Source organism: Peromyscus californicus, unplaced genomic scaffold (assembly GCF_007827085.1).
Source record: "Peromyscus californicus insignis strain IS unplaced genomic scaffold, ASM782708v3 Scaffold_2__1_contigs__length_46816999, whole genome shotgun sequence".
Classification (NCBI taxonomy): domain Eukaryota; kingdom Metazoa; phylum Chordata; class Mammalia; order Rodentia; family Cricetidae; genus Peromyscus; species Peromyscus californicus.
Genome location: NW_026294540.1, coordinates 41,714,422 through 41,858,094, shown reverse-complemented (window position 1 = coordinate 41,858,094; position 143,673 = coordinate 41,714,422). Strand labels below are relative to the sequence as shown.

Below are 143,673 nucleotides of genomic sequence, written 5' to 3'. Positions count from 1 at the left end.
TAAAAACCAGGAAAACAAGAAACCTGGGACATCGCTGCCATTATTAATTATTAGCAATATTACAGCGTTTCTTTGACCACTCAGGATTCCCACAGGACTCCTGTTAGTACTAAGGTCAAAACCAGATTTGTGACCTTCAGTCTAAACCTACACAGCCTGGAATTAATAAGTTAGCCGTTAAAAGCTGGGCGCTCTTCAGTGCCCGTCAGCTCAGGAGCCTGGGAGAAGCTTGGCTCCAATCTTCTGTCTGTTCTTGCCGTTCCCCGTTTAGAAGGGAGCAGCACATGCTTGTCTGTTGCTTCAAGGCAAGAGACATTCTGAAGGTATTAAACAGAGCCTCACTTCCAGCAAAGCCGAGAGCCTGGAACAAGTTAAGGGCAAGGCGCTGTCTCTCTTTTCCCTTCCCTTCCAAAGACGACAATAATTCAGGGTGGCGAGATTTAAAATCTGAAGCCATGTTGGGCTGGAGAGGTGGCTCAGCGGCTGAGAGCCCTGGCTGCTCTTCCAGAGAACCCAGGTTCAATTCCCAGCTCCCACATGGCAGCTCATAACTGTTAGCAACTCCAAGATCTGACACCCTCACATAGACATACATGTAGGCAAAATACTAATACAGATAAAATAGAAATAAGTAAATTATATTAAAAAAAAACGAAGCTGTGCTTGATACATCGAATGGTTATCATTCAGAAGCCACAGGACTTGTTTGGAAAACTGACTCACGTTTCTCTCTCTATAAACACCACACGAATGTTAAACAGGATGAAAGGCCACAGGCATACAGACAAGGCATACAGCAAGTATTGTGGGTTGGTTTATTCATTTTCTCTAGGATTTCTATCTTTACAAAGATGGTATCCACTTCATCTTGGTAACATAGAGTTTTGGCAAAGTGCAACTTTGGGGATTTTTGAATGGTGGTATTTACTGTTTTTCTGTTGGACACATCTTTACTAAATAGATTCAGGAGCTAGGGAGAAAGCTCAGTGGTTAAGGGCACTTACTGCTCTTGCAGAGGACCTGGGTTCAGTGCCCAGCGTCCACATGGCAGTTCACAGCCACCTTTAACTCCAGTATGGCAGCTCACAGTCACCTTTAACTCCAGTTCCAGGGGATCCAATGGCCTCTTCTGGCCTCCTGAAGCACCAGGCATGTACATGGTACATGGACACACATGCAGACAATACACCCATACATGTGAAATAAATACATCTTCAAAGCATTATGAATAGGTTTGAAATGGCATCTCCTGGCGTCACTTTTTCTTGAAATCCATATATATATATATATTTTCCGGGTATAAATGTGGCCTTTTGTCTAGCTGACCCATCCACACATGTTCTCACCTAAAAACATGTTATTCTGAAGTTGCCATACTGAGAGGCAGAACTTGTAGCCAAGGGACAAGGGTCCATTCTGCAAAGCAAACTGATGTTTCTTGGACAGAGCCTGAAGCTGTGCTACCCTGGGACCAGGAGTCAATAAGGCTTGGCTCCTCCCTAGGTGCGGACCGGAGTCCTAAGTGTCGCTGCAGGTAACTCTCAGGCTCACCATCACTTCTTGTGGTGAGTATTGCTTGCTGCCCCCACTTTAGAGTTGGAGAAACAGGGGCTCTGAGAAGTTGGCAACGTCATCCACAGGAGCAGCAGTGAAAAGACCTAGCATTTGCAGAATTCCAACCGTTTCTCCAGCCCTTGCTCTTGACCCTTTTACCGTGAGAATTGTATAGTTTTTCAGATGTTTCTACTTTCACACTTGTTACCTCTGGCTGGGGGAACAGATGGCCCTGGGGTCCTAGACTAGGTCTTTCTATAAAGACCTGGTTTGGAAATGGTTAGAGTCCATGCATCGTGAAGAGAAGTCCTGCTTGGTCAAATTTGGTGCCCGATTGTGATCAGATCATTTCCCGCCTCTCTCCTATTTGAATTTGGGTGATGGGATGTTTCCCAGTTTTCTCTCAACTGATGCTCACTAAAGTTCCATTACACCCCCAGCATGGCCTTGCAGGGAGCATTTTACTCAGGGCTGTTTTGGGAAGTGCGGTGCGGCATCTTTATCTTGGAGGGGTGACTAGAAAGTCAAGCTTCTTCCTTAAACATGAGACACACTACCCCTTCACCTGGGAGTCTAACCTCAGCTAAGCCTGGAGAGGCAACGGTAAAGCCTGAGAGTAAAGGAGCCCTTGGGAGGCTGAGGTAGGAGGATCATGTAGTCAAGGCTAGCCTGGGCTAATGTAATAAGAACAGGCCTGAAGCAAGAGAGAAAAGAAAGCTCACTGCAGGACCGTGCTTGTGATCCCAGCTCATGGGGGAGGCAAGGCAGGAAGAGCATGAACTGGAGGCCAGTCTAGGCTACATACCAAGATTTTTTTTTTGTTATTTAAAAAGCAAAAAAGAAAAATCACAAGAGTGTAAGAGTGGGTATACTGGTTAACAAATCAACACTCTCAGTTACACGTATTCAGGGTTAAATAGGACCATTTTTTTTTTTGCAGCAAGTTTAAAACACAGCCGTTCTCTAACGGACAGTTCTGTGCTTGTAAGACATGTGGTGCCTTGTTGACATGGCCTTGGAGGCCCTTTGGATCAGTTCCAGCCTGCGGTCTAGCCCCACTGACATTCTCTACCCGGCCGCTATCCCAGGTGGCCAGCCCCCTTTCACTTCAGGTAGGGTGAAAGGTGAGTGGTGGCCGCCTTACAGACCCCCGAGGCCTGGGTTTCTGTGTGCTATGGGACTCTGAGATCTTGCAGTTCTGCACTAATGTGCGGCTGAACCTCAGGCCTGGGGCAGGGGGCATTCTCTGACATTGTTCAAGGGAAGAGATATTTCATGTGCTTTAGACTTCTAGACCTTTCTTCCACGTGGATCTCTCATCCTTGGAGAGGCCTGGGCTGCCAGTCAGTGATGGGACACTTGCCTAGAATGTGCAAGGGTTTGATCCCCATCATTGGGGAAAAAAAAAAAAAAAGATTGAAAAAACGGCCTCATCTCATCCAGATGCCTTCTCTCATTTCCACTTCTGGTTGGCGTCTCCTGCCTCCAGCCATCTTGCTTTCGGGAAGAGGCTTGCCCTGATTGTATGTACTGATTGACCCACTTCTTCCATGCTCACACGACACCCCGGGAGCCCCCTCACATCCTCTGCACTGCCGGAGCGGCCTCTCACAAAGCTTTGTCTCTCTCGTACAACTGTGTTCGTTCCCTTGGCCTGCAAAGTGGGGGCATCAATGTCTGTGTGGAATGGAAGAATATGTCTTTTTTTGGCAGGGGAGCCTCTTAAGGAAACAATTCAAGTCGGAAGGAACCTTGAATACTGAAGCTCAGGATGCGCCGAGCTGGGGGCACCCCAAATCCACGTGTGAGGCGGTGGCTAGGGCCACATGGCCAGGGCATCTCAGGCTTCCCAAGCTCTTCATCTTTCCAATGCTGGGAGCATCTCCGTCAGCTCCGTAGGTTTCAAGGGTCCCAACCAAGTGGTGCAAACATTCTTGGTTTGTGTTGGCCGTGACCGCTGCAAAGCAAGCAGCCGGAAGGCTCTGGGGGTGCATGTCGGAGCAGGAATGCAATTCTTCACCCTCGGTGTCACGAGCAGGGCCAGGCCAGCTGTGGAAGGTGTTGTATTTCCAGGTTCTGTCACGGCTGCCTCTGGGCCCAATCATGCTTCCTTTCGGGAACTTGAAGGCCCAGGATCTATCAATCCTCTTTTTTTTTTTTTTTTTTTTTTTTTTGCAAATTGACACTGCTGGGTGGTGGTGGCACACGCCTTTAATCCCAGTACTCAGGAGGCAGAGGCAGGTGGATCTCTGAGTTCGAATCCAGCCTGGTCTACATAGCCAATTCTAGGACAGCCAGGGCTGTTACACAGAGAAACCCTGTCTCAAACAAAACACAACAGCAAATTGGCACTAATTGGTTTGCTCAAGGACAGGGCTGTTTTGAAGCAGGCTCTGGAGCAGTCTCTCCACAAGGATGAGTAGATCTATTCACAGCCATGAGGCCTCTAGCTCGACCACTGACAGTCTCTTGTCTGTTTCCGTCTCAATACTGCACCCCCCCTACCCTCCCCCAAAAATCTGCCAAGTCCTCGATGTAGAGTTTTACATCCTGTTTGGGGGAGCGATTACTTACTTCTTTCTGGGTTCTAAACAAATACTTAAGCACCCATCTGAAGCTTCAGAGGCAGGGCAGGCCTTGAGCTGTGGTGTCTCCCCACAGACTCCCGCGGGGGTCAGCCTGAGGGCACCCTGCCATTCCTGACCTGACCCTGGAGAAATCCATCTAGAGGGCCGTATACTCTGGGTCACTTTCGGCCATCTGTCCTGAATCGGAGTAGCTTGCCTGCAGCCTCTCTCTCCGTAACAGCTTGGTCCAGGCCATCCCCCATGTTGTCTACTTCCTGACGTCACTGGGCTCCGCCTTTCACACTCAGTTGTTAAGTGTATCTGCAAGTGGAGCTGAATGCAGCAAGCAGGGTTTGCACCCGCCGCCATATACACCACTAGCCCGTAAATCCCAGGAGATGGAAACCTGGGTAAGCTTTATCGTTAAGTTGGAATAGCCTGTCCATGGTGAGCCCTTCCAAGGCCGTCAGAGGCAGCCTGGAAATTTCCAGAAAGCCTTGGCTTGAAACAGTCTAAGTATATGCATACACTTTACACCGGAAGCTTCTGGTGTGGGGACGTGGATGATCGTCATCGCAATGGTAACAGAACCAGCATGTGCTCCGAGTGTCACATGCCATGCGTGGAGTGACGGGAGCATGCTTCTGGATGCCATGGCTGCCGGGGCTTAGATGCTGCTCTGTTTCTGGCTTTGCCATCTGTTAAGTCTCTTCATTGTGAGGAGCTCAGCAGAGATCTGACCTGGAGTCCTAGTTCACCTTCTGTGGCTGCGACAAACACCATGACAGCAAGCAACCTGGGGAGAAAAGGGTTAATTTCAGCTTATCGCGGTGGCTCTCACCCCATGGGTCACCATACCTTTGGGGGTCGAGTGACCCTTTCACAGGGGTCACCTAGGGCCATCAGAAAACACAGATATTTATAAATCATAACAGTAGCACAGTTATGAAGTAGCAACAAAAATGTTATGATGGGGGGGGTCACCACAACATGAGGAGCTGTATTAAAGTGTGGCAGCGTTAGGAGGGTTGAGAACCACAGGCTTAGAGGTTATAGTCCACTATGAAATATAGTGAGCCGGGCGGTGGTGGCGCACGCCTTTAATCCCAGCACTCGGGAGGCAGAGCCAGGCGGATCTCTGTGAGTTCGAGGCCAGCCTGGTCTACAGAGGGAGATCCAGGACAGGCACCAAAACTACACAGAGAAACCCTGTCTTGAAAAATAAAAAAAATAAAAAAATAAAAAAAAGAAAGAAATATAGTGGGACTTTTCTGTCCCACCCACCAGCTCCCAAATAACCACACGGAGACTTATTAGTTATGAAAGCTTGGCTTAGGCTTGTTTCTAACTAGCTCTCATAACTTAAATGAACCCATTCCTACTCATCCACTTTCTGCCTCGTGGCTTTATTACCTTCACTCTGTACTGCCCACGCTGCTCTCCTGCTTCTTTCGTGTCTGGCTGGTGACCCTTGGGTGTTGTCTCCGTTCTTCTTCCCAGTCGCCTCTGCCCCGAAAATCCTGCCTAGCTACTGGCCGTTTAGCTTCTTATTAAACCAATCACAGTGACACATCTTCACACAACGATGGCGGGAAGCTGAGGCAGGCGCCCGAGGGCAGACTCTGAAGCAGAGGCCACGGAGGAGCGCTGCTGTGACGTGTTTCCTCTGGCTCGTTCAGCTATGTGAACCAGGCCCACCTGCCCAGGGTGCGACAGTGAGCGGGACCCTCCTATATTAAATATCGGTTGATAAAAACGCCCCACAGACCATGCCCACAGGGCAATCTGACGGAGGCAATTCCTCAGGCGAGGGTCCCTCTTCCTCGGTGTGTCGATAGGTGTTCAAGCCGACACCTGATGAAGGTAGAAGCTGGGGACAGACGTGTATGTCTGTGTATGTGTATGGGGACAGTCTCCCATATCTGACTTGCTTTCTAGTTTGTGAATGAGTCGTGGAGACTGACAGCCGTTGATATGGACAGTACTCCAAGGCCATCCTAACCACCAATTTAACGTCTTCCAAGGAGGCCTATGGAACATTTTTTTTTTTTTTTTTTTTTTTTTTTTTTTTTTTTTTTGGTTTTTTGAGACAGGGTTTCTCTGTGTAGCTTTGCGCCTTTCCTGGAACTCGCTTTGGAGACCAGGCTGGCCTCGAACTCACAGAGATCCACCTGGCTCTGCCTCCCTATGGAACATTTGAGACTTGCTGTCCACTGTTTCTCCTACGCTTCCTCGGATCTTCCTCCCTCGCATTCTTCCGAATTCTTCCAGTCCAGCTCCCAATGCTCACTCTCCTTCAGGACTTCTCCAGGACCTTCTGCAAAACCGATTAACAGGTGAGGACAACCACACAGGTGCAGACCAAGACCAGTTCATCTCAGGCTGATGACCCCTTCCTGACGGCGGCAGCAGAAACAGTTACCAGCTGGATTGATCTTCTATCTCCCCTCTTACACGGCCCTACTTTTCTCGCCAACAAATCTGTCCAATGGCCAAAAGGCTGAAGATGGTAGAGGATGCACCCACGAAGGCTGTGGGCATCACAGAGCCAAGGCTAAGGGACAAGAAGATGGCATCGCGGGCTTTTCATCTCTGAGGACATCAAAGGGGTGGGATTGCTAGGCAATCTTCAAAGAACCTCTCATTCCTAAACAGGCCAAAGGCTGTTTGAGGTTACCAGAGGCTAGCAAGGTTCTACCAATCTTTCTATCCTGGTAGGATATTGACAATATAAAACTTAGCATGTTAATATTTTATGTGGGCAGATGACTGGCATTAAGAACATGTGTTCCCATGGTCTCCAGAGCCTTTCCATCTTTCCCACGAAGGAAGCTTCATACTTTCAAAGAAGAACATCTCTCTCTTTGTATTCCCCTTTCCAAGCCCTCAGTAACCACATTCTGTTTCTACCTTACGGACTGAACTCCTCTAGATGCCCCCATATGAGGAGAATTACACAATAACCATAATGTAGTGATGGGTTCAAGTTACTTAGCATAGTGTCTTCTGGGTTCTATGCTGTGCCAGAATGTTCTTCCTTCTTGAGGCTTGTATTAGTTATCATTCTGTTGCGGTGCTAAAAAAAACCCACAACCAAAAGCAACTTATGGAAGGGTTTTGTTTGTTTGTTTGTTTGTTTGTTTTGTTTTGTTTGCTTATGATTCCACGGGGACAAGAGTCTGTCGTGGTGAGTAGGCATGGCGGCAAGTGGCCTGGACGGTGGCAGGGACAGAGGACTGAGAGGTCTTTAGCCACCAACAGGAAGCAGAGAGCCGGAGCTAGAAGCAGAGCGAGCCTCTAAACTCTGAAAGCCCACCCTCAGTGACAGACCTCCTCCAGCGGGCCTGCATCGCCTTCCCAAGTAGCACCACCGCTGTGGACCGAGGATTCGGATGTCTAAGCCTCATTCAAACCACCACAAGGCTGGACATTCAGTCCACTGGATTTACAAACCAGACCCTGTTTTTGCCATCCATCGATGGATGGGCACTTGAAATAGTGTGAATAGTGCTGTAAAGATCACGAGTGTAGTCATTTGTTTGAGACTGTTTACTTTGAGTATGCGCCCGCTGTAGTTCGAATATGAAAAGTGTCTCCCAAAGGTTCGCATTCAGCCCCGTGGAAGCAAGGAAGTCTCCACACACACACCTCTCAGCAGTAAATACACATGGCGTTGACGTCATCACAAACACACCTGATTCCTAGGCACTTTGGGGAGGTCAGCTCCGTAGGTGCCCTGCAGGTTGGCTGTGGAGAGGCAGGGATGAGGATGCTCCGTCGGACTCTCAGATTTGGAGCACGGTTCACACTAGAGTGGACCTGCTGTTCTTTCAGCCCAGCTGCCAACAGCAACCGGACCCTTATAAACAAGAGTGAGTGAGAACCCCTCGAGACTGGCTTGAAGGGTCCCTAAGAAACACACTCACACTCGTGTCTTCCAGCAGAGACTGGATTCTTGGTCCTCATGTGTATTAGTTACTTTCCGTTGCTATGGTAAAATAGAAGAAAATGTTTATTTGGCCTTAGGGTTCCAGAGGGATAGGAGTCCAGTATAGGGGAGTAGAGGTATAGCGGCAGGAACAGGAAGCTGAGGGCTCACTTTTTTTTTTTTTTTTTTTTTTTTTTTTGAGGCAGGGTTTCTCCGTGTAGCTTTGCGCCTTTCCTGGAACTCACTTGGTAGACCAGGCTGGCCTCGAACTCACAGAGATCCACCTGCCTCTGCCTCCCGAGTGCTGGGATTAAAGGCGCGCGTCACCACCACCCGGCTTGAGGGCTCTCATCTCGAACCACAATCACAGAACAGAGATAGTGAACTGGAGATGGCATGGAGTCTTTAAAACTCCCACAACCCGTTCAGAGTGTGAACTCCATCAAGGCTGCACCTCCTGAACCTTCCCAAACAGCACCACCGACTGGGGACCAGTTCATGACAAACACGGGAGTCTGTGGGGGACATTCTTGTTCCAACCACCGGATGATGAGTCGGCTGACAGGTGGAAGAGCCGGACCCTTGGCAATGCCAGAGAAAGGAAAAGGGCTCTCAGACCACACCAGCGACCGCAGTCTCAGCCAGGCCAGGTGCGCCCTGGAGATCACTGGAGTGAAGCCCCGCGGGGGCCAGCTCTCTGTCTGTCTGTCTGTGGCTGACCTGTCCACTCCTGCCTCCCAGGCCCCTGCAATAACGCCTGGCAGGCTGTGGAATGAATAAATGAATGAATGAATGGCCACCTCTCCCACTCCCCCCCCTCCCCCACCTCCCGCTGAGAACTTCTAGGCCTGGCCTGGAGAAGGGTCTCCTCAAAGGAAGACACAGCTGTGCGACCTCCCTCTACAGTCCCACCCGGGGAGGGCTCCTGTCCTGCTCCGTGCTGGCTAGAGACGGCTCCTGTGGTTTTTCCTCCCCGCCTTTCTCCTGTAATTGTGAGCACAGCAGAGGCAGGAGGAACATTGCAGGGCTCCGTTGGCATGGGACTGGGACAGGTCTACTAGCAAGCACACAGTAAAGATGGCATCTTGGTGGGAGAGACGCCCTCTAGAGGCAAACCTGCACACATCTGCACACATCTGCACGCATGTAACTGAACCCGGGAAGGCTCTTCCAGCTTTCCCTTTTCGAGACCCTCTATTCGAGCCTTTATAGGACATGCTGAAATTAAAAATTCATCAAAAAAAAAAAAAAAAAAAAAAGCCGGGCGGTGGTGGCGCACGCCTTTAATCCCAGCACTCGGGAGGCAGAGCCAGGCGGATCTCTGTGAGTTCGAGGCCAGCCTGGACTACCAAGTGAGTTCTAGGAAAGGCGCAAAACTACACAGAGAAACCCTGTCTCGAAAAAACCAAAAAAAAAAAAAAAAAAAAATCAACTATTAGCTGGGTGGTGGTGGTGCATGCCTTTAATCCCAGCACTCAGGAGGCAGAGGCAGGTGGATCTCTGTGAGTTCGAGGCCAGCCTGGTCTACAGAGTGAGATGCTGGAAAGGCACAAAGCTACACAGAGAAACCCTGTCTCAAAAAACCAAAAACCAAACCAAAACAAAACTTAACTTGGGGTTGGGGATTTAGCTCAGATTTGTTTTGTTTTCTGGTTTTTCGAGACAGGGTTTCTCTGTGTAGTTATGGTGCCTTTCCTGGATCTCACTCTGTAGACCAGGCTGGCCTCGAACTCACAGAGATCCGCCTGCCTCTGCCTCTCAAGTGCTGGGATTAAAGGCATGCGCCACCACCGCCCGGCTAGGGATTTAGCTCAGTGGTAGAGCCTGGGTTCCGTCCTCAGTTAAAAAAAAAAAAAAAAAAATCAACTATTAATATTTGACAAATTAAGGAGGAAGGAACCACAAAGGAACTTGTTATTTGCAATTTAAATTTAAAAATAATTGTAGGGTTTTGTTGTTGTTGTTGTTTTTGGTTCTGGAGGTTGAACCTGGGACCTCCCTCGCACACAGGGGAGCCAAACGCTCTCTACTGCTGAATCAGAACCTCAACTTGGTGTACTTGGGCGGGAAGTGGGGCAGAGGACAGGTTCTCGGTGCAGCCCAGGCTGGCCAAGAATTCGCCGTGTAGCCTAGGCTGACCTCAAACTCACAAAGCCCTCTCTGCCCCTGCTTCCGGGAGTGCTGGGATTAAAGGTATATGCCACCACACATTAAGGGTACAAAAAGTTCGCGTACACTTTTTACAAACGTCAAAAGGCCGTATTTCGAGGCTTTTTTTTTCGGGGAGAGAGAAGAGCTTGGCAAAACCGGCCCCGAGCCTCATTTGAAGAGAGCACATTACGGCTCCCTTCTTAGCCTGTTGCACAGTACTTTATCTTTTTCGCCCCCAAAGGCCTAGCACAATTTGGCGAGGTTGGGCCTTGCCTTTTGCCAAGATGCTTTTATCCAAGGGGGGGGAAACGGACTCTTACTTTGGAAAACACCACGTCCTGTTTGTTTTCTGTTCCTTTAGAAGTCAGCCCTGGAGCGGCTGGCGGCGGCGGCGGGCCCGGCGTTGTGTAACCGCCAGCGAATCACGTTGCCCCCGCCGCTTCCACAGACTCGTAACTGCAGTCGTAAGCCCGAGAGCTTATTCAAAGAGGAGAAACCATCCCAGCCCGTTCCAAGTCACGTGTCCAGGTCACATGGCCTGCCAGCCAGAGAAGCCGGCTGGCAAGCATTAACTAATGCTTTCTCCCAGGGAGAAAAATGCAGGTTTTAAAGAGGCCGGGACTGCAGGATTGCAGTAGAAGGTATCGGGGTGGGTGGGTGACTTCTTCTCGCGAAGTGCTTTCTACAGGAGATGGAAGAGCCCGCAAACACCCCCTCCTGGATTGCTTGCTTCTCCAGAATTGCAAACCTGAGCCGCACAGCCTGCGTTTCCAGACCCGCGGTAGCCAGGGCCGGGGAAGGCTGTCCCAGCGCTGGGTCGATGGACCTCAGAGACCTTCTGGGTTAAAACTTGAGAGCCAGGTGTTCTGTGCCTTAGGAAGTTAGTGCCAGCCGTTCCCGGAGGGAGCGAGAGGGCGGGAGGAGGCATGTGAGCCTGTGGGAGCACTTGGGGAGTTTTCATTACACCGAAATCTTGCGGTTGATAAGACCAGCCGCTGCCTGCCAGGCGGTTTTCTTGCTCAACCGTTGGATTTAGAAGTTTCTTTCTCCTTCTCTGGGTTGGGTATTGTTCCTTGGTGTTTTAAAAAATCTGTGAAGTGGAGTGGAGTTTGTTTGATTGTAGTACAGAAGTGACAATAGTGGCCAGGATGAAAAATGCAAAGCTTTGTTGGAGGGAGGGGATAAAATGCAGAGAAAGGACCTTAGCCAGAAACAAACAAACAAAAAAACAAAAACAAACAAAAAAAACCACGTGCTTTCGAAATCTCAGAGTTCTATTTTTCACATTGTGTAAAAAGTCTTTTTTTTCTTTCAAATACAGTGCAATAAAGAGTCAGTCTTGTGCGGGTGGATCTCTGAGTTTGAGGTCAGCCCTGTCTACACAGCAAATCCCAGGACAGCCAGGGCTACACAGTGAGACCCTGTCTCAAAAATAAGTAAATCAAATGGCCTAGGTATTCTGTTGCCTGTATAGCCCACCAGTTTTTAAATCTCGTTAGCTGATTCAGCGATTCCGTGATCCCACGAGAATATTTTGCTGGGTACTAATTCCCTTTCCTTTGGATTTGCACCCAACAAGGAGACTTACTTATAAAAACTGATTATTCATGAGCCATATTTGTTGTTCAACAAATGCAGTAAAATTTCATGTTTCTTAAATTCTCCAAAAGTCTGAGATAACGTTTTACAAGAATGGGTTTTAATTCAATCTATTGTTTTAAGATTAGCTTTAATAAAAGTAGTTGGTCTTAGAAGATGCTTCTAGTTGCTTGGATAAAACACCATGACCGAAATCTACTTGTAGAGAAAAGAGTTTATTTCTGTTTACAACTCTCTGGTCCCACCATTGCTGAGGGGAGTCAGGGCAGGAACTCGAGGCAGGATCCTGGAGGCAGGAGCTGGCCCGGAGGAACAGTGCTGACTGGTGAGCTCCCCATGGCTTGCTCAACCTGCTTTCTTAAAAAACCCAGAACCACCTGCCCAGGGATGCACCACCCACAGTGGGCTGGGCCTCCCCCATCCATCCTTAATCAAGAAAATCCTCCAAAGGCTTGCCTGTAGGGCAATCTGATGGGGGCATCTTCTCAACCAAGTTTCCACCTTTCCAAATGACCTGAGCTTATGTCCAATTGACAAAACAGCGAACTAGCCCAGCCACCCACATCCTCTCAGAGCTGCCATAGGATTCTGAGATAATATTGAAACATCGAGGCTCTCATTGCTGATGGGGTCATGATTCTTTTTTTTTTTTTTTTTTTTTGCTCCTTTTTTTTGGGAGGTGAGTCTCACATAACCCAGGCTGGTCTCTGTGAAGCTCCTAATCTTCCTGCCTCCACTTCCCAAGTGCTGGGATCACAGGCACGCACCCCCCTACCTGACCAGTGTTTCATCCTCGCTACCCATCACCGGATTAATGGAAGGATGGAAGAATATGAAGAAAGAATCTGGTGGGACGGGAACATACTCTGGAAATGTGAAGCATCGTTCACTGGACTAATCCAATATGCTATGTTCCTTTGGTAAATTGAAGCAGACCAAAAAATGATGTAGAAAAGCAAAGCCTGGCATGATGGCTCAGGCCTGTGATCTAGTGCTTGGGAGTTGGAGGCAAGAGGATCAGGGGTCAGCCAGCAAGATGGCGAATAGCTTTCATCCAGCACTCAGGAGGCAGAGGCAGAGGCAGGTAGACCACCCCCAACCCCCACCCCTGTTGACCCTCAAGGCCAGTTTGGTCTATGTAGCTAGTTCCAGGCCTGCTGGGGCCAAAACAAACAGCAGCAAAGAGAGGATCAGGAATTCAGTGTCAGCCTCAGCCAGTTTGAGGCTAGCCTGGGCTGCCTGAAACCAGGTATCAACCAAACAAAACAAATCCGCATAGCAACCCGTCTGGATTAGTGATGATAAAGATAGAATTTGTGTGACCAAGACAGACGCACACAGGGACTGGAAGCAGAAGTCTGAGGGGCGTTGTGTGTCCAGGCAGGTGTGGCTGAGCGGCATCCATGCTCGGTGAGTGGGGGTGCCTTCCACACTGGCCTCACGCCATCCCCCAGTGCAGAACTGTCTTCGGCACGGTCAGGAGGATTTGCTGTTTCATTTGGCTTCTGACCTGGACTCATCGACGAGTTCACAATAAGAACAGCGCTGCTTTTCTCTCCTTACTGTCTTCACAGAAGGATTTGTGTGCTGTGAGAAAGTGCTCAGGGCCAGGGCTGTGGACATCTGTCCACACACGTCCCGCACGTGACCTCAGTGTCTTCTGCTTGGCCAGCTCCTGCATCGCGTGCTTTTCCATGGCCACAGTAAGAGCACAACACCTCACTGTCACAGGTTCTGTCTTCAGTGACTTGGCACCAGGTGCTTGGGCAGAGCATCGTTGGAAAGGAGAGAAAGCCAGAGAAGAGAGGCATCATCTTCAGTGATTTGGAATCCCTCTAGGCGGGGGGCGGTGGTGCCACGTGCCTTTAATCCCAGCACCCGGGAGGCAGAGGCAGGCAGATTTCTGAGTTCTAGGCCAACCTGGTCTACAGAGTGAGTTCCAGGAAAGCCAGAGCTGCACAGGGAAACCCTGTTTAAAAAAAAAAAAAAAAAAAAATCCCACTGACGGGTTGGAGAGAAGGCCCAGTAATGTAGAGTACTTGCTATGCTTGTGGAGATTCGGGTTTGATTCCCAGCACACACATGGTGGCTCCCAACCACCCATAATTCTAGTTCTGGAGGATCTGATGCCCTCTTCTGACTTCTCTGGGTACTGGGTACGTGGTGTATATACATACATATATTCAGGCAAAACGTTCCAACACATAAATAAATAAGTTTTTTTTTTTAATCCCACCAACAACGAATTAATAGCAATGCACGGTCATAGGAACCTGAGGCTGGGCCTCTGCATATGCCTCTGAGTGACCTGCAGTGCATGGTGTGAACTTAATATTTAATAGCTTCATGGCAGATCTGCCCTGGGCACTCAAAGTGTATCTCAGAGTTATTCTCAAGGGCTGGGGCCGTAGCTTGGTGCCAGAGTTCTTGCCTACTTTATGCAAAGCGCTACATTCAGCCCTGAGCCACCCTCCTCCCCAAACCTGGGTGCCAAGCTATTTAAATGTACTTGTGATAAGCTTAGCTGGACATCTCATAGGGGAGACTTGTCCGTGATAAATTTTCAGCAATAAAGAGTCTCTGGTGGGATTGCAGGACTTAACCCTGGGAAGGTTCCTCCTCCCAGACTGACACTAGGAAGACGAGGCATAGGGGGGCAGGCAGGGCCTCCTTCCAGAATCCTGCCCAGCACTCTAACGTCCCAACATCTAACAGCTTTCCCACTCACACCCTGTGCTTCTCAGGATGACCCTGAAGTGACTGTATTTTGCTTGCTCTGGTGAGGAGACCGCTGGGGTCCAGAGTGTCTGCTGCTGGCACACTGAGGAGAGCCTTTCAAAAGCTGGAGTTAAAAACAACAACAAAAACCAACCATCTGATTCACGGGAGAGAGGCGTCATGGAGGTGTGTGTGTGTGTGTGTGTGTGTGTGTGTGTGTGTGTGTGTGTGTGTGCGTGTGTGTGGCAGGGAGGGTGTCAGATCTTCCCTTTCTCATTGCAGGTATGTGACAGAGTCTTGTTTTAGTTTTGCCATCTGCGGCCGACTGTTTACACGTGGACTCTCCCCCTCCCTAACCTCCCTAACCCTTTAAAGTAATCAGGGAATGGGGCCCACAGGCTCTGTGTCCAGACTGCAAGCCCCACTCCTCTCCCGAAGGCAGAGGGTCTCTCTGGGTTTTATCTGCTTGTGCCCTTGCCCTTATCCACAGCACGCTCCACTGTCCCAGGGCTGCCTATAGCCGGCCTCTTAAATACGGTCATGGCCTTTGCCCTTGTCTCTCCCTCAACAGAATGGCTCTTTTTGCTAAATCACTCACTCGGCTTGTGAGGACATCGGTTTTGACTTTAGAAAGACGAGGAGAGGGAGGAGCCTGTGGGCCCAGACACTGCGTAAATGCGCTAATTAGCGGAGTGGAAGGAGCCCAAGTACAGGCAGCAACATCTCCCTGTCCAGAGGAGCAAGCTTGCCTGACCACCGGTCCCGACTCTGTAGGTTCCAGCTCAGGGCAAGCTGTGTGGGCGCCGGCTCCCTGGATCTGGGCTCTTTAGCCCCAATGTCACTGACTCTCGGTAGGCTAAAGGGTCTGAACCCAGGAGGCTGGCTAGTTAGCAGCCTCCCTGGCTACTGGGTAGTCTTTTGCTTTCCTCCCCAAAGCTGTGATGAGCAAACCTGTCTTCAGGGCTGGGAAAGTGACTCAGGGTGGAACATTTCCCTAGCTTGTGATGATTGAAGTCTGAGTCCCCGTCTGGCTCCTAATAAGCTGCGCGACCTTGGACGAGTTACTTTGCTTATGTGTCCCTCAGTTTCCTCTCTTGTAATGTGGAATCATAGCATCAATAGTATTCTTCTGTAATAGAAGTGTTGAAAAGGAAGCCACAAGAAATACGCTACATAGTAAGTGAGGGCAGTACAACTCGTTTTCCAAACCTTTGAACAAGGCCATGGAGGCCAGGAGATGGTGTCAGATGCCCTGGAATTGGAATTACCAGCAGTTGTGAGTTGCCGTGTGGGTGCTTGGATTTGAACTTGGGTCCTCTGCAAGAGCAGCCAGTGTTCTTAACCATCTCTCCAGCCCTGCTGGGAATTTCAGTGTAGAAAAATCCTGATTTCTTGGTGGGAAAATTCACCTCTGAGTGTGACAGGCACCGAGTCAGAGCATCTGTTCTAGCTTCAGGACACTCCGGTTTGGCGGAAGCAGACCTGACAGCGGCAAGCTTGAACATCTCCCTGGCAACCGGAATGACAGCATGGTCCGCCATAAGCACCGCCTTGCACGGCTTAGCCTGCTTGCCAGCCAAGCGTGCATGAGCAGTCTTGCTGGGCGGCCTGGAAGCTTCTTGGGGATTTTCCCCGCAAGTGTGACATGGGGAGCTCAGATCTGTGAGCACTGGGGTCATTTTAGAAATTCCGAGGGCACAAACAGATGGTGTTCCGACCCAGACTGTGTCATTCCGGCGTCTTTGGCAGACAGTAAGAGTGACTTCCTCCAAGGTGCTCAAGAAACACCCAGGGCTCAGAGCTCTACAGCTGGAGGCAGAAACGGCCAGCTGCGGACCACACAGGAAAACAGGCTTGACCCTCTGCCCCTCAGTTAGTTCCCTTTCCTCTTCCTTACTCTGACCAGCAGTATGCACGGCCTTGGAATTCTAGCCAGATCTACGGGCCCATGGAGAAGAATGAAGGAGCTGAGGGGCAAGATGACTTGTTTCGTTTTTTAAAGGTTTATTTATTTTCATTTGGTGCATGTGAATGTATGTGCACCACATGCATGGAATTCCCATAGAGGATAGAAGAGAGTGTAAGATCCCCAGAAATGGAGTTACAGACAGCTGTAAGCCGCCATTGCATGCTGAGAATTGAACCCGGGTCCTCTGGAAGCGGTCAGTGCTCTTAACCACGGAGCCATCTCTGTTATTATTCCTAGCCACTTCTGGACTCACATGACTGCGCATGTGCTGTCAGCAGTCAGACAAAATGCTTAGTCTCTCTAGGGCCTTACACCTACCCCCCCACACCTTTCTTTTCCGTAGGCCTACCTACCTCCACCCTTTCCCTTCCCTAATAAAAACTCTTACAGCGGGTTCCATTGCACCTCGTGTTTTCTCACACCGGTAAATAACGCCGACAAATAAATAACACTGGTGCCGTGACCAAACAGGCCCTCCCAGCGCCCTGCACGGGGATCCTGAACCGAGGATGGTTCATCTGCAGCTGCCCACTTTCCATCTGCCTGGCCGCCTGGACCACTTCGCACAACACTGGTTACTTCGATTGGTGAGTTTTTCCCTTACCCAGTCAGTGTAAACAGTTCCCTGGACCCGTGAGAATCAATCATCCAGTATCTCTCTGGTGTCCTTGGGACTAGGGGTACCCCTGTCCACGGTCTTTAGCGGCTATGGTCGGCCCCCATTGCTGACTATCACCCCCGCCGTTCCCCAGGACTGTGGTCTGAGGCCTTGTTTTTGTTCTTTTCTAGTCTCTCGGACCCTCGTCCTCCCGCCCCGAACTTTTTGCTCAATGGAACACTGAGGGACTTGTGCCATTATCAATCCTCAACTAATATCTGAGATTCCTGAGATATTCTAGCCATTGGATCCCATTTATTTATTTATTTGTTTGTTTATTTATTTATTTATTTATTTATTTTGGTTTTTCGAGATAGGGTTTCTCTGTGTAGCTTTGCGCCTTTCCTGGAACTCACTTGGTAGCCCAGGCTGGCCTCGAACTCACAGAGATCCGCCTGGCTCTGCCTCCCGAGTGCTGGGATTAAAGGCGTGCACCACCACCGCCCGGCTTATTTTTTTATTTTTATTTTTTATTTCTTCTCTCTGCCGCAGCCATGGGCAACAAGACCTCCAATCCCACATCTCCTCTGGGATGCCTTTTAGAAACCCTCAAACCTCTCAGCTTATTGCCCCACTTACAGACTTCTAAGCTTATCGGCCTCTGCACTAAAAAAAACGCCCTAAATATCCCTCAGATAACAATAAAAATGGCCACGTAACAGCTCGTTGGACCCCAACTTGTCCTGTGGCCCTAATGGGAAGAGATTTTTTAGCCAAGGTAGGAGCTTCCATTTCATTTGCGCCCCCCATTTACCTGACCCCAGACTCACCAGCAGCTCCTGTCCTCCTCCTCCTAGCCTTTTACCTGCCCCCCAAACCAGGGGAATTCCCCCTCATACACTGTGACACAAACAGGGCCTTGCTCTCTTAAGTTTCAGAGGACACCAAGATCAACTGCCTTGTCTCCAATTCCAGAAGAATGAGGTTTCATCGCACAACCGTACTCAATCCCACTGGACTGGGATCCCATATGTTTTACTTCCTGATTCCCCCTCCATGTTCTCCTGTCTTTACTGACCACATTCTGCTTCATTAGTTTCCCTCTGTGTCTCTAACAACACATTCAAATTTCTAATTAACTACTCAGCTAACTGTTACAGGACCACCATCAGCCATAGAGCTGGAGGCATAAGGACCATCAAAATACCCAGGTGATAAAAAACAGTAACACTCCAGAGGTATTCATACCCCCAGACTCAAAGGGTCTGGACTCTGCAAAAACAGACTTTAATATAACAGTTTATTACTGTTAAATGCCCTCAGCAGTCAAGCACCTTTGTCTCCTGGATGCTGAAATGATATTGAGATAATAAAAGGAAACAGATGCCTTAAGGTTTGTCTCGGGTGAAGATAGGAAGCCTGATTGATAATAATAGAAAAAAGAAAGCGTGTTCCAGATTTCTTTCTTTCTCTCTTGTTATATCACTCCATAACTTTAACACTAACCAATAAAATTCTGATAGCAGAGTACTAAACACTATAATATCATAGCTACCAGCTCAGGATTTTAAATTCCCTTTGGTTGCTGCTGCTTCTCCTTCTCCTTCTCCTTCTTCTTCTTTTTTTTTTGGACAGGTTTCTCTGTGTAGTTTTGGTGCCTGTCCTGGATCTCACTCTGGAGACCAGGCTGGCCTCGAACTCAAAAAGATCCACTTGGCTCTGCCTCCCAAGTGCTGGGATTAAAGGCGTGCGCCACCACCGCCCAGCTGGTTGCTTCTTAATATGTCTAAAATTTGTCTCCTTCGTAAACTTAAAAATTCTTCTGAGCTCCAGGGAGTCAGCTTGGACCCACCAGACAGGTCAGATCCACTTCAGCTTGTCGGGTCCAAGCTGTCAGATCCAAGCAGTGCTGGACGATTCCACAAGACTCAAAACAGCATCGAAGACAATCAGCTACCTCAGAACATCCGGCTACCTCAAGAAAAGCTCCTCCTCACCCCCACCCTCCAAAAATTAACCGATGCCCAGCAAGTCAGCTGGAAGTAATTCCAAGAGACATGATGATCCCATTCCTGTTCACTTGCCACCCCATCCCCTTACTTTTTATAATAACAAAAAGGGTAGAATGTTATTATTCCTAGATCCTTCTGGAGTCAATTGACTTCAAATGCACTGTCAGCAGTCAGGCAAAATGCTTAGTCACTCCAGGGCCTTACGTCCTACGTAATCTGTGTACAGTGTGGTCATGTAATCTGCCCGCAGTGTGACCACATAATCTATGCGCATGTATGGCGAGGCTACGTAAGCCCATACACGCATGCTCAAGGTGACCTATAAAAGCAGGCTCTACCCCCTCCCGCTCTCTCCTGAGGTAGCACGCGCACCTCCCCCACTTCTTTTTAGTAGGCCTACCCACCTCCACTCTTTCTCTTCCCTAATAAAAACTCTTATAGTGGGTTCTGTTGTACCTCATGTTTTCTTGCACCCAGTAAATAATGCCGACCAATAAATATCAATCTCAGCCCCAAGGTGACTTATTTGAAATATGCTGAGTGCTTTTATTAAAAGGCCCTGCTGTAGACAAAGCAATCACTTGACTGTGAAAATGCTTCCCCAGCCCTTCCAAACATTTGAGACAGTCAATCTGTAGCCCAGGCTGGCCCAGAACTCACCATCCTCCTACTGCCTTTTCTCAAGAGTGTCACCAGCCCTGCTTAATTTTTTATTTTGAAATAGTATTGGGCCCACAGAAAGGTAAAACTGGCACACAAGACTTTCACGTATCTCTCACTCAGCTTCCTCTAATATTTGCATCTATAATCCTGGCACCACCCAAACCAGGACATTGGCTTTGATAAATTATTGTTATTCATTTATTTTTTTTGGTTTTTTGAGACAGAGTTTCTCTGTGTAGCCTTGATTGTCCTGGAACTCACTCTGTAGACCAGGCTGGCCTTGAACTCACAGAGATCCGCCTGCCTCTGCCTTCTGAGTGCGGGGATTAAAGGCGTGCGCCACCACTGCCTGGCAAATTACTGTTATTTAAAGTCTACCAATTTTCCACTAGCCTCCATCTCTCACTCTCTCTCATCTCCTTTTCTCTTCTTTGTGGCACTGGGCATGGAGCCATGGCTCTGCTCATGCCAGCTATCTGTGGCATCACTCAGAGACTGAGGCTACCCCAGCCCTGATGTCTCCCCACCTCCCCATTCCAGGACCAATCTGGGAATCCCGCAAGGCATTTAACTACTTGATTTGGTCTTTTCCAGATGGTGACAGTTCCTAAGCTCTCTGTCCGTGATTCTGTCACTGCTCATTCTGTTGTGGGCTGTGCCTCGGTTTGGGCTTGCCGTCCTCTAGTGAAAGTTAATGATCACAGCTCTGCTCTACGTCTGAACCTCCTCACGCATCGAGAGTCAGGCTCCATTCAGCCCTTCTTCACCTCCCCACCCCCCCTCTGCACCTGCTGCTCCTGATTAAGGTGAGAAGACCCAGAAAAGCAGCTTCAACTCTGGCTCCTAAGCAGCTGACATTTTCCAAATTGTTTTCCCACCCCCAGATCCCACAGATGCATACACTCAACACAGCTCACAGACACCGCAAACAGCAAAGCAAATCCTCTCCCTTCTCAGCCTGCTCTACTCCCCACTCTCCGTCCCAGGAAACGGTGCCACCAAATCTGTCAGAAACTGGCAACAGAAGAACTCATAGCGTGGTTCCAACTTCTGGTCACCAGTTTCCCAGCGTGAAAAAGGACGTCAGTTGTCCGACCTCACAGGCTTGCTTTTTGGCTAATGATGGTGCTACCTAGTGAGAAGCAGTAGGTTATTATCCAGCCATCATCACCATCCTCTTCTGATATTCCCTTATTTTTCTACACTTCCCAAACACATTCTGCACCTGATTTAATTTCTTTGGCCCTCTGATTATTCCTTCTGGGAGGTTTTCTTCCCAGTACAGACCAACAATGACTGAAACGCTAAGATGATAGACAGGGATTGGAAGAACATACTTGAATTCTTACTTATATTTATCTTTTTTTTTTTTCAACACAGGGTTTCTCTGTGTAGTTTTTTTTTTTAATATTTATTTATTTATTATGTGTACAATGTTCTGCCTGCATGTATGCCTGCAGGCCAGAAGAGGGCACCAGATCTCGTTACAGATGGTTGTGAGGCACCATGTGGGTGCTGGGAATTGAACTCAGGACCTCTGGAAGAGCAGCCAGTGCTCTTAACCACTGAGCCATCTCTCCAGCCCTCTCTGTGTAGTTTTGCCCCTTTCCTGGAACTAATTTTGTAGACCAGGCTGGCCTCGAACTCAGAGATCCGCCTGCCTCTGCCTCCCGAGTGCTGGGATTAAAGGTGTGCGCCACCACCGCCCGGCCCTTATATTTATCTTTTAAATCTCCCATTTAACCTATTTTTGTGTGTTATGATATAACACAACAGACTCTACAAAAAATTGAAATAAATACATTCTTGCTGTTTAACAACTTTTCAGTTAATGAGCAACTGTATGGATGATGTTGGTCCCTTGAGATCATAACAGAGCGGCCTGGGCAATCGTGCATGCTCTTAATCCTCCTTTTGAGTGTTCTTGGGGTAGAGGCAGGCAGATCTCTCTGAGTTCCAGACCAGCGATGGCTACATACTGTAGCTAGAGTTTTCCTGCCTGGCCCACAGTCAGGACAAATCTCTCTCACCTGCCAGTCCCACAGCCGCTCAAACCCGACCAAGTAAACACAGAGACTTATATTGGTTACAAACTGTATGGCCGTGGCAGGCTTCTTGCTAACTGTTCTTACAGCTTAAATTAATCCATTTCTATTAATCTATACCTTGCCACGTGGCTTGTGGCTTACCGGCATCTTCACATGCTGTTTCTCATCGTGGCGGCTGGCAGTGTCTCTCTGACTCAGCCTTCCACTTCCCAGCTTTATTCTCCTCCTTGTCCCGCCTACACTTCCTGCCTAGCCAATGGCCAATCAGTGTTTTATTTATTGACTAATTAGCAACACATTTGCCATACAGAACATCCCACAGCACTTCCCCCTTTTTTTTTTCAAAAAGGAAGGTTTTAACCTTAACAAAGTAAAATTACATATAATTTGGGAATTTGGGCGTAGCTTCTCTTACTACTTCCTGCTGGAGGGGGGCGCTGTATCTTATAGGGATACAAAGAAAATTTTAGAATTATGGAATAGTCCATGAGGGTGTATCGTCTGAGCCAGTTGCCTTCAAATCATTCTGGATGTTGGATCATCTGGGCTATGGTGTCATCTGGGCCATGGTGTCATCGGAGACCTTTCAGGGGGTCTTGGCTGGTCAAACCTGATGTATTTTAATCTGGAACAAATCCATCGCCTCTGGCTTTCTGTGGGAACACAAGCAGAGACTCCTTTCCAAAGCAACATATCCTTATATCCAAATTTTGAAGTCAAGGTATCTTTAAAATATACATATTGGTTTAACTCAACATCTTTTACAATCAAATGTTTTTCTGCAGTTAAAAATCCCAAAGACAACACAATCCAGATTCTCTGTGTAATATTCATCTTCATTTGGCTTATTTTTTATATTAATTTTATTGTCTCTTTAAAGACTTTATTTTTTAAAACTATGTATTTGTTTCTATAACTGTATATATCACCTTTTTGTCTCTTTCAAGCCTACATATATTTTACAAACATTGTAAACGATTACATCTGAATCTGTCTTATTGTGAATCCATTGCCTTAAACTGCAGCAGCTGTGACTGCTGGCTTCTCCCACCTCAGCTTCCCAACATGGCTACGTTTACCACCAGCTCTGGGAGCTATCGTGGGTCTATGCTTTTATCCAAGCAGCGTGTAGTCCAGAAACCTTTTTTTTGTTTGTTTTGTTTTGTTTTGTTTTGTATTAGCAAAGTCTAAATCCACCATGCAGCTTAACGTGCCACTTGCAGAGGCCTCATTCCTGCCATACATCATGTCGAGCATGCACACCAGGAACCCACAAGTAGCTCAAACCAGCAGCTGCTGCTCATTTGAGAGAGACAATTAGGAACTGTTTTTAGCTCCATTTTAGAATCTTTTTTTCTCAGTTTTTAGGTGGAAACTCTTGTCACCACGTTGGACGCCATTTGTAGCTAGAGTTTTCCTGCCTGGCCCACAGTCAGGACAAATCTCTCTCACCTGTCAGTCCCATAGCCGCTCAAACCCAACCAAGTAAACACAGAGACTTATATTGGTTACAAACTGTATGGCCGTGGCAGGCTTCTTGCTAACTGTTCTTACAGCTTAAATTAATCCATTTCTATTAATCTATACCTTGCCACGTGGCTTGTGGCTTACCGGCATCTTCACATGCTGTTTCTCATCGTGGCGGCTGGCAGTGTCTCTCTGACTCAGCCTTCCACTTCCCAGCTTTATTCTCCTCCTTGTCCCGCCTACACTTCCTGCCTAACCAATGGCCAATCAGTGTTTTATTTATTGACTAATTAGCAACACATTTGCCATACAGAACATCCCACAGCAACATACTGAGACTGTCTCACAACCAAACCCAAAGCAAACAAAACAAGATTACAATGGGGCTGAAAATTCCCTGCTACACCCCGGCAGCGTAGCAGGTGTGACCTTACTGAGTAACGTACAATATAGGTGAGGATGTCACTGTAAGCAAACTGTTAGTCATTTTGCCAGCTATGTGAAAGCATTACACAGACAGCTCCATACAGTAAATAGCACTTGATGATGATGGTTATACACAATTGCCACTGGCTCGTGCACTTGCTATATTGTAATTAATACATATTTTAATCTTGTGTATAAGTATATGAGTATGTGCATGTGAGTGCAGTACCCACAGAAGCCAGAAGAGGGCATTGGACCCCTGGAGCTGGACTTAACAACAGGTAGTCATAAGCCACCTGATATGGGTGTTGGGAACTGATCCTCTGCAAGAGCAGCAAATGCTCTTAACCACTGAGCCATCTCTTCAGCCTCATTATACTTTCAATTTTATTACTATTTTTGTTATTATTATTGTTTTTTTTTGTTTTTTTTTTTTGTTTTTTCGAGACAGGGTTTCTCTGTGTAGCTTTGCGCCTTTCCTGGAACTCGCTTTGGAGACCAGGCTGGCCTCGAACTCACAGAGATCCGCCTGCCTCTGCCTCCCAAGTGCTGGGATTAAAGGCGTGCGCCACCACCGCCCGGCTTGTTTTTTTTTTTTTTTTGTATTATTATTGTTATTTTGATTTTAGGAATGGGCCCCAAGGCTTTCCTCATGTTAAGTATATGCTTTAAACTAAACCATATTGTAGTGGGTACCTGTTCCACCGATGACCTTGAGGCACCAGCTGCTCTTGGGCTTGGACGGTGGGGACTGACTCAGGCAGCGGAAGCAGTGTGGGATCGACCATCAGCCTTCCAGGACTCTGTGACGGATTCCCCTTATCCTGTTGAGTGAGTTGTTCTCCTCGATATAATTTTTTAAATAAATAGTTCCTTTATCAGTATCTGTGGATTGTCTGCAATACTATACCTCAGTCTTACTATTATTTTAGAAACTGTTTCTATTTATTAAAAATAATGTTAGTGGCCTAGGGAGCTGGCTTAGTGGTTAAGAGTGCTTGCTGCTCTTGCAGAGTTCTGTTCCCAAAACCCACCTGGGTTGGCTCACAGCCACCAGTATTTCCATTTCCAGGGAATCCAGTGCCCTCCTCTGGCCTCTGTGGGCACCTGTATGCACATGGTAGACATACATGTACTCAGGCGCATACACATAAAATAAGCAACTCTGAAACAATAAATAAACAGCATGCCCAGCTTCCCCCACCCAGCCTCACACACCTGCTGGTGTTTACTGCCACGTTGCCTCAGGAGGTCACACAGAGTGATTGACCGTGGCCGTCTGGGTCTGTGATGTTTGCTCAGCTGTCAGCTTGACCACCAATGCCTCTTACAATGTGTCTCCATGTTACCTGATGCTTGACTGACATTTTGTCTTTTTTTTTTTTTTCCAGAGCTGAGGACCGAACCCAGGGCCTTGCGCTTGTTAGGCAAGCGCTCTACCATGGAGCTAAATCCCCAACCCCCTGATGCTTGATTGAAACTATTGAAAATTCATGCTCAAATGACAGGACTGGGTGAGGTGACACCATTCTGGTCACCTCGGGCACACCATACTGTTTTGGCAGTATTATCTTCTCACGGCTAACATGAGGATGGTTGTGAATTGCTGACCACCAAATCTCCTCAGGCTAGCCGTGAGCATGCTAGATGTGTGGATGGGAGGAGAGCAGACCCTCTGCAGCAACCAAGTCCCCTCAAGGCTGTCTCTGTCTGGGACAGCTCACCTGTTACATGGGATCCACACTTCTATATTTCCCTTACTTCTTTCCTGTGTATGGCCCTACTTCCTTCTCTGTTTCCCCAGACACTGCTTCCCCAGAGGCACCATCTTGGTCTAGAGAGGATCTGAGATGGAATCCAGTCCTAGAAAGAGACCTGAGGTCTAAGATCCAAAGAGGTTCAGAGGGAGGCTCACCAGGGCTGGCAGGTTTCAGGACGGCTTCCAATGCACCCCCAGCCAGCACACGGGAAGGGTCCTTCTGTCTGCCTCTTACCACCCTGCAGGAGAGCCTGTCTTTTAGGCTGCATCTGAGGATGGCCTCAGGCTCCTGATGAAACTGGCAGTGTGGGCAGAGTGGGTGTGAATACAGCTTGGGAAATGCTTCTGCCTGGCATTAGTCCAGCTCTCCCTAAGGCCACCACCGGCACCACAGCTCTTTCAGACTACGAGAAGCAAACTAGTCTAAAGGTTTCACAGTGTCAGAGCCAAGCTTGCGAGCAGAGACCAAAGGACATGGTGGGAGGATGTGGGGATCGAAGCTGTTCAGATTTGAATCCATTTTGTCTATTTGCTGGTTGGCTGACTTTGGGCACATCTCTTTCTACCCCTCCTCGGTCCCTGTTTACTGCTCCAAAGGTGGTTAAGCCTGGGAGAATGGAACCTAAACATGCGGTGGACTAGAGTCTCACGCACTGGCCAGCTTTATTCAGAGCATCGGACCATTTATCCTCTGAGAGTTAAAAAGAGCCACACGAGTAAAAATGCACAACACAAGGACATGTCACGCTGGCAGAAACATGTTTTTCCACAGAGGCTTATCAACAAATAACAACAGCCGAGTGTAATGACTAATCTGAAGTGAACTCGCTCCTCTCCACTCCAGCTGGGAGAGGCTCGAAAGCACATTCCAAGAACAATTCCCCGGTTTGGGAGAGACCGAGGTCATAAGACTCTTGTCTTGTTTTCTTGGGGTTTTCTCACAAGCACTCAGAATTCTCGTCACACAATTCCTTCTTGGGCGGTGTTCCCACGACCCCATTTTCCTTCCAGACAAGTTGTTGCTCTCCTTGAACTCACGGCCAAGCCACTTTGACTCTTCTGTGCTGGGATTACTCGAGTGTGCCACAACACTGGCTGTAAAGATTTTTTTTTTTTTTTTTTTTTTTTTTTTTTTTTTTTTTGGTTTTTCGAGACAGGGTTTCTCTGTGTAGCTTTGCGCCTCTCCTGGAACTCACTTGGTAGCCCAGACTGGCCTCGAACTCACAGAGATCCGCCTGGCTCTGCCTCCCGAGTGCTGGGATTAAAGGCGTGCGCCACCACCGCCCGGCAAGATTTTTTTTTTTTAAGATTTACTTATTTATTTATCTGAGACAGGGTCTCACTTTGTAGTCCTGACTGGCCTGGAACTCACTCACTGTGTAGACCAGGCCGGCCTCAAACTCACAGAGATCCGCCTGCCTCTGCCTCCCGAGTGCTGGGATTAAAGGCGTGCGCTACCATGTCTGGCCAAGAGGTTGACTTTATTTTTTAACAGTTATATGTGTTGTGTGAGTTTGTGCACACGAGGGCTGGTACCCATGGCGGTTAAGGAGTGAGATCCCCCGGAGCTAGAGTTACAAATGGCTGTGAGCTTTGAGACATGGGTGCTGGGATCCTCTACAAGAGCAGCAAATGCCCTTAACTGATGAACCATCTCTCCACCCCCATTAAGGTCACATTAAAAACAAAACAAAACAAAAAACAAAACTTCCCTTGCCTTAGTTTCCTCAGTAGAAAGAGAAAAACTCACCCTTGCCATAGAGCAGGGGCTCTCCACCTTCCTAACGCTGTGATCCTTTAATACAGTTCCTCACGTTGTGGTGACCCCCCGACCATGAAATTATTTCGTTGCTACTTCATCACTGTGATTTGCTACTGCTGTGAATCACAATGTAAATACCTGATATGCAGGATGTCTGGTACGGTGGAGAACTGCTGCCGTAGAGACCAGTGACAATTTGATAATGGTGTTCGGTGTCTGCTCTCTGGTGGTGGTTGATATTTAGTAGGGAGACCATTGGGTGTGGCGACACCTCTCATGGTTGACTTTGCACATGGCCTTACACATCACTTGTTCATCTTAGTCTCACCCAACTTAAAAAAAAACTTATGTATTTTTAAATTTTATCATTTTAACTTTAATTTATTATTTTTTCAGATATTTTGTCTGAATGTATGTTTGTGCACCACATGCATGCCTGGTACCCAGGGAGGTCAGAAGAGGGTGTTGGAGTCCCCTGGGACTAGTTATAGATAGATGGTTGTGAGCCTCTATGTGGGTCCTGGGAATTGAAAGAGCAGTGCTCTAACCATTGAGCCATCTCCCCAGCCCGGTGCCGCCCAGTTGCAGGGAAATGGAGAGGCCAGTACTTGCAGACTGTATTCCTTTGCCCTCTCAGTTCATTTCCGGAATGGGGCAGAACATAAAACATGACTGTGTGAGTTACGTATTTATTTAGTGAGTGACCGTTAGGTACTGAAGACAGAGTGATGTGATGAGTGCTTGCTCTCAAGGGTCTCACGGTCAAGCGCGGGAGGCGGACAAACACACAGAATCACGGGACGAGCTCATGTTCAAGGTCTCAGGTAATGTCCATGGGGCAAAGGGTCAGGAAAGGGGCACCTGACGCGCTGTGAACGTGTTCAAAGGTGGGAGGTGAGCAGAGGTGATGAGTGAATGAACCCCAGGACTGGAAAGGGCTGTGTTCAGCAGGAGGCAGGGCTGCCTGGGTGTCTCGAAAGCCAGGACGTGCTAACTTCTGGGTTTCTGGCTTACGTGCCTGCGTGGATGGCTGTGTTTTCAGCCACACTTACGCTGACATAGCAACACAATTATGCACTGTTCTTAGTGGCTTCTGCCGGATCACTCCTGCCTCTAGAGTTACTTAATTATCCTATCCTATTTTTTTTTTCTATTAAAATTCTTTCCTACGGCCAGCAGGAGCTATGGCAAAGAGCAGGACGAGGGCAGAAGTCTTCATTTCTTTTTATATTTAATTAAAAATTTAATAACATCTGAGCTCACTTATTTATTTTCACATCACGGCAGCCTGCTGGAGATTGGAAGGACGTGACGAATGTGAGGGCCTGGGCAAGGGCTCTACTGTTCCGTCCCCAGGAAAGTGTTCAGTACCTCTGGCTTGGTCACGATGCCAAGCACAACCAACCCTCTGGCTTCCGAAACACTTAGCATCGTATTTTGTGGGAAGTTGGAAGATGGAAAGAGAGGGAAGTGTGCTGTAAAGGTGCTCTGGGGCTGGAGATACGGTGGTTTAGTGGCCCCGATGCTCTGTCGCAGAGGACCTGAGTTCAGCTCCCAGCACCCGAGTCAGGCAGCTGGTGACCCCACCTCTGGAGGGACCTGTACAAACCAACACATGGACCGACACACGCGGACATAATTTAAAACAACTTTAAAAATGAAATGTGTCCCGAGGGTCAGTAAGACGGCTCATTGGGTCAAGGCATTTGCCTACTGAACTCAGTTCAATTCCTGGAACCCATGGTAGAGAGACGTGGCTCCTGAAAGTTGTCCTCTGACCCCCCCGACACACACGGCAGCACAAGTGCTCCCCCCCCCCCAAACGCGCGCGCAAAAAAAATAAAGGGTTCTGAGAAGGCGTTGTTCCTTTATGGCTCTATAAGTCACCCCCACGGCTACTGCATTTGCAGAAACAAAATAGAAAATAAAAACATCGGCTGAACTTTTCTCTGATTTGAGCAAACTTGAAAGGAAGCTATTTTCTAAGTTCGACAGAGAATATTTCTGCCAGCTGTGATGCCACATGCTTTAGTCCCAGTACTGGAGATGTCAAGGTTAGCCAGGGCTACAGAGAAGGAGCGGGGTGGGAGGGTGTGTGGGGGGCGGTGGAGGAGAAAGAGAGAGAGAGATTCATTCCTGTAATCCTAGCACACAGGAGGTTAACCTGAGTTACACATTGTCTCAAAATAGGATATATATTAAAAATCGAGGTAGACGTTAAATACAAAGAACCTGCGTGCACTAAAAATCCACAGCCACGCGTTTTAGAAAATCAGTGGACTGGAAGAAGGGGGCTCGCGCTGAAACGGAGGCTGGTGACTGGGGCGCCCTTTATATTATTGAGCCACAGAGCACATCTGCTTAGCTTTGCAAGCCTGTGTATCTTATGCCAAGGATTGACATCTCAAAGAAATCCCAGTCAGCGAGTGTGGTGTTTGTAAATGCACCGGCCTGCTGGGGGCTGCGGGGGCGTTCTTTCCTTCCAATCCATCTTCCTGTACAATCCACCTTCCTCTCTTCCTGAAAGCAAACAGACTTTGATATTGGATTCTCAAGTCTGTCATGGAGTCTCTCTAAACACAAAAGCGTGTACTCTGCTTTAAAAATCATAGTCCCTATAGCTTGCCTGTGTAAAGGGTCGAAGAAGCGATCATCAAGCAGCTATGCATAGAGCTGGCAGCCCGCAGCATGGTGTGCCCCCCGGGCAGGGGCAGTGGCAGCGGCTCCCAACTGAAGGCCTGGTTAACCTGCAACCACGCAGAGCAGGGGCGAAGGCGTGTCTCAGCGCTTTGTGGTGTACTTGGAACTACACACCGCGGAGGCATTAGAAGTTGTTTGCTTGCTCGGTGCAAAACAGGAGGCTTAAAGGAAGTTCAACTGACTGGCTATGCTTGACAAGTCCTGTGAGTTGATAACCTTTTAGAGCCGAAAGGTCCCGGGAGCCCCGCTAAGCAGTGGCCTGTGTGTGACATTCCTACTTCTGCCTGCCATTTGACCCCGTGAAACCTGAATGGAGGAACCTTTTCCTGCCCAGTTTTTTCGGGCACTGATTACCTCTTGAGGCATCCTCAAGGGTTGCAGCTGGTGTTTCTCATGGTTCCTGGGGGCTGTAACTGTAGACGGTGTAACCTGGTGGTCGCAACACACGGCCTAGGGAACTGCCACATACCGACATGCTTCCTGCCACACAACCTTTTTTAGCCCATGGTGCCATGGCCCATCTGCGGCCATCTGTAAGAACACCGTTGATTTCCCCAGGGCAAGAGAGAGATGCATGCTGATGTTCCAGAGTGGAGCCTGGAACCAACCCCCAGGCCTCTCTGCCACGCTATCTTTAACAGTGAGGCAGGCCACTGGTGGGACTTTGTGCTTGCTTATTTTTATTTTTATAAAAGGGGCTATTTTTAAGTGTGAGACCCTTCTTATCTTTGAGTTAGTTCAAACACATTTCCTACCAACAAAGCAGGCAATGTGGCTGCTCGCTAGGATTCAGTCTCTTGCACAGATCACAGCCTGCCAGTGCTGTGGATGATACTCCCAGGGTGGCCTTGCAGGAAGACTGGGGTTTATGACAAGGACATTTCCTGAGCTCTGCTAACATCTGTTCCTTGGGGATGGAGGCCCAGCTTGTGGGGGAGGGGATTTGGGTTGAGCACTGCCCTTGGGGTGGAGGACTTGTAAGAGGGAAGCACTCAGAGCTGGCTAGTTCCGTGTGCCAGCTTCTATTTCCTGTTGTAAAGCAGCTCCTTGTCCCGGATTGTGAGACAGCCTGCATACAGAAATATTGCTGGCGTTGCCTGGTGCCATCTTGCCCCTCCCAGTACTTTCTTTCTTTTTTCCTTTTGGTTTTTCGAGACAGGGTTTCTCTGTGTAGCTTTGCGCCTTTCCTGGAACTCGCTCTGTAGACCAGGCTGGCCTTGAACTCACAGAGATCCTTCCTCTGCCTCCTAAGTGCTGGGATTAAAGGTGTGTGTGCGCCGCCCCCCCCCCCCCCCCCCCCCCCCCCCCCCCCCCCCCCGGCCACCACCTCCCAGCCCAGTTACTTTTCTTAACCCATTGATGTCCTAAAGCAGTCCTGTAAGCCAAGCACTATGGTCACTCCATATGACAGAGGAGAATGGAATCCCAGGAAGGAAATTTGCCCAAAGTCACACATCTGCCAAGTGGCACAGCTGGAATAACACTCCTGTAGTGGCTCATAGTGACAAACTGCCTCCTGAGATACAGTCTGTAGGTGGCATGCAGTCAGGAAGTAGCCCGTGCATATCACAGCGTAAAGCGTGTGTTGCCCAGACCAGAAGCATGGTATCAGCTGGGTCAGTTACACTGAGTCACAGGTGGCCCTTTAAGGGCCTGATAACACAGTTGTGTCCGTGCTCTGTGGCTTGCACTGGGGATTCATTGCAGGTCCCCATGGGCATCAGAATCTAGACGGGTCTGTACCTTTTCTGTAAAATTATGTAGTGTGTGTGTAGAATCTATACACACCTCCTGTATATGTCAAACATCTCCAAGTGATTTTTTTTTCCTTTTGGAATAAACATCCTGCTGTGTAGCCTAGACCGGCCCTGAACTCACAATCCCCTTGCCTTAACCTCCCATGTCTGTGGGTTACAGGTGTGCACTCTCACACTCACTCTAGATGACTTTTCAGTCTTGATACGATGTGCGTGTCATGTAAGCAGCTGCCGTACTTCCCAGGCGTTGTGTATGTTCACTCCGTAAGCAGTTTTCATCCTGCACATTTTTCATGAGCAGCTGGTAAATCTACAGATGTGGAATGAACAGACAGGGAGGGCCAGCTATGACTGTGTAACAAAGGCTCAGCTTCTTCAGTCCTGCGGCTACAGGGGACTAGAGCAGCCGGCAGTCTGGGAGCTGTCGAGCCAAGGGTCAAGATGGGATGGTGACATGCCACCATGTTGTTGCTGAATCAGGGCCATTTGGTGTTGTGTGTCCGTACCATGCAGGAGGGTGGCCGCTGAGCAGCGGAGATAGGGAAGAGACACAGGCTTGTACGTGAGTATTTAGGGAGACTATTGAAGACGGGGCGACTTTGGGTCCTTGGGGGGGGGAGCGGACAGGTAGGTTGGGTCTACCAGAGTCTCAAATCTATTTGCTTTCAGAGACTGAGAAGAATGAGTTGGGCTGAACCTGAGAAAGTAATGTGGATCTTCCCACCCTCGGCACTTTGTTTTAGGCGGTATGGGGAATGTTTTAACAATAGCCAGGTTCCTGTAAGAGGGGAAATCATGTCCATGTTCTCAGGTGGCCGTGTTTCTGACTCCTCTTGGGGTTACAGACTGATCCTCCAGGGCTGGATTTTGCTTTGGGTCCCAACCCTGGCTGTGATTCTCTGTTGTGACTGGTCAAGCACTGCTCTAGGGAATGGTGGTTCAGAGAGAGTGGAAATCACCGCTCTTGCCCCAGGTAGCTGCCATTCTTTGGAAGAAACAAATAGAGAAACAGACAGGGTAAGATCAAAGAGCGGGCTGGTGGGATGCTCAGCAAGTGAAGGTACTGACAACCAAGCCAGATGACCTGAATTTGGTCCCCACAGGTTGTCCTCTAACTTCAACATGCATGCTGTGGTACACACACACCGCCCCCCTTGAATGAAAGAAATAAATACTGTTAAAAAAGAAAATCAAAGAATAATTTAACTGGTGTGTGGCACATGCCTTTCACCCCAGAACTTGGGTGGCTGAGGCAGGAAGATGAGAAATTTGAGTCCCATGCAAAATAAAACAACAAAGACCAACCAATAAACCAAAGAGCAATTCAGAGGTAGTCACCGAAGATCACAGAGACTGGGGGAAGAGCATCTCACCCTGGAAGAGAAGAGAGGGGATCTCAGATGACTGAGGATGTCAGCATTCAGGACAACAGGAGTGGACTCATAGGCAGACAGGTGACCGACCGGAAGACAAGAGACAACTGATGGGACATATGATTTCAGGCCAGGTGAGGCAGAGGGAAGTGATGGGAGGTCAGGCCAGGCTTAGCATCCATAGGAGCTTGGCTTGCACTGGCTAGTCAGCAGTGATGGTGCCCTGAGATGTCTATGCTGCAGTGAGTCCAGAAGAGAGAGGATGTGGGAAGCCTTCTGTTGTTGTACCAGAACCCCTGAAGCTGGGTAGTTTATGACGAACGTTATTCTTCATTCTTCAAGAGGCTGAAGAGGCTGAGACTTTGGCACCTACTTGGTGAAGGCCATCCTGCTGCATTAGCCCATGGCGGAAGACAGAAAGACAAGGCATCGTGGGAGAGGAGCAAGACCACGCTTGGGCTAGTTAACCCACAACAGCATCTCTCCTGAGGCAGGGTCCTAGTGACCTAACCACCTCCTGTTAGACCCCCACCGCTCAGCACTGCTGTACCAGGGATGAAGTTTTCAACACATGTCAGTCATAGCCTCACGTAAATCCAACAGGCGGGACATGAGGCTTGATTGGTTACACTGAGGGGGTAAGAGAAAGAACTGAACATGCGGACAGTTCACAGGTTTCGAGTGGGTAGGTGGATGGTGGCTCACTGGGGTCAAAGTTATGGGGTGGAAGCTAAAGATGGGTGGGAGGAATGCATCCCGAGGTCCTGTAGCACGGCAGGATAGTGGGACTTTATATTTCAACATAGCTAATACAGTGTTGAGCATTTGCAACACAAAGAAGTGATGAATGACTGAGATGATGGGTATGCTAATTACCCCAACCCAATCATTTACATAATCTAGATGCTTATTAATATATCACACTGTATTCCACGAATATCTACAATCACTATAAGTTGAAAATTAAATAAAAAAAATGATAAGAGCCAGATGTAGTGATTCATGCCTGCAACCCAGCACTCGGGAGTCAAGGCAAGAGGAGGAATGTTGTGAGTTCAAGGCCATCCTGGCCGATAGTGAGTTTCAGGCTACTCTGGACTACAGACTGAGACCCTGTCTTGATAAAACTTATGAATGAATGAAAGGAGGGAGGGGGAGCTAGGCTGATGTGGAAGACAGCAAGGTTTGAGGTTCCTGCTGGGTGTTTAGGTAGGAGGTCCAGAAGACTCTGGACACTATGCCAGCATTGGGGAGGGGAGGCTCTACTGCGGGGTGAGTGATGGGGAGGAAGCCTGGTGGTCAGGAGGGAGAACTCTGTGGTACTGTGGCAAAGGCCTGGCTTTGGCTCAAAGCACCTTCTGGTAGCTGATTTCAGTGAGAAGAGGTAGGGCCTCCTAGACTGGCTTCCCAGGACTGCAGTCTCCTTACTCAAGGCCTGGGACACTGTGTCCGGAGGCCAGCTGTGTCACGGAGCCCTACAAGGGTGGGTTTGGGGAAGAGCAAGAGGCACGCACAGTCTTCTGTCAGCCACAAGGTTTCAGGGGAGAACCCTGGTCAGAGAGTCACGAAGACCTTGTTCGTCGGGGTTCAGTCAATCATTTCTGTCACGGCCTCTCGGGTCTGCACACCAGCTACCCTCCCAGGGTCTCCGGGATTGTCATGAGCACAGGCTTGGCCCAAGCCTGGGCATTATTCCTGGGAGTCAGAAGTGGGGGTTGACTTGGAAAAGTTAAAATGAGCCTTCCAGTTCTCACTGGTGGGGAACCCCTGCTGGGGGAGGTGAGGCCCAGAGTGTTCCTTTAAAATGTGCCATTTTCAGGGGCTGGAGAGATGGCTCAGAGGTTAAGAGCACCGACTGCTCTTCCAGAGGTCCTGAGTTCAATTCCCAGCACCCACATGGTGGCTCACAACCATCTGTAATGAGATCTGGCACTCTCTCCTGTATACATAATAAATAAATAAATCTTTAAAAAAATGTACCATTTTCATCAGTAGTTCAAAGTGTCTTCCACCCGTCTGGTGCCAGGCCTTGTCCCTTGTGGTGGCATCTCTACATTTTCATCCCCTTTATTCTTTACTGAGACGAAACACCTCTCTAGTCATCATCCTCAGTCCCATGGCACAGTAGAGGACACGGGATAGCTCCCAGAGCTGTGAGGCCCTCTGGAGAACAGCATGAAATGAGCTAAGAGCAATTTTATAAGGGGAAAGCAGAGTCCAGAATATACGGCTACAATTTAAAATCACCACCAACCGCCATGAAAGAAAAGTTGCGCTGTCACGCCAGGCCAAGTGGATTCTCTCTGTGTTTCTCTAACCTCTGTACGCTGCCCTCACGTGTGTCTTAGTGTGTCTGTGTTCACCGGCAGACACAGGTGCAGGTACCGAAACGTTAAGAACATTTTCAGTGTAATGTTCTGAAGTTGGGACAGTTTTCACAGAGTATGAGACATCACCACCCTGAGAGGGGGTGGGCTACTTAGTTTTTTTTTTTTTTTTTTTTTTTGTTTTTTTGGTTTTTTTTGTCAACTTAACACAAACTAGAGCCACCCAGGAAGAGGGACCATCCATTGAGGAAATGCTTCCAACAAACTGGCAGATAGACAAGTCTGTGGGGCATTTGATGCAGGAGGGCCAGGCCCATTGGGGGCAGTGCCACCCCAGGCAGGTGGTCCTGGGTGATCTAAGAAAGCAGGCTGAGTAAGCCAAGGGGAGCAAGCTGTGAGCAGCGATCTTCCATGGCCTCTGCATCGGCTCCTCCTGCCTCAGCATCCTGCCCCCAGGTTCCTGCTTTGGTTTCCCTTAGAGACGACTACCAGCTAGTAACTGAAACAAACCCTTTCCTCCCCAAGTTGCTGCTGGTGATGGTCCTCATCACAGCAGCAGAAAGCAGATTAGAACAGGGGGTAATAGCCACAACAATTTCATTGGAGCTCTGGATCTGCTGCCATCACCTCCTCACCACCATCACCTCCTCACCACCATCACCTCCTCACCACCATCCTCCTCCTCACCACCATCCTCCTCCTCACCACCATCACCTCCTCACCACCATCACCTCCTCACCACCATCACCTCCTCACCACCATCACCTCCTCATCACCACCATCACCTCCTCACCACCATCCTCCTCACCACCATCACCTCCTCACCACCATCACCTCCTCACCACCATCCTCCTCCTCACCACCATCCTCCTCCTCACCACCATCACCTCCTCACCACCATCACCTCCTCACCACCATCACCTCCTCACCACCATCACCTCCTCACCACCATCACCTCCTCACCACCATCCTCCTCCTCACCACCATCACCTCCTCACCACCATCACCTCCTCACCACCATCCTCCTCCTCACCACCATCACCTCCTCACCACCATCACCTCCTCACCACCATCACCTCCTCACCACCATCACCTCCTCACCACCATCACCTCCTCACCACCATCACCTCCTCACCACCATCACCTCCTCACCACCATCACCTCCTCACCACCATCCTCCTCCTCCTCACCACCATCATCACCTCCTCACCACCATCACCTTCCTCACCACCCGAGTCCAGCTTGTAATATCCCATGAAAAAAAAAGGTAGGGACACAAGTTGAGAGCCACTGCCTTAAGGATCATGTGCAGCTGAAGTTTTCCTGTGTCCCGACCTGCCGGCAGTCGGGACAAATCTCTCCCACTAGCGCTCCCCAGGTAAACACACAGAGACTTATATTGCTTACAAACGGTATGGCCGTGGCAGGCTTCTTGCTATCTGTTCTTATATCTTAAATGAACCCATTTCTATTAATCTATACCTTGCCACATGGCTCATGGCTTACTGGTATCTTACATCATGCTTCTCCTCGAGGTGGCTGGCAGCGTCTCTCTGCTTCTGCCTTCCACCTCCCAGCATTCTCCTCTCTCCTTGTCCTGCCTACACTATCCTTCCTGCCTGGCTACTGGCCAATCAGCGTTTTATTTATCCATCAATCATAGCATCATATATTCACAGCATACAGGACATCCCACAGCAATCATGTTGTTTTACTTTTTTAACTGTTAAGAAATGGTTATGGGGGGTCCGCATCTGGCCTTTCTAAGGTGGGGATTGTGTGACCACGCGGTGGGTACGTAGTCAACAGCGCCCGCTGATGATGTAAGACGTAAGACACAGGACCCCGAGCTGCGCATGGACAGAATCCTAACAGTAAGTGTTTTCTGTATGGAGACAGAAAAGTCACTGTGGAAACACAAGCTATGTGACAGGGCATTTTCGGTTCAATTAAAATCCTTGGGACCATTGTGAGCAAGGTTCCCTTGTTGACCGAAACTCCACTGTTGAGCAAGATGTCGTCATGTCTTCATTAACGTCCATCTTCCTAACCCAAGTGGTGGGTGAACTTTGTGGCAGATAAGGATTCTGGTGCCGGAGGTGTACCTGTAGTTCTGGGGATTTTGGTCCTTTCAACTCACACATCCAAAAGCAATCCTTCTAGGGTCAGGTCATAGGTCACTTACCATTTACTAGCTGCGTGACCCTGGAAACGCACCTAACCCCCCTGATCCTCAATAACAACCTCTGTAAAATGGAACAAACAATAATGTCTATTTCGCAGATAATTCTGAGACCCGAGTTTACAGGAAGACACATGGGAAGCTGTCCGCATAACTTGAGCAGTCTAGACTACAACATCTCCCAAGGCTAAGACTTCTTTAAACGGCTCTGTAAAAGGAATGACTCGAAGAGACTGTACAGGACGAGAGAGACAGGGAGCTTAGACAATTGCTTGCATATTTATAATCACCAGAAGGCTTAAAAATGTAAAGTCAAGGTTCCTCATAGGAACTAGGTAGATCAGAAAACAAGTCGCAATATAGCACGCCAAGAGCAAGCGAGGGGGCCGGGAGTTGCGGCGGGCAATGGAGAGGAGATGGGGGAGATTCAGGTTCAGTTCTGGAAGGAAGGAAGAGTGAAGGAACAGAGTGAGGGTGTGTGCGCGGAAGAGAGGGAAAGAGTAATGCTTTGCAAGAGCCAGCTGTGGGGCGGAGCCAGCTGTGGGGCGGGGCCAGCCATGGGGCGGGGCCAGCCGTGGGGCGGGGCCAGCCGTGGGGCGGGGCCAGCGAGCCGAGCTGTGGAGTCCTGTTACCACACCCCCTGAACCCTTCCTCCTGCCCTCCTCCTCTGTGGCTAAGGGTCCAGGTGGCAGAGGCAGCCACTCCACAGGGTGTCTGTGAATGAGCAGCTTCCAGGATGCTGCTTCTAGCTCCTTCCTGGTTGTGGATGCTGAGCTGGGAACAGGAAATGTTTTTTTTTCTTTGTGTTTTCTGCAATTTGTCTATTAAAAGAGAAATCAAACAAGCCTCAAAAGTACGCTGGTGCTCAGGGAGATTCTAGACACATTGCCAGTGCAGTTATTCACGGAGACCGGACAAGAAAGACTGAGGGCTACGACCGCCCAACTCTGCACTGAAGACGCCGGCATCCTGTCTGGCTATGTGAAGGGACTTCAAAGGGACACAGAGGCTTTGATTGGAATCCTTGCAAACTGTTGACTGAGCAAAGGTCTCTCATCTAGAGAGGGTCTGGGAGAGCGGGTAGAGGGGACAGGGCCACCCACAGGTCACCCTCCCTCCAGATCAGAGCGCTGGCTCCTGGGCTGCCCGTGGGTCAGTGGGGTGCTGGATAAATCGAAGCCATTTAAGTTGGAAGGACGCTGCAAACAGTCACAGAAGCAGACTCTCAAACCTGCTCTTCAACCACATCTCGGAACTCTGTAAGAAATCTGCACTCTAGGGCTTTTCCCCTCCTGGGGAATTAGCTGTTAAATATTTACCAGCCGCCACTGTGTGTAAACAAGAGCCAGGAGGAAACAGCTTTATTTTGCAAGATCCAACATAGAGTTCAGGTAAAGCCGGGCAGATAGATCCGCAGATAAGATTGTCTTCTGTTTTGTTTTTCGAAACGGTGTTTCTCAGTGTAGCTCTGGCTGTCCTGGAACTCACTCACTCTGTAGACCAGGCTCGCCTCGAACTCAGAGACCCACCTGCCTCTGCCTCCCGAGTGCTGGGATTAGAGGTGTCTGCCACCACCCCTCAGCCAGATAAGATTGTCTTAGGCGACTTTTCCCTAATGGAAGTTTCTAGAAAGGCTGATCATCATGGCTACACCTGGAGTGACCCACTCATTCTGGAAAAGCAACACCAGGGGCCTTTATCACTTATTTTCTTTAATTTTTCACCCCTAAATGGAGGTGTCCAGAGTTTCCATGTATCAGAGCCCATGTGCCTCATGGGTCTGAGGGATCCACAAAAGAGAGTTTTCTGATATGAAAATTCAAGTTTTTTCTTTTTTTTTCTTTCTTCAAGCTAGTGGCCTCAGATCCTTGTGTTGACAGTTGTAGGTAAGCCAGAAGGTTCCAGAAGGGTGAGGCCGCAGCTTGGTGAGTGTACGAGTTACTTGTGACCAGAATTGCTGACAAGAAGCTTGGGGGTGGGGGAGGTTTAGTTTGGCTCCGGGTGTCAGAGTGATTTTGATCTATCATGTTGGGGAAAGCCATACGGAACAGTTCTGTTCCTGGTGGTGGGAGTTCCTGGTGGCGGCTACTTGTTCACCACACAGCAGCAAGCAGGAAGTAGAGGATGCAGGCTGGAGCCAACTGTAACTTTCAAAGGCCTGTCTCTGGTGCACGCCAGCCAGGCCCCCACTTTTATAAAGGTCTTGAAATTAATGAGACCAATGCTCAAAACATGAGCCTGTGGAAGACATTCTAGATTTTGTTTGTTTGTTTGTTTTTGTTTTTTGTTTTTGTTTTTCGAGACAGGGTTTCTCTGTGTAGCTTTGCGCCTTTCCTGGAACTCACTTGGTAGCCCAGGCTGGCCTCGAACTCACAGAGATCCGCCTGGCTCTGCCTCCCGAGAGCTGGGATTAAAGGCGTGCGCCACCACCGCCCGGCAGCATTCTAGATTTAAATCCTAACTGATTTTTAACTTTTTTATTACATGTATGAGCACTTTACCTCCATAGATATACATCTATGTATAAGACAATCTCTTTGGGCACCGCAGGACTGCAGTGCCCAAAGAGGCCAGAAGGGGGCATTAGATCTCCTGTAACTGGAATTACAGATGTGAGCCACTGTGGGGGTGCTGGGAACTGAACTCTGGTTCTCTGCACCAACAATACCCACCCTTAACTGCTCAGCCAGCTCCCCAACAGTGATTTTTTTTTAATTTTAATTTTAAAGCAGAATTCTAGCCCTTCTTTCTCAACTGTATAACCGCGTTCCATCTGAAACCCGCTTGCACACAGACACGCCTCTGAGGGTGGTGAGTGCTGGGTTTCGCTTGATACTAAGGCTCTCTTTTTGGAATTACTCTCCATAAATGGCGAGCCTTGAGGTCCACTCAGCCAGATGAGCTGCCTTTCCATGTGAGAGGCTCTGGCCTGGCTTCCCAGAGCCCATAATCTCTAGATCTGGCACGTGGGACCCATTTTGTTAATTCCAGAGATGCAGCATGGCACACCAGCACAAGACCAAAATTTGAAATTTGGAACTCTCTGAGTTCATATGTGTTGCTGCAAACGGAAAGTTCTGTGCCTGGTGACACGGGACAGAACACCGTCAACACTCAGGCACGCTAAACACACTGTGCGAAATTATTTCAGACTACGCACAGGAAACACAAACAGATGTTGTGCTTGGACTTGGGTACCATCCCTAAGATGAGATCATTATGTTCATGGAAATATTCCCAAATTGGGGGAGATTCCTAAACTCAAAACATTTCTGGTTCCATGCATTCGGATCGGGGATGCCCTTCACAGAATCCATCAAAATGAACACCAAAGATTCTTCTGTCTGTTTTTTTTTTTTTTTTTTTTTTTCCCCTCAAGGTGTTGGGGATTGAATCCAGGGTCTGTCTTGTGTGCTGAGAAAGCACTCTGCCCTGGAGCTGCATTCCTGGCCCTGTGTGTCTGAGCAAATATAATTTACATAGTAGTTTTCAAAAGAACAGGCCCCAGTCCCGGCCCGACTTCCTGCCCAGAATTCTTTACTTCTTTAGGGGCTTTTTTTTTTTTTTTAATAAGGTGGAAATAGCCCTTATACCTGCATTATGGCTTATTGTGAATATTAAATAAGACCATGTGGGTCAAAGGTGCTTGGTAAATGATAAAAGCCTGTACCAGTGGGTGGCTCCCGTTGCGATTCTTTTTATCCAACCGCCTTCTGGAGCAGATTATCCGGCTAGTGTGCGCTGTGGGTTTTGCCTCGAGACTTCCCTTGGAGAGCAGTGTTTATCTATTTTAAGGAGACCCTAGAGATAGCAGGCTGCTGCAGGAAAGCAAATGGAATATGGATTTACCAGAAAGAGAAGGGCTGGCTGGAAGGGACAGCTGGGGAGAGAGTTATCAATCCGGCTCGGCACCAGACGGATGCCAAGAGGGAGCCGCTAAATGCCTGGGAGAGAATCGTGACCAGAGAGAGCAGCGAATTAAAAAAGAAACACACACACACACACGCATCCTGCCGAGCAAACTGGGTCATATTCCTGATGGAGTTAGTCACTGCGCAGAGCTGAGCCGGGAAGGCGGTTTCAGGGCAGGAAGAAAAAGGCAGCTCAGCGGGCAGCACCAGGGCCCCGGCTGGTGAGCAAAGGCCCCTGGTGTGGCTGGCACACGGCATCTTGTGGTACTTTAGATCTGAACTTGATTTTTTTTTTTATCCCTAAAGGCGATTACAGACCACACACACACACACACACACACACACACACACACACACACACACACACACACACACACACACACAGAGAGAGAGAGAGAGAGAGAGAGAGAGAGAGAATTTCAAAAGGGAAAAATCTTAGAGAGAAGATAAATTAAACCAAGTCGGAAGAGCAGGAGGGCCATTCTGGTTTATCCCTGGAATTCGAGCGGGAAGCGAGAGCAGCCTGGAGGTGGCCAATCTCCAGAGTGACCGCATGGGAACCCCGTTCAGTTTAGAAATCTTTAGGGTCACGGCCCCGTCCTGTGGCAACCGGATCCTGTAATACGACTGGAGGATGCTGAAATCGAAATTTAACGTGTGAGTCACTAGAATAAAGTTAAAGCAGGGGGCGAGCTAACAGGAAGAAATCATCTACAGGAGAGGGCTGATGGGCGAAATTTTGAGTTTGTTCTCATTATAAAAAATTTTGGTGCTTTTCTGCTACATATTTCTGCCAAGAAATGTGATATGTTGGGAAAGAAGAGCAAATGTATTCTACATCTCGATGCGGTGACTAAAAAAAGCTGTTTCAACGACAGAAATTAGTCGGGGTTCTGTCAAGGTTGTAAATGAGGGTTTTACACTAGCCAATCAGGGTGAGAAAAAAAAAAAACCCACAACCCTCTTAAAGCAGCGTCTAAATTTGTCTGCCTATAGTTCCATTATCCCACAATGCCTGTCTTCCCCCACGCCACCCCACACACCCCGGGTGCGCCAGATTTCTTCTGCTGTAAGGCCCCTCCCCTAAGAGCTGTTCCCACTGGAGCGAACAAACAGAGCAGGGCTTCTGAGAGCAGGCTGGTGGGAGGAGGCACCCCAGATATCACTGTCTGTCTTGTTACCTCAGAAGAAGGTGCAGGCGCCTGATCCCTAAGATGCTGACTCAAGCCTGTCCCCTCCAGCCTTGCCACCCTCTCTTTTCCCTACCTTGACACTCAGTGGTCCCTACCTTTAAGTTGGTACCTCTCTGTGAGCATGTGGAGTCCGAGGCTGGGCTTTCTGCAGCTTGGCATTGTCTCTGCTACCCACTTTTTATCCCTCCTTCTTTCTCCCAGGACTTTAGGTACATCTGAAGATGCAGCCCGTCCCCAGTGTCCCCTGGGCTGTAACTCCCGAGGGGATCAAGTCTATTTTCTATCTTTCGGTTTGGGGCTGATAGAGTTGGACTTAACTTCGACGCCATCATTTGCTAGCAAATTAGGTAACCTTGTGAATGGGGACTTCCTTGCCGTAAAGGCTGGCACACAGGCTGTGGTGCATGCAGCGGTTGTGACTGGCTATTTAACCTTCTGTTTTGAGACAGGCTATGTAACCTGGGCTGGCCTTAAACTCACAGCAGACACCCTGCCTCAGCCTCCTAGGTGCCAGGATTACAGGAACATGTCACCATGCCTGGTTGCCTACCACAATAGTGTTTTGTTTTTATTTTCTTTAAAGATTAACTTTATTACCAACTTACATGTCTCTCCGTGTGTGTGCCCTCGGTGGCCAGACGAGGGTGTCCGATCCTCTGGGGCTGGAGTTACGAGTGGTTACAGGTAACCACCCGGTGCGCATGTTGGAAACTGAACTCAGGTCTTCTAGAAGAGCAAGCACTCTTAACCCCTGAGCCATCTCTCCAGCCCCTCTAACAGTTTGTGTGGGAACTTGATGGGAACCTTGGTGGCAAGTTAGCCAGACCAGCAGACAATAGGAAACAGGAATGGAGAAGAGGGACCTGGGCTCCCCAAAGGCTTGTCACGCTTGGAACGGGGGACACAAGGATTGTGCAGAACCTGTGTTAGATGGTTAACAGGCTCCGGCCCATGGTGAGTTCTTTCCTCGTATGCAACTGAAATGGACCGTAACTTAATCAGAGAGGAATTTTCTAGAAAGGGATGGAATAGTTGTTAGAGACTTAAGAGCCCAGAGGATGCGATGACCCTCTGCCCCAGGTAGGGCGGCAGAATCTTTCCACTCCAGTGTTTTGTTACACCATTCTCCTGAGAATCCAGGGTCACAGACAAGGACCAAAGGGCCTAACTGGGTTCTGTACATTGTCCTCTCTTGAGTAGGACTGCTGTGGGATGTCTTTCTGTGTGCTGTGAATATGCGTGGCTCCCATTGGATAATAAATAAAGCTGTTTTGGCCTCTGGCAAGAAAGCTTACAGCCAGGCAGAAAATCCAAGCAGAGATAGAGAGAGAGGAAGGGCTGAGTCAAGAGAGATGCCAGCCAGCCGCCAAAGGATCCGCAAGATGCCAGCAGACCGGTAACACTGCGGCCATGTGACAACATATAGATTAATAAGAATGGGTTAATTTAAGATGAAAGAGCTAGCCAGCAAGAAGCTGAAGCCATAGGCCATACAGTTTGTAATTAATATAAGCCTCTGAATGATTATTTTATAAACGGCTGTGGGACCCAGGGGCCAGACGGGATTGAGAAACATCCAGCTACATAAGACTGGTCAGGGATAACCGGGAATCATGGAATAAAGGCTTGTTCTCCAGTAGTTTCCCCAGAAGGGAAAATTGTGTTGACAACCCAAGGCAAAACATTCCTAGCAGGGGCCTAGATCATCCCTCCTTTCCCAGGGTGCAGCTCGGTTCTGGGCAGTGGTTTCAGGGTCTCTTCACTGCTTGAGGAGGAGGGTGTTCAAATCAGGAGTTAATGTGGTGACAGTGTGGAAAACCTGACCTGTCAGAAATGGCTGAAAGAACTAAGATTAAACCCAAATAAGAAGGACTGAGTTAGCATGGCTATCCCTAGATACCATAAGGCCTGGCTTGTAGCAGGCAGGAAATTTTGTGTTCAGGGACTATAAAGTGAAGCAGGCTGTGGTCACCAGGTCAAGGCCAGCCTGAGCCACACCTTTATGGGCTCCGTGGTTAAGAACACTGGCTGCTCTTGTAGGGGACCCAGGTTCAGCTCCTAGCATCCATCCAGCAGCTCACAAGCACCTGTAACTCCAGGTCCAGGGGATCCAATGCCCACTTCTGGCCTCCACAGACACCAGGCACAGACGCCCCCCCCCCCCCCACACACACATGCAGGCAAATTCTCACACACAAAGTAAATACAAATAAGTCTGAAGAGAAACCGTTTTCTTCCCACTCTATCTAAGCTAGAGTCTTCTAGGAACCCAGATAAGGTGATTTGTAAGGGAGACAGCTTTCTAATGCTGGGAGCCAACAGCATTTAGATGCTTGTGGCAGCACCGACCACAGTACCCAGGATCCTAGAGCTGGTGAGTTAATGGCTTTATCACTCCCTGGGTGGCCACATCTGTCCAACAGCACTTTTCCAGATGTGGAGTTCCAGATGTGGACAGCGTGAGTGACGAGAGGATGTGAGGGGCTCCCCTCAGACTCTTTTTGACCACCTACTTGGGTCCTCCCTGGTCCCAGCATACCACGGGAAAGCCCTTATGTCAGAGTGATGCTCCACTCGGAGGTCACTGTGAGGATGTGTAACATGGGCCAGCATCCTTCGTGTTTCTTCCAGTGTAAACCACACCAACATCTTGCTTATCACTGAGTAACAAAAATATTTCGAGTCCCTGGGGTTATAAGGACTGCTACTAGAAAGCTAGAGTATACATATTTATAAACATCATATTGTCTACCAAAAATACATATAATTTAAAAAGGATTTATTTTTATTAGTTTCAAATGTGTGTTTGTGCATGTGTGTGTGTGTGTGTGTGTGTGCAGGTGTGTGTGGGGGTTGTGCACATGAGTACACAGAGGCCAGAAGAGAGTGTCAGATCCCCTGAAGTTCTAGGTAGCCCTGATCCCCTTGCTATGGGTGTTGGGAACTGAACCTGGGTCTTCCAGGAGAACAGTAAGTGCTCTCCACTGCTGAGCCATCTCTCCAGCCCCAAGAAATACACATTATATACTCTATCAATTAGAACAACAATAATAAGAGAGGGCTAGAAGGGCACTGCGATTTGGATGTGTTCTATTAGAGCCGTGTTGGAAATTTCCCTCCTACACTGCTTTAAGGAGAGACTTTTCACAGGGGTTGAGGCTGCAAGGGTTCCATCTCATGGGGTGGGTGGTGAATGCCGATACCAGGGGCTTGGGCTAGTGTCTTAGTTGGGGTTTTCTATTGCTGTGAAGAGACACCATGACCACAGCAACTCTTATAAGGAAAACCTTTAACTGGGGTGGCTCCCTTACAGGTTCAGAGGTTCAGGCCATTATCCTCATGGTGGGGAGCATGGCGGCATGCAGGTAGATATTGTTTGGAGCTGAGAGTGCTACATCTTGCAGGCAACAGGAAGTCAACTGAAACACTGGGCAGTATCCCGAGCATAGGAAACCTCAAATCCCACCCTCACAGTGATACACTTCCTCCAAAGAGGCCACACCCACTCCAACAAAGCCACATCTCCTAATAATGCCATTCCCTGTGAGATTAAGGGGTCAATGACATTCAAACTGCCACAGTTAGTTACGTGGGAGTCCGACACAGGTGAAGTCCTGACCACTTCCCTTGAGCGTGCCCTCTTACCTTTCTGCCTTCTACCACGGGAGGAAGCAGAAAGGCCTGATGCCAGTCCCCTGATCTTAGATTTCTAAGCCTTCTGAAACATTCAGAAAGAAATACTTGTTCTTTACAAATAAGGAGAGAGAGAGAGAAACAGAGAGAGACAGAAAGCAAGCAAATCAGAGTTGACTTGACTATACACCCAGCGGCATTTCTGGTAAGTTGTCCTACATTTTGGGTAGTTTCATTTAAAATTCTTTCTTATTCAGCTAAGTGGTGCTGGCATATGCCTTCAATCCCAGCACTCGGGAGGCAGAGGCAGGCTTATTTCTATGATTCAAAGCCAGCCTGGTCTACAGAGTGAGTTCCAGGACAGGCAGGACTACACAGAGAAACCCTGTCTCTTTTTTTTGTTGTTGTTTTTTGTTTTTTTTTGGTTTTTCGAGACAGGGTTTCTCTGTGTAGCTTTGCACCTGTCCTGGAACTCACTTGGTAGCTCAGGCTGGCCTCGAACTCACAGAGATCCGCCTGGCTCTGCCTCCCGAGTGCTGGGATTAAAGGCGTTCGCCACCACTGCCCGGCAAAACCCTGTCTCAAAAGACAAAAAAACAAAGTAAGACAAAAATTCTTTCTTACTCTAAAATAAAGTCTACCTACTCTTTGGTTCTGTCTATCACAATTGAAAATGTGTACACCCTCTGACCAGCCATTTTTACCGCTAATAATTTGCTTTCTAGATATAGTCCCCCTGGGCATAGAGATATGTGTTCAGTCTCTCAGAATACTGCATGTATACAGTGCACAGGCATACATGCAGGCAAACACTCATATACATAAAAAAAGACATGCTCAAAGACCTTCATTGCAGTCAATGACTGGAAATAGTTGAATGCTTAACCGGTGCTTACCGATGGCATCATTGTATGGAATACCAGGCAGTTGTTTTAAAAGTTCAACTACTCTCCTGTACTGATGGGGATGAGCCTCAAATTCATATTGATGTGTGTGTGTGTGTGTGTGTGTGTGTGTGAGAGAGAGAGAGAGAGAGAGAGAGAGAGAGAGAGAGAGAGAGAGAGAGAATAGAGCAGTAGTGTGTGCAGTATAATTCCATTTCTATGCCAGTAGAGAAGCAAGCATATGGCTCTGTTGTTCAGTGTTGATTTAGAAGCTCACTTGTAACTGAAGATCTCTGGTTAGACTGATGGCCAGGAGAGGAGGGGGAAATTTTATGATGTGTAGGTGTGTATGCATGCATATTTTTTAATTTAAATATTTTAACCTGTATATTACTTTAAAACATTAACAAAGGCAACTTCCTAAATACTAACCTGGGGTCCTCCTGGATCTCTCTCTCTCTCTCTGAGGTGGGATCAGCAAAGCCAGAGCCTCCCTCCAGAGTAGCTGAAGCCACAGACCAGTGTTACTATGCTGGCTTTATTCTACTTTTTAAATTTAATTTTAGCAAAAAAAAAATTTAGAATTGCTTATTTTATTTTATGTGTATGGGTGTTTTGCCTGCATGTGTGAATGTGCACAGGGCATGCAGTGTCTGTAGAGGCCAAAAGAGGGTGCTAGATCTCTTGAAACTAGAGATACAGATGGTTGTGAACTGTAGCTAGAGTTTTCCTGCCTGGCCCACAGTCAGGACAAATCTCTGACACCTGCCAGTCCCACAGCCATTCAGACCCAACCAAATAAACACAGAGACTTATATTGGTTACAAACTGTATGGCCGTGGCAGGCTTCTTGCTAACTGTTCTTACAGCTTAAATTAATCCATTTCTATTAATCTATACCTTGCCACGTGGCTTGTGGCTTACCGGTACTTTACATCTTCCTTGTCCTGATGGCGGCTGGCAGTGTCTCCCTCACCCAGCTTCCTGTTCTCTCAATTCTCCTCTCTGTTAGTCCCGCCTATACTTCCTGCCTGGCCACAGACCAATCAGTGATTTATTCATTGACCAATCAGCAACACATTTGACATACAGACCATCCCACAGCAGTGAACTGACATGTCGGGGCTGGGAATCGATCCTGGGTCCTCTGAAAGAGCAGTCAGTGCTTTTAACCACTGAGCCATCACTTGAGCCCCTGGACTACTTAAAAAAATACATGGTGTTGAGACTGGAACCCAGAGCACACACCATTGGTTCCCCCTCTTTCCCCTCTTCCCTTCCCTGCTTTCTCTCCCCCAACCCCCAACTCTGCTGCCCAGTGTGGCCTGGAACCCCTGGGCTCAAGGTTCCCTAGCCTCTCTGGTAGCCAGGACTGCAGCTGCCCCGGCCACCACACCAGCGGTGCGTCTTCCTCTTCCTCGTACAGCCTTACGGAGCACCTCTCATGTTTTTTTCTGTAGTAGCGTGAATTTGGATTTTGCTACCCTGCACCCATAAAATGCCTCTTGTCTAAGTTAGATAAGCCCAGCTTTTTGGTTCTTGATTTCTCCCTCCCTCGTCTGGATATATAGCTACATACATACATATATATTTTTATATATGCATATATATGTACACACACATATATATATATATACACACTCATTTACTTGTGTGTGTTCCCACCCAGGTATCACTTCACATATGTGGAAACCAGAGGATAACTTGGCAGGGGTCAGTTCTCTCCTCCCACTTTGTGAGTGCCAGGGTGGGTTTCAAACTCAGGTTGGCTGTGAAGCTGGCCCTTACCACTGAGCCATCTCTCCCGACCTCCCCTGACCACATTTGTCCCTGACAGCTGCCACCCCAGATGGTGAGTGGTACTTCGCAAAACTGAGGGTGGCCTCCACAAACCGAAGTTCAGGACAGCGAGGGATAGTCGGTGACTCTGGGGAGGAGGGACGAGAGAGGGCTGTGCATGGTACAGGCATTTAAAGCAGTGAATGAGAACCTGAATGGAAATGGCTGGTGAGGTAGGTGTGTGTGTGGGGGGCTGCTGGGGGCGGGATGTGCAGGCTGCAACGGGCTGCGGACCCAGCCTGAGGACGCTAGCCTTCCTGCAAGCTCGCTGCCCTGACTTTGCGGCCTGCTGGCCCAACACAGCCTCGTTTGCTAGACTCAAAGAGATCAAGTAAATCTCTCGAAATCCCCCGACTATTCCATACTTTCCCAGGCATTTTACAAATTAGATTAAATTAGCTATACACCATAATCCAGTAGACAGTCAGGGACCATTTTTCTCACTTAAGTAGGAGAGGACCTTGGCTTGCGAATATAATGCTCTCCATTGGTCTTCCGTGTTCTTGCTGAGTGGAGCTATTCACAAGGTGGGTGAGGGATCGTCTCCTCTGAAGGGTATGAGAACAGCTAAAATCCCACACTGGGGAAGCAGTCTCCTCCTCCTTACTGTGAGGGTAGCACCTGAAATAGGCCCAGTGTTGGGCCTCATGCCTCATACTAAGGATCATGCTCCTTCAATGCCGGGCACTCAGAGGGCAGCTGGGGTGTGGGAAGGTGAGGCAGGAGGCCCTCTGACCACCTCGGTAAAGGACTTTAGGGACCCAGATGTCTCCAGCAAACCAGGTCAGCATGTTCTAACTCAGGCCTCTGCATGACCCGAGGCCTAAGTACTCCGCTGCTGTGTTCCGCCAAATCTCACCGGGATACCAATCTCAGGAAGTAGAAGGCTTCAGGGTTAGAAACCGGCAGGCAGCGGGCTAGGGAGGAAAGGGGCCGGGCCGAGGGCGGTGGAGGGTTTCTGCAGGAAGTCGGCTTTGGTTGCAGAGAGTGGTGTTTAAAATACTTAACTGCTGGCCTGCCCAAACTCAGATCTCCTGCTGAGCGGCGGGAGTCGCTTCCCGAACACCCAACCCCGGCTGAGCGGCAGGCTGGACCTCCGGGCGCGCCGGGAAGGGTGGGACACGGTGCTCACTCACACCAGGCTCCGTGGAGAAGGAGCCTCGCCAGCCCCCGCGACGTAAAAAGGCTGTTCCCGCGGGGACACAAAACTGTGCCCGCGTGGAGCTGGCCGTGGGAACCCCAGGACAGCGGGGGGGGGGGGGACCCCGGAAAAGCTGTGCGCGGCTGGGCTCAGCATCCCGCCGTGCCCGCCCCCCGGTGCAGGGGCCCCTTCTCTTCTGCACGCCGTTCCCAGACGCGGGTGCAGCTCTCTCGGCGGCGTGGGGGAACGCTGGGCTCAGCCTCTGGAACCCAGAAGGCGGGCTTCCAGGACCGCCGCCGACAGGTGTCTGCGGAGGAGGCTCCCCACCTGCTGGACCAACCGTCAGCTTCCTTCCTCTCCGCAGGGCTGAGTCACTGGAGCATCTTCACGCTGCGGTTTCCACTTTCCCCCACCCGAACGCATAGCTGTGTGTTATCCGAGAGTCAGAAGTGAGGCTTCCCCGGTGCCCAGACCGAGGCTGAGGGGACATGCATTGCCCCAGAGGAGGTCTGGCTTCTTACAACCTCCTGCGAGGACAGAGGGACCTATAAGGTGTCTAGCCTGGTGGAGAAACCCCTTTGATTTCCACAGCCTGAAAATTCCCGTTCTGGTGAGGCTGGGAGTGGAAGAGTTCACTTCATTGTGTGTGTGTGTGTGTGTGTGTGTGTGTGTGTGTGTGTGTGTTTAATTTACTCCAAACACTTAGAGGTAGCTTAAACGTTCTAAAAATCACAAGGTTGTGGCTTCCTGGCCCGTTCGAACCTCCATCTAGACGCCCTCGGTGGACCACGGTCTCTGATTTTAGTTCTGTTTCTGGTGTTTGCAGCGCTCATTGGTAAACAATACATTTTAAAAGCTGTGTCTTCGTTATCTTACTTTTAGAGACTCTCACCTGACTCCTTGCTGTGGCAGCCAAGGGAAAGCTTTCCCCCTTCCTCAGGCCTGCTTCCCTCCTCAGTTCCTGTATTTCTTCCTGTCTAACCTGCCCTTCATCATGAGGTTTTAGCCTAATTAATGAAAACTATTTGTGTGTATGGGCGTTTTGCCTACATGTGTGAGTCATAGGCATGTACTAACTGTGGAGGCCAGAAGAGGGCGCCGGATTCCCTGGAACTAGAGTTACAGATGGTTGTGAGCAGCCACGTGGGTGCTGGGAACTGAACCTGGGTCCCATGCCGGAGCAGCCCATGCTCTTAACCTCTGAGCCGTCTCTCTAGTCCTTCAACAATATTTTATGAGGAACTGCAAAAGAATAAAAGTGCCCCTACTGAAACCACGGCGATTAATAGTGTCGACTTGATAGGATCTAGAACGCCCCAGGCCCCAGCTGCTGGCAAGCCTTTGAGGGGCCGCTTGAAGTGGAAAACCTCCTCACTTGTGGACAGCGGGTCCTGGACGGAACAAAAGGGGGCCTGGGAGCTGAGCCCTCTTTTCTCAAGTTGTTCTTTGTTGAGCGTTTTGCCTTTAATAGCACAGGGCATTCTGACGTCTAAGATACTAACATAGAGAGAAAAGTGTATTACAGAAGGTCGTGAGCTGTGGTGAGTGTGATCAAGCCCCTGGTCACATTTGCATTTTGACTAGGTAAGTGTCACCTGTATCAAAATGGGACTGCGTTTGCACTCATGGGTATCTTTGTTCTCCTGACATTAATAATCTCACACACACATGCACACACACATACACACACACCACATACACACACCCACCCACCACATACATATTCTCACACATACACACTCTCACACACATACACACACCACTTACACACGCACAGGGACTTCTGACCGGTGGTTCTCTGTCACTCTTCACCCCTGTATTGATCGGCTTCCTGAGTGGATCCTCCACTATTCACTGTGGGGTATAATAAGCTTTACTGCTAAGCATCATGGGAGCCAGAAGACCACTGTGGGTCTTAAATTCCCAACTGCACACTTTGCATTTGCTCCCAGAGTGTGTGACAGTCCAGCTCTTTGCTGTGTCCAGCTTTCTTGGGCACAGTGCCTCTGCATTTCAAATTTCCTCCCAAGGCCAGGCAGGCAGGGGCACAGGCACACACAGGAATGAGAAAAAACATACTGTTTTGGTTTGTTTGTTGTTTTTCCAGACAAGGTTTCTCTGTGTACTCCTGCTGTCCCAGAACGTGCTCCGTAGATCAGACTGGCCTCGAACTCACAGAGATCCGCCTTCCTCTGCCTCCCAAATGCTGGGAATAAAGCTGTACGCCACCAAAACCCTGCAAAACACACATTTTAACACTTTGTTTCAGCACAGCTACACCCATGTGCTGTGGAGAGAGAGTCCCTATCTGATTTAGGTTCTATGTTGCAGCGGTTTGCTACAGGCCGCCTTCCCGTGAGTTCAACATTCAGCCTAATGTTTTCTGTTGGATTAGTCCACCCACCTGTTGAGGTGGCGCGGGTGGAACCTGAGGCCTTGCACATGCTAGGTAAGGCGCTCTACAATCGAGCTGTGCTCCTAGCCTGATTAATGGCTCTCATTCACCTGCATTTTCATTCTCTGGAATACTGTTACCAGTTACCTCTGCCGATGCTGTGTCTGGTCCGTTTCTCTGTGTGGATGATTTACAAAGAAACGAAGTTGAAGTTGGAGGTGGTGATGCATGCCTGTTATTCCAGCTCCAGGGAAGTTGAGACAAGAGGAGCGTGAGTATAAGGCTAGCCTGGGCTACTCATGGGAGACCCTGCCTGAAAAAAAAAAAGCAAAGAAACTGCCATACCCAAACCCCTAAACAACAACCCACCAGCCAAACAAACAAAAGAAGACATATACTGGGAAGTTCAAGGACATCGTGTTGACCTTTCTGACTTTTGGTGGGACCTTTTGCTATTCCATTCATGGTGGGCAATCCAGCTGCCTGGCAGGGTGGGGTGGTGGCATGGTGTTGGCCATAGCCATACAGGTTAGTTTAGGACAACTCAACACAAACCTGGGAAGAGAGAATCTCAGCTGAGGAGTTGCACCCATCAGATCGGTCAGTGGCACATATGTGGGGCATTTTCTTTATGGCACAATGGTGTAGGAAGGCCCAGCCCACCGTGGGCGGTACCATCCCTAGGCAGGTGGGCCTGGGCTATAGAAAAAAGGTGGATGAGTGATTCCTTCCGGGTTCCCATTCTGACTTTCTTCGAGGTTGGACTGTGTGATCTTGTAAGCTAAATTCAACCCTTTCCTCCCCAAGGTGCTTCCTCTTTTGTTTTTTGTATTTCCCCCTTCCACAGCAACAGGAAACCAAGCTAGAGCAATAGCTAATCCAGTTTAATTCTTGAGGTCTGCGTCTCTGACCTCAACGTTTCTGAGCAGGCTCTGCCCCCCAGCACTGCTGCCATACGGAGGCGTTAGACCCTAAAGTGAGTGTGGATGAGGACAAACAGACAGCATGCTCAGACTCAACACTCGTGCAATTATAGGGAAAAATAAATAATTCGGAGGAAAAAAAGTGGGTATAATTCATGTGCGGGGACAATGGCTGAGCTACTGGGCTGTGTGCACGCAGAACGCTTGGCTAACACTGAACTTGTTACTTAAGCCAGGCGTCGGGGGATGGTGGCTACTGCAAGGCCTGGAGGCAGAGGGAGCTGGGCTGGAAGCCAAACTCCACTTCACTCCCGAAGTAGGAGCCCAGGCAAGAGGTTGGTTGAATTTCCTTCGGTTCCTCGTTGATAGATGTGGCGAACCCCGTGGAGAACCGCTACGTGTGTGGCTGTTGGGGGCGGGGACCAGGTGATGGTAACGAAAACTGACGCCGTCCTTTCCTACGTCATTGCTTCACAATTCCCGGGAACTTGTAAGAAATCCAGTGTAAGAAGAAATGTTTACAAATCTTGTTCCGGTCAGTGGAAACGAGAGCCACCCCTGGCCTCGTGGTTCTGTCTATGCTTGGCTGATGGGAGCAGGAGCCAGCGACTCCTCTCAGCCTGAAGAGTGCGGCCTGCAGCGCTGGTGGGCTGAGTCAGTCTCTGGGTGTCTTAACTGATGGTGACACAGCACAGGAAGGGCCGTACACGTGCAAACGAGGGGGCAGAACAGTCGTGAAAACGACTTTTTTTTTTTTTTTTTTTTTTTTTTTGGTTTTTCGAGACAGGGTTTCTCTGTGTAGCTTTGCGCCTTTTCCTGGAACTCACTTGCTAGCCCAGGCTGGCCTCGAACTCACAGCGATCCGCCTGGCTCTGCCTCCCGAGTGCTGGGATTAAAGGCGTGCGCCACCACCGCCCGGCTGAAAACGACTTTTTAAAAATAGAAAATCCTCTCCCTTCCTCCTAGTGTGTGTGTGTGTGTGTGTGTGTGTGTGTGTGTGTGTGTGTGTGTGAGAGAGAGAGAGAGAGAGAGAGAGAGAGAGAGAGAGAGAGAGAGAGAGAGAGAGAGAGAGAGAGAGAGAGGAGAGAGAGAGGAGAGAGAGAGAGAGAGAGAGAGAGAGAGAGAGAGAGAGAGAGAGAGAGAGAGGATGGCTAGACTGGTCTTATATTGGTGATCCCCTTGCATCAGCCTCCCAAGTGCTGGGTTTATAGGGGTGTAACACCAAGCCAAGTAAAATGTGTCATTTAAAGAATCAGCTATTGGGGGCTGGAGAGATGGCTCACAGGTTAAGAGCACTGACTGCTCTTCCAGAGGTCCTGAGTTCAATTCCCAACAACCACATGGTGGCTCACAGCCATCTGTAGTGGAATCTGGCGCCCTCTTCTGGCCTGCAGGTGGAACATAATAAATACATAAATCTTAAAATAAAAGTCAGCTGCTGTGGGATGGTCTGTATGTCAAGTGTGTTGCTGATTGGTCAATAAATAAATCACTGATTGGCTAGTGGCCAGGCAGGAAGTATAGGCGGGACAAGCAGGAGAATAAAGCTGGGAAGTGGAAGGCTGAGTCAGAGAGACACTGCCAGCCGCCACGATGACAAACAGCATGTGAAGATGCCTGGTAAACCACGAGCCATGTGGCAAGGTATAGATTAATAGAAATGGATTAATTTAAGCTGTAAGAACAGTTAGCAAGAAGCCTGCCACGGCCATACAGTTTGTAAGCAATATAAGTCTCTGTGTTTACTTGGTTGGGTTTGAGTGGCTGTGGGACTGGCAGGTGAGAGAGATTTGTCCTGACTGTGGGCCAGGCAGGAAAACTCTAGCTACAGTCAGCTATGGGGCTGGAGCAGTGGCTTGGTGGTTAGAGCACTGGCTGCTCTTTCAGAGGATCTGGGTTCAGTTCCCGGCACCCGCATGACAGCTCACAACCATTTGTAACTCTGGTTAGAGATGATCCAATACCCTCTTCTGGCCTCTACAAGCACAGACACTTATATGGTATATGGACATACACACAGGCACTCACACATATAAAATAATTTTTAAAATCAGTTAGACAGTATATTTTTAAGTAAAAACTAAATCTTAGCAGACAGAGCAAGCTTCACTGAAGTATGCTCTCTATGGTTTCAACCAAATGCGCCAACTCTGCATAGTGTGGAGAGAAGATGGCTGACTCCCTGTCCTGAGCCTAGACTGGGCCACTTGATGTAGAGGGACCGGAAGTCTAGCTGTGCCCCCTTGGGCTCCTTCCCGCATCTGCCCACCCAGGGAAAAGCCCAGTGCTGTGTCTGTCCTTCCCCGGACATGCTTGTCACATCGGGGTGCCTTTTTCCTTTGCAGTGTCTCCCCGCGGCCACAGCAGCTCAGGTGACTGGGGTCATCTCAGCGTTCAGATGTGGCCACAGTCTCCTTACGCAGGCAGATGCAACTTCAAAGGAGCCAGCTGGGTGTCTGGGATTACAAGGGGATTTGGGGAGTTAATCTCGACTGTGTCTGTTGTTGGAGAAAAGGAAAACAGAGTTGCTCTTTCACCCTCCCCCACCCCCTCCATAAACTGCCCTGTTCTACCCTGGAAGGATGGGGGCAGAGGAGGCTGCAGCAGGTCCATTTAGCCTCTAAAGACGAGGTGGGTTCCCCTCACACCTCCAAAGCGGATGGCTATTGATCACAGTTTAAAGATCCCAGGACAGACATTCTGCAGCCTCCCAAGTCAATCAGGTCACAGACTGAATTGTCATTGGGAAAACTTGTTTTTCTTATTGTACTAACAATAGCAGGATTAAAAAAAATGTATGCTGCAAAGGATTGAACCCAGGGCTGCGGACATGCTAGGCAACTCTCCCCTCCTGAGTTAGCTTCTCACCAGCCCAAGAGTGAAAACAAAATTCTTAAAATTTTTTTTTATCTTATTATTGTAAGTCTGTGGGTGTTTTGCCTGCGTGTATGTCTATGCACCATGAGTGCAGTGCCCTCGGAGACCAGAAGAGGGCGCCAGATCCCCTGGAACTGGAGCTACAGAGAGTCGTGAGCCTTGCTGTGCTGAGAGCTGAACCTATGGCTTCTGCAAGAGCAACAAGTGCTCCTAACCACTGAGCCATCTCTCCAGCTCTCAGACTGAGTATTTTGATGCCTAAGGTCCTGGGTCTGATGTCTACATGCCCAGTATCGAAACAAAACATTTTCATTTGTGGTTGCTAGGGACCCAATCTAGAGGCTGGGTATTCGAGGCTAGCACACTACTACTGCGGCCCGTCCTTAGACCTAAAAAAGTTCCTGTTTTTGTTTTCTGAGTACAAATGATTCCTCTTCTTGCTACAGGTTCCACATTTGCAAGGATCACCCCATATCTGGAAGCTTCCAGTAAAGATAGCAGCCTCACTCTGGTGCTCTCATGAGCTACCAGCCTCCAGAGGCTCCACCCAGTCTCATGTCCCTCCCTTGGCTCCCCATCAAGGTGGCCTGAGACGCTGCAGCTCCTCAGGCATCCACTAGGCAAAGATGTGTCTCCGTCTCTCTGGCAGGGCCTAGCAGTGTCTGCGAGGGGTGGAGACCAAGGATTGGTGCTTCTGCCCTGGGGGCAAGTCTGGCCTCTGGCCTGTTTCTGTTTAGTGCAGGAGCTAAAAATGGATTTACCTTTAGTATGTGGTGGGGGAAAAATGTAGAAAGAAGAATGCTAGTTAATGGCATGTTAAAAAAAAGTGTGATGTGCCTATAAATAAATTCCACTGGACCCCAGTCCTGTTGTTCATTTATTTCTGTCTCATTTGATACTATCCGTGGCTGCCTTCCTGATCCAATGGCAGTTGTAGGTGGTTGTGGCACACACACACACACACACACACACACACACACACACACACACATCCCCACGAGGCCCTTCCCAGACCGAGTTTGCCAAACCCTGGGTCAGAGCTTCAGTCTCTCTGGGCTCTGGCTCCTCACTTTCCACATGTGACTGATGGTGGCCGTCCTCAAGGGCCCTGCAGGCCTCAGTCCCAAGACCAGAAGCCAGGCTCCTTCCCTAGCAAGCTTGTTAGGTGGATGGGGTCCAGCTGCTTCAACTAAGGCCACGGATGGAGGACAAAAAAAAAAAAAAATGCAAAGTCCGGAAAGGAAGGAGGTGTCAACTGGGGTGTCACCAGACCGCCTCCCGATGTGGCCATGTCATTTACGTCTCCTTTTCTTTGCTTTTTACAATTACTTGTCTTTTTAGATGGCTTAGGGACCAAACCAAGCTTGTGTGTGTGTGTGTGTGTGTGTGTGTGTGTGTGTGTGTGTGTGTGTGTGTGTGTAAATAGAAAGGTAAACATCAGAGGAGAGGAAGAGCTCTTCAGGAAGGGAGGAGGGGAAAGAAAGCACAATGTAAACAATGTAATTCATGTGACGTGAAAGAGAGGACTGTTTGAGGGGAGAAAGGGACCAGAAAGAAGTGAGCAGGCGAAATGGGGTAGGGTGGGGTAGGGACAAGGGTCACGTGTGAAGGTGCTTTGCCACGCTGAATGAACTCGGGGTTCTGACAGAAAAAAGGCAAACATGGATTAGTACCAGCCTTCACTGGACCCCTGGCCTACCAGACTTGAGAGAGCACACACGGGTGAGTCCCTCCCTGACCCTGGCAAGGGCAAGACATGCAACAGCCTTCTTCGCGCATCACGGCAGCTGGGGATGCCCATGGCTCCCCTCTTCTTTACGGTCAGAAAATGTAACTGATGATCCCACACAGCAGCACGTAACTGAGAGGAAGTAAACGCCAGTGTGCGCTGAGGAGGATCACGGGCCTTTTACAACAGGAAGCCCAGGATGGATGGCGACTCCTAAGTGGGACATCAGAGACGTAAGCAGTGTGATATGTCACTCCGGTGGGAGTGAGTGTGTGTGCACGGCTCCCTCTTCTGCCGGACTCCGGGGAGCAAGCTGTTCCAGCCACTTCTGGCTATCAAGTTTTACAGTGATTTCTACGTGTTGTGTCCTGGCTTCTCAGCTTAGGACAAGTCTCACCTCTTCTTCAGTCTGTTGCTATCCCCATCCTTAACACTCCCAACAGTTCTGCAGCCCAGAAACTTCCAGGGGCCTGAGGCTAGTGGGAGGCAGCACCCTGCCTCAGGGCAAGCCCTGTCTGCCTGCCTGAAGACATTTAGATTTACATAAAAAGGAAGAAGCAATGATGGATGAGGGAGTTCAGGAGTGATCGGTGACAGCCATCTGTCAGATAAAACAAGGCAACACTGCATAGATTTTAAAACTTTATTGTGTGTGTGTAGAGATGAGGCTCAAACCCCTGGCCTTGTGCTGCACTGTTGATCCACAACCACGTCCCAGGCCAGGGGTTTTGTGTCTTGAGTCTGCTGATCAAAGTTCACACCTGTCAAACATAGCTATTTTAACTTGATAAGCAGAATTACATTTCTTACAAAGCTCAGCCTTGGGGCTGGCGAGATGGCTCAGTGGTTAGGAGCACTTGCTGCTCTTGCGGAGGCCCCAGGTTCAGTTCCCAGCACCCACAGAGTGACTCCCACCCATCTGTAACTCCAGTTCCAGGTAATTCAATGCACTCTCTGGCCACTGTGGAATAGAATACAATGTTTTTCTCCTTTGCTTGTTTATAACTCTTATAGTCTGAACTGCTTATACACAGTCATGGACTGTTTGGGATTATAAGTGTGAGTGTGTGTGTGTGTGTGTGTGTGTGTGTGTGTGTGTGTGTGTATGTGTGTGTGGTATGTGTGTGTGTGTGTGGTATGTGTGTGTGTGTGTGTGTGTGTGTGTGTGGTATGTGTGTGTATAGGGTCTCATTATGTATCTCAGGCTGTCCTCAACCTCGAAAGCTTCCTGCCTCAGTTTCCTGAGTGCTGAATTCCAAACATTTGCTAACATGCTCAGCTTGGTTTGCATTTGTGTCCAGTGTTTCTTTGGGAGTGTGCTCCGTCCATCCTGTGAAATACAAACTGCTTTAGGTGAGGGGCTATGCTGTGGAGTGATATTTGGATTCTAGGACTGTACATAACTTTCTAAAAGGACATCGTGAATGTGTAACTAAGTACCTTGTCTTTCTACATCAATATATTCGCAAATCTGAAAACAGTCTTTTATTAGACCAAGCATTTTAAAAAAACTTTTCCCTTTAAACGATGTTATTTTTATAGATGCTAAAAGAAACATAGTGTGGTGGTAATGAGAGCAGACACTTGTTGACTTCCCACTGCGTGGGGAACACTTTCCTGATTGCTTTCCCTTGTAATAACTGTTTTCATCCTCCTAACAACTCAGAGAGACTGGTGTTCTTGTCTCCCTCATCCCACACCTAAGGAACCAAGGCAGAGTGGTGACATCATTGCCAAGGCCAGAACGCCAGGTTCAGACAACTGGGGCTAGTGTCCAAGGGCTTACCCACCACACACACTGCAGCTCATTCACAGGAACGTGGAAGGTTCGAGAATAAACAGCAGAACTGTAATTAGGGGCTAGCGGAGGAGCCTCGGAGACCATCTCAGGATTTATGGCTGAGAGGTGCTCATGTGGAGCAAGTCCTCTGCGTGATGAGGATGCCATACTCTAATGAATTTGAGAGAAAGGAGAGTCCATTATCTGCAGGTCTAGTTTTGGATCTTTATGTATTATGAAGAAAATGATGAAGCCTCCCAATTGTCCTCTCTGTATATGGGATATCTGATTGGAATTATTTTTAAGGATGATCTGCCCAAACTCGGGCTGATGTAGCCTGTTGAGTTTTTCATTAAAAACTGCCTTTTCACACCTGGCAAGCTCTTCATCCCTTGTTCACCTCCGCAGCTAGGAACTCTCCCGTGGGAGACTTAAGTTCTTTAAGTATTTTAGGTTGCCTGCTTTCTTGTGGGGGCTCTCCAGGAAGCCGACGTTGTTTCTGAACCCCCAGAGCCTCCCAGTTCTGTCTTTGCCCCCTCACTGGATGCCAATAAAATGCTGCCTAGTTGCTGATTTTGTGGAGTCCCAGAGGTTTTGTCTATAGGCTCTTGTGTGTGTTATAAAACCTTCTCCGATGGGAGAGAAGCCCCTCCACCACTGAACTCTTCAGGCCCTGTGATGGGATCCCCACAGGTGTTTGCAGTTGTATGCAAGATGGGATTGAAGAGGCCTAACCTGACATTAGTGCAGCCATGACGGGCTGCAGATTGACAATACTGAGACTAGGCCTCGCCTCACAATAACCAGGAAAAGCCACAAACTGCACCTCGTGGGGAACCAATCAGAATTGAGACAAACAAGTACTAGATGCTCTAGAATATAAAGGACAGCTTACATCACCTGTATACTCTACCTTGTGGGGGACCAATCAGAATTGAGACAAACAAGTACTAAATGCTCCAGAACATAAAGAATAGCTTACATCACTTGTATACAAGTTGCCAATTTCCTCGCAGCAATGCCAATCCCAATCCCTGTTTGACAAAACTTCTGTTACCTCACTCCTGCCCGATCAGGAGTTCAACCCCCATCTGAATCCAGAACTCTCCTACCCTCCATTTTTCACTACTTGAAATCCCTGCCATAACTGAGCTCGAGGCTCTCCTTGATTCAACCGCCATGTGGAATGGACGGGAAGCCCAAGCTCGAGCTTGCAATAAAGGCTTTTGGCTTTTGCATATGAATTTGGACTCCTGGTGATCTCTGGGCGCTCATAACTTGGGCGTTAACAGGATCAAATGCAATAATTCAATGTATTCCGAGAGCATCTCAAAAGGAAATAGTGGGTGGGGGTGGGGTGGGGGTATGTCTCTTTGGGGTGGTGCCCATTTTCTTTTTGTTTTTTTGTTTTTTTTGTTGTTGTTGTTTTTTTGAGACAAGGTTTCCCTGTGTAGTTTTGGAGCCTGTCCTGGATCTCACTCTGTACACCAGGCTGGCCTCGAACTCACAGAGATCTGCCTGACTCTGCCTCCCAATTGCTGGGATTAAAGGCATGTGCCACCACCACCCAGCCGGGGTGGTGCCCATTTTAAGAAGAGCTCCCTAAGTCAAAGCCTTTTGTTGTTTGTTTTTTTCATAGTTGAGTGGAGAAGCAAATCCCAACACGTGTAGACAGGAACTGTTGTTCTTGTTACTGGTGAAGCATAAAGTTGACCTAAAGGTTATAGTTGTCATCTTGAATTTGAGTTGGATACTGTCTAACAGTGTATTTTGAGAAAAAAATTTAAAGTTTTTTTTTAAATCTTCATTTTATGTGTAGAAGTTTGCCTGCATGCACACGTTAAGTGTACAATGTGCCTGCAGGGCCTGAGGAGGCCAGAAGAGGGCGTCAGATTCCCTGGAACTGGAGTTAGAGATGGTTGTGAGCCCTGAGCCACCATGTAGGTGCTGGAGACGGAACTCTGCTCTTCTGTAAGAGCAGTATGTGCTCTTAACCACAAAGCCATCTCTGAAGCCCCCTTCTTTAGGAAAAATTTGAACCCCCACCTCTCTCTTTTGGAGCCCAGACTGGACTTGTAGCTAAGGCTGGCCTTAACCTCTTGACCCTCCTGCCTTCCTTTTCGACGTGCTGGGGTTACAGCATGTAGCACCATGCCTGGCTGGAAACTATTCTTAAGAAACATAGCACATTTATATCTGTAAGGTGCATTTGTGCTTATATGGATCAATCGTAAGGGGGAAACATAGAGAATGTGTATAATTTACAGTACAACAGAGTTCAATGGAAGAAACTAAGGTGAGACACTGAACGACCATTTCTTTGTTATGAGTGGTGGAAATTATATAACTAGCCATTTGGTGGCTACAAATTTATCCTCTAGGATTAAAAAAAAAGTTATATAGATTTCTAATGTCTTAGGAGCTGAAGAGATAGCTTAGTGGTTAAGAACATTGGCTGTTCTGGCAGAGGCCCAGGGTTCTGTTCCCAGCACCCACATGGTGACTCACAACCATCTGTAACTCCAGTTCCAGGGGACCTGATGCCCTCTTCTGGCCTTCATAGGCACTGCACGCATGTGGTGTACATACTTACATGCAGGCACAACATTCATACACATAAAATAAATAAATCTAAAAATAATTCTAATGCCTGTGACTTGGAAAGAACTGTGTATAGTGTTTAGAGATGGCTGTTGGGGCATGATGAGCCGTGATGAGCAGCCAGGGTCTGCACGTCCCCAGGCTTTCCACTGTGTACTCCTTGTCTAGCACATATGAATTAGCCGTGCTTCCCTCCAGCAGGGGCAGGTTAGACAGGAGGTGCAACTGTCTGGGTCATGAGTGTCCCTCAGAAATACAGGGCTTAAAAGCTTGGTCACTGTGCTGTTGGGAACTGGTGGGATGCTTAGGAGAGGAGACAGCGAGGACGTCAGGATGTTGGGGATATGTCTTTGAAGGGGTATTGGGACCCCCGCCTTTTTGCTTCTGTTGTTGCTTCCTGGATGTCATGAAGTAAACAGGTCTCCCTCACCACCCACTCTATCCACCCTGGTGTACAGGCCTAACGCAGCGGGCCCGAAACCAGTGAATCCACGAGCCAGAAAACTTCTCTGTTTAAGTTAATTATTTCAGGCTTCTTAAAAAAATTTAGGGGTGCATATCCCACTACTCATGGGTAGAGGTCAGAGGACACACTTCAGCATATCCCACTACTCATGTGTAGAGGTCAGAGGACACGCTTCAACATGTACCACTACCCATGTGTAGAGGTCAGAGGACACACTTTCAGAGTTGGTTTTCTCCTCCTCCCTGTGAGTTCTAGGAATTGAACTCAGATCATCAAGCATCACAACAGGCGCCCTTACCTGCTGTCTTGCTAGCCCTACCTCTGGTATTTTGCCACAGTAACGAACAGCTGCCCTGTACAGGAAGCCTGCTGGATACTGTGATGGGTAGGTTTTAGGATCATTGGGCCTCAGGCTCAAGGTCCAGTTTCTGGGTGTCTTTCCCAAGTGATCTCAGACATATTGCATTATATTCTCCATGTCTACAACAAGGTGATAGATTTTTTTCCCCAGAGCTACAAGCTGTCCTTTTAAAACTGAGATCAGTAGCCATGGAAAATGCAAATGTGGTCTCCATAGCAGCAGTCTCCAGCCTAAGCTGCACATTAGAGGAGACCAGAGATTAATGCCCAGTTCCTCCCTGGCCCAAGACTTAGATTTTAATAGGTCATTACAATTTGAAGAAGCTGCCTTCTGTCTGCTATGACATCAGTAAACACGCCTCTGAGTATGTCCGTGAGGTGATTCCATCCTGAGGGCTTCCCCATACATGTTTCAATCCATGGGTACAGTTCGGTATGGTAGTGACAGTATGCACTGGGGCCTGGGTGGGAGAAATATGTTGCTGGGGATGTGCCCTCACAGCTAGATCCCAATCTGCCCTTTCTTCCACTCCATCTTTTCTCTCGGTTTCTGGGTTAGCCATGAAGCTATCCTCTGTCTCATGTTACCATCACCATAAACACACAGAGCTAAAATACCATGAGAAACCTCTGAAACCATGCACCACATCAATAGGAGTTGGAGAGATGGACCAGTAGCCAAAAGCACTTGCTGTTACAAGAGGATCTAGGTTTGATTTCTAGAATCTGTATCAGGTAGCTCATAACCACCTTAACCACTTGTAACTCCAGTCCCAGGGGATCTAGTGCCCTCTTCTGGCCCCCACAGGTACTGAATGCACATAATGCACATACATACATGCAGGCAAACACTCCTACCCATAAGAAACAAATAAAAAAATTACTCATCCTTGTGTTTAAGCTGTTTTATCAGGCATTTTATCACAGCAATAATAAAAGTCAATCATTCAGGGTAGAATCTAGACACCTACATGCCCGAGGGTCCCCAAGGTCTGTAACAGCAGACTCATGCTGTTGTGGGCACCCCCCACATACACACACACTGGCTATTACCAGTGCACCTGTAGAGATAGACAAGGGGACAGATGGGGGACATCAGCTGCAAAATGACTGAATGGCTGCCATAAGATGCCCTGCAGGAGCAACAAGAGGGTGAGGATTGCCCCCAACAGTGAGGGAAAAAGTTAAAGTCTGCCAGCTCTAGGCGCCATCTACGTCACACAGCATTTCACACACAGTACTGGTAACATCCCCACAATTGTGTTCATCTTCTAGAAGCAAAGAAGGAAGCTGTTGGTGGCTGAGCAACAGTCCAAGGTCACAGATTGACAGGCAGCAGCCTTAGGGGTTAGAATCCAGGCTTCTAGCTGTTATAAATTGATGTTTGTGGTGGTCTCTGCAAACACCAGGGCCAGCAGAGTGCTGATCCAGGGGGCCAGGAAATTAGGTCCAATACAACTCCATAGCAGGTGTTGGTTCAAACTTCGAGAGTCTGACACTGGGTGATTTGTTTTAGGCATATTTAAGCACAGCACAATTTCCTGATGATAACTAACTCAATCCCATGTGCACAATAAAGCTTAAGACACAACTACATTGAAAGTCTTTGTAAAGTACATGTGATATATTCCACAAAGATGGGTTCTATAGATTGACTGAGAAAAACAAGTTCATGATAAAGATCTGGGGGAGGCTCTGGTATGGTCTTAGCCACACAGAGAGTACCAATGTCATAAGGCTATAAACCACATCCGGCTCCCAGCCTTCTGGATGGAGAACAGGATATATATAAAATTCTCCCTTTGTAGAGACAACCCTGTGTGTTTAACATTCTTGGTCCCCTAGTGCTTATCATGAGGACAAGGATCTCTGTGCCTCCCACAGATCCGGTGACACTCTAGAGGCCCAGGAAGTTCCAGTCATCCGTGGAGAGTGGGTTCCTTTGCCCCAGCTACAAAATGGGGCCAGTACCCGAAGAGGCACGAGACTGGAATGAGAGGAGACACGTTAAGGAGCACAGCCCAGTGGAAGCAGACGTCATCGCTGTGGCAGGCAGAGGGACCCTTCGGTCCCGCGCTGGCTGGCAGATGACCCCCGTGTGAGGCGTTACCGCGCGCTATGCTCTGCCTCTGGTTTTGGGTTGGCCTCTTCACTGATTTGCCAGACAGGGTTGAGGAGTTGACCTCAGCTGACCCGGCTTCCTAGGGTCAACGCCGCCGTGTCTGGGGGGAAGGCACCGAGTCTATTTTGGTTCCATTGTGTTTTCTTTGCTGCATTCGGGGGATTTTCTGGCTCATAGTAGCCCCTGGGCACGTTCTTGATGCCCTTCAAAGTCCACAATGTGCCCTCTGACCTCAGTTTGGCTGCCTGGGGCTATTTTGGAGGTCCAGTATTAGCAGCAGGCGTGAGGGTATTGAATTAAAAAAAAAAAAAAATCTCTTTGAAAGCTCCTCGCTCGCTCCACACCGGGCCTTCTGTCTGAGTGTAGACCTGGGTTAGCATAGCGAAATCTGAGGTTTTTAAGAGTTGAAAACAGGGAAATAATTCAGAGACAGGGTGAGTGAAATGAGTTCTTTCAACCACCGTCAGTGAGACATTCCACCCGACTTAGTGGTGGGTGTAAGATGTGCAGTGTTTTAAAATGGGAAGCGCCCCTCCGAGGCTGAGGTGTTGGAACACATTGTTGGCGGTGCTGTTTTGGGAGGTGGTCCAGCCTGGCTGGAGGAAGGATGGACGCCACTGAGGGTGGGCTTGGGAGCCCGTATCCTCACCCCACTTCCAGTTGGCTCTCTCTGCTTTCGGCCTGTGGTTGAAGGTGTGACCGCCCAGCTCTCTGCTCTAGCTGCCCTGCCTCCCCTCATCTGCCTCCCCTGCCAGACGGACTCTCCCTCAGGAACCATAAGCTAAGATAAACCATTTCTTCCCCAAGTTGTCCTTGGTTGTGGTGTTTAATCACAGCAACATAAAAGTGACTAATTCAAGATGGCTTTGAAATGAGGCCATGTCTACGTAATCCATATATGGTACTGTCAAGCACTACCCAGCACAATACAGTAGAGGCAATAGATTTTCTTTAAACGTTGAGAATTTTGCCTGGTATTTATATGTTTGTCTGTCCATATTATATTTTGAGTTTCTGAGTTTCTGGCTGACCCCGGGATGGGGCTGAGAGTGCGAAATTGTTAAGACATAGTTACCATTGTCAGGCACATATTATTTGACCAGGAAAACAGAGAAGTGAGCCGGTAATTAAATCAGCCTAAGTTGAGGCTGGGGAGATGGTTCAGTGGTTAAGAGCACGGACTGCTCTTCTAGAGGACCTGGGTTCGATTCCCACCACTCACATGGCAGCCCATGACCCTCTATAACTCCAGTCCTGGAGCATCTGGAGTCATCTCTGGCCTCCGTGGGCACTGCATGCATGTGGTGCTCTTACACACACACAAACAAAACACTCGCCCATAAAATACACAAGAAATAAAACTGTGAAAATCCGTTAAATGTTATACGGAGGATGGGTGTGAGCACAGATCACTGAGAGCAGGAGGAGGCTGGCGTATAAGAAGCAAGGAGGATCTAGCAAGGCACGTCACACACACACACACACACACACACACACACACACACACACACGCCGTCCCATCTCCTGGAGATGGCGTTCTTCTGTATCCGCTGGGGCACGTGATGCCCAGGGAGGGTGAGTGTTGTTTTGTAGACCTCATGGTTCAGTTTTGGCCGATGACTAGACTGTCTGCATGCGTCTCTCCATGTCTATGTCTGAACTGAGCCTGTGGGTTAACAGCTTTGAGTACTGTTCCATAGAGGGCAGAGGCGATGTGATCAGGTTCCCGTCTGAGCATATTATCCCGGCACTGTCTGGGGGAAAGGTTGGAGGGTCAGCACGATGGTAAGTGTCAGGGCAGTTCTTCCTTAAGGAGAAGGTAAGGCCAGTGAGAGAGGGTGCACAGGACTCCAGACCATGGATCTGCCAGGCCAGCCCACCTAGGTCTACTGCCTTTGGACTGGGAAACAAACCTCTAGCCTTACTAAGGCTAGTGTGAGGTGGGCCTGTGATGGTAGACTAACCACCATGTTCAACTGTTCCTGCCTGTGGGAGATGGAATGAGAGATGGCCAATGACCCCCATTTCCTGGTGCCATCAGCCTCCCTTGAGCATGCGTGGGGTCTGAGCTCCCTCCTAACCAACAGACTGCAGAAGACTGACTTCCATGAATACATTACCTGGCTTTTTTTTTTTTTTTTTTTTTTTTTTTTTTTTTTTTTTTTAAAGACAGATTTTCTCTGTGTAGCCCTGACTGTCTTGTCTATAGACTAGGCTGGCCTCGAACACAGAAATCTGCCTGCCTCTGCCTCCGGAGTGCTGGGATTAAAGGTGTGTGCCACCACTGCCTGGCTTCAGAGTCTAGCTTTTGTCTGCTTAGAAAGTCTAGCTCCTGGCTGGCTTTCGTAAAGCAAGCTATCATGTTACAAGTCACTCCATTGAAGATGCTCCGATAGCAAAGAACTGAGGGGGAGCTCTGGCCACTAGCCAGCAGAGAAAACACCAAATATTGACCAGAAGGAAAGGAGGTGAGTCCTTTAAGCTGGATGAAAAGGCTGTTAATGAGTAAAAAGAAATCACCTGCACAAAACTCACAGTCAAACTCAGAATATCTGTAACCGAGGTAGTGATGTGCACAGCCGTTTGCCTTTAGGAACACTGTTAAATATAACGGTAACAACTGATGGTGTGGTGGTGCATGCCTTTAGTGTGGTGTGGGAGGCAGAGGCAGGCAGAGCTTGTGAGTTCGAGGCCAACCTGGTCTACAGTGTGAGTTCCAGTAGAGCCAGGGTGGTTACACAGAGAAAACTTGTCTTGGGGGATAAAACGGTAACAATAAATAAAACCCGATGGAAAACAAAAGAGGAAGCAAAGCCTGCCACTAGAGAAAGCCACGTAACCACAAAAGTAAGAGAGGAAGGAAGGACAAAGGGCCCCCAGAACTAAAAGAGGCTAACAAAGTGGCAGGAGAAAGCCTCGCCCGCCCATCGGCGATAAGCTTGAATGTAATGGAAAAGTATTGTCTATGTCTACGCATGCAGGAAAGAACTGTCTATGTTTTCGACAGTTAAAGTGAATTGCTGAATCTATATTTACCAACATGGGTAAAACAAACGATGTTGAACAAATAGGAAAAGCAATTTCAAGGAAGCATAATATAAACTGAGCATAGTGGTATAGCCTTTAATCCCGGCACTGGGGAGGCAGAGGCAGGTGGATCTCTGTGAGTTTGAAGCAAGCCTGGTCTACAGAGTGAGTCTCAGGCCAAGCAGAGCTATACAGAGAGTCTCTGTTTGAGTCCTTATCCCACAGAGAGTGCTTTTTAAAATCTAGTGACATAGGATGGTCAACTTGAGCAAGGTGGAGTATGCAAGTTATAATTATAAATAATTAGAAACGTAATATATAATTATATAAAGCTTGACAATGTGCAAAACAATATAGGCTGCCTATAATATAACAAGCATTATCTTGTTGCTGAAAATATGCATGCCACTGTAAGCAGTTAGGTTCTGCGCCACCTAGGAAGAGACTTGGTCAAGAGAACTTCACTCCAACCCCAGCTGGATAAGCTGTTTTGTAGTAGATCTGCCACTCTAGTGCCTTAGAAGCAGCTAGTAACTTCATTTTAGTGCCCTATGTGAACATCTGCTCCCCTCTGTGATCGGGATGGAAACCCCACTGGGACTGTTTGCTCAGGCTGTCTGGGTACTGTTTGCCACAGCCTCCAGCTGCATCCCTCTGAGCTTCTAGTAACTCCAGCACTAAAGAGCATGGAGTCTTCGGTCACACAGCTGTGGGATCCTGTCCTACATGGATTTGGCCTTGCTCAACAGTCTCGTGAGTGTTTCAGTCTTTATCCCCCATGGAATGCGTTTTAAAGTCAAGTGACACCAGATAGTCAACTTGAGCAAGGTGGGGTATGAAAATATACTAGAATCCTCAGAGCCCTCCAAACAGCTACAGCTGGTTTCCATTACACACACACACACACACACACACACACACACACACACACACACACACACACAGAGGCTGCTTTAGACATTTCCCAACAGCCTTGTTGGGTGTCACACCAGACTATAATCCTTCCAAGACATCTTGTGTGGGACGTCCTCCCATCCGTTGTTATTAGGTGGACTTGTGAGTCTTCTATTAAATCACCCAGAGGCCTTCACTACATCATCTGTGTAGTGAAACCTCCACACAGAAGCTGGGAATGCTAACAGAGCCAGGCCCCAGGCCACTACCCCATGACCAACAAACAGTGGGGCTGTGAAGGTCGTGAAGGAGTAGTCTGAAGGTGGACAGCTGTCCATCCTAGGAGAACGGGAATCGGTCTTGGGATTCAGCAGCTAAGGGAATATTAGAGAGAGCATGAGCAAAGGCCCATCACTTGCATGAATTGTTCCTTCAAAAGAGCAACTCCGGGTTCAGTGGCACGGTGGGGCTGCTACTTTATCCTGCTCTCTGTAATCCACGGTCATTCTCCATGAACCTCTGACTTCTTCACCGGCCACACCAGCCTGCTGCAAGGATGTTGGGTTGGCAAATAGCATATCTTTTCCAATTTCTTAATAGTTTCTGTGATTTCACTCTATGCTGTGTTGGATATTTACCATCTTTCGACGAGTGGGCTCCTCTATGGGCTCCATTTCCACTCAAGCACACTTTCTTTGCAGGAAGAACATCCCCAGCTGGAACGCAGGCTATGTACCTGGGGTGCCTGCAGTCTACTTCTTCCTAGTGGGGAAGTCTAAACAGTGTACTCTGGTAGACAGCTGATCACCCTAGGATGATGCTGATATCCTTTACCTGCAAACGTTCCTTCTCCACACCCATCCGTGCCATCCAGGCCCTTGATGCTTCTGGGGCTTGTCATGAATTAAGGTACACTTGGTTTTTATATCCAATAGAGCCCAAATATTAAGGATCCAATGTGTAGGTGGAATGTTTCTCTCCTGCCTGCCTGCCTATTGCCAAATAATTGACTTGGAGGCTTAATATTATTTAGAAATCTTCGGCCAGTAGCTCAGGCTTATTACTAACTAGCTCTTATGCTTAAATTAAACCAAAATTCCTATCTATGTTTAGCCACGTGGCTTGGTACCTTTTCTCAACACAACATTCTCATCTTGCTTCCTCTGCATCTGGCTGGTGACTCCTGACTCTGCCCTTCCTCTTCCCAGCATTCTTAATTTGGTTGCCCCACCTACCACTTCCTGCCTGGCTACTGGCCAATCAGCATTTTATTAAACCAATTTGAGTGATGAATCTTTACAGTGTACAAGAGAATTATTCCACAGCACCAATGAATCTGCAATTTAACAGACCCCTTCCCTCCCACCCCACTGCCTTGTATAGCCTTCACTTGCAACAACCTTGGCCATCCCCCCAGGCAGACTTTCCAAAGGTCCACAAACATTGAATTTGGCTTTGGCCAGTGTTTCCCTACAGGCTCTGGCTTTGCACAAATATTGCTGCATTTGCTTTCCAGTGACCTAGAGGGGCCCACCATTTACCTTCCCCTTTCCTGCCCGCTCCTGAGGGCACTGGCACTTCACAAACCTCACTTACACCCAGTCTAAATTAAAGACCAGGACCCACCATGGGTCCCGTAAGAATCTCAAGGCCGCTGGGGGGTGGTGGCGCACGCCTCTAATCCCAGCACTCGGGAGGCAGAGCCAGGCAGATCTCTGTGAGTTCGAGGCCAGCCTGGGCTACAGAGTGAGTTCCAGGAAAGGTGCAAAGCTACACAGAGAAACCCTGTCTCGAAAACAAACAAACAAACAATCCCAAGGCCTCTTGCAGAATTGGCTTGTTTCCTAACTCTCCTGTGAACACAGCACTAAGTACTACCCCACTCACGCTCAGTCCCCCTTGTAACACCTGTGCTTCCTCGACTGGCCTCAACCAGTGCTAACCAAGTGTCCCCAATGGCTCACAAGAGCCAGGCCATCAGAGTCTGCTTTTCTTCACGATGCCTCAGGTGAGGTAGCCCCTTTCTTAAGGAGGCAGTCATCACTGCCTTCTCCCCTCCCAGCCATTCAGACCGGTCCCATCCAGCCCCACGTCCTGCAGCCTCACAGGCTAGGCTGCAGGAGGCTCAGAAGTCTTTTCCAAGTCAAGAAGTCTGGGTGCCAAGTTTTTCCTATCAGATTCCTGTACCGGGCCTGGCATTCATTATTAAGGCCCCTGTCTGCATGCTGAACTGTGGACTCCCCTCATACTAAAGGTCAGACCTGGGGGGCATCATCTACCCCTTCACCTCACTCTCCCCTCTTCACTGGTCACTTACTCCCATGTTTTTCACTCCCACGACCTTTCCAATGCCACTTATAACTGGTGAGAAACGGTAAGCCAACCCCTCCATCCCATCCTCCTTTCTTCCCGCTTTTCCTTCCGGTTCAGAAGCCAGAGGATGCATCACTCATTGTTCTCTGTGATTTCCCCTTTATGTGGGCGAGTTCCTAAAGCGTAGACAGCTGAGCCTCGGTTGCATGTCTTACCACCTACAGCAAAGGTCACTCAACTGAGGCCACAGCCTGCTCATGTTACTGTCCTAAGGCTGGGTACATTGGGGGATTGCCCATCAGCTGTTGTTAGGAGCATCCCTATACTCCATGATAGACTCCATTCATGGAGGAGGTGTGCCATCCAACATGGAGGATGGCTACCCTGGAGTCTTCCCCTGGACACTGTCTTTAGACGTAATAGCCTCAGTTGCAGACCTTACCGGGCACGACAGAAACAATTGTTACTACAGGAAGATAGTGTGCTGTCCATACCACTTGGGTGAGTGCTGTGGGATAATGCTCTTGTACACTGGTTTAATAAAATGCTGATTGGCCAGTAGCCAGGCAGGAAGTGTAGGCGGGGCAAGCACACCAAAGGAATGCTGGGAAGAGGAAGAGCAGAGTCAGGAGTCGCCAGCCAGACACCGAGGAAGCAGATGACAAGGCAGACTGAGAAAAGGTACTAAGCCATGTAGCTAAACACAGATAAGAATCATGGGTTAATTTAAGTGTAAGAGCTAGTCAGTAATAAGCCTGAGCTAATGACCAAGCAGTTATAACTAATATAAGCCTCTCAGTGATTATTTTATAAGCAGCTGTGGGGCCATGGCAGGGCAGGCAGGACCGGAGAAACCTTTTGACTACAAATGTCACCCAGATGTGGTGGCAAGAGTTTCCACCTAAAACCTGAGAGAACTTAAGAAGAGATTGTAAATGTAATTTAGAGCATTTTCTTAGTTCATGTCGCTCATGTCGGGCCACAGTACAGTGACATGTCCCCTGGCTGTGGCAGGTTCGCAGCACATGGGCCTGACCTGCAGCATGGCAGATTACCACCTCAGTATGCAGAAGTGTCTCCAAGCTCAACAGCACACTGCATGGTGGACTTACCCTTTACTCACACAGACAAAAAAGGTTCATGGGCCAGCTGCATGCTACCTGGTGGCAGCATGGACCCCAGAGTTGGCAGGGTAAGCGTGACTCTCCCGGGTACCTCCACCATGTTGGGAAGCTGAGGTAGGCAGAATCAGCAGCTAAGGCTGCCGCTTTTCATCCTAGCCACGAAGTTTAACAGTTTTAAATCTCTCTTCATAAGGATTATAGGTTCACAATAAGACAGATTCAGATGGAATAAAACTCTAAACGGTTTACAGTGTGTGTGAAAATGTATGTAGGCTTGGAAGAAAGAGGAAAAGGAGTTTATGCAGTTATATAAAGAAATAGAAAATTAAAAAAAAGTCTTTAAAGAGACAGTAAAAGTAATATAAAAAAATAAGCCACGTAAAGATGGAAAATCACACACAGAGTCTGGATTATATTGTCTTTGGGATTTTTAACTGTAGAAAGACATTTGATTGTGAAGGCTGTTGAGTTAAACCAATATATATATTAAAGGTATCTTTACTTCAAAATTTGTGTCTAAGGATACGTTGCTTTGGAAAAGAGGTTCTGCTTTTGTTTCCACAGAAGATGAGACCCTGTGGATTGCTTCTAGGCTAATATGATCTGATTAGCCAAGACCCCCTGAAAGGGCTCCCTTCAGATGATCCAACATCCAGAACAGCTTCAAGGCAACTGGCTCAGAGAAGACAGCATCACAGACTATTTCAGTCAGGACTTGACCATAATCCTAAAATTTTCTTTGTGTCCCTATAAGAAGACTACCAGCACCCCTAAAGAGCAGGAAGTAGTATGCAAAGCTACATCCAAATTTCTAAGATATTGTTTATAATTGTTTATTTTTATTTAAAGGGGGTTGATTATAAATACAATCTCTTTCTAAAAAAGAAAAGGGGATAGTATAGATATGATAGGATAAAAGGGTATATTATTGAATCTACTTTTAAAGAGTAACAATTTGTTTAAAATGTTTTACATTGCTATAGATTTTAGTTTATTACAAATTTAAAGTTAATTTTGTTATACTGCATGTATATTTCTATTCTTATTTAAGGTATTATGTTTGTGCAGCTCATTTAAAATTGTAATGTATAATTAAGAAATACAGATTAATAATTAGTCATCTATGATAATCAAACTTATAGTCATATTAGTTAAGTCTTTTGGTATACATAGATATATTTCAATTATGTAGGTAATCTTCAAACACTTCAAAGACCTACAGAATATGGCATTTTAAATGTTTTAAGAACTTTGACTTTTCTGGACACTGAGACATGTCTGCTCCTGGCAGCACCAATCTACTTCAGAGAAGATGATGGGCATTTGTGGGAGCCCGTTCTCGGGTTCCTCGTGGCTTTACCCAGCAGGTCCGCATAGAGGATGATTAGACCATGGGCCTGAGTGCAGGTGTCTGAGATGGTCTGCACTTGGCTGTGCTGGGGGAGGAGGTCTTTTGCTCCACCCCTTGGCGTCTCTATAAAAACCCTGGGGCAGAGACAGTCGGGGCCCGTTGGAATAGGTTCCAGGCCCTCTCGAGGCTATCCTTTATTTTCTATCTGTTTATCTCCGCGATATTCTCCGCAATAAATCCTTCTATCTAATATTTCCTGCTGCTCGCACTCAAGAAAACTCTGGGGAACTGTGGGGGTGGTTGGGTAAACGCCCCACAGGCATTGAAGAAACTCCATATGGGGTTTGATTTCTTTATGGCAAAAGTTAGCCGTTTGGGCAAGAAACTGTTCTTGCCTGGACTGCTTGACAAAATGTTGTATTGACTGGACATGCAGGACCCATGGAAAAATGACCACCAAATTTTGCCAAAATAAGGCGAGATGGTCCTTCAGATTCCTGCTTCATAGAGGAGACTGCCAGACATTCTGCAGGACACAGGGAGAAGCAACTGAGAAACTCTAGGCCTAGAGGCTGAAGATGGATGTCCCAATGTTACAGAGGAACTTTGGGTGACTGTTCAGGCAGCCAGCTCTCTCTGTCATTCTAGATTTTTGGAAGTTGCTTACAATGTACTTCTTGTTTACTTAGGTAATATTATATCCTTCTGGGGTCTTAGTTGAAGACTAGATAGTTATATTTTTCCTTGGTTATGATAAAAGATAAATTAGATATGAAAGCTTAGACTCACAAATATAGGATAGATAGAATATTTTCTTTAATTTTGCCAAATACAAATAGACTAGATATTATAACTGTAATTGTTGCTTGATAACTATTTGTTATATATGATTTTACTATGTTAAAAATTAAAACTTTCCTTTTTAATTAAACATAAAAGGGGAAATGCTGCGTGATAATGTTCTTGTACACTGGTTTAATAAAACGCTGATTGGCCAGTAGCCAAGCACAGTGGGAGGGAGGGCGGTTTGAGGAGGGAAGTAGTGGAGGGCTCAGTGACTTCCTAAGCTCCCTGACCTGGGAGAACGTGCTCCGGACTTTGAATTGCGCGCCTCTCTGTTCTCCTCGACCTTGTTGCTCATGTTGGAACTACTAAAATGTCGGGACAGCAGCACACACTTGTAATTCCAGCATTCCTGGAGACTGAGGCAGGAGGACCGCAAGTCTGAGGCTAGTCTGGTTCACATGGATCCAGGCCAGCTACATGAGCTCCGTCACATTGATGACCTGTGACCTGTGTCGCAGGCCACGATGCAGTGAGGAAAGTGCTCCAGCCTGGGAGGACAGAAGCTCCAGCATTGAATGCTTTTCCCTACTGCCTCCTCTCACAGAAACATGACTGCCCTGTACCCCCTGCTGAATACATGTGGCGACCTATTTCCCCAAGCTCCAGGGATATTTATATTAAGTGGTCACAGATGTTTTGTATACAGTGAGTTCCATTTATTCCTGAGTTGACTTTCTTACCTACAGTCAACAAAGTTTCACAATGTGAAATGGAAAATTCCAGAGAAAATTAAAAAAAGGGGGGGGAGGAGAGGGAATCTTACTATGTAACATTAGTTTGCCTGGAACTCACTATGTGGACCAGGCTGGCCTCAAATGCACAGAGATCTGCCTGCCTCTGCCTCATAAGGATTAAAGGTGCGGGCCACCAAATCCCATACAATTTGTAAGTTTTAGGTAATTTTATTATTGTATCATTATTCTAGTCTATTATTATTGTTAATCTCTTACCATGGATAATTTATAAACTAACCTCAATCACAGCGTGTCTTTGGGGAAAAACAGCATACATGATTCATCACTATCCACTGGTGGCCTTTGCACAAAATCGTCCCAGACAATGGGGACTACCATAGTCTTAGGAGGAGGTACTATAGGAAAAGGAAGGGACCATCTATAAATGTATTCGTTGGTAAGTGTTTGCTGAACAAGCATGGAGACATAGTTTGAGGCCCCAGAACCCATATGAAAGAAGCTGGGCCCTGGTGATATACTTGTAATTCCAGCTCTAGGAGGCAGATCTCTGGGGGCTCCCAGGCCAGCCAGCCCAAACTGTGTGGTGAGTTCCAGGCCAGTGAGAGAAGAGACTCTGTCTCAAAGAAACAAGGTGTATGGTACCTGAGGAATGATACTTGAGGGTGACTTCTGGCCCTCTGTATGTATGTATGCACATGTGCACTCCTATACGTGTGTCCTTCCTTCCTTCCTTCCTTCCTTCCTTCCTTCCTTCCTTCCTTCCTTCCTTCCTTCCTTTCTCTTCCTTCCTTCCTTCCTTCCTTCCTTTCTTTCTTTCTTTCTTTCTTTCTTTCTTTCTTTCTTTCTTTCTTTCTTTCTCTCTCTCTCTCTCTCTCTCTCTCTCTCTCTCTCTCTCTCTCTCTCTTTTATGGCATTTGGAGAATACCCAAAAATACACAGAAAAGTTTCAAATATAGCAAGGAGAAACTCCAAAAGCCAATTAATAAAAGCAGAAGGCTATCCCCAGACAGAGAGACAGTAGGTTTCTTGATAAGTGAGTGAATGGCAGGAGATACTGTGAGTGGAGATGATTAGGAGCAGAAATGACATCTGAGAAGAGTTCATGTAAAGCCTCAGTTAACTTTTGCAGGACAGGTAGGATGTCAAGGGTGGCCACACAGGTGAACAGAAGCAAAGGAACCAGGCAAGGATGCACAGGGCCTGCTTGGTGTGATTCTGAGAGTTGGGCGTCAGGACCAGAAGGAGAGCATCCACGAGAGTTGGGAGGTAAAACCCTGGAAAAGGGATAGGTGTGGAGGTGAGACTTTTGGAACTGGTAGAGGAGTTGGGGGAGAACACAATCGACAGAAGGGGGCTCTGAAGAGAACAAGGGTCATGGGTCACCATAATGGGTGATCAACAACATCAAAAGCTAAGGCTAAGAAGACCAAGACCCCCAAGAGGAACATGTGACTGCATCGGACATGTTATGTCTCCTTATAAGAGTGCTAGATTAATTAACATTAACTTTCCAACTCCAGTTTTGGGGCTGGTTTTGCACAGTGTTAATGATCACTTTAACAACAAAGAGTGCGGTGGTTTGAATGAAAATGGCCTCCATAGGCTCACATATTTGAATAGGTGGTCCCCAGTTGGTGGAACTGTTTGAGAAGGATTAGGAGGCGTGGCCTTGTTGGAGGAGGTGTGTCACTGGGGATGGGCTTTGAGGTTTCAAACGCCCATGTCCTGTTAGCTTTCTCTCTCTCTGCCTTGTGGTTGTTGTCTCAGTATATAAGCTCTCGGCTATTGCTCCAGTGCCATGCCTGCCTACCTGCTGCCATGCTTCTACTGGTGATGATCATGGACTAATAACCCTGAAATTCCAGTTATATGTTTTCTTTTATAAGTAACCTTGGTCATGGTGTCTCTTCACAGCAATAGAACAGTAACTAAGACACAAAGTATCTGGGGAAATATCAAAAAGTTTGTTGTTGGTTCTTATTCCTCCCAAGCTCCTTGGGGCCTTTTGGCTATGCCTCAGTGGCTAATGGCCTTCACGATCACCCACCCTAGCTCACACGAGCAGCTGTCTGATGTCTGCTGTCACCCGTTCCCAAATGGCTTGTCCCACTAAGCTGATGTTCTGCGATCCTGGCACTGAAAATCAAGGCAGCCAGGCATCAGAATCTTGTCTTCGGTGTCCTTTTCACGGCTGCAGATTGCACTACAACCCTGGCCAGCTGCCTTGCAGAGACAAGTGATGGCCACAAGGAAAACTTTATGAGGGAGGGATGGATCAGGTGACCCTCATTCCTACTACAAAAGCGTGTGCTCAGCTGGGAGAAGATCAGTATCACTTTCTCGAGTAAAAAAGAATCGACATGCTCATTAGATATTCAGAGCTGTGGGGAAAATGTGACAGGTCCAAGTGTTGCTTCTCTAAAGATGTCATTCTGCTGCGGATTTTGTCCTGGACTTTATGAATTAAACTCTGTCACTTCTCTATAAGCTAGACGCATCCAGAGTTCTGATTTCTTTCTCTTTCGAACAGCTCCTAGCTGTTTTCATCTGCTTTCACCCTTGTATTAGACAAAGCACTCTCACAGATGTAGTAGCAGTATTAACAATCACAACCACTATGGAGATAGACAGGTCATATGCATATGTACTAAATCAATAGAATATGGGGATGTATGCTGTGATGTGAAAATGTGTGTGTGTGTGTACAAACGCACATGGAGGTCAGAGGTGCCTAGACAGCTGTTCCTCAGGTGCCACCACCTCTGTTTACTTTTTCCCTTCAGTCCCTCACTGGCCCAGAACTCACCACGGAATCTAGACTTGGCCTCCCCGGGGCTGGCGTTCAAACTGCGTGGCCACACCTGCCTTTTTCCGCCCCATTCCTTCTGGGCACTGAATTCAAGGCCTTGTGTTGTGTTTTCAAGACAAACGCTTCATGGACTGTGCCATCTCCATAGCCCCTGGGGGGAAAAACAACAACCCTGTAATTCCTGGCACAAGTGTTCCTTTGGGGGGGCACTTTCTCTGTCTGTGTCGGAAAACACTTTGGTAACCAGGTTAGTAATGGTAGGTAGTCATGAAAACACTGGCTGGGAGATGGGAAAATGCTGCATAAAGAGAGGACGAAGATTTCTACAGGGATGGCACTGTACAAATGGTGGGCAGGGGCAAGTTGTGGCTTCTGCTGAAGGGAGAGGAGTTGGTGGACGAAAATGCAAGGGGAGGAAACAAAGGACCTTTAAGAGGAAGGATTTCTAATTTTAGGGGTGTGTGTGTGTGTGTGTGTGTGTGTGTGTGTGTGTGAGAGAGAGAGAGAGAGAGAGAGAGAGAGAGAGAGAGAGAGAGAGAGAGAGAGAGAGAGAGAGAGAGAGATTGCAGGTAAGATGTGAGGAAGCCTTAAGTGGTCAGAGAAAGAACTCTGAACCAGAGGTGACCCCGAGACTGTGTCCCTCATTGTCAGTACAGTCTTAGACCGGGCATCTCCACAGAGGTGGGCAAGAGACTTGAACCAATTTTAACCAGACCCCCGTGACAGGAGACTCTGACAAACAGTAGCATGCTCTTTCAACCCTCTTTTTTTTTTCTTCCCCACCTTTTAGAGACAGTCTCACCTTGTAGTCCAGGTTGACCTCACATTTGAGGTAAGCCTCCTGTCTCAGTCTCCCAAGTTCTGAAATTACAGGTAGTTGTGAGCCACTATACCCAGCTCCATCATACTTTATCTGTCCTTTCTTTCTCTGACAGGTCTTGTATAATATTAGAGGGACCAGTCTCAATATTATACATTCCAGGGGCTCAGGAGAGAGAACTACTAATGGCGAGGACTATTTTTAGGAAATAGAATCTCAGCACACCGAGCTCTATAGTCCACTTGCTTTAATTCCTCTGGCATAACATCCTACTTACACAGCTTCAGTTCTGTTCTCATGTCTAGCTCCTTTCTTGCCTGATTTCTGTTTATCTACTGTTCCCTCTTAAGTTCTATCTTACTTCTGCCTCATCTAGGTCCTTTTCACCTTGTTCTTACCCAGCTGGGACTTCCCCATCTGACTCTTCATCTTCCATCTTGTTCCTCTAGTCCTCTTTTCTAGCCCTTCACTCTAATTCTTCCCCATCTCAGTTTGTTCCTCTCAAGTTCTTACCCATCTAGTTCTCCCATTCTCTTTTTCCTTCTCTGTCCCCCCCGTGCCTTGGAAGTCCTGGTATATATACACTTACAAGCAGTATTTCCTTAGCAGTGCAAAGCCAGGCTTCCAGGGTCAAATGGAGGGGTGATAAGAATCACATTGAGAGGCAGTAACCGTTAATTATCGTTTGCAACCCCAGGGTGGGGGAAAGTGTGCTCAGTCGCTAGGCAACCTGTGTACCACTAGATGCCTCTGGTGATAGTTAAAGGGAGATCTGGAACTAAAGGTAAGGTTTGGGAAAAGAGGAAGTAAGGCTTAATTGGCACATCCGCCAGGCCTTCTCAAATGGGTAGCCTGGGTGCTCAGTCGCTAGGCAACCTGTGTACCACTAGATGCCTCTGGTGATAGTTAAAGGGAGATCTGGAACTAAAGGTAAGGTTTGGGAAAAGAGGAAGTAAGGCTTAATTGGCACATCCGCCAGGCCTTCTCAAATGGGTAGCCTGGATGCTTAAGTCTGTTCTTAGAAAGTACAGAGGTAACTCTGATAAGGTACTTTCCTCCATCTGGGGATGGACCTGGCCGGATGCTGCCAATGATGATAATTACAGGGAGGCTTGAACTGGGGTTCTGGCTGAGCATAGCTGTCAGCGCAGAAGGTTATCTAACTATTCCTAGAAGTGGTTAGGTAAGGAATTAGAGGTCTATAAAGTTAGTGAGGCTGTAAGAAAGGAGGGTCTGAGCTAAAATGTGTAAAGCTATTATTTAACATCCACCTGACCTAGACGGTGTCTCCTTGTGGAATTTGCCTTAAATCAGGAGACTTGCATGTGGACTGTTATTACTGCTAGTCCTTGAAAGTGGCCAAGGGAGATATCTGATTCCAGAGAAAGCCTTTCCTGAGGCTGTTCTCCAAATACCTGGAATGTGTATGTCCAGAGAGTGATCAGTCCACACTGTTAGCCCTTCTTAGGGAAAAGTCGATTCGGAAAGCTATGAAGGCACACATGATTTTCATAACAGAATACAGCTGATATATAACAAGCCAAGTAACACCAAAAACTCCTTGGGATTTGGCTTCTTCTGGAGGAATTCCCTGATCCCTCCAGGTAGTGACTTTGCCATAACCAGCTGAGTTCTTATAATATATTCCTGCGGCCCGCAGCAGACAGGCTCTCACATACCCCAAGCTGGCCTTTAACTCTGTGTAGCTGAGGTTGATCCTGAACACCTGATCCTCTGGCCTGCATTCTCCTGAGTGCTGGGGTTACAGGTATGTGCCAGCGTGTGGTGCTGCAGATCAAACCCATGGCTTTCTGCAGGTTCTTCCTAGATAAGGACTCTTAACAAATGAGCTACATTCCCAGCCCTAATTTCTCAAAAGACACTATGGGAAACTATCAAGGCCAGTAATTCACCTCTTCCTTTTTTAATTTCTTAATTTCCTCATCTATAAAAGCTGGAGATTGGGCCTAGAATACCCCTAGGGTTTCTATCAGAGCTCTGACATTACATTCCCTTTGAGGTAAATTTGAATACAGTAAAACGTGCAAATCTGAACTGTTCCATTCCATGACTTCTGACAACTACAGACACTTCCCTGACCTAAATCTTTAGCAAGATACAGCACTTTTTTTTTTTTTTTTGGTTTTTCGAGACAGGGTTTCTCTGTGTAGCTTTGCGCCTTTCCTGGAACTCACTTGGTAGTCCAGGCTGGCCTCGAACTCACAGAGATCCGCCTGGCTCTGCCTCCCGAGTGCTGGGATTAAAGGCGTGCGCCACCACCGCCCGGCCAGATACAGCACTTTTTAATCAGTACAGGACAGCTTCAGCCAACCCACCTTCAACAGCTAGCCAAATATTTTGACTTTTATCACGAGCGGATGGATTAACTAGTATCTGAAAGCTAGTTGTGAGATGCCAGACTTTGATACTGCTTCATCAGTATTGAAGTTTCTTACAGGAACGGAGGGACATCTCTATTTGGCAGACTAAGACGTCAGAGCGGATAGGGAAGGTGCCCGAGTCATCAAGCTACCAAGCAGTTAACTTGGACGCTGTGTGAGAAGTCCAGGTTGTTAATCCCGGCCCATACTACACTGACGGACGATCCTGGCGAGTCAGCGAACGACTGCCTAAGGCACATCATAGCTTCGAATTCGATGGGTGGGGTTCAGTGCCATTCACGAGTTCCAACGAGTCCCGAATATTCCTGCAGGCTGTGCGCACACGCCACCTTCTGCAATGGCTCGCTCCCACTCCGCGCCGGGGAGCACGGCAGGAGTGGGGCTGCGAGCGGCCTCCGGTCCACCAGGCTGGCTCTCGGCGAGGTCGCGTCCTTAGAGGGACGAGCCGAGCGCTCGGCCGCCGCCGCACACGTCCTGCGCGAATGTGGCAGGTGCAGCACGCCCTGCCTAGGGTCTCGGGCTCGCCATCGCGCCAGGTGAGGTCTCCGTGCTCGCAACCCTCGCCCCTGCGCATCCTTTCCCTACAGCCGGGCTCCCCAGGCTCCTCCCAGCGCTGACTCAACCTCATCACCCTCTCCCCGCAGCGCTGCCGCGGCTGCCATGGCAACCGTGCGCCGCCGCCTCCCCGCCCAGGCGGCGAACTAACGGACTCCGGGCGGCGGCTGGCGGGGCCCCGCCCCGCCCCACCTCTTGACAGCCCTGACCTACAGGATCTAGGTGGTGAGCCCGAGGACCCGGCGTGACCGGGAGAGCCGGGCTGCGGCGCCCAGGTGGGCAGTCCCAGTCCGCATCCCCTTAGCGGCCGGACACTAGGCCGCTCCCCCGGAGGGCAAGTCCGAGAGCCGCGGGGACAGGCGCCTCGGTCGCGGGGCATCATGGGTCTTGTAGTTGGGTGGCTCGCCGCTGCGGCTGGGTGACTCGGTCCCGAGAACTACAAAGCCCAGCGGTCCCGAGCGCGGCGACCGACTGATAAGCTGGGAGCGGACCCGAGAGCGTTAATGGGGCTCTTTGTCTGCAGGGGGTTCCGGGGTGGTCGCTGAACCCGGCAGGGTGCGTCGGGAAGGCTGGGGAAGCGCAGGTGAGCCGTGGGCCTGGGTGCTGCGCTCGGGCTCCCGCAGCCACCGCACTCGCGGCCCCGCCCCATCGCCACCTCGCGGGGCCTGGGCCTCCCAGGGCGCTGCCTCTCGGTGCAGAACCGTATGTATGGCACAAGGTGGATGAGAGACCCGACGAACCCGTCCTTAAAAGGCCCTTTGCCTTTCCCCGTGAACTTCTAGGTATTTCTGCTTATTTTCAAGTAGCTCAGCGCTGTTGGCATATTAAACCCATTCATTGATGTGTGTGCAGAAGACAGTAATATTTAAAAGGCTAAGAGTGAGAGCGGATGAACGATGCTACTGTTATCTGGCAGTGTCTGGTATTCTTTCTTTCTTTTTTTTTTTTTTTAAAAAAAACCGTTTTGCATTTTAGCTATGAGGTTCAATATTGTAGACTAATGACCGTCCCTTCCCCCTCCGCTCCCCATTCACCAGCCTGAACGTTGCCCACACATATTTTGGTTCTACTTTGAAGTCTAGTTAAACTTTAAATGATTAGTTAACTTTTAAAGCAAATAGTTTTTAAAGACAACGTGTGGCATTACTTTCCTTGGTTATCCTAAATATATATATATTTTTTTTCAGAATTTCTGAGGAGCGTGTTTTCCGAATGAAACATGCTGTGCCCTATCTTTCAAAAAATTATTATTACTATTTTAAATGCCGCACTATGGAACACAGCTTAGCCACAAGAGCTGAGTCTAAGGCCTAGTGGGAAGGAAGCTGACAGATTGGAAAACTGGCCCTCAGCATCCTTTAAGGTTTCCAATAGATAGATAACCTCACATTTGATACTATATGGGGTAAGTTGGGACGTTCTTGACAGAGTTATAGACTTATTATTGAATGTGCATGTTCTTAGAAATAACAGCAAAAATAAGACCAGGAGCACTAAACTTAACTTTTCTCTCAGTTGTGCTGACATCTTTAAATTTTAAAGTAATGCTTTTTGTTTTGTTTTGTTTTTGTATAAGGAGGCAAAATAGGCTGTGAGGATGAAGGAGAGATCTTATATAATGTAGAGACTTGAGGCATTATAAATGTAGTCATTAAAAGAAATGTAAGATTATTCCACTGCCAGCTATTACGTCAGGCAGTGGGACCAAAGAGATGAATAGAAAGAAGATGGCCGTCTCCTACACAGCACACATTCATTTCCTCACAGTTGTGTGGTCGGAACAGTAATTTCAATAAGAATGATCCCGTTTACTGAATACTTATCTGTGTGAGGCACTCTACACAGTGGTCTGCATTGAAGTCCTTATGTAAGCCTCACAAGGAAAATACGAAGCAGTTACTGTTACTTAGCGGTGATGAAATGGGTTTAGAGAGCTTGTCCAAAGTCATGAGCCAGAGACTTCAACCTAGGCGTGTCCAACTCATGACCCAGGCACTGGTGCAGTTTCCACAACCACTTAGAAGAGCTTGAGGCTGTCCACGGAGACCAGGGGAGACCTTTGGTATGTAGTGCAGAACTGGCTCAAAAGTAAACAATTTGTATCTATGATCATGAGGAATATTGGCATGTAGTTTTCTTATGTCTGGTTTTAGAATCAGTGACAGTCTTCAAATATGAGTTGAAAATATTTTTGCCTCTTTCTGGAGAGTGTCTTTTGTTGTCGAATATTATTTTAAGATGTGTTACATTCGTTTATGCTGTGAAACATTTGTTTAATGATGCAAAGATGTATTGCATAATTTTATGTTGCATTTGTTTAACTCCATAAAGCTGTGTTACTTTGCCTGCCTAAGACACCTGATTGGACTAATAAAGAGGTGAACAGCCAATAGCAAGGCAGGAGAGAGAAATAGGTGGGGCTGGCAGGCATTGAGAATAAATAGGAGAAAAAAAGCAAGAGGGATCACGGAATGAGAAAAGGAAGGAGGAGGACATCAGGGGCCAGCCAGCCACGGAGTAAGAGTGAAAGTAAGATATAGAGACATTAAGAGAAAGGTAAAAGCCCGGTGGGAAAAGGTAGCTGGGATAATTCAAGTTAAGGAAAGCTGGCTAGAAACAAGCCAAGCTAAGGCCGGGCATTCATAAGTAATAATAAGCCTCCCTATGTGATTTATTGGGAGCTGGGTGGTGGGCCCCCCAAAGAGTAAAGAGTAAAAACAACCAAAGACAGCCTTCAGTACTCACATGTGAAGCTGTTGGGTCTGGAGTATTTTGGGGAGGTCATAAATAGTAAACTTGGTTTCCCTGACAAACGCGGGACAGTTGAGGTCACTCTTAATGTTTCTGGAGTGGCTTTGGTCTGTTGTGACCTCACAGACTTGTCTGTTTCAGTAAGTTCTTTGGCCTTTCATTCTCTTTGAAGTTTGTAGTGCTAGCCCTCCTTCATTTCCAATTTTGGTAATATTTCCCCCTTTTCCTAGCCAGCATCACTAGAAGCTTCTTAATTTTATTGAGCTTTCTGAAGAATCTCCTTTTGGCCAGATTGAAGTGTTTTGTATTTTTTTCTGTTTTTAAAATTTTTTTGATTGATTTATTCACACTTTACTTTATTTTAGAGACAGGGTCTCACTCTGTAGCTTTGGCTACTTAGAACTCACTATATAAATGAGGCTGTCCTCGAACTCAGAGATCACCTGCTTCAGCTTCAGAATGGTGGGATTAAAGTCATGACCCACCTCTTCTGGCATGATTTCTTCTCTTTATCATGTTTTTCCTTGCTACCTCTTTGGGTAGCAAATGAAAGGTGGGAGCTCTGAGCAGGCTCCAGCAAACTGCAGTCCAGGGGCCAGTACCCAGCAGGCTATTCTTGAAAGACCCACGAACTAGGGGTGACTTTTGCCCTTTTCTAATAATTGATAACTCATAGGAATGGAAGGAGATTCCGATTTCAGTGTCTGAACATCAGTGGTGTTGGGATGCAGCCACACTCAGCTGGGGATGTACCTCTTATGGCTGCCTCTCTGGAATGGCAGAGTTAAGTACTGTGTCAGAGAGCAAGTGCCGTTTTCACAGGCGCTATACAAGTGCGTGATACGCTGTCAGCCGAGTCACGGTGCTGAACTTGACACCTAAATTATTATTTTTATCAGTGCACACTCCTGTCAGAACAAGAAGAGGTGGAAATGTGCATTTGGAATATTTAGAGCGCTGTGAGGCGAGGACGAAGCAGTGTGCTTGTGCCATGACACAGGGGCTGTGCTGGAGAGGGACAGTGGGGACATAGCGTTGTCACCAGAGTGAGCACAACACAACGGACCCTAAGATTGCAAAGGCCGGTGGAACCAGCAAGCTTTAACATGGATCGAGTCTCTCTCTTCACAGATTTGAAAAGTGGAAACGAAGCCGTGCGGCTGGGCACTTTACAAACGGCTCATTTGTTAGCCAAGCCAGGAAGTCGTTGACCAATGGGGAGTTGGATTGCAGCAGGCACAGAATTGTGTCTGGAGAAAATAAACTTGTTTAAAATGATTAGCCTTTTGGCATGAACGGTTGCTCGAAGCGTTGAGGGCACCATTAATCAATTAAAAACCCAAAGAAATGATTTTGAGTGGTTTTCCTTGGCTCTTCATGAGACGGCAGATGTTAGCAATACTGCTCAGTTGTTTACTTGGGAAGTCATCGCTGAGCTTGAAGTGATTGAAAAGTGAGTTTGAACCAACATTGTGTGTTGGGGGCATCGAGGACACATACAGAGTTTTCAAGACACCAGAGCATCAATTCCATACAACTTGAATCTTCGAAGCTACATTAGAAGGATGCTTGTAAACATCTGTAGAATGGAAATGAGCTCAGGTGGACATGGTTATGATGCTATGAAAATGTGAGCCAGGTGAAGCTTGTGGTTATCTGTCATTAATTCTTTGGTGTTTTGCAGATATGTATCTATCCCGTAGTCAGGGTCTGTATGGGGTCAGTGTCTGGAATTCCGTTATGGAATTAGCTGTTGTCAGTTCCGTAGGCTTGTGTCAAGAGTAGGAGCAGCACCCTCCCTTGCCTTCGCCACACAGCCTTCTGATGGCTTAGCAACAGGCAGGTTTTCAGCTTAGGGTAGAGGTGGGAGGTTGTCAGAAGGAGAGCAACTGCCCTCGGCCACTCTCATTGAACACCAAGGGCTTGCTTTTGCCATAAACTCGGTAATATTTCTTAATGAATCCACCCTACACATTCCAAGACGGAACAGGTGCTTATGTCAAAGCCAAGACTGCAGGAGAAGTCTTGCTATGCAGTTAGTGTTTCTACACACTGTCAGTGTTGTTCAGCTGTCCACATGGTCAGAAGGAAGTGGCATCTCCATTCTTTTTGTTTTGTTTTTGTTTTTAAGGGTTTCTTTGTGTGTCCCTGGCTGTCCTGGAACTCTCTCTGTGGACCAGGCTGGCCTCGAACTCAGAGATCCTCCCGCCTCTGCTTTCCAAGTGCTGGGATTAAAGGCGTGCACCACCACTGTCTGGCTGACATCTCCATTCTTTCTCATAGTGGCTGTCAGCATTCTGAGACTTCTCAGACTGGTTTTAGCATCATTTCCAGACTTTTATTCTAACTTCCATATTAGATATCCATTTAACTGTGTTGTTGAAGTTCTTTTCAGCTTAATCATTAATTGGTCTTGAATAATCTGCAGAATGCATTGTTTAAATACTCTCTGAACAGTGACTATGCTGACCGGAAATCACGTGTCTGCAGTTTGCTCACATTAGGTGGAAGGACCAAACTGGCTTACACCTAGTCATTTAAGAAAGGACTTCACAGATGAAATATATACAGCATTATTAAAAACCAGTGTCAATGACCTGGTGCTTGTGATTGAAGGCAGGGAACACTAACTCAGTCCTAAGCTTTGAAGAGAGTTGATTCTTTTCATTAGGAGACCTGCTTTACAGAGTTACTGCTGTCTATATTTTTTAATTTTATCACTATAGAATATAGAAAGTTTTATCTCATAATTGTTTATCTGTTGTCCTCTATTTTGTTTGTTAGTCTCTTAGAATTTAAATGTTTGTCCAAACCTTTACAAAAAAGGATGCCAGCCCGTTTGTTATAGCAAAATATTTTCCTACATGATGGTATACCTGTACATGTTAGCAGACTTAATATAAGTAATTTGCCAGACAGCAGCCGTAGAAGAACAGAATTCACGGGGAACTTTGTGCTCCCAGGTCTCCTCAGTGAAGCTTAGCTAGTCCTAAACAAGAGTCAGGACTGTTCGCTGTGATAGATATGAGCGATGCGTAGCCTAAAGGAAGAGGCGTTGGTTTGACGCTCATGGTTTGGGGGCTCAGTCGATGGCAGGCTGGCTCCATGCTTCCGGTTCTTCTTGAGGTAGTGAATTAGGGCAGAAGGGCATGGTGACAGAGCTGTGGCACCCAGGGAGCAAAAAGAATATGTGTCCTTTTCTGTCTGGGTCCCCAGCCTGTGAGATGCTGACACCCACATTTCTACTGGGGCCTTCTCCCCCAGGTTGACTTTTCTCTGGAAACATTCTCCTGGATAGACTCAGAGAAGTAATTTACTGATCTTTAAGTGTATGTGTGTGGTGTGAACGCATGTGTGTGGTGTGAATGCATGTGTGTGGTGTGCATGCATGTGTGTGGTGTGCATGCATGTGTGTGTGCATGTTTGGGGGTGTGCATGTGTGTAGGTGCATTGGCATGTGTGTGAACAAATCATGTGGTGGTCAGAGAGTGACGTCAGGGCCCCCTTCGCTTTCCACCCTATGTGTTGAGGCATGGTCTCTCACTTGAGCCCAGAGCCGATTGATTCCTTTGTCTGTGTTGGGAGAGTCCGGCTACCCAAACTAAAGCGTAATTCCCTAGGAAGGCAGGAGGGACATTTCTACTTTCTGTATTACTCATTTAATTGGCTTGCTCTTCCAGGAGATAGTAGGGCGATTTGTACTTTCCTAGGGTCCCTTCCTCTGTATTTCAGGACTTCGTGTGCTTACGGTCTTGGGAGGAAAGTGCCTATGCTGAGAAGCCTTGGGTGACTGGGAGACTCTGAGAAAGTCAAGAGAAAAGCCGGCATTGCTGAGCTGAAGGACTGGCCTAGAAACCGAAGCTCAGAGCGCCTTCCTGGCATCAGATGGACGGTTCCGATAGGGTAGCACCAGTTAGGATGGGGCGATGGCTCAGCGGTGGAAGGGAGGGCTCATGAGGTATCTGGCCATCTCTTCCCTATGCAGAAGAGATGCGTGCTGAAGACAAAGGACAAATTGAGATTCAGACATCTCTCCCGGTTTGACTCATACTTAGCTTTGCTGTATGATGCAGCCATGGCATCTAGATGATGGTGGACTCCATAGGCTGTCCTCCAAAGTATAACCTGAAGTGTGAAAATTTTACTCCTAGGGTCCAAGGGTCTCAGCTAAAACAGCAAATGTTAAGATACTTAACCATATTCGTATATGTCTTTCGATGTCATAAAGAAGTAGCCGAGCAGAACAGAATCTCGTGGATATATCTGACTGAGTTGGTGGCAGTAATAAATGAGCAAGGAGCCCTCATGTCCACTGTTCTTCATAAATCAGCCAGCTGTCCATCACCTAGGCGGTTCTCCCTGTTATCTCCCTGGATGGTCTGTGACCTCCTGTGTATTTGCAGAGTTGGAAATTCAGTTAAGTTTTATGTCTATTTTGACTCTCAAACCAGTTTGATGCACGTGTTACAAAACTGATAATTGTTTTAAAATCAGTGCTAAGAACCTTACAGAAAGCATTGTGTTTTATCCTCAGGGATCTGAAAGAAGATGAACTTGGCAGAGATTTGTGACAACGCAAAGAAAGGGCGAGAGTATGCGCTTCTGGGAAATTATGACTCATCGATGGTGTATTATCAGGGAGTAATACAGCAGATCCAGAGACATTGCCAGTCAGTGAGAGACCCGGCTGTCAAAGGGAAGTGGCATCAGGTAGGACAGCTCGCAAGTGCCCCGTGTGCCATGGCAGCCGGGTTCTGTCAACTTGAGGAAGCAGAGGCGGGAGGTTAGCCGGAGAATTTGCACGTTCTTCTGATTGGTCGGAATACTGAAATACGTTTGACATTTAACTCTACGTGAGGTTCTGGTAGACTACCTTCTCAATGGTCTGTGTATTTCTGACCATACGTTTTCATCTTTGAGGATGCTTAATTGTAGTTGAAGGCTTTCTTAATTTTGAAATTTTTAAAACTAGCTATCTCTTGTTGCTGTCTCCTCTCTCATTTTTGTTTGTGGTTTTGACCTATTTCATAAAAGTTTTCCTTGAAAGTCTCCTTACAAATACAAATGGGCTGGTAATCTAATCAAGACATTAACATTGTTTCTGTCTTCTTGACTATACAACTTGATTATATATTAGGACAGTTAACGCAAACTTGAATTATAATTTCCCCAATTACTGTTGTAACTTAAAATCCTTTTAAAATTAAAAGTACAAAGTCAGACAACTCTTTGAAGCTTCGTTTCCTCTGGTGTCTTTCCAAGGCCTCGCTTCCTCTCTCCACAAGTCAGAGATGAGGGCTTCACTGAGTGTTGAGGATGAGTTTGGCTTAGTTTCCAGCGTAGGATTTACCAAACTGCATTGAGTAAGAGCAGCACACTTGCTGTAACCTGGGCTGAGATTCTTGGGTCTCCATTTTTCTTGCCTCTCACAGGCAGGGTGCTTGTGTTTCATGATGGTGCATGTTTCTCTTGAGATACTGGCGTGTGAGCGTTACACTGGGCCTGGCACCTAATGCCCTGGTGTATTGTGTTATATGACCACACACGCTGGCAGGTCCCCCTCACTGGGGTCTTCCTTTGGTTCGACAGCCTCCTCCTGTTCTTTTCAATGTACTAGTCTGGGAAGAATTCTTCTGCTCCGCTTTGGGGTTAAATGTGCTTTCTGGTTAAAGGATTACTATAATTGTTAAAAATGAGTTTATAAATACAACTTTCCCTGTCATTGTTTGCTTTTGAGAATTAGCATGGGTGCCAGATTTGAAGACAATATTTTCCACATAGTAGGTACTCAGTTATGTTTTTTAAATGTAGGGAAAATCTTGACTTAGTTCAAACTAAACCTTATCCAGGACTCAAAAGAGTTTAAGACCAGAAGAGGCCAAGGTGAAGGGGATCATAAGTAAGGCTGGGTGGTGTGTGATCCTTTGCAGTATCTGGCAGTGGCCAGACTCAGGGCAAGCATTTCATGCTTAGTGACAGTGGGGATGGGAAATGGAGGTGACAATTTTGACCAATTTTATTTTAATCTCTAAGAATATTGAAAGATTTAGCATAGTATCTTTGATGTCTAGGGTAAATAACTTGTTACTGATGTAAATGCTTATTTTAAGCTATATTAATAATCAGCATCTTTTTTGTTTTTCGAGACAGGGTTTCTCTGTAGTTTGGGTGCCTGTCCTGGATCTCACTCTGTAGACCAGACTGGCCTTGAACTCACAGAGATCCGCCTGGCTCTGCCTCCTGAGTGCTGGGATTAAAGGCGTGCGCCACCGTCACCCGGCATAGCACATTCTTTATTAGACACACAGCTTTTCCTTTTGTGAAGAGGCATGCAATGCAGCCTTCGCCCCATTGCCCGCTGCTCCGCTCCATCACTCGGAAGAGCTGTTTATCACATGCTGCTGTGACTCATTTTGCACACTTTGACTGACACTAAGAAAGCTTGCACTTCGTATAATTTATTTATTTGCACTTCTAACGTAATGGCCCCTTTCTTAAGGTACGGCAGGAACTCTTGGAAGAATATGAACAAGTTAAGAGTATCGTCAGCACCTTAGAAAGCTTTAAAGTCGACAAGCCCCCAGACTTCCCTGTGTCTTGTCAAGATGAACCATTTAGAGATCCAGCAGTTTGGCCACCCCCTGTCCCTGCAGAGCACAGGTAAGTGAGACTCGGGCGATAGGAACATCTAGATAACCATACTCATAGTAAAGCTTTGTTTGAACAGTTTCGCAGAAGCATTTTGGGGGCTCATAATCTTAATATACTTACCATGCTTGTTCCTTGTGGGGTCCAGAGCTTATGTTCCGTCAAGGAAGAGGCAAATCCGTGTCCTGCCCTTACTTTCTGTGGCCTTACGGTGGTCACCTGTCTGGCAGCTTAGCAGTTAAGAGAAGTTTTTTAGACTAGCACCACACCTCGGTGTTTTTGGAGAAGACTGACCCCTTCCAGCGAGCAGTGAGGAGACTGGATTCATCTGTAATAGTCAGTGGCTGGCCTATCATTGCTTAAAGGTCCGACACCTGGGGTGGCATGTAAGGCTTATCCCCACCAGCTCCTCTGACCCTGTCCACTCCACTGCTCTCTTCTCCGCTCTCCTGGTTTCTGTCTGTGCACAGGTGTTCTTTCTCCAAGGACTTCCCAAATTCACACCTCTAAGCTGCTCGTCTTCCTCAGGTCCCTGTCAGCTGACTGAAGCATTTTTCTGGTCGCCTGGGTTTGCAGGTGGCATGTTGGATTTGCTTGTCTGTTCAGGATTAGAGGACAAGTGCTGTCAGGCCAGGGCCAAGGCTTTGTTTGCTTAGAAACCACACAGCAAATGTCCTTTGCTGACACAGAGGCTTGCCCATGGATGGAGTTCAACACTGACATCTCCATTGTTTATGAGTTAGGAGACCGAGGCCTGGGAGAGCTGGCCGTGTGAGTCCGGTTAGAGCGGGACCTGAGATCAGGTCTTGGGCTGCCTTTCTGTCTCTTGCGTTGTGACGTGGGGCTGGGGGCAGAGTGCTGTCCCATAGGAAATCCATTTTCCTTTGGCTAGTAGCTGGGCTCATCTGTTCAACTAACTGCTCTCTTGAAGTTTTCCAAAAGCATTTAAAGGATTGTGAAAAATGGTTAATTTTTGTTGTTGTTTTGTTTTAAGACATGGCCTTGTTATGTAGACCAGGCTGTCATGGAACTTGCCATGTAGCCCAGGCTGGCCTGTCTCTGTGATTCTCCTGAATTAGCCTCCAAAGTGCCAGGATGACATTCTGTACCATCTCACCCACCTAAATTCTTTTAGAATTTCTTCTACTGAGTTACAGGTGGTTTGTGATTTCCCTAGTAAAGGCAGGCACTAGAGAATTTTTTTTTTTTTTTTTTTTTTTTTTTTGGTTTTTTTCGAGACAGGGTTTCTCTGTGTAGCTTTTGCGCCTTTCCTGGAACTCACTTGGTAGCCCAGGCTGGCCTCGAACTCACAGAGATCCGCCTGGCTCTGGAGAATTTTTTTTTTTTAAGGAAAATGATGTGTTTTGGGCTTAGGTAGCCCTTACTCCTCAGAGGGCACCATTTCAGGAGTCATGATTGTTCTCTGGCAAGCTCCAGAGTAAATACTGAAAAAAAAAAAAAAAAAGGAAGGAAGAAAGAAAGGGACTGTGGTCTATCAGAACACCACATTGTCCCTGTACATGTAATTAATGGAATGCCTCATTTTTTCCTAGAAGTCATTAATTCCCAAATATACTTCTGGCTTAAAGCTAAGAGCTAACAATAAATCTACCTTTTAGAGTACATGCTCTGAATGGTTAGGTCACCATCATTAATTTCAGGAGGCAGAGCTACAGACAGTACCTAATATTTGTGAGTCAAATGATAAAAACTGTGGCTAACGTTTTCCCATTGATGATTGCCGACCTAGAAGCTGCCCTCATTACAGGGCCTAACTCAGCCCTCCTGTTGTTTGTTCTTCTTACATGCCCGTAACATGGATTGCTTTTATTGTGATACTTATTTCCAATCCTTTTCTAATACTGAAATTGAAAGATAAATGCATGGACAGACTTTCTTCTCCACACTAAATCGGAAAAAAAAATTGTTTTTCCTATGTGAGTGCTGGGGAGATGGCTAGAGTGTGCTGCTCTTGCAGAGGACCCAGGCTGTGTGCCCAGCACCCACATTGGGTGGCTCACAGCCACCTGCAAATTGGGGGTCTTCTGGCACACACACACACACACACACACACACACACACACACACACACACACACACACACACATAAAAACAAAAAGTCTTGGGGCAGTTCCCTCATGTATAGCTCTTGTACGTGGTGTGTGCTTCTGTGTCCTCTGTGGATTAGAGACGATCTGAGCATGTGTGTCACCTGGGAAGAGACTGACTTCCACACTGTGTTACTTTTGTAAGTAATAGCTGATAAAGACAATGAAGGAAGGCTTAGTGCTCAGGGCTTTGGGGGGCGTGCTCCATGGCCACTGGGTGCCATGCTTTGGGCAGAATGCCTGTGTGGAGGAAGCCTCTGGCAGAGGAGTGCTTATACTTGCCTGGAGACAGGGAGCAGAGGGTGGAGGAGCGAAAGAAGGGGTGAGTTCAGTACTGCTCCAAGCAGCCTTCCAGCCCACCCTACTTGGCTCCACATGGCCCCATCACTGGGATCCAGCATATAACACACGAACCAGTGGGGACATTCAGACTGTAACACACCTGAAAACACAGGCCAACTCAAGAGGTTGTGGGTTATGGGGTGTGTGTGTGTGTGTGTGTGTGTGTGTGTGTGTGTGAGAGAGAGAGAGAGAGAGAGAGAGAGAGAGAGAGGTGTGCTTAATACCTAAGTAATGTGGGTCATAATTTAAGACTTCAGGAACAGGTTCTGCCTGTAAGCAACAATGGCGTGCCACGGTGGAGAATGCTTTAGTGATGTGTATATAAGGTACAGGTCACTGAAGAAACCCAGTCTGGTGCATTGAGAGGATACAAGGGCAATCAGGTAATGGTGTACTCTCAGTTAAAGGCCATGGGAAGCTGGAACTGAACACTGTTTTTCTCCTTTAAAAATTCTGTGTCTTCAAGTCTTGAAACAGAAAATCGCACCTGGAGATAATGACTGGCTGACGTACTCTTTAAAGGTTCTGGGTCTGAGCTGTGGGCCTGATGCCCACTTGCTCTACAGCTGTAGTTATTTGAACTGCTCTGAACATTGATTTCAGTGTCTCTGCTATGGGGGAGTCTCATCTCACAGGATTAAATAACAGAATTCAGTGGTGATGGCCAACAGGTACTAAATTAGTATCAATGGTCGGCTTTGAAAAAAAGAACCACAGTATTCTTTCAGATACATAATGAAAGAATGACATAATTAACAACTGGCTCCTTCAGAAAACCTCAAGTAATTATATTTTCTCCTTGAAAATCTGCAGAAATCTTCAGTTTTCTGAACCATGTTGGGTAACCCCAGCAGAGAAAATGCTGAGTTCTCAGGGTTGAAGATCCAGGAAGCTGGTGTTCATTTCAGGGGAAGGGGCCACTAGGAACCACTGGTCACTTGCTGTTTCTAAGCGGTCTCTTATGTAAGTCCTCCAGTGACCCTACCAAGTACGGACTGTTCTAGCATGCTGATTTAGTGCTGAGACCCTGGTGTCTAGACAGTGAGAGTGAGGCTAAGCTTGTTATTTTTCCAAAGTCAGGACTTGAACCCAGACCTCCTCGGTGCCAATGGTCTCATTTGTACCCACTTTGTTCTGTGATTTCAGCACATCCATCCAGTGGCATTTGTGGCTGCATTTTGATATATAGTCTATGTCCTAATATCTACTTGTTAAATTCTTACTAGTGGTGTTAGAATAAAGAAATTGAAAATGCTTAATGAAATAAACATTAATAATTTAAATGTAATTAAAACATATCCCTGTGGGAGCATCACACTGAAATTATTATTTTAGTCAATAGAGAAATGTAATTTACTGTTTTCCTACAAAGCCTTTCAGAGATGAAGTGGATGTGCTTGGCCTTGGCTGCTAATGTGGCCAGCCTGTCTGTACTTCTGTCTGGTTCAGTTTATGGAACTGTAGTCCAGAATTCCTCTCCATCTTCCAGTTAGGCGTCACAGCCGTGCGTACTCTGCGGCTGCTCTCAGTGGTTTTGCCGTGTTTTTTAAAGTTAGACTTTATGTGTCATGGATTTGCTGAGTTTAATCACGATCCTGTTTTAAATCACCAGCAGCTGTTAGACAAATCAAAGCAAGCTTTTGAATAAATTAGATACATTGCCTTAAATTTGAGAAATTGAGCTGTGAAAGTGGTTTGTGATGGAAGGTCAAGGCAAGAGTAGAGTTAAACTTGGAGGAAGTGAAGCTTTGGATTGTGTCCTTTGTGAGTAGGTTTCTTACGTTAGTGAAGCGATTTTGATAATCTTTACGTCTAGGCTTAGTAAGTACATTCTCTTTAACAAGGTGAGGCCTCAGACTGAATCTAAGGTTGTCTGTAGCTGGAACAATACTTGGCGTAGCATCTAGTCAATAAAATATGTTTTCTTTCTTTTTTTGTGTATATGTGTGAGTGGTGTGTGTGTGTGTGTGTGTGTGTGTGTGTGTGTGTGTGTGTGTGTGTGTGCATGTGAATGTCCGCGTGTGTGTGTGTGCATGTGAATGTCCGTGTGTGTGCATGTCTGTGTGTGTGTGCGTGTGTGCGTGTGTGTAAGTGTGTGAGTGTGCCATTACAGAGATGAGACTAGGACACTGCTCTGTCACTCTGCCTTATCCCTTTGAGACAAGGTCCTTCCTGAAGCTGGAACTGGGCCCGAGGCCGGCAAGCCCCGGTGATGCTCCTGTCTCAGTTACCCGCACGACTGCAGTTGCAGGCACTCATGGAACCACGCACAGCAGTGCATGGACTTCACGCTCAAGTCCTCTTGCTGACACAGCAAGGGTTGCCCTCAGACCCACTGCTCTAGCCCTTCAATATTCTCTATTCACCTTAAAAAGTAAATATGGCAGATCTTCATCCAGCCTTACTGAAGTAGAATTTGTATTTAAGATATACAACTTTTTGATCAGATTAGACTATGAAATAATGACTACAATTAAACTCACCTCACCTCATATAATTTGCCTTTTTTTTTCCTTTTTGTAGTGAGAACACAAGATCTACCTTAGCAAAATTCAAGTATATCATACAAATGGTTAGCTGTGGTCACCTTCATGCATGCTAGATGTCCAGGATTAATTCTCAGATGACTAGAACTTCACTGTGACAATGTCAGCCTGTGCTGTGGTCTGAGTGCCTGCAGTGCTCATGGGTTGGCAGCCTATTCCCCAGGGCAGCAGTACTGGGAGGCTGGATCTCCAAAGAGGGATTGGGTCCCGAGGGTGGGGCCCAGGGATGGATTAGTGCTGTTAACCCAGAAGGTGGAGTACCTTCCGTCATGGAACCATGCCACACAAATGTCCTTGCAGGTGTGGGTTCCTCAGACTTAGACTTCTCAGCATCCAGATGTGAGGAAAGCCATTTCTGCTCGTTCTGAATTACTCGGTCTTAGTAGTCTGTTAAGTGGCACATAATGGCCTGAGAAGGCCTGCTCCCTTCACGCCAGCCCTTGGGAACCACCATTCTCTTCTCTAGTTCTGTGGTCTGACTGTTGGAGATGGTATATGTAAGTAAGGTCCCATTATTTGTCTTTCTGTAGCTGTTTATTTCACTTAGCACAGTGTCCTCTAGGTTCATCTATTTTTCTTTTTTCTTTTCTTTCTTTCTCTTTTTTTTTGCAAATAAAAGAGCTCTCTTCTTTAAAGCTGGATAACAGCCCACATTTTCTTTAGACCGTTCATCTAAGTTATTTCCATGTCTTGCTGCTATTAATAGGGTTGAAACAGACACAGGAATGCGGACGTCTCTTCAACACCCCCACTGAGTTTTACTTAGATGTGTAGTCACAAGTGGGATTACTAAATGATACAGTGGTTCTATTTTTAATTTTTATTTATTTATTTATTTTATTTATTTATTTTTTGGTTTTTCGAGACAGGGTTTCTCTGTGTAGCTTTGTGCCTTTCCTGGAACTCACTGGGTAGTCCAGGCTGGCCTTGAACTCACAGAGATCCGCCTGGCTCTGCCTCCCGAGTGCTGGGATTAAAGGCATGTGCCACCACCGCCCGGCTATTTTTAATTTTTAAAGTATTTATTTCTATTGCATGTATATGGGTGTTTTGCCTGAATGTATGTCTGTGTACCTCTTGATCACACATGTGCAGTGCCTTCAGAAGCCACAAGAGGGCATTGGATCCTCTGGGCCTAGAGTTAAAGACAGTTGTGAGCCACCATGTGGGTGCTGGGAAGCGAACCCAGGTCCTCTACAATAGCAGCCAGTGAGTGCTCTTGACTGCTGAGCCGTCTCTTCAGCCCCTGTTTTTACTTTTCGAGGGACTATTGGTGTTCTTTATGATGGATACACAGATTATATGTCCATGTGGTAGATTTTAACCAATCATGCCTTGTGGGGGAAGGGCAAGTGAGATTGTATATGTGAATCTGAAATTAATCATTCAGCTTGTTCTGTATAGGTAATTTTGTGATTAAAACCCTAATAGACCTTCTAATGCGATTTCATCAAGACCTGGAGGGAGGGGCTGGGCAGAGAGCCTGTTGTGTAAAGGGCTTGCTTTGTAAGGATGACAATGTGAGATTGGATCCCCAGCACCACATGAAAGCTGGGCACAGAGGCAGTACCTATAATCTTAGTGCTGGGAGGCAGAGGCAGGAAGATCCCTGGGTCTTATTGGCCAGCTAGCCTAGCTCAGTCAGTGAGCTCCAAGATCAGTGATCCCTTGAGGAATACACTTGACCTCTGGCCTGTGTGTGTGTGTGTGTGTGTGCGCGCGCGCGCGTGCGCGCGTGCGAGCTTGGGGAGATGGTACAGTGTTTCTCCGTGTACACTTAGGAGACTAGTTTTAAGTCCCTTTAACGTTAAGGCTGTTAGCGGGTTTCTCTGGGGTCCCTGCTAGCTTAAGTAACTGTCAGCATTCAAAACAAAACAAAAGCTCATTTAATAATGAAAAGGTTCAGTTAAGGCCACAGTCAAGGACCGAGAGAGGAAACTACTGTTTCCTGTTAGTGAGTCCTTCACCTCTGCTCTGACTCAGTTGTTTCCTGGCATGAGGGGTGGAAGAGGCCGTTTGCAGCAGCTCTGGTCCAGTCACCCTTCCTGCGTCAAACCTGGGGAAGAGGAGTGCTGCAGGCCCCATCTGCCATGTGCTTTGTAAGTGCTCACTGCATGCCAGGCATTTATCTTCAGCCCTGCAAGCATTATTGTGGCAATAACTAACCCCCAGAGTTTGGCCTCAGGGATACTGGCATCTCTTACCTGCCAAGCTCTGCCAGGTCCGGTGCACATTGGATGGCTATGGCCCCTGCCCTGGAAGAATTTGGTCTTGTGGGTGGGTATGAGAGCATATTGGGTAAAATGGATTAAACTTGGTGACTAATGAGATATAGTGAGAATGAGATGAAAATGGGTCTAGATGATTGAGTATCTGGACGAAGCTACTGACGAGGAGTTAGAGGTAGGGACAGACTAGGAGAGGAATGGTAGTTACCTGAGAGTGTCAACGAGGTGGACAGACATTTAAGGTTGTTCTTCATAAGATGCAGTGGGCTGTTCCCTGACACTGCCGCCAGGTTGGGCTTGTACCCATTTCCTTAACATTCTGGAGTTCTATTATCTCCTGGAATATGGGATGGCCTTTAATTTCAGAGTATAAGGAGAATGTAGGGAGGAGGCGTGATTTGTCTCAATAATAAATGACATTTACTGAGTTCTTTACTGGCTTATGATTTCACTTCACAACCTCCCGGGAACACAGCCACTATAGGACAAGGGCTGGGAACCAGATGGACTTCATGCAAAACAAAACAAAACAAAACAAAATGCCCAGTTAATAATTCAAGGGCTGAGAATCAGCACGAGCTCACCCACAGCTTAGTGCACGTCTTCAAAAACACACATCCTAACATTTTATTTGGATATTTGAAACATGATCTGCTGTGAAGCCTGGGCTGGTCTCAAACGCGTGGTCTGCCTGTCTCGTTTTCCCGGGTCTGAGGTTTCAGGCTCGTACCACTTGTGCACAGTGAGAGTAGATGGCAGAGCGTGACAGGCCAGGTTCAGGTGACACAGCTGTCCCACGGCCGGGGGACGAAGCCCTGGAGTCTCCGTTAGTTATTTACAGGGAGAGGGTAGGTGCCTGTGCTGCCTGGAGTGCTGTCCTGGAGGCTGCGGCCGAGACGATGCTTGGGTGAGAAGCACTGCTGCAGGGCCAGTACCCCTAGGGTCTCAGGAACAGTGGTGCTGATCGTGGTGCTGATGATGCAGGGGTGCTGATGCAGGGGTGCTGATGATGCAGTGCTGCTGATGATGCAGGGGTGCTGATGATGCAGGGGTGCTGATGATGCAGGGGTGCTGATGATGCAGTGCTGCTGATGATGCAGGGGTGCTGATGATGCAGGGGTGTTGATGATGCAGGGGTGCTGCTGATGCAGGGGTGCTGCTGATGCAGGGGTGCTGCTGATGCAGGGGTGCTGCTGATGCAATGGTGCTGATGATGCAGGGGTGCTGATGATGCAGGGGTGCTGATGCAGCCGTGGGGCCAGAAGGCTCAATTGGAGCAGGGTGGGGTGTAGAGAAACGGCTCCCTCCTGCAGGGATGGTTGTCGGTTGTCCTTCACAGGAAGGTAACGGCAGGAAAGGCCGTGTGAAGGGGAGGGGCCAGGTGTCCAAAGGAGGAGGGCATTCTGTTGGGTTTTGTTCCTGATCTCTCTAGTTTCATGGTTCCTCTTATATAAGCTTTCTGCAGGAAACATCTATCTCCCGCTACAAAATACAGTACCCGCTTGAATTTTGAATTTTGGAATTCTAGGTATTTACTACACTGAGTGCCTAAATTTTTTGTTTTAAGATTTATTTTATGTATGTGAATACTTTGCCTGCTTGTACATCTGTGCATCACATGCATGCCTGGTGCCTAAGGAGGCCAGAAGAGGGCATCAGGAGCTCAATGTGGGTGCTGGGAATTGAACCCAGGTCCTCTGCAAGAGCAGCAGTCTTCTTAACCACTGAGCCCTGTTTCTAGCCCCCTACACCTGGTATTTCTGTTTTGGAAAAGGCACTGTCAGAGTGACAGACACGTGACACGTTGGCCTGAAGACTCCCTGTCTGGCCTTTTCCTGGCAAGCTGCTGTCTGCTGTTGGGATAACCTGCCTGCCCTTCTCCTTCGTTCCTAGGAATCCCACATCCCCAGTCACCGAGCCCCGGGGCTGAGCTCTTGACTATACTGAGCAACTCACTAGTTAGTGTACACGCCGTCCACTCCCTCTGGACTCACTAGTGTACACGCCATCCACTCCCTCTGGACTCACTAGTTAGTGTACACGCCGTCCACTCCCTCTGGACTCACTAGTTAGTGTGCACGCCATCCACTCCCTCTGGACTCACTAGTTAGTGCACATGCCGTCCACTCCCTCTGGACTCACTAGTTAGTGCACATGCCGTCCACTCCCTCTGGACTCACTAGTTAGTGCACACGCCGTCCACTCCCTCTGGACTCACTAGTTAGTGTACACGCCGTCCACTCCCTCTGGACTCACTAGTTAGTGTGCACGCCATCCACTCCCTCTGGACTCACTAGTTAGTGCACACGCCGTCCACTCCCTCTGGACTCACTCTCACCTCTGTGACACTTGCTGTGTCCCAGCTCTGTGGGAACTCTTTCCTCGTTTGTAGCTGCCGTGGCTTTCATGCGGCTCTGCTGCTCTTCCTCTTCCTGTTGTGACTGCGGCCTCTTCTCTCATGTCCTCTTGTCTCTAGTCCCCGCTCCTGTGCTCTTCCTGGTGCACTTCATCTTGACCTCACTGGTACCCTCTGGATGCTGACAGCAAGAGTGAGGTCCTTGCCACGCAGCGGCTTCTGCTCTAGGAAGGCTGCTGCCTTTGCACAGACTAGTTGGGGCTGGGGGGAGGATGGGGGTGTTTCCTCTTAGCTCTGCCCCTCAGGGGCTCTGAGGACAAGCTAGCCAGCTCCCCCCTCACTTTCCTCCTCTGTGATGGAGATCAGCCCGGCAGTTGCCCCATGCAGAGAGTGCAGAGCAGCCCCGCACAGCAGGGGTGTGGACCGGCTGGCAGCTCCCACCTGACCCTCCACTGGCTTTATCAGATGACTCCAGAGTCCAACTTAGACTTTATCCTTTTGTACTCACTGCTGCCAGCCGGCCCCAAGTCACGTGACTGAAGAACTGGGGCCTTGGGCTTGGTCACTGCTGCCTCCCCAGCACCACGTGTGGCACAGTGTGGGCACTCCAGAAGCCCTTCTTGAAGGGGTGTGCAGACACCTGTTTACGCCTCTCTGTCCTTGCTCATCTCTCCGCTTCCCTTTCATTGCCGATGTGTGTAGAGTGGCTCTCACAGTGAAGGGCTGTCTCTATTCGTGGTAGACTGTCAGTTTTGTTTCAGAACACCTGTCTCTTCCTGTTGCTCTCAACGGTAGTTCAGTGCAGAACACGAGGCTGGTATTTAGTCCTCATGCTCTGACGACTGCTAGTTGCTCTCTGTTTGAAAAGCGGCATGCTAGTCAGTGTCCGTCTCTGTTTGACATCAGGGCCGAGGTCAGTGGTGCTGTGCAGACCCACTCAAGCCTCTTTTTTAAAGAAGCCTCGTGAGTCTGTTGCTACACAGCCTGGAAGCTGTCACAGAGCCACAGTGAGCATGACATTGTGCAGGGATGCGGCAGTGAGCAGAGGAGTACAGAGCGGAATCAAGGGTGTCCTTTGGGACAGTGACAGAGTCGGTTACACATGTACTATCCAGCCGCAGCGAGGTGGAACTGAAGACGTAGAGAGCACATGCATACTTCCCACTGGACGGGGACTGGCCACAAACGCCACCCAGAGCGTGTTGAGCACGTCATTCAGAACAGTGCCCGGCAGGACAAGCCCAGGACAGCCCTTGGAAGGCAGCCTGTGAACCGGCCTAGAAGGAATCTAAGGACGTGGCTTACTAAGCTAGATGTGTGCACAGAGTGGACTGCGTAGGGCTTCCGAGCAGCTGCTAAGTAGCAAGCCGAGAGTCAGGACTGTCTCGGGATTCATGGCAAGTCCAGCAACTGCAGAGAGCCTGCACGCAGCTGCAAGGGCTGGCCTTGCTGGAGGGGAGCAGAGGCTTCATGCTGGAGTCGAGTCTAAAGGGCTGGACCAAACGACAGTCATTTACACAGCTGCTAGCAACGGGAGAGACCCCACGTGTGCTGAGCGGAGGCGTTGTCTCCATCGGTTCCCGTGCTGATGCCCTTGACTGACACAGGAAAGACAGTTCTGCATGCACGGATACACAGAGACTAAAGCAGAACTGCACCTGACCACCTAAGTGAAGCAGGCCTCCTCTCTCCCAAACAACAACAGAAGGATTGACTCAAGATACTAAGAGGCTTGAGCTTTTTTTTATTTTATTTTCTGTGCCAGACGTTGGCCCAGGCAGGGCTTGATGCATGCTGGGCAAGCATTCTGCTACTGAGCTACCTCCCCAGACCTGCAGCACACTAAACAGCACTTTATTATTATTAGGTCTTCTTCTTCTTCACTGGTCTCTTTACGTTTTTATTTCATTGACAGAATGCTTAAGCGACTCAGAATGCCCTAGGACCGATAATGTGATACAACTTCAATTTCCAAAGTGTCTTCTGGCTGTTTTGCTGTGAACTCTTCCCCAGTGGACCCTGTCACACTCTTGTTTCCTTGTCTCTGTCTTCTCTGGGGCCAGCGGTGTCACTAGCGGTATGCTAAAAACGGCTGGTCGATGACTGTGGAACCGGACGGACTGCACTCTGGGGAGTGGGATGTCGGTGTGACGCCCCGTCGACACCTGTGCGGCTCTCAGCAGCATTCTTATTCTTAGCAGATTCCAACAATATGAACATGCTTTTTGCAGTGGTTACTTCTCTCACTGCTGTGACAAAATCCTAAGGAGGACAGGCTTATTTTGACTCGAGTTTCTGGGGATTTCACTTCAGCATGAAAGTGAAGGCATGGCAGAGGGAGGGAAGGCAGGCAGGCAGAAGTGTGAGGCGGCTCTTGATCAAGAAGCAGAGATGGCACAGAGCTGAACACTACCCCATCAACCCACTCCATCAGCCAGGCCTCACTTCTTAAAGGTCCACAACCTTCCAAAGCTGTTCCACTAACCAGAGACCCAGTGAGACCTGTAACCCACAGGAATCAATTTACATTAAACCGTAGCACTGCAGAAGAACTGTACTATCACAGGACTTCGCCATTTCCCTGAGGGCATGGAGCGTCATCCATTTTCCTCTCTTGTCAAATTCACTATCATTGTGCTACCTTCTATGATGCCAGAAGGCAGCTCTGGTGAGCAGGTGAATTAAACCCTGAACCTGTAGGCACATTGCAGACAAAGGGGTGGAAAGAATGTAAGAGCTGGAAGGAAGGTGGGAGCACTCTGGAGTGCTCACTTCCAGGCGTGGCATGGCTTCTTATGCCCTTGAACTCATAGCAACTGGGATTATGTGCACAAGATTTCACAAGATTGACCCGACTGCACTCCGTCATGGAAGGGGGTGCTCCCAGGGCCCCACTCTTCCCTGAGTTAATGGGGGAAGGAGGGGCCTTTTCAGTGGTGCAGTCATTGGTCAGGTGCACATGGTCCTGCGACCAACCCTAATGAAACTCTTTTATTGGGACACACACACACACACACACACACACACACACACACACATAATGGGAGAGGGGGAGGGAGGAGAGGGACTAGTTTGGAAGAGAAAAGGGGTTAGTGGGAGTGGGTGGAGAGCAAGAGGGTAGTTAATGAGGGCTGAATTTGACCAAAGTACATTATGTACCTGTGTGGGGATGTCTTAATGAAATCCATAGCGTGTATAATCACCATGTGCTAGTGGAAACATTAGGAAAAGGGAAGAGCGCTAAACTCACACACAGCCCACGAGCCTAGAGCTGGGACAATGAATGTAGTTTGAGAGGAAAGAGCAGCCGCACACAGGGATCGGCCACAGATGTCAGTGTGGCCATGAGCAGGAGAAAGGTCGGGAAACAGAGGGAGGGATGGTTTGAGAAAGAGGGAGGAACTAGGAAGTGACAGCGTCCCCACCCAGAGAGAGTCCATGCCGGGCTGTGCCGAGAGGCTCCGAGGCTCAGGGTTGGAGGGCGGCAGCTGCTGTACTGACAGAACCTGCTGCTGGGAGATGCTCCCTTCACTTTTGGACTCACTGACGTGACTAATCACACCTGGGGCCTGCCGGCCTGGATAGTGTTTTCCCACAGAAATGCTTTGTTTATAAGACCACGTCAGGGCTGAGCCCTGCCATTTGTAATGTGCTTAGTGAAATGCTGACCTTTCCAGCTAAGTGGAGAAAGTCATCTTGGTTGTAAAAAGAAAACATTGAAACTATGCAAGGAGTTGTGGTTTTAAGTCCTGTCCTTTAATGAGAAGGTTGTAATTTTGTCGAAGTGAACTCTTCTTGATCTAAGACAGTCGGTGGAGTCCGGCTGCTAAGGTTGACAGGCGGCCGCAGGCTGTGTTGCCCTCTGTTGGTGATGGGTAGTTACTCTTGGCAGAGTAATCGCTCCATGTGTCCCTCTTTTTAATAATTGTATCAGCCATTGTACCTTAGGGAAAACGGACAGCTTCTTGAGTAAGGTGCTGCCGACGTACTTGTCCTTGATTGGTTTTTATTTTACCGTCTCTCTTTTGTTAGAGCTCCGCCTCAGATCAGACGTCCCAACCGAGAAGTGAGGCCTCTGAGGAAAGACGTGGGAGCAGGCGCCCGCGGACTGGTGGGCCGAGCGCACCCGATATCCAAGAGCGACAAACCTGGAAGTCGGGACAAGGACTGCAGAGCGAGAGGGAGAGACGACAAGGCAAGACCCGTGATTCAGGCCCTTGCGGCCCGGGCTCTGGGGGATATTGTAATCGGTGTTGAATTCGCAGTGGTCCCTAAAGTACCTGCACACACACTCACAGATGTTACAGATGTTACAGATGTGTTTAGTAAAGTGTCGGTGGACCTCCAGTTCCTAAATAAAGACATGGAGACTTCTAATTAATTATGGATGCTTGGCCTTAGCTTAGGCTTGTTCCCAACTAGATCTTATGACTTAAATGAACCCATTTATATTAATCTATGTTCTGCCACGTGGCTCGTTACCTCTCCTCCATACTGTATGTCCAACTCCGAGTCTCAATGGCTTAATCTACACACCTCAGATTCTTCCCAAGTTCCTCTCTCTCCCTGTAAATCCTAGCTATTGGCCATTCAGCTCTTTATTAAACCAATCAGACCCATCTTCACAGTGTACAAAAGGATTATCTTTCAATAGTAAAATGAATGTGCACATAGGTATAGAGGTATTTAGTAAACACACACACACCGTGCACATGCGCACACACACACACACACACATACACATATAGATGTACTTAGTAAAGTGGACCTTTTGCAGCAGCATCACAAGAGAGAGAGAGAGAAAGACCAGGAGTAACCTTGGCTGTGGGTTGCTGGATGGCTCTGGCACCATTCATGAATCATGAATTCATGAGACAGCCCCTCTCCCCTTTTCAGAGTAAGAAACTAAGGTACAGGGAGCTCTGGTCCTCTCAGAGTGAGGGCTGGAATCTGAAGACCTCCCCTCCCCTCCTCCCACTCACTGGTAAAGTCTAGATTGGATTTGAGGAAAGAAATCCACAACTGAATAAATCTCGGGTTCTAAGTGTGACTCGTAAACCGAGGACAAGGCGACCAAGCGACAGTTGTTGATGGCAGATGTGTTCCTCTGGAGGCTGTAAATGGCTTTCGTTTGTAGTGTTTTGGAATAACTCTCCAAGGCCTACCCTCTCACTGACATGCTAAGTACTCAGACCATCACTGCAAACCAGCCCTTCTTCTTTCTGCAGCTGCCGAGGTAGAAGAGGTACTGTGAGTCACCTCAGAGATGAAAGGAGCTACTATTCAAAACCAAACATGGAAGTGTCACGATAGCGATAGCGTGAAAGGTGTCATTGTCTCTGATCTGACTACCATAGCCACCCAGAAGTTAGCAGAGACTGGTTCCTAGACAAGGCTGATTTGAAAATGAAGAGGGAGGATCATTGCGGGTATTATAGACTTCTTTTTAAAAACATTTGGTTGGTATGTTGCAACAGGCTTGAAAAGATGCAGTAAAATAATCCGGGAAAAACTAGATTGTATTGCCCATAATAAAGATAGTAATTACCTTGAAAATACTTAGTTAAGTAAGTATGTAAACATTTGGTTACAGGAGCTCCCACTTGGTAAGTAAGCAGTCTGGCCTCGTGGCCTGATGGCGTGTTTTCTGACGCGCTGTTTAAAGCACACTTGTGATGTGCAGGTGAAGGGCCCAGAGTCGATCTGTTCCTTCCTGTTGGTCCCTACCTGTCTCTCCATTAAGAGCCCAGGTGTAGGCACAGTGTGGTGGCGCACGCCTTTAATCCAGCATTCGGGATACAGAGGCAGGCAGATCTCTATGAGCTCAAGCCGACCTGGTCTACATAGTAACTTGAGGCCCTGCCACAAAAATAAACAAAACAAAATTATTTATATACACATGCTTGTGTATTCTCATAATCTAGTAGATTTATTACTTTGTGTATAGAATTCTGAGAGCCTTCTATATTCCAGACACTTAGCTTCATAGGTATAAAAAATGAGGATAAGAGGAATTTATTTGGGGCCCATGAAATGGCTCGGCAGGTAAAGGAATTTATGATCAAGTCTTGTGCAGGGTTCCTGGTCTATTGCTCTTAGCTTCATGTGTAGGGTTGAGTGATAGAACGACACACGGCAGCAGTAGGAGCAGCGCTCTCCCTGAGTCCCACGAACTCTGTTGTTGCCTCTGACTCTGCTGAACTGGCTGCTGGTTCCTTCGATTCCGTCTGTGAGCACAGCCTGAAGAGACTGGGACTGTGGGACTGGGCTTCAGAGGGTCATCACTGTGTACCTGAGTTGTAAATCATGATGTGAACAGTGTCAAAGTGTTTTTTTTTAAATTTCCATTCATTTTTCTGTCATAAGAAAACACTTTTTATAAAAATATTCTGGTAAATTTTGTGAGATTACATCTTTTTTCCACTTCTTTTAAAACTTCTGGTAGGCTTCAGACTAGGTCTGAGCTTAAAGTGCTGTTTTTAGATAAGCACCAGTCACTGTGCACAAGGATTTGTTGTTGAGACCATGTTTCTTTTGAATCCTGAGGGCCACAGGGGTATCTGAATGGCAGTGTGTAGCTTACTGTATTTAGTACATTTTCCCTAGGTATGCACTTCGTGTTACTCGTGAGTAAAAGCTAATGAAGTGTACCTGGCTGTATGCCAGCACTCAGAAGGCCGAGACAGGGTGGTCGTGAGTTTGGTGCCATTGGGCTGTATAGTGAGACTTTGTCTTAGAAAAGGACCTCTGACTGACATCTGTCTGTCTGTCATTGCTGACAGGAGTGGCGGGAACAGCCAAGCCATGCTGTTAGCATTGTTTGAATGGACAGGTGTCTCAGTCTGTTTGGGCTGATGCTGAAACACCAGGGCATTTTATAAACAGTGGGACCTCCGGCAGTGTCTGGTGACGGCCTCTATAGGGCCCCACCTCCTAATGGCAGTGTACTGGCCTGGGTTTTGATGGGACATTTGGAAGACTGTATGTCCAGACTATAGCCCACAGAAAATTGAATTGACCGTTTTGTCATTTAAGCTTAGAGTCAACGTCGAAGTATGCTGAGAAATGTAAGTTGCCCTCTTTAACCTGAATTCTATTGAAAAGGATGTGTGGCTTTCGTCGTGAGATAGAGGAACATTGGTTGTTTTCACCGAGTTAATTGACCATGAATTATATTCTTTTTTTTTTGTTTTTTTTTTTTTTTGTTTTTTTGAGACAGGGTTTCTCTGTGTAGCTTTGCGCCTCTCCTGGAACTCACTTGGTAGCCCAGGCTGGCCTGGAACTCACAGAGATCCACCTGGCTCTCCCTCCCGAGTGCTGGGATTAAAGGCGTGCGCCACCACCGCCCGGCTGAATTATATTCTTAACAATATTTGAGAATCAGAGATTTATGTAGAAATAACAAATGTTTTTTCTAATTTAGAAAGGATATACTGAAAGTAAATATGAGGGAGTAGAAGGAATGTTTTTATATTATCATAAAAATAAATGTTGTGTTAGGCTAGCTGTATTGGCGTAACCAATCTATGGTTAATGAGCAGTGTCCTTCATGATCCCGTTATTCTGGCTACATGTGACTCTAAGCAGAGGGCAACTTCACTCACTGGACTCACTGCTCGGTCATTTGGCCTACAGTGCATTGTCTCATCACTTCATATATGGCAAATGGCCATGGCGAACGCTTTCCTTCTCATGGTTGGCTTCGAGACACAGGAATGAGGAGATGTGGGAACAAGATTGGGTAGTCTGTTGATGCCTGCTGATTGACGGCTGCACAAATGAACAGTGACATAAGAGGGTGCGTGAACCATAATTGTTATTTCATGAATGACCATCTCACATGGGGTGCTGATGTGTGTTTAAGAATTACTTTTCTGGAAAAAATATATGGTCATATGTAATTCATGCACATACATTCACATGTGAGTCTATTACAGATCTGATCGACATAAGGCATATGCAACTATATGCCCATAATTTAGAAATAACAATTGTCCAGTGCTCCCTATGGACTGCATAGAATGCTTTCACTGATTCAGGCCCACGCTCATATCTCTGTTTGACCTGTGACTGCATTGATGGAGGAATGCAGTATAGACGTGAATGCTGATTGATAATTTGTTTTCATCAGTAAGATGGTAGTAAAGCCATGAAAAATAAAGCATCTTGGAATTTTACTCATTCATCCACAACTTGGGCAACATTGACAAATAGGATAATTTTCAAATATTGGAAGAATACTCATTTTTTTGTGTTTTTTTAATAATGTAAAAACAACAGAAATGGCATATGTGTGTGTGTGTGTGTGTGTGTGTGTGTGTGTGTGTGTGTGTGTGTGTGTAGTGTTTGCATATATGTATGTGTTTTTGGCTAGGTATATGTGCCTGTGCATGTGAACACCAGTGAGTATGTGTGTGGAGGCCAGTGCAGATGTGTGTGGAGGCCAGTGCAGATGTGTGTGGAGGTCAGTGTAGATGTGTGGAGGTCAGTGCCGATGTGTGTGGAGGCCAGTGCAGATGTGTGTGGAGGTCAGTGCGTATGTGTGTGGAGGCCAGTGCAGATATGTGTGAACACCAGTGTGTATGTGTGTGAACACCGGTATGTATGTGTGTGGAGACCAGTGCAGATGTGTGTGAACACCAGTGTGTATGTGTGTGGAGGTCAGTGTAAATGTGTGTGGCAGTCAGAGGCTGACACCAGGTGTCTCTGTCATTCTTTACCTTATCTTTTAAGGGAGGAATATTACTTTAACTATGTAAACGTGTGTTGCATTTGTTTATGTTGGATTTGTTTAACGATGTGTTGTTTTGCCTGCCTAAGGCACCTGATTGGTCTAATAAAAAGCTGAATGGCTAATAGCTAGGCAGGAGAGGGATGGGCAGGGCTGATGGGCAGAGAGAATAAATAGGAGGAATCTAGGAACAAGAAGAAGACACGAGAGAACAAGGGAGAAAAAGGTGAAGATGCCCAGGGCCAGCCAGCCATGGAGTAGGACATACAGAATGGAAGAAAGGTAAAAAGTCCCAAAGCAAAACGTAGATGAAGAGAAACAGGTCAATTTAAGTTATAAGAGCGAGTGGGACAAGCCTAAGCTAAGACCGAGCATTTGTAACTAATAAGAAGTCTCTGTGTCATGATTTGGGTGCTAGTTGGTGGCCCAAAAGAAAGCCTGCTCCAGAGGGTCTAGTTTGCTAGGCTGACTGGCTGGCGAGCTCTGGGGTCCTCTTGCCTCCACCTTTCTTCACTGGTTACAAGTGCACATTGCCATTCCCAGTTCTCCCCTGGGTGCTGGGCATCTGCACTCGGGTCTTCTTGTTTAGTCTGTGTGACACTGAACTGTCTCCCCAGCCTCCAGTGGCGTACTTTTAAGTTGACTCCGCATTGACATGTTTACCTTCACTTTTGAAAGTGTAGTGTTGTGAATAAATAAAACACTGATTGGCCAGTAGCCAGGCAGGAAGTATAGGATAGGCAGGACAAACAGAGAGGAGAGGCTGGGAGATGGAAGTCTGGGGGAGACGCCAGCCTGCCGTCCAGGGAGCATCATGTAAGGGCAGCAGGTAAAGCCACGAAACACGTGGCGACATATAGATTAACAGAAATGGCCTGAGTTAAGTGTAAGAGCTAGTCAGTGGTAGGCCTGAGCTAATGGATGAGCAGTTTAAATAATATAAGCGTCTGTATGTTTATTTTATAAGTGGGCTACGGGACTGCCAGGGCTTGGCAGGACTGGAGAGAAAAACTAGCTACAGTGTAGACAGTCAACAGCAACAAAATGAGCCCAAGCCCGAGCTTACAGTGCTTGCTGAGTTCTGTGGTGTGGTTGGTTCCACTATGACAGAGTCGGCATCTCACTCCACTCTGTCTCCATGAGATGGGTCATTCCCTACATAACAGGTTTAAGAAGCTGCTAGAGCACAGACAGTGATAATCAGGAATTGAGGAGATTTTAAGTGTGTATACAGATATATATATATATATATATATATATATCTGTAATCTGTTTGTGAGGTTTGGTTTACAACTGGCTTATGGAGTTCTTGGAAATTTGTTTTTTTTTTTTTTGGTTTTTCGAGACAGGGTTTCTCTGTGTAGCTTTGCGCCTTTCCTGGGACTCACTTGGTAGCCCAGGCTGGCCTCGAACTCACAGAGATCCGCCTGGCTCTGCCTCCCGAGTGCTGGGATTAAAGGCGTGCGCCACCACCGCCCGGCCAAATTTAATAATGGTCTATCATAAGGCAAAAAGGAACAGTTTCTGTAGTAACCCTTGTAGCTTTCTTGCCATAAATGTGTCCATGCTAGGTCAAGAAAGAACATTGGCACCTCGGAAGTTGGGTGCCACGGTCCTGCTGGCCCCCAGTCCCGCCCCCCCTCCCCAGAGTAGCCAGCATCCTGTCTCCTGACGCCCAGTTGGTAGCATCTGGTTTGCAGCCCTCTGTTCCTGTGAACTGGATTTTTGTTTTTACCTTCTCTTTCTTTCTTATTCTTTTCTTTCTCTGGTTAGTGTATGCTTGTGACATTCCTCTATGCTTTTGCAGATACTGTAAGTTATTCTCATAGTTACATACTATTACATACAATTAAATCTGTTTCCTTGCTAGTAGATTTTGGGTTGTCTAGTCTGGATCTGTTGAATAGTGCCAATTTGGGTAGATTTTGTTTTTCCTCTTTGTGTATATGCATCCGTTTTTAGTGAGTGGTGGGCTCAAAGGAGATGTGTACGCCAGCCATTGGGAGGTCACACCAAATAGCTTTGCGAGCAAGTGTTTGCAGTTTGCCCTGTAGCTGACAGAATGCGAGCTGCAGGTCTCCACACTGTTGCCAGCGTTCAGCATGGCTGGTCTCTTGAAGGTGCCTTGTAGAAGTACTTGATAACTTAGGGACTGAAAACGGTTCATGTGTATTGGCTCTGTTTTGGTCAGTGATGTGTTTTAAGAACTGGCTTATTCTGGCCAGCAGACATCAAACCAGCCATCCACTTTTTCAGTTTCACCTCAGCTAATATGCAGTCCTGTGGGTTTTCATTTGTGTAATCCTGCGACATTTTTATCTCTGTAACTGTGGCTGAACTGCACATAGGTAGGAGTGGCACTATCTTTTTAAAATCCACATTGGTTTTCTTTTCCGATTTATTATCATCTTGGTCTGTGAGAGATGAGCTCTTAGGATAAGGGTGTGTCTCATCAGTGTGTTTTCCTCAGGGTGAGCTCCTTTACTGGATTGCACCCTTGCTCAGTGAGCATTCTCCAGTCTCTAGATTTTAGGATTTGTATGTTCTTGTTGAGCTAAATTTTTCCCAGTTTCAAGGCTATCATGTTGCCAAGGGTTTGTGAGCTCTTGTTTAAATGTGGTATTTTATAAACAGGAAAATTGAATGTGAAATCTTAGTAACCATATTTAATTTTTTTCTCCTTTTGCCTTCTAGCCATTCTGTACACTGCAGAAGTGTAAGCCAGAACCCAGGGAAGCCATTGGCCCTGGCCTGTTTGCCCTCTGCAGCCTGGGACGCAGCTCACATTATGTTCTCTGCTCAAAACCTTCCCCTGCCTTCCCTTAGCCTACCGGCCAGTGTCCCCACCAGTACTTACAAGGCCTGGCTGGCCTGTCTGCTGTTAACTCTTTGATTGTGCCCTCAGCCCACTGCTTGGGGTGCTTCTGTGTGCCCCCGTTCTTGGAACGTGTGAACACAACCACTTGACACGTCTGCTCTGGATGTTCTAACCCTAACTACTTCACTATGTGTGACTTGTGGACTGCGGCCTCTAACCTCAGCCTAAGCCTCGTGAGGGAGGGCAGAGGTCTCTGTTTGCTTGGTTGCTGTATTCTCTGTGCCTAGAATCGAGTGTGGCACGCTAAACGTGGTCATAAATACCGTGTAAAGAACGTGCATATTGGTAAGCATGCAGCTTGCTGGGGATTTGTTGTTACGATCTTGTGTCTCTCTCGGTAGGACAGCGCAGGGCACTGCACCCAGATCAGTAAGCGCTGTTTTGCGTTTATCTGCCTGCTTTACTTTGTGGAACAGTAGGCTATGGTGGGCTGCAGTTTGGGGGCTTGTCTAACATTTCCTGCATTTGCTTCTGCCGCGGGCTGGAAGCAGCCCCCATGTGCAGCAGTGTGCCCTGGGAACAGGCTGACTGCAGGTGCTGGCCTGCAGCTAGAGCGCCTAGGCTGCTCTTCATGCTCAGACAGGCTGCGGATTGTGTTCTTCGGCTTTCTCATCTGTGAGATGGAAGGAAGAACACCTACTTCATTCCTCTTTTAGAATGAATATGCTGATACACGCTAAGTTCCCAGGACACTGACACAGAGAGCGGAGTGGATGTGGGAGACTAACAACGACATGAAAAAGATTACACAAAATTCGTATTTTACAGAAGAGACTATGGGGCTGAGCGATGACTCCGTGGGTAAAAGCACATATTGCTGTCCTAGAGGACCTGGGCTTGGTAACTCCAGCTCCAGGAGGATCTGATGTCTCTGGCTTCCTCAAGCACCTGCACTCATGTGTGTACACACACACACACACACACACACACACACGCACACACACACACACACACTTAAAAATAAAAATTTTTTTTTTTTGTTTTGTTTTTCGAGACAGAGTTTCTCTGTGTAGCTTTGCGCCTTTCCTGGAACTCACTTTGTAGCCCAGGCTGGCCTCGAACTCACAGAGATCCGCCTGGCTCTGCCTCCCGAGTGCTGGGATTAAAGGCGTGCGCCACCACCGCCCGGCAAAAATAAAATATTTTAAAAATATAATTGATATATTGAGGCTGAGAATGTAGTTCTGTGTTAAGAGTGCTTACCCATGCCGGGCGGTGGTGGCGCACGCCTTTAATCCCAGCACTCGGGAGGCAGAGCCAGGCGGATCTCTGTGAGTTCGAGGCCAGCCTGGGCTACCAAGTGAGTCCCAGGAAAGGCGCAAAGCTACACAGAGAAACCCTGTCTCGAAAAACCAAAAAAAAAAAAAAAAAAAGAGTGCTTACCCAGCATTTATAAGGCCTTGGGTTTGATCCCCAGCACCAAGAGAAAGAGGGAGGGGGAAGGGAAGGAGGGAAGGATAGAAGGAAAGAAATAATGAAATGTTCAAGAAATTTTGCACTAGTTTTTGGCAACTGGCCAGGCAGTAGAGAAGAGTAAGCTGGACATGGGAAAAGCAACATCACAGAATGGACCACAGGCCATCTACAGTTCAGCTAGACATTCTGTTCTTGACTGTACATTGCCTGACAAGAAAGTCGGTGTCTTTGTTGAACAGGAGCTGTTGTTAGGAAATCCTGTGCTGATCTGAAATCCACCTCTCCTGTGTTTATACTAGCCCTGGCTCTTCTTCCACAGTGACAGAGCGGCTGGTGGGTGGTATTGCTCCAGTAGTGTCCCCTCAGCTCACGTGGCACATGTTTCCTGGAGTCCTCCTCCAATGGCATGACATGTGAGCCATTTATCATCTGGTCATCGTTCCTCCGTATAGTTCATTCAACAGTGTTTCTGTAAAACACACGGGGCCCAGAGCCAGTAATGGATGGGATCTCAATCACTTAGTCCCATAGTGCCAGAAGCCGCAATGGCAAATGCAGGTACTATTTGCATTTGGGGACAGGCTGTGCCAGTCATTGACTGCAAGCTATAAATACTTGATTCATCACCCAGAGCCTCCTTTCCTTCAGATAGAATGACTAGGCATTACTCATAAAAGATCCTGAAGGAAGTTGTCTTAATTTGAATAATTGAGAAATTAGTAAAACGCTAAGTATTTTGCTTTAATGAAAAAAGTATGCCAGCCTCCATACTATCAAATTCTTGCTAATTCTGACCTTAACAACGGGTGCACAAATCTAAGGAAAGACTTCGAGATCACCCTGTAACATTCCAGCCTAGTGTTAGGTGTAAGTCATGACGTCCCAAGAGGTAGTCTTAGTTTTATTGCTTGAAAGCTGTCCATTTCATTAACATGTGCAGTTGGTCGGCGGCCTCACTCCGGCACACAGTATTTATATTGCCTGCTCCTGTTCTAATTTACGTTTGTTAGGAGGACAGTTGCTGCCCTTTTTTACTGATGATTTTTTTTTGGCTTCACTAGGTTTACCGCTCTCTCTCATCTCCATCTTGATTTGATTTGGCCCTCACTGGGGGAGTTCATCTCTGTGGGGATGTACTGGGCAGGACCTTCAGGGTCTCACACCCACTTCTCCTCCTCTGTACTGAAAGGCTTTTTCAGTGGTTCCTCTCTACCCCAGCATTCTTCTCCATGGCAGCAGGGAGGGTCGTCCAAAATGCAGGTCACATTATGCTAATCCATGCTCTTTTTCATAAAGGCCAAACTCAGCTGCTGCCCATTTCTTCAGGCTCTTCATTCAGTCACATTGATGACTCGCTTTCCCCCCTGGACTGGATGCTCAGTGAGGGCAACACATGCATCTTCATCCCCTGCCCTGAAACCACACTGTGATCAGACAAGCTATATAATCACTGCTCACAGCTACTTTCTTAGAATTCCATGATTCCTGCTTCTTTGAGACAAAGACGGGGCATTTCCTTCCTCTTGGTGTGCGTCAAGTCTCCCTGTTATGTGGACATTTATGTGAAAGGAAAATCTGAACTTCATTTTAATTTGGCAAGTCTCAAATTACAAAGGCTTGCGAAGGCTTGGTAGGAGCAGATAGGTTGGTTTCTGTTGCTGCCTGTTGCTGCTTTGTTTCTAGAATACTCTAAAATGACCACAGAGTTCCCAGGGATTGGCTTGAATGTGGCTTGTAAGCCGTGGCCTAGCCATGTCGTAAAATGTGATCTGAGGCAGAGCTTGATTTATATTGGCTGAGGTTGGGTTGTGTCAGTATGCCAGAAGTTTGCTCACCTTAAGAGTCGGTTTTAATATGTGCTATCTCAACTGCAAGGGCCTACGAAGCATTCAGCCAGCCCTACTGTTAGACTGCCCATGGAAGTAAATCTTTGTCATCAGGTCACCAGAACACTGTTTGGCTCTTCACCTAGTGGCTCAGAGGACCAGAGCATCTGCCAAAGGAGCCATTTGGTTCCCTTTGGGTACTGCGTGTGCCTCTCTGTTTATCTCTCAAGTACAACCGGAGAAGTCCATCGTGTTCTGCTGTCTCCTCATCGTGACCCTTTGCCTTTCATTTTTAGATCAGACAGAAAAGGGGCCGATGCCCTGGACACGGCATGGCTCTGCTCATTAAAGCTGTTGCTGTGGTTGAAATGTCTGAGAATAATCGGAGCATTTCCACATTCACCTCCTCAGCACTGAATGAATCCTGGCAGAGCCCAGGAGCTCATAGAGCGGTAGCCTAGAATTCTTTTTTCCTTTTTTTTTTTAAGCCACAATATTAGTAAAAGAATTTAAGGTAGATCAAACATTTCCTTAGGTCTTAATACTATGAGTGAAACAAGGTCCTCTGGGCATGAGCCTGGAAGGTACTGAGCAGAAGAAAGAGGCGGGAGAGATGAGAGGGAGTTTGGACGTTGTTACAGCATGGGATACCATGATGAGCAGTTCTGTGATGGGGCCCAGAGAGCTGTCCTGACGGAGACCACAAGTCCCAAGTGGTGGCCTAGAGTGGCAAAGGAAGGCTCTGGAAGTGCAGGAAAGTCCCAGCTCCATCTTGCCTGGAGCCTTTGTTCTGAAGTGTGAAGCAACGCAGTCAGCTGTGAGCTAGGATAGCCGTAGAAACATGTTGCTTTAGGAAGGCAGGAAGGCCTGAGCCACATTTTCTGCCCCAAATGTACTGGCGAGTCAAGTCGGACTTAGCCCTACACTTAGTCAAAAGGCTGAGAAGCATTTAGCTCCTTGGCTTTTCTGAGGCCCAATTTCCTTATCCATAGAAAAGGAGAAGCAGTCTGTGGTGTGGGGCTGGCACATCAAGTGAGATACTGTGTGAGGTATTCTGCTGTAAGGCAAGTGCACAGTAATGAATTTTCTTCTTGCACGTCACTTGTCTGTTTTCTAGCAGAGGGGCAAATCCTTTGTATCCAGTGAGTCAGGGGCAGGCTTCTCCAGACCGCTGGATCCAGTAAGGGTTAGCAAGGTCCTACCTGCAGCTGTCTCCAAGAATGTAGATGTGAGGATGGTCTACTTCGGATGAATTAATTGGGTAGGATGGCATCGAAGCAACCAGACGATACTATTTTAAATAGTAAGAGAAAAATATATTGTTTTTCGAGAAAGGGTTTCTCTGTGTAATAGCCCTGGCTGTCCTGGAACTCACTGTGTAGACCAAGCTGTTCTTGAATTTACAGAGATCCACCTGCCTCTGCCTCCCGAGTGCTAGGATTAAAAGTGTGTGCCACCACGTCCTTCATAAGAAAATATTTTTAAAGAGATTACTCTGGGCTGGGAAGGTAGCTCAGTACTAGGGTGCTTACTCAGCATGCATAGGCTCTGGATTCCATCCCTGGTCCCTGCTGTCTGCATACACAGACACATAAACACATGGACACACATGCACATGCACATATACATACATATACATGGACACACATGTATACACATGCACATACAGTCACATTGTGTGTTGAAAACCTAATGATATCAAAGTTATTTTGTTACTGACCATAACCTTTTCATTCCTACCTCCAGGGAAGGAAAAACATGCAAGACGGTGCAAGTGACGGTGACATCCCCAAATTTGACGGCGCTGGATACGATAAGGATCTGGTGGAAGCCCTGGAGAGGGACATTGTGTCTCGGAACCCTAGCATTCACTGGTGAGAGTCCTGAGTTACAGTAGAGAAGAAAACAAGTCATAAGGCTGGGTTGTGTGGCTCTTCCCTCCTCCCCATCGATCTCCCGATAATGCCTTGTCTGTAATAACAGTTCTGTCAGAATCCAACAGAGGAACGTGACATTTCATTTGTTGTTGACATGCTGACAAAGTTTGCTAACTGCATAATGTGTTCTAATTAGTGACCCAGTGTGTTTTCACTGGCCATTTTTAATAGTAAGAGTTAGAATACAGCCTTACTATAAGATAATTTTATGAGTCAATAAATTTAAAGTAATTAGCTGTGGCCATAAATCAGAGGTGTCTCTGAGTAAACGTGCAACTGTTCTCTCAAAGGGATGACATAGCAGATCTGGAGGAGGCTAAGAAGTTGCTCCGGGAAGCTGTTGTCCTTCCCATGTGGATGCCTGACTTTTTCAAAGGGATTCGAAGGCCATGGAAGGTGAGCGTGTCTGACAGTCTTGAAGTGGGGATGCTTCATAACAAAGGGCAGCCTGCTGTGGATCTGTCTGTTACCAATGTTGGTACGCTGGGCAGCTCACATCCCCTCCACACCTGCTTGTGAATTTGTAGTGAGATGTGCTGCAACCACATAGCAAGAGAGATAGGCTTAGAGCAGTGAAGCTACCATCTTCCAAGTCATGTGTTTTCAGTTGCTGAGCTAGAGGTTAATTTTAAGAACTTTTGGGTGTCTATTTCTGTAAATAAAAAGTTAAACAAGTTAAATTATGTGTATCTCTGTGTCTGTGTATGTGCATGTGAGTGCAGGTGCCTGCAGAGGCCAGAAGAGGGCATTGGATCCTCTGGAGCTGGAGATAAAGGTGGTTGTGAAATGCCTTATGTGGGTGCTGGAAACTGAGCTCAGGTCCTCTGCAAGAGTAGCACATTCTCTTTACCACTGAGCCATCTTCCCAGCGCCAGCAGGGTCGTTCTAAGTAGTCCACAGAATTATAGGATTGTCTCCCCTTGAGTTCAGGAAAAAGGGCTCTTTGCTGCCACGGCTTCTGTTTCCTCTCCCCTTTCTTCCTTCTCCCCTCCTTTTTCCCTCCTTACCTTTTGTTTTACCAGACAGGATCTCTTCTGTGGTCCACACTAGCCTCCATCTCTGAACACTCCATGTACACTACCCACGTGCCAGGATTATGGGTGTGAGCACCATACCTGCTCAGCCATTTTTTATGAGCTTATCTCTGGCCATTTCTGACCTGAAACACCTGGAGAAATCACTTTTATCATCTTCTTGTTGCTCTTGCTAAATACACTAGTCACACCATGACAACCGAGTTTATATTTTGCTGGGGATCCTCATGTACACCAGCGTGATCAGTTGATGATAGTTTATGAAAAACATTTAAATCCAGTATGTTGCTTGATTCCTCTTTGGATTTTCAGGGTGTGCTGATGGTTGGACCTCCAGGGACTGGGAAAACCATGCTAGCTAAAGCGGTTGCCACTGAATGTGGGACAACCTTTTTCAATGTCTCCTCTTCCACACTGACTTCTAAGTACAGAGGCGAATCTGAGAAGTTGGTCCGTCTGTTGTTTGAAATGGTAAGTGTGCTGTTTGTCTGTCTGGGCCTGTGGTTCGTCATACCCAGGTCTGCGCCCCTTGTAATCTTCTGAAAGAGTGGTGTGGGTGTATTGTGCTAGCTGTGGGCACATTAGTAGTAGTGGATTTTGTGGAATACTTGGTGTGTCTTCAACATATCTTTCTCTATGAGGTGAAAAAAGGCCCTTTAGCATCCTGTCCAATGAGGGTGATTGGCATTTTGGATGTCTAGTGCAGTGATGGACAGAAGACTTTTTAAAACCAGCTAGAGGTGCATCTGTCAGTAGATATTGATTTATTTAAAATTGCTTCCAGTAAGGTTTTTTTTTTTTTTTTTTTTTCTTTCCATGGTGGAATCTCTCATCCTAAAACTAGAAAGAATTGCCAGGGTGGTGCCACATGCCTTGGGAGGCAGACAAGTGGATCACTTGAGTTTGTGGCCTGTGTGGTCTATATAGCCAGGTCCAGGCCAGTCAGGACTACAAAGTAAGATCTGTCTCAAAATAATAATAACTAAAACATAGAAAAAATAGTGTCGAATCTCTGTGTATCTTTCACCCACTGTCACCAACTGTGTAGGTTTTAATTTTGGATTTTTTTTCCTAAAAAGATTATCAGGGACAAGACAGGGGTAGCACTTAATAAACAGAAATTGAAGCTTTCATTTGCTGCTATTTTAGAATGACTTAAAAATACAGAGTGCTTTATGAGATCGCTGAATGATTACTTTCAATGTTTTCACCAAGGCTAGGTTCTACGCCCCCACCACGATCTTCATTGATGAAATAGATTCTATTTGCAGTCGAAGAGGAACATCGGACGAGCATGAAGCAAGTCGAAGAGTCAAGTCTGAGCTGCTTGTCCAGATGGACGGTAACTGACATTTAAAGACTCTCCCCACGATCACTCCTTCCAGCATGGCTGGACTCAGGCTTTGTAAGTTCTCAGTGAGGATCAGGAGGCAGCTGGGAGTTCTTTTTAATCACTTGCTCATCCACCCACTTGTTCATGTATCTGGAAGTACTCATTGAGTACTCGCAGTGAACCATGTGCCAGTGTCCAGGTTCTAGGCTATGGAGCAAGGCACTACTCCAGCCACCAAGGGGTTTGCTGGCAGAGCCAAGGCTCTGAGGTGTGACTGGGAGTTCCTGGGCCTCCAGACCACCAGAGGGCTTCACAAGGGCTCCACAGTTTCAGTAGTAACATCAAGGCCCGATTACTGGTTGCTTTAATCTTCTCACAAGTCTGTAGTAGAGTATCCAGGGTCCACAGAACCTGCAGAGTCCCAGAGGGTGGAGGGCAGAAGCATGTGGGAGAGTGCAGCTGTTCTCTTACTCACTCGACGTCATACCATTTAAAAAGTCTTCTAGCCCGGCAGGGGTGGCCCATGGCTTTACTCCCGACACTCAGGAGGCAGAGGCAGGCTAATCTCTGAGTTCAAGGGCAGTCTGGTCTACAGAGTGAGTTCCAGGACAGCCAGGGCTACACAGAAAAACCCTGTCTGGAAAAACAAAAACAAAACAAAACAAAAAAAGGTCTTTAATTAAGACTTGGGAGGTTTTGAGAACTATGATTGTTTTTCATAAGATAAATCTTAATTAGATGAGTCATGGAGTCTTATTTTTACAATGAATTAATACTTGGAACATTCTATCTGTCTGTCTGTCTATCATCTATCATCTGTCTACTTATGGTGCTGGGCTAGAACTTGAAGCCTTGTGTCTGATGGGCAGGCACCACTGAGCCACTCCCCTGCCTGTCCATGTTTTGTTTCTAATGGAAAACACTGATAGACATACTCCACACTGTGATCGGGATTTTTAAGAGCATCAAAGGTCTTGAGACCAAAACCTTTGAGACCAACTGCTACGCCAAAGGCAAACAGCTGACCAGAAGTCACACAAGGTTCCTCTGTGGCAGAGGGAACTCTGGGTGTAGCAGTCACAGTGGTCAGGAGGGGAGGGCTGCCGCACGGGCGGCAGAGGACTTTGATACACGGCTGGAATTGTCTGGGCAAAGAGGAGAAGCATTTGGGGAGCCATGGGGAAAGGAGAGTTAGGGGCTTAGCTCTTCTTTAGACACATCTCAGTCTTGTAGTTGTGTGTAGACAACAGGCGGTCTAAGCAATCCACATGAAAAGATAAAAACATGTCTAAAATGTTCAGCACGTGCTGTTTTTGATCATCCACCAGTTGTGGACTCCGTGTCTTAGTTACTGTTCTATTGCTGTGAAGAGGCATCACGACCAAGGCAACTTTAGAAGAAAGCATTTGACTAGGGCTCGCTCATGGTTTCAGAGGGTTAGTCATTATTATGCTGCTGGGGATCCCAGCAGGCATAGTGCTGGAGAAACACTTGAGAGCTCACATCTGATTTGCAAGTTACAGGCACAGAGAGAGAGAGATGGAGATGAGACTCTGCCTGGCCTGGACTTTTGACACTGCAAAGCCCACCCCTAGTGACACATCTCCTCTAGCAAGGCCACACCTCCTAATCCTTCCCAAAAAGTTCCTGTAACTGGGGACCAAGCATTTAAACATAGGAGCCTATGGGGGCCATTTTCATTCAAAACACTACCCTTAGGATGGGTACTTAACATCACATGGTACACAATGCCAGGCACTGAGAGACCACAGTGGTGCTATGTGCTCGGAGACCTGTCCCTCAGTCAGTGTGCCATTTCAACTCTTGCTTATATATGAAAGGAAGGAATATGTTTTATTTGGGGGGAAAGCATTGCAGAAAACATGAGGTATTTAAAATTGGGGCCAGGGCATCACTGAATATACATTCAGCCGCAGGATTTCATTGAATAGTATCACTGCTTGTTAGATGGAGAGATTTATTCCTCATAAGAATGATTTAAAAAGACATTTAGTAATGATTTATTTATTATGCATGTTGCATTGGGCTGCTCAAAATATACTACTTTGATAAACGTCATGTTTGTGAGCTACCGTATGAATAACATTTCCTGTGTGTTGCCCAGAGCCAGTTGTACACTCTCAGAGGTGTTGTTGTTGTTGTGTTTTTAGACACGTTCTCTTTATTTTGTAGATCTAGCTGTTCTTGACTTGCTACATAGACCAGACTGGCCTCGAACTCACAGAGATTCCCCCGCCTCTGCCTCCCGAGTGCTGGGATTAAAGGCGTGCACTGCCATGCCGTGATAAAGTTTTTAATCCTGTAATTTTAATTGTGAAGAAGCAGTCAATGCACACAAACTCTGGTTGTTCTGATCATAAAACACTGTGCAGTGTGTCACCTGTTCTCACGTCCTGAGAAAGCCAACGAAATTAAACCCAAAACTAAGAAGGAAAAAAACAGGCCATTTATAGTGAAAACATTGAACTAAGTGGACCCTAGTTTGAATTTTCAGAAGCAACGTGCACTATTTTCCTCCATAAAGGCTGGAAGATCCCTCCTTGGGTGTCAAATTCTTTAGCTCCTTTGTCCTGTTCTGTGTTGGTGTCTGGTTTTCCACTCCATCCGGTCACAGACACGGCAAGTTGCTTCACTGAGGCTCCACCAAGAGCTGTGGCTGACACTTAGGCTGGCTGAGGGCAAGGGCTGAAGTGGCCGTCACAGAACACTGACAGCCCTCTCCCTGCACAGGAGTTGGAGGAGCCTTAGAGAATGATGATCCGTCCAAAATGGTGATGGTTCTGGCTGCCACTAACTTCCCATGGGACATCGATGAAGCTTTGCGAAGGAGACTGGAGAAAAGGATCTACATCCCTCTCCCAACAGGTATGATGCCTTCCTCTTACTGGATCTGGAACTTCCTGTCATTTCCTGTTAACCCTTCTCTATTTATTTATGTAAATCTCTGTCTCACTGTCACTTTGTCTGCAGAGCTCTGTGGCATTAGGCGGCCAGTCCGAGGGACGGAAGCAGGCCTTGTGACCACTTTGCATTTCAGAGAAACCCTTAGCCTCACAGCAGTATTTGTGCTGATGAGTTTGGTAGCACTCGGGTTCTTACTTCTAAAATTGGATTTCATTGACCCTAATTTAAATAGTAAAAAGTTGTCTTGGGGAACTTTCAAAAGTGATTTTCTCTGGAGTGTTGAAATTTTCTTAAGCTGTTTTTATTTTTTCCTTTGTGATAAATATGTATAAGTGAGAGGTGTATGTCTTGTGTATTATGATTGGATGAGTTCTCTGAAGTGTGTTGTCAAGTTGAATCAGTGTGGTATCCTAGACAGGCTCTGGGAACTTCTGTCACCCAGAAGGCTTCTGGGTGCCTCAGTAGTTCATCTAAATCTCGGTTGCATAAGCGATTTGCCTTGTCCTCCATCACCACAGACCAGTTTCTCCCTTGCTGAGCTTTGTGTAAACAGTGTGGTGACAGCATACAGTCCGTGTCTGGTGGCACTCGTCCTGCAGAGCGTCTTTGAGATTTGCACACGAGTGCACCTGCCAGCTTTTTCTTCTCCGTGTGATGATGTCACTGTGTGCTGATTCCCCTGCTGATGGGCCCAGGAGTTGCTTCTAGTTTTGGCTCTTCAGAGTAGAGCTATAAAGCTTATACATATTTTTACGGATGACTGTTTTCAGGTCTCTGGATAGGATGAATGGGCCAGCTCAGTCGTTGGGGAGGTGTATGCTTAACTTTATAAGACTGGTGCCCTGCCCACCTCTAGCCAGGCACCTGTACTGCCCTTTCTAAGAGAGACCCAGCTGACTCCGGGGTGGCTGCGCATGCCTGCCTGTAGCTGCTGTGGCCGGTGTATCCGTTTGACTTGCTCTGCTCGGTGTGAAATGCATCTCGTTATGGTCAATTTGTGCTCCTCTGATGACGTATATCTTGAGCACCTTTTCAGGAACTTATGTAGTGTGCCCCTCATTTTATACTATTTAATGTTTTATTAATACTTTATATAAATTCTCTTTACTTACATTTTTATAATTTTCCTTCCAGTTTGTAGTTTAGTTTCAATTTTCTTAATATTATTTCTTGATAGCCAAAGTATTTTAATTTGGCTTTAATTTGTAAAGACCTTTTTTGAGGTTTTTTGTTTTGTTTTTTATTAGTAGGGTTTCCTGTATCTTAGGAAGTATCTGCTTACCCCTAGGCTGTAAAGCTTTCTTCTTCTGTTTACTTCTAGAAACTATATTTAGCTCTGTGATTCTCCTTGAATTAATTGTATGCATGGTAGTGGGGTAGGCTTTTATTTTTCCATGTGTATATTCAGTTCTAGTACCATTTGCTGAGAGGAATTTTCTCAATTCATAGAAGTCTTAAAAACTGGCATCTTGCAGAGTATATTCCTGATAGTAATGGAATTGAATTAGGAACTAACAATAAAGTATGTAGACTACCCCCAGTATTTTACTGCTGAACAAGTTAGCTCTGGATAACAGAAGAACCAAAGAAAATTTGAAAAATTGAAAATATTATCTTGGTAGAAAGAATATGTCACACTGACTATTGTGATATGAAGCCGACATAGTTGTTTTAAGGTCTGTAAATGTGTGTGTTAAAAAAGTTTGAGTAGGTCTATGTTAGCCTTGAAACAAATGAAACAGAAATTAGTCTCAGTACGTAGGAAAAATAAATTAGAAAAATGTAAGTGAAATATGAAATAGAATAGTAACAAGGCAAACGTTTGTTTTTTTAAATGAATATTGACAAATCTCTAGAGGAATAATGAAGAACAGAGATCAGTTACCAGCGTTAGGCATGAAGGAGTCATCACCACAGCTCTTACAGACAGCAAAGGAAATGAAGTAACTCCAGATGATGTCAGCTGAGTGAAAGAGGACCCTCCCTGAGTGCTCTTCATTGCAAATCTCCATCAGTGGAGACCATGGAAGTCATTGGGGTGAAAGAGTCACAGCATTAGCACTTAAAGAAGAAAGGCCTCAACTCAGCCCTCTGTTTCTACTTTCAGAAAAGGAGAAAGTTAAACTCAAAGAATAATCTACCTGCACCACAGTCTAGTGAGCCGGAAATCAGTGCCCTGGGCAGTTTTCCTGAAGGCCGAGTATTAGATGCAGACACACGCTCCACTCCTCTCTTTCCTCCCTGAGGAGCTGTGCAAGTGTTTCTCCAAGGTGCCAGAGGTTGTGGCAGCCCTCAGGCCAAGGTGTGCCGATTCTTCCTCTGTGCCGGGGCCTGGGCCAGCAGTGCTGGGATGCTGGAATGTGGGCACACACCTCCCTCTTCTCATTCCCTCCCAAGGGGAAGCTGCAAGTTGGCCTTCTTCTCCTGGTCTCTAGGAGCCGTTAGCCTGGGGAAGAACTGATTGCAGAGCCAGGCGACATTTCTTACCCATTTCCACAAAGTGCACACTACGGGCGTACCTGGTTCAATGGCTTGCTAGCTGGCTTCTGAGCCGTGGTCATCAGGAGGAACAGCATCTGGGGCCTCTTCCCTGTGCTGCTGGCACTCTGCGCCTCTGTTTTTACGTGATGTCAGCTGTCATTCATATCACTGTCCTCTTGTATGCTGAGGTGTGTCTTTCCCTCTCTGGTTAATTCTTTGCTTTAAAAAATCAGTTTTCCTGAGGAAAAGCTTAGATACAATAAACTTAATCCACATAAGATTCTGAGCTATGGCAGCTGTATACCGCCATGCAACCACACACCAAGAAGCAAATGCACCTTGTCCTCCTGAAGAGGCTTCTGGAGCCCCGCTTCCCTGTCTGTCTTCCTCACACCACCACCTGAGCTGACGTGTCCTTTGTTTGTTTCGCTGTGTGAACATGTCACAGACTGTCTCCTCCCCACTGACATCAGACTGTCTCCTTCCCACTGACATCAGACTGTCTCCTTCCCACTGACATCAGACTGTCTCCTTCCCACTGATATCAGACTGTCTCCTTCCCACTGACGTCAGACTGTCTCCTTCCCACTGACGTCAGACTGTCTCCTTCCCACTGACATCAGACTGTCTCCTTCCCACTGACGTCAGACTGTCTCCTCCCCACTGACTGACATCAGACTGTCTCCTTCCCACTGACATCAGACTGTCTCCTCCCCACTGACATCAGACTGTCTCCTTCCCACTGACATCAGACTGTCTCCTTCCCACTCACTGACATCAGACTGTCTCCTTCCCACTGACTGACGTCAGACTGTCTCCTTCCCACTGACTGACGTCAGACTGTCTCCTTCCCACTGACTGACGTCAGACTGTCTCCTTCCCACTGACATCAGACTGTCTCCTTCCCACTGACATCAGACTGTCTCCTTCCCACTGACATCAGACTGTCTCCTTCCCACTGACGTCAGACTGTCTCCTCCCCACTGACTGACATCAGACTGTCTCCTTCCCACTGACTGACATCAGACTGTCTCCTTCCCACTGACATCAGACTGTCTCCTTCCCACTGACATCAGACTGTCTCCTCCCCACTGACATCAGACTGTCTCCTTCCCACTGACATCAGACTGTCTCCTTCCCACTGACATCAGACTGTCTCCTTCCCACTGACGTCAGACTGTCTCCTCCCCACTGACGTCAGACTGTCTCCTCCCCACTGACTGACATCAGACTGTCTCCTTCCCACTGACATCAGACTGTCTCCTTCCCACTGACGTCAGACTGTCTCCTTCCCACTGACGTCAGACTGTTTCCTTCCCACTGACTGACATCAGACTGTCTCCTCCCCACTGACTGACATCAGACTGTCTCCTCCCCACTGACATCAGACTGTCTCCTTCCCACTGACTGACATCAGACTGTCTCCTTCCCACTGACATCAGACTGTCTCCTTCCCACTGACTGACATCAGACTGTCTCCTTCCCACTGACATCAGACTGTCTCCTTCCCACTGACGTCAGACTGTCTCCTTCCCACTGACATCAGACTGTCTCCTTCCCACTGACTGACATCAGACTGTCTCCTTCCCACTGACATCAGACTGTCTCCTTCCCACTGACATCAGACTGTCTCCTTCCCACTGACATCAGACTGTCTCCTTCCCACTGACATCAGACTGTCTCCTTCCCACTGACATCAGACTGTCTCCTTCCCACTGACATCAGACTGTCTCCTTCCCACTGACATCAGACTGTCTCCTCCCCACTGACATCAGACTGTCTCCTCCCCACTGACTGACATCAGACTGTCTCCTCCCCACTGACTGACATCAGACTGTCTCCTTCCCACTGACATCAGACTGTCTCCTTCCCACTGACTGACGTCAGACTGTCTCCTTCCCACTGACTGACATCAGATTGTCTCCTTCCCACTGACGTCAGACTGTCTCCTTCCCACTGACATCAGACTGTCTCCTTCCCACTGACTGACGTCAGACTGTCTCCTTCCCCGCTGACGTCAGACTGTCTCCTTCCCACTGACATCAGACTGTTTCCTTCCCACTGACTGACGTCAGACTGTCTCCTTCCCACTGACATCAGACTGTCTCCTTCCCACTGACTGACATCAGACTGTCTCCTTCCCCGCTGACGTCAGACTGTCTCCTTCCCACTGACGTCAGACTGTCTCCTTCCCACTGACATCAGACTGTCTCCTCCCCACTGACATCAGACTGTCTCCTTCCCACTGACATCAGGCTGTCTCCTCCCCACTGACGTCAGACTGTCTCCTTCCCACTGACTGACGTCAGACTGTCCTCCTTCCCCGCTGACTGACAACAGACTGTCTCTGGTTTAAGGCCATTGTGAATGAGGCTGCTGTGAGCATTGGTGGTTGGTTGGGTGGCAGATGCTCTAGTCTCTTCTGCATCAATGCTGAGACGTGATATGGTGGCACCGGTGTCGCTGTAGCAACGGGCCGCTCATTGGGCACTTTGTGATTCATTAGTTGGCTGTAATGTGGGTGTCCTCTGTTTTATTCTGCATGTGTGTTGGACATCTTGGTCCTCCTGCGACCATCACTGGGGTACTGTTTGTTCCTTCTAACCTCTTTTCCTAAGAGGCCCCATCTGTCTTTGTTCACGGACCCTTTCCTCTGTCACCTCTTTTTTACTTTATATCCGCCGTGTGAATTTCCATTTTAGGTTTATTTTGTGCATCTTTCATTTCCTGTTTTAAATAGTTTCTGTTCTTTTGCTGGGATTCTTCATCGCTGTTTTATCCCCTTTTGTCTCTCTTGGCCTTTAATTCTTGGAATTCTTTCCCGCATTGGTTGGGTGGTCTGTGTCTAGAGTTGTGGCAGAAGTGATGCTAAGGACTTCTATACCTTGCTGACTTCTCCCCTTGAGGGCTGGCGACCATGACATGAGGTTACTCAGGCAGCCATGGCGAAGCCCACATGGGAACAGCCATCACTTGCCAGTCATGGAAATGAGTTGCTTCTGGATGGACTGGTCTAGGCCTGTAGTACAATCTCATGAGATGCTTTCTGTCCCAGTGAGCTTTAGCTGTCAACTTGACACAGCCTAGAGTCCCCTGAGAAGGAAGTCTTAATAGCAGATTGGCCCGTGAGCATGTCCATGGGGAATCGTCTTGATTGTTAGTGGATGTGGGGGGCCCTGTCTACTGTGGGTAGCACCATCCCTATGCAGTTGGACCTGGACTATAGAGGAGAGCTAGCTAAGGGTGAGTCTGGGAGCCAACATGTTCCTGCTGTACTTTCCGGGCTGTGAGTGAGTCGCTGGTCAGAGATAATGCTTCGTGGAGTAATGAGCAGTCCTGCCTTCAGCTTCCTGCTTGACTTCCTGCTCTGACTTTGCTCAGTGATGACTGTGACCTGGAAATGTGAGCCAGATAAACCCATTCTTCTGAGACATCACTTTTGGTCAGAGTGTTTTATCACAGCAACAGAAAGCAACTAGGTCGTCTTCTGTTAGGGTTGTACAAAGAAAAGAACCTAGAGAGTGTGTCTCTCTGTGTGTTGGGGGTGTGGAAGCGAGAGAAGAGGAGACAGGAAGAGAAAGAGATACTGATGGATGGAGTAATTTTAGGGTATGGCTCATGTAATCACGGAGCCTGGCAAGTCCACAGTGTTCAGGCTGAGCTGTCACGGTGGAGACCCAGGAAGAGCTGATGTCACAGACACTTGAGCTAGAAAGCTGCCTGCCTCCAGGTTCCTTTTTCCTGGGAGAGGCCAATGTCTGAAGCTATATAGACCCTCAACTGATCAGGTGAGGCCCAGCCACATTGTGGAGCAGGTGGTCTGCCATCCTCAAAGTCCACTAATTTAAATACTGAGCTCCAGAATAAAGTTTGACATAAGATTCAGGCACCGTGTCCCAGCCAAGTTGAACAGATAAAGTTGTCAGCGCAGACCCCAAGCCAAACCTTTCTAGATAAGCTGCTTCCAGATTCTGATTCAGAAACTGTGGGAATAAAACATTCTTTTAAGCCTCAGAACTTTAATGTTTTCTGAAATAGCTTGCCACCTCTCGCTTTATGTTAGCCCATTCTAACCTTTAGACCGCCTGTTTCTGTTGTCTGGTTTCTAGTTGTCTTGATTTATTTGCATTTTCTGTTTATTAGTATGTCCAGTGATTTATATCATACACTCTATACTGTAGGGAGTTGGGTATTGCTTTCCTATAAAGGATGTCCCTGAAGGCACTCAGAGGCAAAACTCAGAAAAACCCATCTTAAAATTCTTGGAGCTGGAAAAATGGCCAGTGGTTAAGAGCATTGGCTGCTTTTAGAGAGGACCCAACACCAACATAGTAGCTCACAACCATTTGTGACGTGAGTCCCAGGGGATCCAAGGCCATCTCTGGCATACACGGGGTACACAGCCATACAGGCAGGTAAACCCCCATACATGAAAATACCTGGTTTCGTGTTTTTATCAGCGTTTAGAGTTGTTTACCAGAGGAGGGCTGGGCTGGCATCAGTTAGTCTCTGTGGCTGGAAAGGGAAGCCTTGCCCATGAACTTTGAAAGTGTATTCTATAACGTATTACTGATCACTCTTGGGACTTGGCCTCCAGGCTGTGGAATGTAATTAATGGTGGAATTGCAGCTCACAGGCTCTGCCTCATGTCGGCTCTCCTGGCTGCTGCTCTCTGTCCTGCCACTGATAATCTTGGGATGTACAACCACTCCTTTTTCATACCGTGCTGCGGAGTTACTGGTTGAGCTATGAAGCCATCTTACCTACAGCCATAGCTGAAGTGACTTCACGTAGAGACTCAGCCGCCTGCACTGTCACACCGTGTCGAAGCCCGCACCGGTGACTGGAACCAGTTTGTCCCAAAGCTCCAGGCTTATTTCATCTCCAGAACACTGTATCTGGAGGTGAAGGTTTCCAAGTTGTGCCCTCTCTTTTCTTTTTTTCTGGAAAACTTTAAAAAATGCCTGCCTGTTGTCTTCCCATGGTAACCAGCCTTGCTGTTCTGTCCCCCAAGGCTGTGTGTGCGTGAACAACAGCTCAGGGCAGGATCGTTTGTTAGCATTCTTGGTTTATTCAGTAATTGGCCGTCCAACCCTCTTGTCACCGCTTCTAGGAAAGAAACAGGACGTTCTGAGAACTGAGCAGCCCCACGGTGTGCCCGCTGGCACACGCCCTTCCAGACCACTGCTAACCACTGCCGTCCTTTTATAGAAGTGATTTATTGGTTTTCCTTGTAATTTTATCACTCAATATATTTCCAAACAGCTTTATTTCTTTTGCAATTTTACATAAATTCAGTCACAAAATGGTATCTGTTTGTCTTGCTGCTTTTGCCCAGTGTGTTTTAGAGACTCTATGTTACCACCTACAGATAGATGTAGTTTCTTCTTGGTGCCTGTGATGTTAACTGTTTGGTTTTTTAGGGGTACCATTGCAAGCACCAAAGCCCACTTGCATTTAACAACAGAAATCCACTTGCTCACAGCTGTGTGAGTCACAAAGTCCAAGATGAAGGTGTCCTGGAAGCCAGATGTGATGCATGTGGGGATCTCTCCCGGATGAGAGTGCTTGTGATCCAGAAACGTGTTACTAGCAATAGAAGAAAGGAGAAAAGGAAGCTTTGCGGAGAGCCAGCTTCTCTACAACAGAGAGATGCTTCTGGATGCAAGGAAGGAGTGACGAAGGAGAAAGGGACACAGGCAGAAAGAGGTCCTCTGGGAGCACAGGGGCCACCTTTCCTCATTCCTTTGATGGTCTGGTGTTTCTGGTCAGTGTGGTAGATGACTTTACCTTGAAGGGTATGAGAGACTAGGTACATCTTGGTCAGATTAACCCTGAATTATAGTTCTGGACAAAATATTTTTCTAACAACCAACCTGTCTGTGTGCAGGGCAGGTGGGATCTGCTCAGAGCATAGGACAGCCAGGAGGAGGGCCACAGGATGAAGGCAGAGATGCCAGGCCTTCTCATCCTGTTCTAGTCATGGCTGTCCGCGGACCCAGGAGAAGACAGTATTTCCTTCCAAAGCGCCTGCCAAGGAAGGGAGCCGAAGGCCCTGTCAACAGTAGCGCCCTGGTACAGGTGCTCGCCAGCAGGGCTGCTGAGAGGCGTGACCCGGGTGGGTCTCCCCAGAATTCATGCTGTTTAGTCTCCTGAGCAAGTGAGGAGACGGTTGTGATCCTCAGAACCAAGGCTGTGTACCCCAGCTGGGTCTCCCCAGAATTCATGCTGTCCAGTCTCCTGAGCAAGTGAGGAGACAGCTGTGATCCTCAGAATCAAGGCTGTGGAGTCATCTTTAACTCCGAGGTCCTCTCTGCCTGGTAGATGCCACCTTCCTCTGGTGTCTACACATGGCCTTCCTCCTGAGTAGGTCTGTGTCCTCACCTTTTAAGAAGAGCATTGGTTATATTGGGTTAGGACAGACCTGTGTGACCTCATTTCATCTTTTAAAAAACCTCTGTCACCAAGTGCGGTCACGTTCCAAGGACTTGGAGTTAGGACTTCAGTATAAGAAAATTTGGGGACATGGTCTCGTGCTAATGGGCATCTGTAGCTAGAGTTTTCCTGCCTGGCCCACAGTCAGGACAAATTTCTCTCACCTGCCAGTCCCACAGCTGTCAGACCCAACCAAGTAAACACAGAGACTTATATTGGTTGCAAACTGTATGGCCGTGGCAGGCTTCTTGCTAACTGTTCTTACAGCTTAAATTAATCCATCTCCATTCATCTATACCTTGCCACATGGCTCATGGCTTACCGGCATCTTTACCTGTGGCTTGTCATCATGGCAGCTGGCAGTGTCTCTCTGCCTCAGCCTTCCACTTCCCAGCTCTATTCTCCTCCTTGTCCCGCCTATACTTCCTGCCTGGCCACGGGCCAATCAGTGATTTATTTATTGACCAATCAGCAACACATTTGACATACAGACCATCCCACAGCAGGCATCCCTAATTCAAGCATTGTCTTCAGGTTAGCTTCTCCTCTGGCCCTCTGTCATATGTGGTGTGTGTGTGCGTGTGCGAGCGAGTGCTGTGCACGCACCCCTGGAGGCTGGAGGTTGGTGTTGGGTGTCCTCCGTCACTCCTTATTTATTTTGAGACAGGGTCTCTCAGTAACCTGGGGCTCATTGACTGAGTAGACTGGCTGGCCAACGAGCCTTCAGATCCCCGTTTCTGCCCCCCCCCCCCCCCATTTTGATGTGGGTGCTAGGGATCCAAACTCAGGTCCTGATGGTTTCATGGCAAGCAGTTTGCCTGCTCAGCCGGCTCTCCAGCCCCAGTACTCCTCTTTAAAAATATGTATCTCGAGAATTCCCCTAAGATCATTAACTGCTTTCCTGGTTATTTTCTAAAATGCTTATAATTTTACATTTATTTTACTTGTAATGTACTGACACCGATTTTCCTGTATATATGAGGGATGTATATACTGGATCTCATTTCCCCTGAGAAGAGGTTCACATTTCCTATTGCCTGAACCACCTGTTATAACCCGGAGTCTAACTCTGCCTCCCTCCCGTTTCTGCCCACTGACGTGTTTGTCTCCACAGTGTCCACTGGCAGGGCCCTGTGGCTTTGCAGGCCATCTTATAAATTGTTAGCAGCAATGCTTCCCACTTCGCTGTTCTTCCAGAACATCTCGGGTGTTCTTGGTTCTCTCCATATGCATACACATTTTAGAATCTGCCATCAGATTCTATAAACAGACCTCTTCAGACTTCATGGAAGTGCTCTGATGTTCTGAATTGGGGGAAGGATTGAGTCATGAAAGAGAGAACTAATAGAAACGAACCTGTGGGGTCTGACTTTAACGGGAGGCGATGACGGGATGTGGTGTGACTGCAGGGTGAGGTGGGTTAGAAGCCAGGAGGCCAGGCAAACAGGGACATTGACTTTGAATTGTGTTTCAGGTACTACTTAGACACCACTGTTGTATTTCCTAATAATAGTGAAAAATCTGGATATGTCTTTGCTCTCAGGGACGCATGCTCATGACTGTGTGGAGCCAGCTCTCAATTCACAGGTGTGTGTGGAGGGGAGAAGGAGACAGGGTAGCACTATTAGCAACCAGTGAATTTTGAGGAGAAGTAAAGGACTTTTTTCCCTGTGTATTTAAAATTTTTCAAAATAACAGTGGAGGAAGATGAAATTTATTTTGTATCTTAGGAAACAGAGAGCAAGGTAACCTGTTACGGTCTGTCACAACTGCAGAGCGCAGTGTCGAGTAGCTCAGTGGAGAGAGCCCTGTCCGCACCAGCCCTGGGAGGGAGCCATGCCGGCATGCCGCAAGTGTCTCTGGACTAACTCTCTCAGTAGAAACTTCACTACGTGTATTGTGTCACATGCATGAGTGCCTGTGGCCAGACTGTGGTGTCAGACCCCCTGGCACTGGAGTGACAGCCGGTGTGAGCCCCACGTGGGTGCCGGGAACTGAACCCGGGTCCTTTGCGAGAGCAGCCAGTGCTCTTGACTGCTGAGTTCTCCCTCCACCCCTCTGCCCCACCCCACCCGCCCCTAGATGTTTTTACTTAGAAGCAGTTCTGGCTTTGGAATACAGTGTTTATCTTTCATGGAGAACTCAGATCTTCGCATATATAAGAAGAATGAATTCCCTTCGGTTTTCAGGGACCGCATACAGAAAGAAGAATGCCTCTGTGTTTGTTGTGTGGCAGTTTCGGAAGCGCTGGGGGACGGGCCGTCTTTGACTCTTCTTCACACTGCTCTTTGCCTGGATGCTGTATAGGTTCCTCAGCAAAATGATCTGTAAACTTACACAAAGCATTTCATCTTCCGGCAGCAAAAGGAAGAGCCGAGCTTCTGAAGATCAGCCTCCGGGAGGTGGAGCTGGATCCTGACATCCGCCTGGAGGACATCGCGGACAAGATTGAGGGCTATTCCGGTGCCGACATAACTAACGTCTGCAGGTGTGTCTTTGTGACCCGTGACCCAGACGTTAGTTCTGTAGGATGACTAGTCTTTTGTTTGTTTGTTTGTTTGGTTTGGTTTGGTTTTTCGAGACAGGGTTTCTCTGTGTAGATTTGCGCCTTTTCTGGAACTCACTTGGTAGTCCAGGCTGGCCTCCAACTCACAGAGATCCGCCTGCCTCTGCCTCCCAAGTGCTGGGATTAAAGGCGTGCGCCACCACCGCCCAGGGGGTTTCTTCTCGGTTTGTTTTTTTTTTTTGCAGTGTCTCACTGTGTTTTTCTAGCTGGCTGTGTAGACCAGGCTAGCCCCAAACTCATAAAGGTCTGCCTGCTTCTGCTTTCTGGCTACTGGGACTAAATGTGTGCACCACTGCACCTGGCCTTCCCTGGTTTTTTGAGACAGGGTCTCTCAATGGTGTGAGGCTCGCACTAGGATTACAAGCATGTGCCAATATTCCCAGCATTTTGAGGGGTGGTGGGAATTGAACTCGGGTGCTCATGCTCACATAGCCAGCACTGTTCCAACTGAGCCATCTCCCCAGCTCTTGCATTGGTTTTAACTCTTCTAACACTTCAGGATGTGACTCGTGTGAACTTCTGAGTGGCATCCTAAGCGCACATGTAAAACAGCCCTCAGGACGTTTGTCGGAACTTTGTAATAACCGGAAGTGTCGAAAGCGCGTGCAGGTGTGGCTACTGACTGCTCTGCCTGATTCCAGGGATGCGTCTTTGATGGCAATGAGGCGGCGCATCAGCGGCTTGAGTCCAGAAGAGATCAGGGCCCTGTCCAAGGAGGAGCTGCAGATGCCCGTCACCAGAGGGGACTTTGAGCTGGCACTGAAGAAAATTGCCAAGTCGGTCTCGGCTGCGGACTTGGAGAAGTACGAGAAGTGGATGGTTGAGTTTGGATCTGCGTGATTTCTGTCAGCTGTCTCATTTCTGGTGTTCTTGTCTATAAATGTGAAGGAATTCCTTAAATTTAAAAAAAAATCTGCAATTTTTAATCAGAGAAAATTTCACTTAAAGGCCAAAGCAAAACAAAACCGTCTAGAGCTAGAGAGAAATGCAGTTGAGGAATGAGACGCTTATGGAGGCTGCTGGCTTCGTGCTAACAAACCTCATTCTCCCAGAATACGCCAGCCAGGGGGCGGGGCGGGGGCGGGGCGGGGGCGGGGCGGGGCCTGGCTCCCAGGGCATCCGCAAAGTTTTCTTCCTCTCCCTTGCGTTCATTGTCTCTGTTTTCCCCAGTTCTTTGCTCTCTGACCATAAAGGACACACACACACACACACACACACACACACACACACTTTTAACAGCAAAACTTGGTTTCTGTCAAATTCATGAATTGTCATTTTGAGAATGATAGTCAGTTCTGAAGGAAAGAATGAATTTCCAATCCGTAGAATTTAATACTTACTGTTAGTCTAACATGAGTTAGAGTTCTCACTCCTCTCTCTGCCAGTTCTCCTGTTAGCTGCTGGCTCATGTCTATCAAGGACTAGTCTATGATCTATGGTTTTCCCCCGCATACAGTCTGTTTTTTGCTGGTGCCTCTCATACTTCCTTTGGGAAGATGGGAAGCCCTTCCTTTGTTAGCAGCACGTCTTCACCCTGCCGTTTGCTCAAATCAACACAGCGATTGTTTCTTTCCCACTTCTGACACTGTGTGTGAGCTTTTTTGTTGAATTTGACTGTAGTGTTTAAGATAAGTACTCTTGAGTTCAAAACAAGTCTAGTCTCTAGGCTAATGGAAAACAAACATTTTTTTTCTTCTGTACACAAGCATTTTGCTGACATGTCTGCCTTCCACATGCATTGTTGTTCCTGAGCAAGCTAGAAGAGGGCATTGGATCCCCTCGAATTGCAGATACAGGCAGTTGTGAGTGACCATAAGGATGCTGGGAACAGAACCCAGGGCCTCTTCAAGAGCCCTCAGTGCTCCTAACAGCTGAGCCATCTCCCCATCCCACAAATAAAGTCTCTGAAGGTTCTCACACAGCTGGTTTAGCAAAACAGAATCCCAACAGTGAGTAATGCTCATTTAAAAAGTAGAAAGTTTTCCTTCTGAGAACTTGTGCATGCAATGGGAGTAGACTAGACATGGGACATGCTCATCAGACATGGCAGTAGATAGGAGGAAGATCTCCGGAAGGGGGATGCCTGGATCTAGTCACAAGCCCCATGCCTCCCTCGTGTTGGCTCTCTGTAATTAGTCATGCCTCTCTGTTTGGATCACCAGGCAGTTCGTGCTTTCATAGTCAACTTAAAAAGTGTGTCTGTGATATATCCTGAAATCTTGATTCTCAAGCCTGCTGTATTAAAGTATATACATCTTAGAGGCACTTTAAAAAACTCTTAGTATGTTGCTTAAGATATTTGCCCTCTTTTCCTTACTAAAACCTATAAATGCATTATGTTCTTTTCAGGTAACATAAGCCTGATTCTTGAAACTCCTGGAGTCATCTGATTTCTATAAATTGCCCTCTTGCTTCTGAGACACATATAAAATTTTAAATCAAAAGACGTGATTTAATGTAATAGGACTAATTCTTGAAAACTTAGAAGGAGAGACTTATGAGCAAGCTTGCCTTTACTTATCTATCTTGGGGAGGGTCTTACTTGGCTGCCTCAGCTGTCTTCAGCTTTTGGGCTCTGGCGATGTTCCGGTTTCAGCCTCCTCAGTAGCTGGGACTCCAGACCCCCCCAGATTATCTCTAAACATGTAAAAGAAACAACCGATGTAGGAGGCTAAGGCAGGAGGGTCCCTGGGATGGAACCACAAATGTCCTCCACCTGATGAAAGGGTGAGGACAGTGTGACGCAGCCTCTGACTCCCATGGCCCCAGGCCCACGCTCATACAGTCTGAAACCAGCCTGTGTAGCGTGGCACGGCCCTGTCTCAGCAAACAGAAATAAATATTCCCACTCACATTCTCTTGCAGACCATCACCATCTAATAGCGTTGTACTTTAGCAAACAAACAACAAAAACAAAACAAAGCCCTTCTCTGTGGCACTGAGTTGGTAGAACTTTTCCAGATTTTGCATTACTTATCTTTGTATAAACCTAATTTTTCCTGAATTCTTCATGGAAATTGTGCATGACAGTTGTGGTCTATCCTGGGGTAGGTGGTGTGTTGCAGCAGCTTAGTTAGGAGAGTCAGGTGTGCTTCCACAGCTCTCTTTTCTCATTTTTCTGTCAGCGGATGGCAAAGGCTTTGCATGTCTTAAACCCCTGAAAGGATCTGGAAGAGGCCCCTGCAGATGCCTCTCCTCCACTGTCCTGCTGCAGGAGACATGTTGCCCAGCCAGTAGGGATCCAGCAGGGATCCAGTAGGGATGCAGTAGGGATCCAGCAGGGATCCAGTAGGGATTCAGTAGGGATCCAGCAGGGATCCAGTAGGGATGCAGTAGGGATCCAGCAGGGATCCAGTAGGGATGCAGCAGGAATGCAGTAGGGATGCAGTAGGGACCCAGCAGGGATCCAGCAGGGACCCAGCAGGGACCCAGCAGGGATCCAGTAGGGATGCAGCAGGGATCCAGTAGGGATCCAGTAGGGATGCAGTAGGGATCCAGCAGGGATCCAGCAGGGATCCAGTAGGGATGCAGCAGGAATGCAGTAGGGATGCAGTAGGGACCCAGCAGGGATCCAGCAGGGACCCAGCAGGGATCCAGCAGGGATCCAGTAGGGATGCAGCAGGGATCCAGTAGGGATGCAGCAGGAATCCAGTAGGGATGCAGTAGGGATCGCTCTGATGCTTCTCAGTTAGAGGCAGACAGACGTGCCATCCCAGTAGAGGTGGCTGGGTCTGACTCCTTTGGAAGCAGGAGCGGTTGGGACTGCAGCCCAGTGACCAGTGTGTATTGTATGTAGTTGTTTGACAGGAGCTCCAGAGATAGTCCCTTCGTGGGCTCACTGTGCCCGTCACATCTGTGTACAAGATGGCCACTGGAGCCTGTGCCAGTGCAAAGCTGTGTCAGACAGAGAGGCTCTGACTGGACGTTTTCTTCAGTGACTGTCACTCCTGGTTCTGCTGCTAAAGCATGAGTTTAGCTCATGAATGGAGAGACACAGCCGTCTGTGTGTTTAGGGGAGAGAATGTACAAAAAGGGTTGCCCTCTCCTTTTGATTGCTTTTAAAATGAGAAGTTTTAAACAGTATAAAGCTCTTAAAGATCGATTTTAATGCACCCATTTTTATTTTTCCATGCCACAATTACATGGAATTATGATAAGATGTACCCATGTAATGTGTTTGCTGTAAATGTTTTGCTTCCATAATTTTTTTAAAGTAAATTGTATTGGTGAAATATCCCAGACAAATGGCTGGGGAAGCTGCAGCCTTCTGTTACCCAGCTTGGAAAGTCAGTGACGTCACAGCTCTTTCAGCAGTGACCCAGACACACTGGGTTCTGACTCCTGCCATCAGAAATCCTCAGACACTGCAGGGCACCCTGCCATGGGCTCCACAGGAGCACCGTGTTACAGTTATACACATAGCTGCTTGACTTCCGGATAGCTCAGAGAGTGGAGGGTAGTGAACCAGGACCCAGGAGAAGGTAGGCAGGGGCCTGGGCTCTAAGTGAGCAGCCGTCAGGAAGGTCCAGGCAAGGCCGGTTCACAGTGTGAGGTGTTGCTCTTCTATCCTTCTGTGCGCCCCGACTGTGCAGGAATTACTGGGCTCCTTGGGGGTCTGAGTTCAGGAGTCTCCTCCTTTGGAGACGCTGCAGGATCCCGAATCCGCCCGAGCATGGACAGTTGAGCTCCGCCTCGCCCACTTGAGATAGAAGAGCTAGACAGGTCACGTGCACAGTGGGCCTGGCTCGGGCCTCCCTGGTACTGTCTTCTTTGGTCTGCTTCTTCATAGCAGTGCCTGTCCACTGCTGTCTCGTTAAGCATAGGTCACACTGCGGTATGCCCTGTGCTTTGGGACAAAAGGTTAGGAGACTCGGCCTTTTCCAAGAAAAGGTCATTTAACTCTAAGTGTGGGGAAAGAATCAGGAGTAGTCCACCTTTTTTGTGTCTTTGTTTTGTTTCTTAGTGTTTTGAGCGTATAATAGTTTACATTTGTCATGCATATACTATGTATGTGGCTCTTAGAGTCCGTCAAACCGAAGCACATAGGACACATCAGGACGAACTGTAAACCTCAGTGCTTAATTCTCACCGTCACTAGTCATGGTTGTGGTTTGTTTACTTTGTTTAGTTACTACGTGTTTACTTATTTATATTTTTAACTTAGGCTTTTCATATTTATTTAATTTTTGCATCATTTGCTTTTGATATTGTTTCTTAATGTGGGAACTAAGTATTTAAAAAATTAAATCTGTATGATAACATATTTTTACATATTTACTTAGTAATTCTTTGAATTTTTACCAGTTGTTTTTCTTCTGAACACTTTAGTTTGGTGATATTTCTCATTTCAGGTGCCTTGTTAATAAAACCATATTAAGATGATGCTATAAAACTTTTTTTTGCTTTGCTTTTCTCAAACCTTGAGAAAACTAAAAACAAAAGCTAAAACCTGAATATTGGCTTATCACTAGTGGTGTGGTATTGGTTCGTTTGACGCCACAAATGGGGGATTGATGCAGGGACTTCCGCTTTGACTGAGTGAACGAAAAGCCTGCTGTCTCTGCCGTCAGTGAGCTGAGCACACATCACCATCGGGAGGGGAGCCGAGGGCCTCAGTCCCCCTGCTCAGTGTTAGGCACTCAGTTCCCGCCTCTGCAGGTCTGTGTTTTCAGGCACCATCTTCTCCTCCGGTCTGGCCTCCTCCTGTTAACTTTAAATTTTTAAACTAGAATTTTAAAATTTATTATTGTTATTATAATTATTATTTATTTTGAGGCAGGGTCTCGCCATGTAGCCCTGGCTGTCCTGGAACTCCAATGTTGACCAGGCTGACCTTGAACTCACAGAGATCCTCCTGCCTCTGCCTCCCGAGTGCTGGGGTTAAAAGCATGTGCCACATACCCAGTTTAACTTGAATTTTGTTTTTAAACACATTTTGCCATTCCTCCTCTGGCAAAGCCAGGTTCTCCAGTGACCCTCTGGGAAGTGTGAAGCTGCTCTTCCCCTTGTGTGGCCAGCTTCCTTGAATGTGTTTCACACCATGGAGCAGATTCACACATAGCACACGCTCTCCTGCATCTCAGAGTTCTGCAGATACAAATCGACGTGATGGTGTTAAACATTTTGGAGCCTAGCATTTCCTCTGTCCACCCTCTGGGAACCTAAGTACTTTAGGAAAACCCGTGTCCACGTGGCTGCGTGGCTGTGGAGTATTGCCCTCAGTGGCCACTCTGTGGACACAGTGTGCAGCAGGACCCCTACATGTCAGAACGGTTGGGGGTGTGCTACTAGGATTTGGTTCCAGTGTTTGTCATCCAGTATTTGAAACTAATTTAAATAAGAAGAGGCTTCTAAGTTGTATCTGTTAAATGTTGTTCCCTCTCACTTTTCACACTACTGTTTGCTAGTCTCAAGCCTTATTGTGTTTGTATGTAAGTTGTGATGTCGTAATAAATTTCTAGAGAGTTGACTGTTGGTGGCTTTTCATGTGGCTGGATTTTGATATATAGTGACGAATGCTTCTTGCTACCACAGGAACAACATGCCCCTCTCTAGCTGGCAATGACCCCTTTTCAGACTTCCCTTATGAAATCACATATTGGCAACTTGGTCTTTTGTTTTCTGTGCAATATACTAATAATTTTAAGGGTGATGTGGTAATGTGTGTGGTTTTCTAATTAATTATTTTAATAAATATTTATGTGATACTATTGCATACTGGATGTTCTGTATGGTGAATTTTCCAGATCATGAGTCTTATCTGACGACACTCTAAAAGCCACTCTTGAATGAGCAGACTTTATTTTTAGAGAACTTTTAGGAGAACGGGAGCAGAAATGGTTCTTACAGGCCCCATACTCTCTCCTCAACTCCCCATCTCTCCTTTATTAGCATGTTGCATTGCCATGGTACAAGTGTTCTTGTATGAAAGTCCAGAGTTTGTAGTGGGCGTCAGTCTGTGTAATAGTGTGGATTTTGACAAGAGCATAGTGTGTCTACCTACTGTAACTGTTTCATGGACAGTCATGTCACTGCCCCGAAAACCCCATGGGCCACCTGCTGCTGTTCATTTTCCACCACCTCCCAGACCCTCCAGCCAGACTCTTCCATCTCCACAGTTTTGCCTTTTCCAGATCGCAGTCTATTTAGATCAGAATACATAGCTTTTCAGACTTCTGTGCATCATCCATGAATCAGTTACACATTTGACTTTTCTCTGTTTATACGCTACCTACTGAAAGATGTCTCAGTGGCTTCTAACTTCAGCAATTATGAATAAAAATGGCCGTAAACCATGCTTGCATATTTATAGTGTTCATGTACGGGTTTTTATGTAAGTTTGTGGTAAATTCTTCCCTGAGCATGGAAGAGTAGTTTTATAAAGAACTACAACACTGTCTTCCTGTGTGGCCAAGGCCATCTTGCACTTGTACTAGCAGAGAATGTGGATTCCCCTTGCTCCAAACCCTTACCTGCATTTGGTGGTTGTGGTTTTTTCTGGATTTTACCATCTTGGTAAGTGTGTAATACCTGTTTAATTTGCTTGTTCTTAATAACAACTGATGTTGGGCATCTTTCTATATGCTCATTAGTTTTAAAATGACTATTTTTAATGTTAGAGTTTTGCCTGCATTTATATATGTGTATTACATTCATACAGTCCTGTAGAGGCCAGAACAGGGTGTTGGATCCCCTGGAATTGGAGATGGTTGTGAGCCACAGTGGGGTGCTGAGAACTGAAAATTGGGTCCTCTGGAAGAGCAGCCAGGGCTCTTAACTGCTGAGCCATCTCTCCAGCCCCACCCACTAATTTTAATGAGATATCATTGAGCCTAGCCATGTCACATTTTGGGTTCCTAAGTGAGAGATGTACTTTATCCTTTTCTTTGTGGTACAGAATTATGGGCTCCAAGCATTTCTATGACATTTGTTTTTCAAATATTCCTACCAACCTGTGTCACGTTCATGGCTTCTCTTCCTCTGCTGAGAATCATGGGAAATGACGTAAGCTGTCTGGGGACAGGAGGAGTGAGGTTGTGGGGTGTGAACTGGGCTGTGTCACTTCTCTGGGTTCTCTGTGATTCTGCCTGATGGTTAGTGGTCATCGCCATCCTGACAGGATCTGCAGTCACCTAGGAGACAAGCCTCTGGCACATCTGGGAGGAATTATTGCGTTAAGGCTAGCCTCGGAGAGTGTCGAGACACTGGCTTGGTCATGTCACTTGGTGTGGGAAGATGTTTCTTCCCTCCGGGCTGGCCCGGTCCTGGGCTGGGATCCTGGCCGTTATCAGATGGAGCACCAGCATCCTGCTTCTCTCGGCTTTCTGCTTGTGGGTACCACGTGACCAGTGCTTGACATCCCTGCCACCCCAGCTTGCCACCATGGTGGACTCTGCCTCTGAGCTGTAAGCCGAAATAAACGTTTCTCCTTTAAGCGGCTTTGTCAGAGTATTTTCATCCTCGCCACAGGAGAGACGCTCAGACCCTTGCTTCCCGGAAGTGCTCTGGGTAGACTGTGTGAAGCTGGGGTCTGCACACGGCAGCATTGCCACACACTGGGTCATAGCGACAGCTTGGAAGGTACCTGGACACAGTTCTGTGGCTTTTTTTTTTACTTCCTGTGACCACAAGGGAAGTTTTGTCCTTCTGAAGTGTAAGCTGGGAAGAGTTAGGTAAGTGGTACCAAACTAGAAGAGGCCAGGGAGGGCCAGGTTGTCATACTCCACCCCACCAGTCCTTGCTCCTTTGCCCAGGGCTGAGGGCCAGTGCAGCCTGGGGTCATGAGATGGGGCAGAGCAGTGTTCATGGCTGCGGATTTTCCCAAGCAACCAGGAGTTGATCAAGAAGGTGAGAAAGCTGTGAGCATTGCCTGGCCCTCTCGA

General features: G+C 47.6%; 1 protein-coding gene across 5 annotated transcripts; it reads left to right on the top strand.

Annotated features, from left to right (window-relative positions):
- Nucleotides 1-82,347: 82,347 nt before the first annotated feature.
- On the top strand, nucleotides 82,348-135,873 carry Katnal1 (katanin catalytic subunit A1 like 1). 5 transcript variants are annotated; one of them, XM_052754562.1, is made up of 12 exons: nucleotides 82,348-82,525; nucleotides 83,438-83,655; nucleotides 89,536-89,711; nucleotides 91,501-91,661; nucleotides 105,262-105,424; nucleotides 117,827-117,954; nucleotides 118,308-118,413; nucleotides 119,364-119,522; nucleotides 120,267-120,393; nucleotides 123,136-123,270; nucleotides 134,587-134,713; nucleotides 135,433-135,873. In XM_052754562.1, the coding sequence occupies exons 3-12, from the start codon at nucleotides 89,550-89,552 to the stop codon at nucleotides 135,629-135,631; spliced, it is 1,467 nt and encodes a 488-aa protein (XP_052610522.1). In that variant the 5' UTR covers nucleotides 82,348-82,525; nucleotides 83,438-83,655; nucleotides 89,536-89,549; the 3' UTR covers nucleotides 135,632-135,873. The 5 variants fall into 5 exon arrangements, with proteins under 5 accessions (XP_052610522.1, XP_052610519.1, XP_052610520.1 ...); XM_052754560.1 differs by lacking the exon at nucleotides 82,348-82,525 and adding an exon at nucleotides 82,699-83,032; XM_052754559.1 differs by lacking the exon at nucleotides 83,438-83,655.
- The last annotated feature ends 7,800 nt before the right edge of the window (nucleotides 135,874-143,673 follow it).

Bases quoted from the DNA above. Each gene is read 5' to 3' on its own strand.
- Katnal1 (XM_052754559.1), top strand. From the start codon at position 89,550: ATGAACTTGGCAGAGATTTGTGACAACGCAAAGAAAGGGCGAGAGTAT. The intron at 120,394-123,135 runs GTAACTGACATT...CTCCCTGCACAG, and splicing joins GCTGCTTGTCCAGATGGACG to GAGTTGGAGGAGCCTTAGAG. The intron at 123,271-134,586 runs GTATGATGCCTT...ATCTTCCGGCAG, and splicing joins CTACATCCCTCTCCCAACAG to CAAAAGGAAGAGCCGAGCTT.